At 41.2% G+C, this 144,179-nt stretch overlaps 1 protein-coding gene across 4 annotated transcripts; it reads left to right on the top strand.

The window, feature by feature from the left end:
- Positions 1-23,497: 23,497 nt before the first annotated feature.
- LOC140739031 (C-type lectin BpLec-like) lies at positions 23,498-134,801 on the top strand. 4 transcript variants are annotated; one of them, XM_073067002.1, is made up of 8 exons: positions 23,498-23,540; positions 23,618-23,688; positions 28,192-28,262; positions 30,019-30,173; positions 116,415-116,555; positions 119,050-119,112; positions 121,246-121,357; positions 134,590-134,801. In XM_073067002.1, the coding sequence occupies exons 3-8, from the start codon at positions 28,211-28,213 to the stop codon at positions 134,658-134,660; spliced, it is 594 nt and encodes a 197-aa protein (XP_072923103.1). In that variant the 5' UTR covers positions 23,498-23,540; positions 23,618-23,688; positions 28,192-28,210; the 3' UTR covers positions 134,661-134,801. The 4 variants fall into 4 exon arrangements, with proteins under 4 accessions (XP_072923103.1, XP_072923106.1, XP_072923105.1 ...); XM_073067005.1 differs by lacking the exon at positions 119,050-119,112; XM_073067004.1 differs by lacking the exons at positions 116,415-116,555; positions 119,050-119,112; positions 121,246-121,357; positions 134,590-134,801 and adding exons at positions 49,944-50,084; positions 51,584-51,695; positions 53,499-53,719.
- Positions 134,802-144,179: the final 9,378 nt, after the last annotated feature.

The raw sequence follows: 144,179 nt of genomic DNA, 5'->3' as shown, positions 1-144,179 counted from the left end.
GTGGGTGCACCAGTAGTGTTGTGTGAGAAAGAGCTTCTGTTGTGTCATCAATTGCCCTGGTCACGTCGGCTGACCAGTCAAGTACTTGATTAGAGGTATTGCCCTTAAGCGTATTATACAGGGGGAGCATAAGTTCAGCAGCTTACATAATGAAGTGGTGATAGAAATTCACCTTACCTAAAAACTCGTAAGGATTTACATTAGTGCAGGACAGTGGGAAATCCATATAGTAGCTATTTTTGATGGGAGTTTCGCACCTTCTGCAGAAATGTAATGGCCAAGAAAGTCAATGGGTAAAAGCCCAAACCTGTAATTAGCAGGGTTAATAATCAACTGGTGTTGGCTTAAGCATTCGAAGAGTGTGCAGAGATGAGATGCGTGTTCAGATTTGGATTCTCCGACAACAGGTACGTCATCCAGGTAAACAAAAAGAAAGTCTAAGTCTTTCAATACAGAGACCATCAGCTGTTGGAAAGTCTGTGCTGCATTTTTCAGCCCAAACAGTACGTGCAGAAAGTGAAAGAGGCCAGATGGTGTTAACACAGCTGTTTTGGGAATGTCCTCCGAACACACAGGCACCTGTTGGTGGCCCCTAAATAAGATGGCTTCGGAAAAAATTAACTTTCCTGTTAAATGTGCCAAAAAGATGTGGCGTGAGTGGATAAAAATCAGGGGTGGTGACACCTCATTAAGGCATCAGCAATCCCCACATTAACGGCAATCACCATCAGACTCAGGGACCATATGGAGGGGAGAAGCCCAGGGGCTATTCAACCAGCGTACAATGTCGAGTCTTTCATGTGCAAACTCTGCCAGCTTCTCTGGGTCCAGTTTACACATGTATTCTTGGACTGGTGAGCCAGTTGTGGAAATGAGATTGTCAACCCCAAGTTTTGTGACTGTAGTGGAGGAAGTGAGCTTTGGTGAGGTTTGGGAATTCACCCAGCAGTTAAGTAAATGCACATCTGGTGATGCATACACTTGACAAAGTTGTCGTGGGGAACATACGGGGGGTGCAGGATAATGACCCGACGGCCCTGACATCGACATGCTGGCAGTTCTTAAGATTGACCAACAGTCTTTGGGCACAGAGGAAATTTGTACTGAGCAGAGGTCTAGCTACTTTATCCAGGACAGTCCCATGTGTAACATTGTCCACTGAAGCAGAGTGTCACCCATCATTTCCTATAAGTCTGTATCCTGCTGCCGTTATCAGCGTCCAGTGAGGTTTTGTCACCCTTTGTTTCTCATCAACAGGCGATGCAGGCAGCAAACTCACTTGAGCACTCATGTCACACAGGAAGCGTCGCCCCGAAAGGGTGTCAGTAATGAACGATAGATGTCCCTGGCAGCTGGAACCCATCGTGTTCACAGATCTCTGATGTCCTGATGCGGTGGCACTGTTGAAGCTACAAATGTCAATGTTTTGTTAAATCTCAGGTTAAGTAGCATAATGCAAATGATTCTCAGATAAAAGTTTTTTTTTTATTTTCACTTCTATAAGTATCAAATGTGATTAATCAGTTTCCCCTTAAATACCATTGAACTGTTCAATTTCTGCATAGCTTCATTTTACCTGACATTACCTTCATAATTTACTTGGGAAGAAATGGGATTCAGTGCATGAAACCAAAGGAGAAGATGGTCATTAAAATCACTTGGTTGGGCATGTGTGCATAGTGATTAAGGGGGTATATTAAGGGTATATTAATCAAAATTAAATCATTAGAAAGAGATGTCAAAAATGTTGAATTATTGTGGATAGAATGGAGGAATTGCCAAGGGTGAAAAGGCAATATTAAGGGTGAGGATATTCCTACAGTGGTTGTCTCCACATAGAGAAGCTGACAGTTAATTATGTAGAATAAGAACAGCTGAACCGTTGTTATATGAAGACTGGCAGACTCAGTGGATTAAACATCATCCACCACCTGTCTGGACCCACAATAACAGACATGATCTGTGGGTTCATGGTGCCTCACTGTTCACCCTCTGTGCAGTTCTATGGATGGGCAGCTTCAGTTGAAGTCCTGAGGGCTCAAACACAACCTCCATCAAGAAATGCCCCTGTACGGCGGTGTCAAACCAACAAATTTCAGGTCATTTCATAAGGTAAATGATCTTGTAGCATGATTACAGAATGACATGTATGACGTTGTTACAGATAAATCTCAGGAGCAGCAGACAGAATAGATCAGGCCGACTCAGAGAATTGTTTCATACTATGGGACTTTATTTCATGATATCAAAGAGAGCTTCCTTCCACCTAAGAGCAGTGTTACGGAGCTCTGCTTATCTTGCAGACCCACTTCATTATATAGGCACAGCATACGTAACAAAACACATTGAACAATAACATTGCTTCACTGTGAACATAGCACTAAATTTCTACAAACTGGATGACTTTGAACTTAACACTAGATTCTCAACAAACAGGAGCATGAGGTAAATATGGTGCCACATTGTTTTTATTTAGATTTTAGGAAGGACATTAGATGAATTCTAAGGTTTGCAAAGACTTTTAGCTGAACTCTAAGAGCATTCACAAGTGATTAGATTAAACCCTCCATATCCAAAGAGTCTCAAATTCTTCCACAGAAGTTGTAGGCATTGCTGAATCATGGCTTAAAGAAGATTACAGATGGGTTCATAATGTCCAAGGATGCACATTGTATCAAAAGGGGACACACATTGTATTGTGACGGGGTCCTAAATTACCCCTATGAACTGTGCTTTTGAAAAGAGAGAGGGAGTTGTTGTTCAACCCCGGACACCTTGTTATTAAGAGAAAGAGAGAGACTAAGACTGCTCGGAGATGGTGTTATGGTTTCTATGCAAGGATGTTTACATTTTTACAAGGACACTGTCAGCTTCTTTATTCTTACAGAGTGAAAAAGGAGGAACTGTTTGATGGACAGCTGGTGTTCAGCATGGTGAGATAAATAGGAGGTCCGCTGATAGACCTACAGACACATGGTTTTGGACATTGAATGAACTTTGATGTGCCCACAGAAAAGGTGGGTTTTGGAGGATTGATCAGGAGAATCGATCAGTGGCTCTCGTAGTGTGAAAAGGGTGTGAATGGTGGGGAGTTATTCGTGTGTCCAACCCTCACCTGGGTTAATAATTCCACCACAGAAGAGTGGTCCCCTTTGTGTTGGTCACAGTCTGTGAATTCCAGAGGATTTCAGAGGAGAATGGGATGATCGATGGCATCAGCTTACCTGAAGACTCAAAACTCTCCTTCTGTCTCTCCATCACTACTCCACTCAGTACCAGGAACTGAACTGAACTTCACTCATCATCGTAAGACTGTATCCATTTAATCCTAGGCTTGAAGAAGCTTGGTTTTACTATTTACACACACACACACACACACACACACACACACACACACACACACACACACACACACACACACACACACACAAAATCATTGCTAACCTGTTTGATATATCTGCATTTATATTACTGTATTGCGTAGTTACTAGTAAATAGCATTAGTTTATTGCAATTCCAGACTCCACGGTGTTTTCTATTTCTGCTGGTTCTTTAACCTGTCACAGGGTACATGACAGTGTCAAAAGGACTGGTAGGAAAGCAGAGGGGGTGGCATTGCTCTGATGGCAGAAAATGAAATTAAATCATTAGAAAGAGGTGTCAAAAGTGCTGAATTATTGTGGATAGAATGGAGGAAGTGGCAAGGGTGAATTGGCCTTGATGGGAGTTATATACAGACCCCCAAACATTAGTAAGGATGTGGTCTACAAATTTAAATGGGAGATAGAAAATCCATGTCAAAAGGGCAATTTTACAATCATCATGGGGGATTTCAAAATGAAGGATGATAAGGAAAATCCAGTTGTTGCTGGATTCCAGGAGTGGGAATTTCTGCAATGCCCAAAAAGGGCCTCTTAGAGCAACTCGTGGTTGAGCCCACTAGCAGCTGTTCTGGATTGATTAGAGAGCTTCAGGTAAAAGAACCCCTAAAGAAGCTAGTCAGAAGAGTCAGTGTTACAGAAGAGTAAAGGGAATTACAGAGGCATGAGAGAGCAGTTAGTCAGAATTGATTAGAAAAGAGGACTGCCAGTGGTGACGGCAGAGCAGCACTGTCTGGAATATTTGGAAGCATATGAGAATGCACAGGATATATACATCCCAAAGAGGAAGAAACATTCTGAAAGAAAGATGACAAAACTCAGACTAACAAGAGAAGACCAGGAAAGTCAAAGAGAGGACATATAACAGAGAAAAAAATTAGTTGGAAATTACAGGGTTGGGAAGCTTTTAAATACCAACTAAAGGCAACAGAGAAGTCATTAAGAAGGTCAAGATTGAATGCAAAGGTAAGCTAGCCAATAATATGATAGAAGATACCAAAAATTTCTTCAGGTACATAAAGTGTAACAGAGAGGCAAGAGTGGATATTGGGCAGCTGGAAAATAATGCCGGAGAGATAGTAATGGAGGACAATGAAATAGCTAATGAACTGAATAAGTATCTTGCATCAGTCTTCACTGTGGAAGACACCAGCTGTATGGTGGAATTTCCAGGTGCTATGAAGTGTGCGAAGTTAACATTACTAGGGAGAAGGTTCTTGGGAAACTGAAAGGTCTGTATCCTTTCAGCTGCTGCTGCTGTAAATGTTTACACTAACTCTCGTTATGTCTCAGGAACAGCACATGACTCTGGATAATTATGGAACAACATGGATTTCTCACCACTTCAGCAGCTCTGCTAGAACACAAAGAATTAACTAGGTAGCGATTTCTGAAAAAGAAAGTCTAATTCTTTCAATACAGAGACCATCAGCTGTTGGAAAGTCTATGCTGCATTTTTCAGCCCAAATAGTACGTGCAGAAAGTCAGAGAGGCCAAATGGTGTTATCACAGCTGTTTTGGGAAGGCCCTCCAAACACACAGGCACCTGATGGTGGCCCCTAAATGGGTGGACTTCGGAAAAAATTAAGTTTCTGGTTAAATGTGCCAAAAAGATGTGGTGTGTGTGTATAAAAATCAGGGGTGGTGACACCTCATTAAGGCATCAGCAATCCCCACATTAGCAGCAATCGCAATCAGACTCAGGGACAGCTGGGGAAAAGCTCAGAATCTATTCAACCAGCGTAAAATGTTGAGCCTTCCCTGTGCAAACTCTGCCTTTGCAGTTGCTAGCTTTTCTGTATCCAGTTTACACATGCATTCTTGGACTGGTGAGCCGGTTGTGGAAATGTGTTTCTCAACCCAAAGTTTTGTGACTATGGTTGAGAAAGTGAGCTTAGTGAGGTTTGGGAATTCACCCAGCAGTTGAGTAAGTGCATACCTGGTGATGCATGCGCTTGCTGTGTTGTGTTGGGGAGTTGTTGTGGGGAGCATACTGAGGGTGCAGAATAATGACCCAACGACCCTGAAATCCACATGCTGGTAGTTCTTAAGATTGACCAACAGTCTTTGGGCACACAGGAAATTTGTACTGAGCAGGTCTAGCTACTTTATCCAGGACAGTCCCATGTGTAATGTCACCCACTGAAGCAGTGTCCATGTCCCATAAGTCTGTATCATGCTGCCGTTACCAGTGTCCAGCGAAGTTTTGTCACCCTTTGCTTCTCATCAATAGACAATGCAGGCAGCTAACTCACTTGAGCACCCATTTCACACAGGAAGTGTCGCCCTGAAAGGGTGTCAGTAATTTATGATAGATGTCCCTGGCAGCTGGAACCCATCGTGTTCACAGATCTCTGATGTCCTGATGTGGTGGCACTGTTGAAGCTACAAAGCAGTTGGCACTTCCTAGTGTTTGTACAAAAATTTGCATGGTAAAAACACAGACGGGGCTTGTCTGTTTGGAGGCCTTGCTGACTGGTTTTATTCAGGCAAGGAATGGAGGAGGAATTACGCACCTCTGGATGGCTGAGTGTAGACTCTCCACAATTTTTACAAGCCTCCCTTGAGCCTCTCAAGGTTGCATTAGCGAGGACTATGCAAACTTGATCAGGCGTTTGCTGTATGAAAAGTTCTTTTAAATAAATCAAGGATGCTGATTTCCCAGGGCCGACAGTAAGTGGTCCATTAGCTTCAACAGCTTAGCATTCCTGAGACTGGGCAAGGAGAGCAACTGTTTGACATGTTCTGACTCCGATAGTTCAAAAGTCCGTAAATGGTAAAGTTTCAGCAATCGGTATTTATCATGTTCATGTGGGTGTTCAAGTAGACTCAGCACTCTCGGAGTTACGGAGTTGCTGAAATTACACCACCATATAGAAATATTTGGTGTTATTGGCAGAGGTTTCTTGCCACATGAATTGGGCCTCGGCTTGTACAAACCAAGTAACGGCATATTTCTCCCAAAGCTCTGGAAGCTTCACAGTATTGGCCAACATGTTCAAAATCTCTGGAATAGTCCAACAGCATCTGGGTCACCATCATAGATTTCACAAATGAAATGACTTCAGGCATTTCATGTTTAAGAAAAGCTATAACAATACAGTTAATGAACTCCAAAGCCAGAACGTGAAGTGCAGTAACTGAACTTTTAATGTGAACCCCAACTCAATGTTGGTGGTTGTTAATCATTTACATTTCCACCAATTACATTACCCTACATCCGTGTCATTGAGGGGAGCATCTAGGCAAAAGCAATCATAACATCAATATTGAAACGGGAAAGGGTTGCAAGAGGAAGTTGAAAAGGAAATGTACTCCAGGAAGTTGAGTTCAATGGTTGACGTTCAGAATGAGTTCTGTACATGTTATTTACTGCAAGATATCATAGGAACTGTTGAGATGTTTGATGTTCGTCATAGCTGACAGCAGTTCTTTATTCCAGACTATTTACTTCTCAGCTGCTCTGATGGGTTCAAACTTTTGTCTCTGGACTATTTGTCCAGGACTCTAAATGACTGGTTCAGTAACAACTGTTATCTTCTCATTGATAACAAACATGTCCATCATTATAGGGAGAACATTTCTAGTAACAACATTGTCATATGTCAATGTTTTGTTAAATCTCAGGTTAAGCAGCATAATGCAAATGATATTCAGGTAAAAGTTTTCTTAAGTTCACTTCTATGAGTATCAAATGTGATTAATCAGTTTGCCCTTAAATTACACTGAGCTGTTCAATTTCTGCATAGCTTCATTTAACCTGAAATCACCTTCATAAATTGCTTGGCAAGACATGGGATTCAGTGCATAAAATTGAAGGAGAGGATGGTCATTAAAATCACTTGGTTGGGCATGTGTGCAGAGTGATTAAGGGGGTTAATAGGTGAGGATATTCCTACAATGGTTGTCTCCAGATAGAGAGGCTGACAGTTAATTATGTAGAATAAGAACAGCTGAACTGTTGGGATATGAAGACTGGCAGACTCAGTGGATTAAACATCATCCACCACCTGTCTGGACCCACAATAACAGACATGATCTGTGGGTTCATGGTGCCTCACTGTTCACCCGCTGTGCAGTTCTATGGATGGGCAGCTTCAGTTGAAGTCCTGAGGGCTCAAACACAACCTCCATCAAGAAATGCCCCTGTACAGCGGTGTCAAACCAACAAATTTCAGGTCATTTCATAAGGTAAATGATCTTGTAGCATGATTACAGAATGACATGTATGACGTTGTTACAGATAAATCTCAGGAGCAGCAGACAGAATAGATCAGGCCGACTCAGAGAATCATATCAGACTATAGGACTTTATTTCATGATATCAGCTAAGAACGGTGTTTCGGAGCTCTGCTTATCTTGGAGACCCACCTTATTATATAGGTACAGCATACGTGACTAGAAACACTGAACAATAACATTGCTTGACTGTGAACTTAGCACTAAATTTCAACAAGCAGCATGACTTTGAACTTAACACTAGATTTTCAACAAACAAGAGCACAATGTAAATACGGCACCACAATGTTTTTATTTAGACTTTAGGAGGGGCATTATATAAATTCTAAGGTTTGCAAAGACTTTTAGCTGAACTCTAAGAGTATTCACAAGTGATTAGATTAATCCCTACATATCCAAAGAGCCTCAAATTCTTCCACAGATGTTGTAGGCATTGCTGAATCATGGCTTAAAGAAGATTACAGATGGGATCATAATGCCCAAGGATGCACATTGTGTCAAAAGGACTGGTAGAAAAGCAGAGGACGTGGCATTGCTCTGATGGCAAAAAATGAAATCAAATCATTAGAAATAGGTGTCAAAAGTGTTGAATTATTGTGGATAGAATGGAAGAAGTAGCAAGCGTGAAAAGGTCATGGAAGGAATTCTCTTCCTTCACACAATATAACATCACACAGACTACTAGTGTCTTCCACAGTGAAGCATGATGAATAATACTCATTTAGTTCATCAGCCTTCTCCTTGTTCCCGTTATCATTTCTCCTGCCTCATTTTCTAGTGGTCCTATATCCACTCACATTTCTCTTTTTTTAACATGAAAAAACTTTTACTCTCCACTTTGATATTATTTGCTAACTTGCTTTCATATTTCATCTTTTCCCTTCTAATGATTTTGTAGTTGTTCTCTGTAGGTCCTTAAAAACCTCCCAATCTTCTATCTTCTCACTAATTCACTTAGGTTAACTCTCTCATTCCACTATAATCTCCCTTACTCCACTGAAATACTGCTACATCAGAATTTACTTTCTCCCCATAAAATTTCACGTTGAACATTATCATATTGTGATCTTTGATTTCGAAGGGTTCTTTTACCTTATGTTCCCTGATCACCTCTGGTTCATTACAAAACACCCAATCCAGTATAGCTAATCCCCTGGTAAGCTCAATGAAAACCTGCTGTAAAAAGATATCTCATAGGCATTCAACAAACTCACTCTCTTGAAGTCCATTACTAACCTGATTTTCCCAATCGATTTGCATGCTAAAATCTCCCATGACTACCATAACATTTCCCTTTTGACTCACCTTTTCTATTTCCTGTTGTAACCTGTGGTCCACCTCCCAGCCACTGTTGGGAGGCCTATATATAATTGCCATCAGCATCCTTTTACATTGCAGTTCTTTAACTCAATTGACAAGGATTCAACATCTTCCGATCCTATGTCACATCTTTCCACTGATTTGGTCATAAGATCATAAGATATAGGAGCAGAAGTAGGCCATTTGGCCCATCGAGTCTGCTCCGACGTTCAATCATACTCTGATCCATTTCATCTAGTTATCTACACTCCCTTGCATTCACCGCATACTGTTTGATGCCCTGGCTAATCAAGAACTTATCTATTTTTGCCTTAAATACACCCAATGACTTGGCCTCCACAGTCGCTCATGGCAACAAATTCCACAGATTTACCACCCTCTGAATAAAGTAATTTCTCCGCATCTCAGTTCTAAAAGGGAGTCGTTCAAATCTGAAGTCGTACCTTCTTGTATCCCCTACCATGGGAAATAACTTTGCAATATCTAATATGTTCAGGTCTTTTAACATTTGGAATGTTTCTGTGTGATCCCATACCATACATTTTCCAACAATGTATTTCATTTGCCACTTCTTTGCCCATTCCCCTAAACTATCTAAGACTCCATGCAGGTTCTTTGTTTCCTCAACACTACCCGCTCCTCCAACTATCTTTGTATCATTGGCAAATTTAGCCAAAAATCCATTAATACCAAAGTCCAAATCATTGATGTACATCATAAAAAGCAGCGGTCCCAACACTGATCCCTGTGGAACTCCACTGGTAACTGGCAGCCAGCCAGAATATGATCCATTTATTCCCACTCTTTGTTTTCTGCCAACCAGTCAATGCTTCACCCACACTAGTAACTTCCCTGTAATTCCATGGGCTCTTATCTTGCTAAGCAGTCTCATGTGCGGCGCCTTGTCAAAGGCCTTCTGAAAATCCAAGCACACCATGTCTACTGCATCTCATTTGTCTACCCTGCTTGTAATTTCCTCAAAGAAATGCAGTAGTTTAGTCAGGCAGGATTTTCCCTTCAGGAAATCATGTTGACTTTGGCCTTGATGCACCATCAATAACTCACTCTGAGACGTAAGAAACGAGATATCGGCTTTTATTGACTGGAAGAATGAACAACACTACATCCTGGAGAATGAGGCCGGGCTCAGGCCTCAATCACCTTTATACAGTGGTCTGTGGGAGGAGCCACAGGAGCAGTCAGCAGGGGTCTGTGGGAGGAGCCACAGGAGCAGTCCAGACAGGTATATGTAGTTCACCACAGGCCTATCTTGTCATGTGCCTCCAGGTACTCCGTAATCTCATCCTTAACAATTGGTTCCAACAACTTCCCAACCACTGATGTCAGGCTAACAGGTATATCGTTTTCTTCCTGCTGCCTCCCACCCATCTTAAACAGCAGAATAACATTTGCAATTTTCCAGTCATCTGTTGCAATGTCAGAAACTATTGATTCTTGAAAGATCATCGTTAATGCCTCTGCATTCTCCCCAGTTACTTCCTACAGAAACCAAGGATGCATTCATCAGGTCCAGGAGATTTATCCACCCTCAGACCATTAAGCTTCCTGAGCACCTTCTCGGTCGTAATTTTCACAGCACGAACTTCAATTCCCTGACACTCTTGAATGTCTGGTATACTGTGGATGTATTCCATTGTGAAGACTGATGCAGAATACATATTCAGTTTCTCTGCCATCTCTGCATCTCTCATTACAATATCTCCAACATCATTTTGTATTGATCCTATCTCTACCCTCCACTCTCTTTTACCTTTTATATACTTATAAAAGCTTTTAGTATCTTCTTTGATATTAGTCACCAGCTTCCTCTCATAATTCATCTTTTCCTTCCGAATGACCATCTTAGTTTCCTTCTGCCAGTTTTTAAAAGCTCCCCAATCCTTTATCTCCCCACTAGCTCTGGCTTCCTTGTATGGCCTCTTGTTTGCTTTTACTTTGGCTCTGACTTCACTTGTCAGCCACGGTAGTATATTTCTTCCCTTTGAAAATTTCTTCTTATTTGGAATATATCTGTCTTGCACTTCTCTCATTTTTCTCAGAAACTCCAGCCATTGCTGCTCTGCTGACCTTCTTGCAAATGTTCCTTTCCAGTCAACTTTGGCCAGTTCCCCTCTCATGCCATTGTAATTTCCTTTATTCCACGGAAATACTGACACATTGGATTTTATTTTTTTCCTCTCAAAATTCAATGTGAATTTGATCATATTGTAATCACTGTTCCCTAAGGGTTCCTTAACCTTAAGCTGTCTTATCATCTCCAGATCATTGCACAACACCCAATCCAGCACAGCCAATCCACTCGTGGACTCAACAAGAAGCTGTTCTAAAAGCCATCACTTAGACATTCTACAAATTCTCTCTTGAGGTCCAGTACTGACCTGGTTTTCCCAGTCCACTTTCATGTTAAAATCCCCAACGACTATCATGACATTGCCTTTCTGACATGCCTTTTCTATCTCCTGCTGTACTTTGTAATCCACATCCCGGCTGCTGTTTAGAAGCCTGTAAACATAGCCATTAGAGTCCTTTTATTCTTGCCATTTCTTAGCTAACACATAGAGATTCTACCCCTTCTAATCTTATGTCATCTCTTTCCAATGATTTAATATTATTTCTTATACATAGAGCTACACCACCCCCTCTGTCTACTAACCTATCTTTCCTATACACCATATATCCGTGGACATTCAGCTCCCAGTGGTAGCCATCCTTTAGACAAGTTTCAGAGATGGCCACAATGTCATATTTCCCAATCTGTAGCTGAATTTCAAGATCGTCCTTTTTTATTTCTTATACTATGTGCATTCAAATACAACACTCTCCGTCCAGTATTTGTTGCTTTCTGTTTTAACTGCACCATGTCTCTATTGCCCTGTAACTCTTGCCACTGGCTTTGATTCAGCCTCATCTCCTGCCTGTTCTTTCTATAATCTCTGTTGCATGCTATATTTGATTTAATTCTATTTCCCCCTTCCTCAGCCCTATCACTCTGGTTCCCATTCCCCTGACAATTTAATTTAAACCCTCCCTAACAACTCTATTGCATGTCCCTGTTAGGATATTGGACCCCTTTGGGGTTAGGTGAAACCTGCACTTTTTGTACAGGTCGTATCTCCCCCAAAAGAGGCCCCAATGATCAGGAATCTGAAGCCCTGCCCCCTACACCAATCTCTCAGCCACACATTAATGCACCTGATCATGCTATTCTTGCAGTTGCTAGCACGTGGCACAGGCAGCAATCCTGAGATTACTACCCTGGAAGTCCTGCTTTTAAGCTTCCTACCTAACTTCCTGAATTCTCTCTTCTGGTCCTCCTCTCTTTTCTACCTATGTCATGGGTACCAACGTGTACCAAGACTTCTGGCTGTTCACCCTTTCCCTTGAGAATACTGTGCACGTCATCCAGAGTATCCCATACCCTGGCACCTGGGAGGCAACACACCATGTGGGCATCTCTATTAGGCTGACAGAACCTCCTGTCTGTTCCCCTCACTATGACTACAGCATTCCTCATCTTCCTCTTTCCCTTCTGCACCATGGAACCAGGCTCAGTGCCAGAGACCTAATCACCATGGTCGTCCTCTGTCAGGTCATCCCCCTCAACCACATCCAAAACAAAAAATGATTACTGAGGGGGATGGCCAAAGGGGTGCTCTCTACCATCTGAGTTCTACTCTTCGCTTCCATGACTGTTACCCACTTATCTAACTCCTGCAGCCACAGGGTGACAAACTCCCTGTAGCTTCTGTCTAGCTTCTGTTCACTTTCCCTAAAAGCTGTAGGTCATCAAGCTGCATCTCCAGATCCCTTACATGGTCTCTCAGGAGCTGCATCTCGGTGCACCTGGTGCAGATATGGCCATCTGGGAGATTGGAAGATTCCCAGGACTCCCACATCTGACACACAGAGCAAGATACTAACCCTAACGATAAGCTCTCAATTCCTGAAAAAATGCAAAGAAAAGCAAAACACAAAGTCCACTTACCCACTTACATAGAACATAGAACATAGAACATAGAACATAGAATAGTACAGCGCATTACAGGCCCTTTGGCCCACAATGTTGTGCCGACCCTCAAACCCTGTCTCTCATATAACCCCCCACCTGAAATTCCTCCATATACTTGTCTAGTAGTCTCTTAAACTTCACTAGTGTATCTGCCTCCACCACTGACTCAGGCAGTGCATTCCACGCACCAACCACTCTCTGAGTGAGAAACCTTCCTCTAATATCCCCCTTGAACTTCCCTCCCCTTAACTTAAAGCCATGTCCTCTTGTACTGAGCAGTGATGCCCTGGGGAAGAGGCGCTGGCTGTCCACTCTGTCTATTCCTCTTAATATCTTGTACACCTCTATCATGTCTCCTCTCATCCTCCTTCTCTCCAAAGAGTAAAGCCCTAGCTCCCTTAATCTCTGATCATAATCCATACTCTCTAAACCAGGCAGCATCCTGGTAAATCTCCTCTGTACCCTTTCCAATGCTTCCACATCCTTCCTATAGTGAGGCAACCAGAACTAGACACAGTACTTCAAGTGTGGCCTAACTAGAGTTTTATAGAACTGCATCATTACATCGTGTCTCTTAAACTCTATCTCTCGACTTATGAAAGCTAACACCACATTAGCTTTATTAACTACCCTATCTACCTGTGAGGCAACTTTCAGGGATCTGTGGACATGTACCCCCAGATCCCTCTGCTCCTCCACACTACCAACTATCCTGCCATTTACTTTGTACTCTGCCTTGGAGTTTGTCCTTCCAAAGTGTACCACCTCACACTTCTCTGGGTTGAACTCCATCTGCCACTTCTCAGCCCACTTCTGCATCCTATCAATATCTCTCTGCAATCTTCGACAATCCTCTACACTATCTACAACACCACCAACCTTTGTGTCGTCTGCAAACTTGCCAACCCACCCTTCTACCCCCATATCCAGGTCATTAATAGAATACCTCACTGACAACTGAATGAGCCAAAGCCTGTTGCTTCCACTCTTGCCACCGACCTACTCTCGACAGTTGGCCGTCCCGACAATGGCCGCTCCGCTTATCCCTTCTGCACTTTTTTTTAGTTTATCACTCTTTGTTGTCGCTGCTGATAGGCCCCATACAATGGACTGATGCCCGCGAAGCTTTTGTTTTAAATTTCCACCTCTGATCTGCGAGAAGCACTCATTCGTCGAGCTTAGTTGCCATTCTTTACCAGTAGTTCTGGTAAAGATATCTGGTAAGTGAGAAGAGTAGTTCTTACCTTGGTCAATAGTCACTTCCCTTCCAATAATCTGCTCACCCACATTCCACGTTGGTTTCACCAAGGTCACTCAGCCTTGAACCAAATCACAGCCTTGGTCCAAACACAACAAAGAGCTGGATTCCAGAGGTGGAGTCAGTGTGAGGCATGTTGAAAACAAACATTTCACAGTGTGCAACATCGAGGAGACCTGGTGATTCTGAGACAAGTGTTGTCAATGTGAGAACTCTTCAATTGTTGAATTCATTCCTCACATTAAGTCAGATGGCTGTGGTCTAACATCCCAGCGCAGAATATCACTGCAGGAGTTCCTTAGGTCAATGTCCCAGATACAACCGTCATCAGCAGCTTCTGTCCATCAGGAGTTTAGAAGTGGGGACATGCCCTGATGATTGCATGATGTTCAGTTCCAATCACAGAGCTTCAGAAAATGAAGCAGTCCATCTAGCAAAAGTACCCAGATATTGGAAAATAATTGGTGAGTAGCATTTTCCCCAGGCAAAGACTACCTTTAAAAGTGAAGACTGTCCCTTAACAGCCAATGACATTAATGTCACAAGTTCCCCACCATCTACAGCTTGGGAGACACCATTGACCTAAAAATGAACTGGACCAGCCAAATAGATTCTGTGGCAGAAAGAGTCACTCAGAGTCTGGGTGTATCTCAGCAAATGAACCATCTTTGACATGCCAGTGCCTTTCCAACATCTGTACGTTTTGAGATAAGGAATGTTGTGGAGTACTCTCTCTATTCTTCTGTGCCACTCACACCCCACGCTGATGATTCCCTGTGTCCAGCACAGGCCAATGAAGGCAATAGTTCTGCCAGGCAGCAAGAACAGTAACCAAAGGGACGAGATCTTAAATGGCAAATGGATCAGATGTTTCAGGACGAATTCAATAGACAATGGAAAATAGGTGCAGGAGTAGGCCATTCAGTCCTTCGAGCCAGCACCACCATTCACTGCGATCATGGCTGATCACCACAATCAGTACCTCGTTCCTGCCTTCTCCCCATATCCCTTGACTCCGCTATCTTTAAGAGCTCTATCTAACTCTTTTATAAAAGTATCCAGAGAATTGGCCTCCCCTGCCTTCTGAGGCAGAACATTCCATAGATCCACAACTCTCTGGATGAAAAAGTTTTTCCTCAACTCCATTCTAAATGGCCTGCCCCTTATTCTTAAACTGTGGCCTTTGGTTCTGGACTCCCCCAACATTGGGAACATGTTTCCTGCCTCCAGCGTGTCCAATCCCTTAATAATCTTACATGTTTCAATCTCCCCTCTCATCCTTCTAAATTCCAGTGTATACAAGCCCAGTTGCTCCAATCTTTCAACATATGACAGTCCCGCCATTCTGGGAATTAATCTCGTGAACCTACGCTGCACTCCCTCAATAGCAAGAATGTCCTCCCTCAAATTTGGAGACCAAAACTGCACACAATACTCCAGGTGTGGTCTCATCAGGGCCCTATACAACTGCAGAAGGACCTCTTGGCTCCTATACTCAACTGCCCTTGTTATGAAGGAAAACATGCCATTTGCTTTCTTCACTGCCTGCTGTACCTGCATGCTTACTTTCAATGACTGATGAACAAGGACACCTGGATCTCGTTGTACTTCCCCTTTTCCTAACTTGACACAATTCAGATATTAATCTGCCTTCCTGTTCTTGCCACCAAAGTGGATAACCTCACATTTATCCACATTAAACTGCATCTGCCATGCAGCTGCCCACTCACTCAACCTGTCCAAGTCACCCTGCATTCTCATAATAACCTCCTCATATTTCACACTGCCACCCAGTTTTTCGTCATCTGCAAATTTGCTGTTACTTTTAATCCCTTCATCTATATCATTAATGTATATTGTAAATAGTTGTGGTCCCAGCACCGAGCCTTGCAGTACCCCACTTGTCACTTGGAGAAGGAAGTCGGAGGATCAGGATGTGAGTGCGGCGGGAGCCATTTTGATTTTTAAAAATTCTCATTGGAGTTAAGAGAGGCGGGACTGCGCAGGCGTGTGATGTCGAGCAGTGAAGTGGGGAAGATTTAAAAAGGACACAGCCTTAAACAGTGGGCAGCGTCGTTTGCAGGCAGCAGAGTGAACCGGGAGCAAGTCAAGACAAGTCAAGTCAAGTCAACTTTTATCATCATTTCGACCATAACTGCTGCTAAAGTGCATAGTAAAAATGAGACAACATTTTTCAGTACCATGGTGTTACATGACACAGTACAAAAAACTAGACCGAACTACGTAATAAAAAAAACACAACACAGAGAAAGCTACACTAGACTACAGACCTACACTGGACTACATAAAGTGCACAAAAACAGTGCAGGCATTACAACAAATAATAAACAGGACAGTAGGGCAAGGTGTCAGTCCAGGCTTCGGGTATTGAGGAGTCTGATAGCTTGGGGAAGAATCTGTTACATAGTCTGGTCATGAGAGCCCAAATGCTTCGGAGCCTTTTCCCAGACAGCAGGAGGGAGAAGAGATTGTATGAGGGGTGCATGGGGTCCTTCATAATGCTGCTTCCTTTGCGGATGCGGCGTGTAGTGTAAATGTCCGTGATGGCAGGAAGAGAGACCCCGATGATCTTCTCAGCTGACCTCACTATCCGCTGCAGGGTCTTGCGATCCGAGATGGTGCAATTTCCAAACCAGGCAGTGATGTAGCTGCTCAGGATGCTTTCAATACAACCCCTGTAGAATGTGATGAGGATGGGGGAGTAGCAGAGTGTAGGCTTAAGGGCTTTGGCTCAACGGGCTTATGCAGAAGCAGGCGAGGCAAGGTAGGTTTAGGTTTTAGTATTTCCTGTTATTTGAGGAAAGGGGAAGTATGAGTGCCAGGGCAGCTTGTTGTTCTCGGTGCCGGATGTGGGAGGTCCTGGAGTCTCCTTGCCTCCCGGACGTCAATATCTGCACCAGGTGCACCGAGCTGCAGCTCCTAAGGGACCGTGTTAGGGAACTGAAGCTGCAGCTCGATGACCTTCGTCTGGTCAGGGAGAGTGAGGAGTTGATAGAGAGGAGTTACAGGCAGCTGGTCACACCAGGGCCATGGGAGGCAGACAGGTGGGTCACAGTTAGGAGAGGGAAGGGGAAAAGTCAGGTGCTAGAGAGTACCCCAGTGGCTGTACCCCTTGACAATAAGTACTCCTGTTTGAGTACTTGGGGGGGACAGCCTACCTGGGGGAAGCAACAGTGGCCGTGCCTCCAGCACAGAGTCTGGCCCTGTAGCTCAGAAGGGTAGGGAAAGGAAGAGGAAGGCAGTAGTAATAGGGGACTCGATAGTTAGGGGGTCAGATAGGTGATTCTGTGTACACAATCAGGAGACCCGGATGGTAGTTTGCCTCCCTGGTGCCAGGGTCTGGGATGTTTCTGATCGTGTCCAAGATATCCTGAAGTGGGAGGGCAAGGAGCCAGAGGTCATGGTACATATAGGTACCAATGACATAGGTAGGAAAAGGGAAGAGGCCCTGAAAGGAGAATATAGGGAGTTAGGAAGGCAGTTGAGAAGAAGGACCGCAAAGGTAGTAATCTCGGGATTACTGCCTGTGCCATGTGACAGTGAGAGTAGGAATGGAATGAGGTGGAGGATAAATGCGTGGCTGAGGGATTGGAGCAGGGGGCAGGGATTCAAGTTTCTGGATCATTCAGACCTCTTCTGGGGCAGGTGTGACCTGTACAAAAAGGACGTGTTACACTTAAATCCTAGGGGGGCCAATATCCTGGTGGGAAGGTTTAATAGAGCTGTTAGAGAGGGTTTAAACTAATTTGGCAGGGGGGTGGGAACTGGAATGATGGAGCAGAGGAGAGGAAAACAGAAATAGATCTAAGGTAGTGAGCAGTAAGAATGTCAGGAAGGACAGGCAAGAGATGGAGCAAATTTGCAGCCATTGGGATGAGTTGCAGTGCAATCAATGCAAAAAGTACCAAATACTGGACTTAAGGTGTTATACTTAAATGCACACAGCATAAGGAATAAGGTGGATGATCTTGTTGTACAGTTACAGATTGGCAGGTATGATATTGTGGCCATCACTGAGACATGGCTAAAGGATGCATGTCTCTGGGAACTGAACGTCCAAGGATACACGGTGATTGGAAGGATAGGCAGGTAGGTAGAGAGGGTGGTGTGGCTTTAATGGTAAGAAATGATATTAAATTATTAGAAAGTGTTGACATAGGATAGGAAGGTGCAGAACCTTTATGGGTTTAGCTAAGAAATCACAGGGGTAAAAGGACCCTGATGGCAGTTATCTACAGGCCTCCAAACAGCTGCAGTGATGTGGGCTACAAATTACAACAGGAAATAGAAAAGGCTTGTCAGAAGGACAGTGTTATGATAATTGTAGGGGATTTTAACATGCGAGTGGATTGGGAAAATCAGGTTGGCACTAGATCTCAAGAGAGAGAATTAGTAGAATGTCTATGAGATGGCTTTTTAGAACAGCTTGTTGTTGAGCCCTCTAGGGGATCGGCTGTACTGGATTGGGTATTGTGTATTGAACCAGAGGTGATTAGAGAGATGGAAGTGAAGGAGCCTTTAGGAGGCAGTGATCACAACATGATTGAGTTCACTGTGAATTTTGGGAAAGAGAAGCCGAAATCTGATGTGTCGGTATTTCAGTGGAGTTACGGAAATTACAGTGGCAATAGGGAGGATCTGGCCAAGGTTAACTGGAAAGGGACACTAGTGGGAAGGACTGCAGAGCAGCAGTGGCTGGAGTTTAATCAAGAACTGAGGAAGGTGCAAGGCAGATATATTACAAAGAAAAAGAAATTTTCAAATGGAAAAATTTCATTCGAAAAAGACAGGTGAGAGTAGATATAGGACCGATAGAAAATGATGCTGGAGAAATTGTAATGGGAGATAAGGAGATGGTGGAGGAACTGGATGAGTATTTTGCATCAGTCTTCACTGAGGAAGACATCAACAATATCCCGGACACTCAAGGGTGTCAGGGAAGAGAAATATGTGCAGTCACAATTACAACAGAGAAAGTACTCAGTAAGCTGAGTATCTAAGGGTAGATAAATCTACTGGACCAGATGGAATGCACCCTCGTGTTCTGAAGGAGGTAGCCGTGGAGATTGCAGAGGCATTAGCAATGATCTTTCAAAAGTTGATAGATTCTGCAATGGTTCCGGAGGACTGGAAGATTGCAAATGTCACTCCGCTATTTAAGAAGGGGGCAAGGAAGCAAAAAGGAAACTATAGACCTGTTAGCTTGACATCGGTGGTTGGGAAGTTGTTGGAGTCGATTGTCAAGGATGAGGTTATGGAGTACTTGGAGGCATATGACAAGATAGGCAGAACTCAGCATGGTTTCATTAAAGGAAAATCCTGCCTGTCAAACCTAGCGCAATTTTTTGAGGAAATTACAAGTAGGCTATACAAGGGAGATGCAGTGGATGTTGTGTATTTGGATTTTCAGAAGGCCTTTGACAAGGTGCCACACATGAGGCTGCCAAACAAGATAAGAGCCCATGGAATTATGGGAAAGATACATACGTGGATAGGGCGTTGGTTGATTGGCAGGAAGCAGAGAGTGGGAATAAAGGGATCCCATTCTGGTTGGCTGCTGGTTACCAGGGGTGTTCCACAGGGGTCCATGTTGGGGCCGCTTCTTTTTATGTTGTATATCAAGGATTTGGATTATGGAATAGGTGGCTTTGTGGCTAAGTTTGCTGATGATACAAAGATAGGTGGAGGGGCCGATAGTGCTGAGGAAACAGAGAGTCTGCAGAGAGACTTGGATAGATTGAGGGAATGGGCAAAGAAGTGGCAAATGAATTACAATGTTGGAAAGTGTACGGTCATGCACTTTGGTAGAAGAAATAAATGGGCAGACTATTATCTGAATGGGGAGAGAATTCAAAGTTCTGAGATGCAACGGGACTTGGGAGTCCTCGTGCAGGATACCCTTAAGGTTAATCTCCAGGTTGAGTCGGTGGTGAAGAATGTGAATGCAATGTTGGCATTTATTTCTAGAGGAATAGAGTATAGGAGCAGGGATGTGATGTTGAGACTCTATAAGGCACTGGTAAGACATCACTTGGAATATTGTGTGCAGTTTTGTGCTCCTTATTTAAGAAAGGATGTGCTGACACTGGAGAGGATTCTGAGAAGATTCACTAGAATGATTCCAGGAATGAGAGGGTTCACTTATGAGGAACGTTTGACCGCTCTTGGACTGTACTCCTTGGAATTTAGAAGAATGAGGGGGGACCTCATAGGAACATTTTGAATGTTGAAAGGCATGGACAGAGTGGATGTGACAAAGTTGTTTCCCATGGTGGGGGAGTCTAGTACGAGAGGACATGACTTGAGGATTGCAGGACGCCCATTCAGAACAGAGATGCGAAAAAATTTTTTTAGCCAGAGGGTGGTGAATCTATGCAATTTGTTGCCACGGGCGGCAGTGGAGGCCAAGTCATTGGGTGTATTTAAGGCAGAGATTGATAGGTATCTGAGTAGTCAGGGCATCAAAGGTTATGGTGAGAAGGCGGGGGAATGGGACTAAAGGGGAGATTGGATCAGCGCATGATGAAATGGCGGAGCAGACTCGATGGGTCAACTGGCTGACTTCTGCTCCTTTGTCTTATGGTCTTATGGTTACTGCCTGCCATTCTGAAAGGGACCCGTTAATCCCTACTCTTTTTTTCCTGTATGCCAACCAATTTTCTATCTATGTTAGTACCCTACCCGCAATACCATGTGCTCTAATCTCCTATGTGGGACATTATCAAAGGCTTTCTGAAAGTCCAGGTACACTACATCCACTGGCTCTCCCTTGTCCATTTTCATGCTACATCCTCAAGAAATTCCAAAAGATTAGTCAAGCATGATTTCCCCTTCGTAAATCCATGCTGACTCGTACCAATCCTGTTACTGCTATTCAAATGTGCCGCTATTTCATCTTTTATAATTGACTCCAACATCTTCCCCACCACTGATGTCAGGCTAACTGGCTTATAATTCCCTGTTTTCTCTCTCCCTCCTTTCTTAAAAAGTGGGATAACATTAGCTACCCTCCAATCCATAGGAACTGATCCTGAATCTATAGAACATTGTAAAATGATTACCAATGCATCCACAATTTCTAGAGCAACCTCCTTAAGTACCCTGGGATGCAGACCATCAGGCCCTGGGGATTTATCAACCTTCAGTTCCATCAGTCTACCCAACACCATTTTCTGCTTAATATGAATTTCCTTCAGTTCCTCCGTTACCCTGGGTCCTCCGGCCATTTGGGAGATTGTTTGTGAAGACAGATCCAAAGTTCCACTCGTCTGCCTTTTCCTTGTTCCCCACAATAAATTCACCCGTTTCTGTCTTCAAGGGCCCAAGTCTGGTCTTAACTAATTTTTTCCTCTTCACATACCTACAGAAGCTTTTACTGTCCTGCTTTATATTCATGGCTAGCTTACCTTCGTACCTCATCTTTTCTCTCCATATTGCCTTCTTAGTAATCTTCTGTTGCTCTTTAAAAGTTTCCCAATTCTCTGGCTTCCCACTCATCTTTGCTATGTTATACTTCTTCTCTTTTATATTTATACTGTCCTTGACTTCCCTTGTCAGCCACGGTCACCCCCAACTCCCCTTAGAATCTTTCTTCCTCTTTGGAATGAACTGATCCTGCACCTTCTGTATTATTCCCAGAAATACCTGCCATTGTTGTTCCTCTGTCATCTCTGCTAGAGTATCATTCCAGTCAACTTTGGCCAGTTCCTCCTTCATGGCTCCATAGTCCCCTTTGTTCAACTGTAATACTGACACTTCCAATTTTCCCTTCTTGCTCTCAAATTGTAGATGAAAACTTATCTCCTAATGGTCACTACCTCCTAATGGCTCCTTTACCTCAAGTTACCTTATCAAATCCGATTCATTAGACAACACTAAATCCAGAATTGCCTTCTCCCTGGTAGACTCCAGTACAAGCTGCTCTATAAATCCATCTCAGAGGCACTCCACAAACTACCTTTCCTGGGGTCCAGTACCAAACTGATTTTCCCAGTCTACCTGCATGTTGAAATCCCCCTTAACAACCGTGGCATTACCTTTGCGAAATGCCATTTTTAACTCCTGATTCAACTTGCACCCTATAACCATGCTACTGTTTGGTGGCCTGTAGATAACTCCTATTAGGGTCCTTTGGCCCTTGCAATTTCTCAGTTCTATCCATACTGACTCTACATCTCCTGATTCTATGTCACCCCTCGCAAGGGACTGAATTTCATTCCTCACCAACAGAGCCAGCCCACCCCTCTGCTCACCTGTCTGTCCTTTCGATAGGACGTATACCCTTGAATATTCATTTTCATTTTGCTCAGGAAATTGTCATGATGTGAAGATCATTTACTAAAAGGCTGCTGGAAGTAGAATGTGAAGGAACAATTCCCAGTGGTTCAGGAAAGGAGCAGGAGAATTAAACTAAATAGATTGCAAATCAAAGAGCTGGTACAGATAGGATGGGGCAAATAATCTCCTCCTGTGCAGTATCATTGCATCATTCTATTGTTCTAGCAAGGGATGAGGTTGAGCTGAATATACAGTGAGTTTCAAAGATCACTTGCCCTGCCTGTGAGAGTAAAGTGATTGAGGAACAAGAGAAATTCCAAGGAATAAAAGACCCACTTGACCCATTAGTCCCACTCCACTGGAGATCGATGGATTCCTTCCCACATCATGTTATTTCAGGGCTCTCCCTGAACAGTCCCTGGTGAAGTATCAAATATCAGCCAGTCCATTATCTCCCCAAAAGTCCATGTTCCTTCTGAGCAGACTTCACTCCAGCTCCTTATTGGAAAGCGGTCGTCATTCTAAATTAGCCCATTCCTCACAAATGGATTACAAATTTTCCAGAGGCAGTGACAGAGGGAGATCATCCCCCATGATGGGAAATGAAGGGGAAACAGACCAGAGCATGTATATGAATGAGTGAGGTGATCTCTGTAAATAATCTGTTGTTTTTGAAATATTGAGCTGAATATTACATCCTAATTGTTCATTTTGGTGAAATTCATTGAGCTCTAATATCACAAAAACATTATGGGGTCATAAGTGCTTTCTGCAGCCTCCATTTCTCAGTGTTCACTTACAGATTCACATTTTAGTCACACTTGGAGCTCAGAAGTCATTTCTGTGGTTTCCTGTTAGTTTTATTTTTATCCGGCTATAGTGGTTCACCAGTGGTAATTGAGCCAATTGAGTTTAATTTTAATATCTTCTGAAGCTTTTAAGATCTCAAACAACACATAGGTAGGGACGCAACTCCATTAGAAACATTATTGATGCAGAGAGCTGGGAAAGAGAGGTGGGAATGACAGCAGGATATCCCCACCTTTACTGGGAAACCTAACACTAATAATGAATTATTTTCTTGTGTTTCAGGTTCGAGGGAAGAAACATGATGTTGATGTAGGTTTTGGTGGTGACTGCACTGTTTGTCAGTGACGTGGCAGGTAATATCAATTTATTCCAGGAGCATTACAAATATATTGCTGTGAGGAATGAGTGCATGTGCATTATGTTGGGACTGTGAGACATGGGAATTTTTTGACATTGGACTGGTCCGGAGGTGGTAGGAATTGTCTCCTGTCTGGATTCTCATCTCCAAACTATTGATATGAAAGATGAGTCAGAAACTCTCCTGCAGTTCAGGAGACAGGGACTTTTCCACAGTAATGTTTCATAAGAAAATAATGGTAAAGGGGTAAAGGACTTTAGGAGATCTAGGCCTCATATGGAGCCAGTGATCATTAATGGAGAATGTGTGGAGCAGGTTAAGACCTACAAGTATCTGGGAGTACAGTTAGACAAGAAGCTAGACTGGACTGCCAACACAGATGCCTTGTGCAGGAAGGCACAGAGTCGACTGTACTTCCTTAGAAGGTTGGCGTCATTCAATGTCTGTAGTGAGATGCTGAAGATGTTCTATAGGTCAGTTGTGGAGAGTGCCCTCTTCTTTGTGGTGGCGTGTTGGGGAGGCAGCATTAAGAAGAGGGACGCCTCACGTCTTAATAAGCTGGTAAGGAAGGCGGGCTCTGTCGTGGGCAAAGTACTGGAGAGTATAACATCGGTAGCTGAGCGAAGGGCGCTGAGTAGGCTACGGTCAATTATGGAAAACCCTGAACATCCTCTACATAGCACCATCCAGAGACAGAGAAGCAGTTTCAGCGACAGGTTGCTATCGATGCAATGCTCCTCAGACAGGATGAAGAGGTCAATACTCCCCAATGCCATTAGGCTTTACAATTCAACCGCCAGGAGTAAGTTATGTTAAAGTGCCGGGGTTGATTGTATTTAATGTATTTAAGTAAACTACTTAAGAACTTTTTAAAAGCTATTATTAATGCTTTTTGAGAGAGTGATTTAGATGCATATCATATTTTTACTGAGTTAAGTATTGTATGTAATTAGTTTTGCTGCAAGTGTATGGGACATTGGAAAAAATGTTGAATTTCCCCATGGGGATGAATAAAGTATCTATCTATCTATCTATCTATCTATCTATCTATCTATCTATCTATCTATCTATCTATCTATCTATCTATCTATCTATCTATCTATCTATGTGACTACCTGTGAGGAACCCAGTGGATACAGAGAAGAAATTTCTGTAGGCATTGGGTCCTATGCATCAAGTGCAGTCTATTTGACATCGGTGAGCATGAGGGTGAACGCCTGAGGGAGCATGGACAGATTGACTCACAAAAATCATTAATCAATTCCAGCCCAATATAACTTTTGCTCAAGAAACACATATCAAAACTGGCGATCAAAATAGATCTTTTAAAATGTGGACAGGTCTTCAATTTCATGCTACTTGTCAAAATAAAACAAAGGTAGCATCTATTTTTAATAAATCTAACATTTTATTTATCCAAGAAGACATTGTGTCAGATATTAATGGTAGATTTTTAATTGTTAAAGGAACAATTTGTAATAGAAAAACTGTTCTGGTTAACCTATATGGACCTAATGTAGATGATCCTTTTTTTAAAAATGTATTTGCTTTATTGCCAGATTTAAACAAATATATGTTGTTAATGAGTGGTGATTTCATCTGTTGTTTAAATCCTTTGATTGACAAGAATTCAACCAATCAGTGGCTTCTGTATTGCTCTGCATCACTTATTAACTCTATTTATTTTGGTCTGGTGAAATTTGGAGACATTTACATCCTAATGATAGAGATTATTCTTTTTTCACATGTTCACAAAAAAAATTCGAGAATCGATTACTTTATAGCTGATCCCGGAATTTTGTCCAAAGTCCAGAAATATGAATATGATGCTATAACTCTCTTGGAACATGTGCCTTTAAGCTTGGCTTTTGAATAGAATGATATTGTTATTGCAAATTTGCCTTGGCGTTTTCCAGAAAATTTATTACAAAGTTCGGTCTTTGTCAAATTTATTGAGACTCAGATATAAGATATTTCAGAATTTCAGAACAGGATTTCAGAATTTCGGATAAGGGATTGTGGACTTGTACTTTGTGAATACTGCTAATCGACATGAAGGTCACAGTCCCTCATGACTTCTGAAATGTGCCTCTAATGTTCTGAGGTGTACCACACTTTACACTCCCATCACGGGAGGCCCTAAAGGATGATTTGTGCCGTCCCTCAGATCATTTCCCAGCATCTTGTCTATTCCCAATGTCAGGCGGGTCAGCCTGCATCTGTCCATTCCTCCACCTGTCTCTTTCCCCCTTTTGCAAGAGATGGACTGAAGAAAATCTCATTAGGTCTGTATTAAACACTGGAGGGGCCACAGCTACAGCTGATGTTCCTTCCTCCCCTCGAGCCCTGACTTTCTGTGTGTTCATTAAGCTCTGGTGTTGTAAAACAGCAAAATCTGTGACTGTTAGGACCTGGTACTTTGGTTAATGTAGTTGGTTTAAATTCTAATTCTCTGACTGAAGGGACACACAATTCCTTGGAACTGGAGAGGACTCAGTGACACCTTGAAAAATGTGAAATATCCAGAGGGCCGTGTGATGAAAATTGGTTTTATTTTTCTCATTTAAAATCCTGTTACCAGTTTTTCATTGCCAAAAAGACATGGGCGGCTGCTGAGGTAAGTCCCTGAAACCAGTGATCACTCTGGGAGGCTTGGTGAACATTGGTTTGCCATGAACTCACAGTGGAGCCTCTAGTTGAATTGTCCACAATGAATCCCTGTGCTCCAGGGGGTGTTTCACTGCAGCCGTGCACTCCAGTTACTATCAGTTATGTCAAAGGGTGAAGTATTTGGATTTTAGGGGAATCTCCACATCCAGAAGTGGGTTTGGACACTAATGATTTTTGCAGGGGAAGTTCAAGTCACTTCTTTACTAATTTGATTGAGCTTTTTGAGGATGTGGCAAAGCTGATTGATGAAGGTAGAGCTGTGGATAATGTATTATATGAATTTTAGTCAGTCATTTGATAAGGTCCTGAATGAGATGCTCATCCAGAAGATGAAAATGAGTGAGATCTGTGGTCACTTGGATGCTTGGATTCAGAAGACTTTCCTGCAGATGACAGAGTGTAGTAGTCAATGTATCTTAGTCTGGATGGTAGTCCTTGACAATATTCCAAGTACGGCTGAACCAACATCTTATGAAGCCTCAGCATCATCTCTTTGGTTTATAGTCTATTCCTCTTGAAATAAATGGCAACATTGCATTTGCTTTCTTTACCACAGACTCATTCTGTAAATTAATCTTCTGGGAGTATTGCGAGAGATCTCCTAAGTATCCCTGCAACTCTGATGTTTGAACCTTCTCCAAATTTAGATAATAGTCCGGACTATTGTTCCTTTTATCAAAATGGATCATTATACTTTTCCTAACACTATATTCCATCTGTCACTTTTTTGCCCATTCTTTCAATTTGTCTAAGTCCTGCTGCAAAGGCATTACTTCCTCGCAAACGGCATTGGTTTCCGAGAAATTCTGAACCAAGCTCTAAGATCAACAATGAATGTTATGCAACAAGTATGAGAAGCTCTTTGTCTTGGTTGCCAATTTTACACCCAACGTGGAGCTCATGGGCTTTCTTAATAAAGATGCTCCATCTGAGAGTTTTAAGTGTATACTCGCCACAAATATTACAGAAAATATCACAGCTGTGCAACTTTGGTGAGACATTTTGCTGTCTCAGATATTCCTGAAAATGCAATTTCTTTATTATAATCAGTACATACAGGATGCTCGGTGTGTAGATCATTATGATTGCAAACCAGTATACACATAAATGCATGTGTGCATAATACTTTTATCACCTTTCTTAAACCTGTCCTACCCTGCCTAAGCATGCTTCCATTATGAGCAACATTTCAGATTATGTTGTGAACAACATTTTAATTCTGTGAATTATGAATTGAAATAACAAATATAGGTGATTTCAAAAAATGGTGTGTAATAGGGAATTGGCATTGTGATTTTCATAATCCGAAATCCAAAAAGGTACACCAAAAGGTACATCCAAAAGGTTTTGAGGAAGCAAAATCTTTTTATCCAGTGCAATCTGTTGTTCATGCATTTGCCTGAATATTGCATCCTAATAGTGCATGTTGATAACACTTATTGAGCTCTAATATCACAAACATATCATTGGATGAAAAAACGATTTCTGTAGCCTCAATTTCACAGTGTTCCATTACAGAATAATGCTCTACAGTCACATTTGAAGCTCACAAGTCATCTCTGTGGTTTCCTGTTAATTTTGTTCTCATTAGTCTATAGTGATTCGCCAGTGGTAATATTTACGTTGGTTAGTCGAGCCAATTGTGGTTAATTTCAACATTTTCTGAAGCATCCAAGATCTGAAACTACACATATATGGGGATGCGACACTGTTAGAAAATTTATCGACACAGAGATCCGGGAGAGAGAGAGAGGTAGGAATGGAGACAGGATATCCCCACTTTCACTGGGAAATGACACAAATGATGGATTATTTTCTTGTGTTTCAGATTTGAGGGAAGAAACACGATGCTGGTGTGGGTTTTGGTGGTGACTGCACTGCTTGTCAGTGATGTGGCAGGTAAGGTCCATTAGTTCCAGGAGCTTTAGAAATATATTGCGGTGAGGAATGAATGCACAGGCAAGTGTTGGGATTGTGGGACATGGGAATTTGGGGACATTGGGGCTGAGTAGGAAGTGGTAGCAATTGTTTCTTGTCTGGCATACTCATCTCAAAACTATTGATGTGGAAGCTGAGTCAGAAAATCTCCTGCAGATTGGGAGACAGAGATTTCTCCACAGTGATGTACTGTATCATAGGAAAATAAATTTGCAGGTAGAGGGGTATGTGACTACCTGTGAGGAGCTGAGCGGATACAGAGAAGAAATTTCTGCAGGCACTGGGTCCCCTGCACCAAGTGCAGTCTGTTTGTCACCTGTGAGGGTGGGGGTGAAGGACTGAGGGAGCACAGTCAAATTGCAAGGGACTCACAACAGCTTCTGTTCATCTTTTCATTTTTTATTTCCTGGAGGAAGATTTAGTCTATTTCCCCCAGGATAGCATGGAAATTCTGTTTCCATTTTTATTAGCAACAGCTTAGTTGTTATCTGGTGAAATTTGTTTTCATTGTTTTGCTGTTAAAGAGCATTTTTAATTATTCCAAATCTCCTATTCTCATTGCTCATTGCTGAACTGTTGTTGGATCATTATCATTGAAACCCAAAAGCCATTCTGTATGTACTTTGTGAGTACTGTTAATGTGGATTTCTGAATCTACATGAAGGTCACAGTCCCTCATGACTACACTATTATATTTCTGAAATGTGCCTGTAATGTTCTGATGTATTCCACACTTTACACTCCCACCACTGGGGGCCCAGAGACAAACCCAATATCTTCCACACATTTCCATTTCTCAGCAAATGAAAAAGCAACTAACTGACGTTACTTCTTCATTTCCTGAACCCAGATCCTTTCTCCCCGTCTTCATCCCATCATTTACTGTCAGGCTAACCCCTCCTTTATCAATTTCCCTGTCTCTTCAAATCCTATCTGAAAATATTTAATTCCTAACATTGGTTAATGTGTAACCAGATCTCCAGAGGAAAGGACAGAAACTCACACCAGTTGACACATTTATCAAGGGAGGACAGACTGAGGGGGGAGGGGATCAAGGTGGGATGAGATGAAAGGAAAAGAGGTGAGAACAAAACTGTGCAAGATGTTGTGTTTGTGAGCATGGTGAATAGGTGGTCAGAATGTGTGTACTGTATATGTCTGACTGTCTATCTGTCTGTCTGTCTGTCTGACTTGGACCTCCTTGCCAACAGACCAGACACACACTTTGTCTAGACAGAGTGGTAGCTGTTACAGCCACCCCATGTTGAAAGAATTGCTCCACCAACACCTTCCAGTCCTTTGGAACACATATCCTTCTTGACACTGATGGAGATTCTAGGAGGAAAAATTGTAGTCTTCCTTTAATATCTTCATGTGACTGTCTTGATTAGTCTGCACCACTCTAAGTGGTGATTTGTGCCATCCCTCAGAACATTTTCCAAAATCTTGTCCAATCCCAATATCAGGCTAATCTGCCTGCAGTTCACCATCTGTCCCTTTCCTCCTTTTACAAGAGATGGACTGAGGGAGATCACATTAGGTCTGTATTAAACACTGGAGGGGCCACAGCTACAGCTGTCATTCCTTCCTCCCATTGAGCCCTGACCTTCTGTGTGTCCATCAAGGTCTGGTGTTGTGAATCAGCAATATCTGTGACTCTTTTGACCTGGTACTTTGGTTAATGTAGTTGGTTTAAATTCTAATTCTCTGACTGAAGGGACACACAATTCCTTGGAACTGGAGAGGACTCAGCAGCATCGTGAAAAACGTGAACTATCCAGAGGACCTTGTGATGAAAAGTGGTTTTATTTTCCTCCTTTAAACTCCTGTTACCGGTTTTTCAGTGACAAGAAGACATGGGAGGAAGCTGAGGTAAGTCACTGAAACCAGTGATTTCTCTGGGAGGCCTGGGGAATGTTGGTGATTGCTTGTTCATTCCCATAAACTCACAGCACAGCCGCCAGTTGAATTATCGATGATGAGTCCTTGTGTTCCAGGTACTGTTTCACGGCAGCTGTGGGCTCTAGTTTCTATCAGTTGGATCAAAGGATGAAATAATTGGACTTTGAGGGTATCTCTGCATCTAGAAGTGTATTTGGACACTAATGATTTTGTAGAGGAGGTTCAAGTCACTTTTTTAATAATTTGATTGAGCTTTTGGAGGAGGTGGCAAATGTAACTGATGAAGGTGTAGCTATGGATAATGTTTTACATGGATTTTCATCAGTCATTTGATAAGGTCCTGCATGGGATGCTCATCCAGAAGATGAAAGTGAGTGAGACCTGTGGTGACCTGGCTGCTTGGATTCGGAATTGACTTGCCTGCAGATGTTAGAGGGTAGTAGTCAATGTACCTTATTCTGGATGCTAGTCCTTGACTGATGATGCTCCATAGGGACCTGCCTTGGGACATCTGCAATTTGTGATATATGTACATGACACAAATAAAAATGTGGATGGGGGATGCGGTTTTGTAAGTTTACAGACTATAAAAAGATTGATAGTGTTGAGGAGAGTGTGGAAAATTGCCGAAGGATATGAATCATTGTAGATTTGGGTGAAAATATGGCAGATCAGAAGTGGAGAGAGTGAGCAGTTTCAAGTTCCTGGGTTTCAAGATCTCTGAGGATCTACCCTGTTTCCAACATGTCGATGCAGTTATAAAAAATGCAAGACAGCGGCTATACTTTATTAGGAGTTTGAATAGAGTTGGTATGTCAACAAATATACTCAAAAACTTCTATAGCTGTACCATGGAGAGCAGTCTGACAAACTGCATCACTATCTGGTATGGGGGCAGAGGAGATGCTACTGCATAGGACCGAAAGAAGCTGCAGAGGGCTGTTAATTTAGTCAACTCTATCTTGAGTACTGGCTGACAAAATACCCAGGACATCTTCAAGGAGTGGAGTCTCAGAAAGGCAGTGTCCATTATTAAAGACCTCCAGCACCCAGGACATGCCCTTTTCTTGCTGTTGCCATTGGGTAAGAGGTACAGAAGTTTGAAGGCACACACTCAGCAATTCAGGAACAGCTTCTTCCCCTCTGCCATCCGATTCCTAAATGGACATTGAACCCTTGAACTTTTTTAATATATAGAATTTCTGTTTTTTGCACAATTTTTCTTTTTTTTTCAATCTTTTTATTATTTTTATCAATATATATTGGGATTACAAACTTACAAATTTATACTAAACATGAAAGGATACACAAGCAATAGTTACAATATAATTAAGTCTTCCCAAATCATAAATGATACAAATAACATATAAACAAAGCAAAACTAGGTTATATCATAGAGAAAAAGAAAAAAAAATTATGCTAGAAAAAACTAATCTAACAACCTAATAACTAATAAAGAGAAAAAAAGAAGAAAAAATAAAAAAAATGGGCTGTTTATAATATCTATAAAAAAGTACAAAATCATCACTGTCGCCAACTCCAATCCTCTCAACATATTTATAATCAAAACTGGAAAAATGAATAGGTTTGGAACAGGGTCTCATTACATCATATGAAAATATTGAATAAATGGTCTCCATGTCTTTTCAAATTTAATAGAAGGGTCAAATGCAACACTTCTAATTTTCTCCAAATTTAGACATAACATAGATTGAGAAAGCCAACAAAATACGGTAGAGGGATTAATTTCTTTCCAATTCAACAAAATAGATCTTCTAGCCATTAACGTAAGAAATGCAATCATTCGACAAACAGCAGAAGATAAATGGATTAAGTCCATCATTGGTAAACCAAAAATTGCAGTAATAGGATGAGGTTCTAAATCAATGTTCAATACCATGGAAATAATATCAAAAATGTCTTTCCAATATTTTTTCAAAAGTGGACATGACCAAAACATATGAGTTAAAGACGCTATCTCAGAATGACATCTGTCACAAATAGGATTTATATAGGAATAAAAATGAACCAATTTATCCTTAGACATATGAGCCCTATGTACAACTTTAAACTGTATTAATGAATGTTTAGCACATATAGATGATAAATTGACTAATTGAAGAATTTTATCCCAATTCTCAATAGGGATAGTAAGGTTAAGTTCTCTTTCCCAATCATTTTTAATCTTACAGAAGGGCTCTGAACGTATTTTCATAATTATATTGTAGAGTTTTGATATTACACCTTTCTGAGAAGGATTTAGTTCTAACAAATTCTCCAAAATACCTGAAGACTCAAGATTTGGAAAGGTAGGAAGTACAGTATTTAAGAAATTCCTAATCTGTAAATATCTAAAAAAATGAAATCTAGGCAAATTATATTTATTAGATAATTGTTCAAAAGACATAAACCAATTATCCAAAAATAAATCGGAAAATCATAGTAATCCTTTAGTCTTCCAAGCTGAATAAGCTTGGTCTATAATAGAAGGATAAAAATAGAAATTGGATACAATAGGAGTAGTTAAAACAAACTGATTCAACCCAAAAAATTTCCAAAATTGAAACCATATATGTAAAGTATGTTTAATTATCGGATTGTCAATTTGTTTCTGCAATTTAGAAAGAGTAAAGGGAAGAGAAGACCCTAAAATAGAACCCAATGAAAATCCTTGTACAGATTTAGTTTCCAGGTTCACCCAATGAGGGCTAAAAGATAAATCTCAATCCTTTAACCAACATATCAAATATCGGATATTATCTGCCCAATAATAGAATCTAAAATTAGGCAATGCCAATCCACCTTCCTTCCTTGCCTTCTGTAAGTATTTTTTTACCTAATCTAGGATTTTTATTCTGCCATATATATGAAAAAATTTTTGAATCAACATTAGCAAAAAAAGATTTTGGAATAAAAATTGGTATCGCTTGAAATATATATAAAAACTTGGGTAAAATAATCATCTTAATAGCATTAATCTGACCTATCAGAGATAAAGATAATGGTGACCATTTAGTGAACAAACGTTTAATCTGATCAATTAAGGGTAAAAAATTAACCTTAAATAACTCCTTATAATTTTTAGTAATTTTAATCCCTAAGTATATAAAAGAGTCATTAACTAATTTAAAAGGTAAATTTCCATAAATTGGAATCTGTCTATTTAAAGGAAACAATTCACTCTTATTAAGATTTAATTTATACCCGGAAAAATTACTAAATTGAGCAACAATGATATAACTGCAGGAATGGATTTCTCAGGATCAGAAATAAATAATAATAAATCATCTGCGTATAATGATAACTTATGTATATCCATCCCATGAGTAATGCCAAAAATGTTCGGTGATTCTCTAATAGCAATTGCCAAAGGTTCTAAAGCAATATCAAATAATAATGGACTAAGAGGACAGCCTTGACTAGTACCCCGAAATAAACGAAAAAAAGGGAGATCTTTGATTGTTAGTAAAAACCGAGGCTACTGGAGTATGATATATCAGTTTAATCCAGGAAATGAATGTCGGACTAAAATTAAACTTCTCAAGCACAGTAAATAAGTATGGCCATTCAACTCTACCAAATGCTTTCTCCGCATCTAATGAAATGATACATTCTGAGGTGCTACGTGAAGGAGTATAAACAATATTCAATAATCTCCTAATATTGAAAAAAGAATAGCGATTTTTAATAAAACCACTTTGATCTTCCGAAATAATTTGAGGTAATACCTTCTCCAGCCTGGATGCCAGTAACTTGGAAAAGATCTTGGAATCTACATTCAATAAGAATATTGGTCTATAGGATGCACAGTCAGTAGGGTCTATATCTTTTTTCAATATTAAAGAAATGGAAGCTCTATAAAAAGATTGTGGCAGTTTACCCAATCTAATTGCTTCTTCAAAAACCCTGCATAACCAAGGAGAAAGAGTAGAGGAAAAACACTTAAAAAATTCCACTGTATACCCATCTGGACCTGGTGCTTTCCCAGAATTCATAGAGGAAATAACCCCTTTAATTTCTGCATCCATAATAGGAGTTTCTAATATTGAAAGATCATCTGATGATAATTTTGGAAAATTCAATTTCCCAAGAAAATCATACATGGTATTGTGATCATGAGGGAATTCAGAATGATACAGGGAGGTATAAAAATCTTGAAAAGATTTGTTTATCTCATCATGGTTAACTGTCAATTCACCATTCTGTTGACAAATCTTAATAATTTGACATTTAACCAAAGCATTCTTCAATTGATTAGCTAACAGTTTACCCGATTTATCACTATGTATATAAAAATCAGATCTGGTTTTCATTAATTGATTTTCAATCGAAGATGTAAGTAATAAACTGTGTTCCATTTGAAGTTCAACCCTTTGTTTGTAAAGCTCCTTACTAGGAGCAGTCGAATATTTCTTGTCAATTTCTTTAATTTTATCAACAAATAAAAGAGTTTCCTTCTTAATACGTTTTCTCAAACCAACAGAATAGGAGATAATCTGTCCATGTATATATGCTTTAAAAGTGTCCCAAAGTGTTCCGCAAGAAATATCATCCGTGGAATTAGTTGAAAAGAAGAAATCGATCTGTTCCTTCATAAATTTAATGAAATCCGGATCTTGCAGTAAGGTAGAATCAAATAGCCATTGCCTAACACTAGAAGCTGTATCCATAAATTTAATAGAAAGTTTCAATGGAGCATGATCAGAGATGGCTATAATATCATAATTACAACCAATTACAGATGGAATAAAAGGAGAGTCAATAAAAAATAATCAATTCTCGAGTAAGAATGATAAACATGTGAGAAAAATGAAAACTCTTTGTCCTTAGAATGCCGAAATCTCCAAATATCGAAAATTCCATTATCAGTCAAAAAAGAATTAATGTAAGTGGCCGACTTATTAGGTAACGTCTGAGTGGATATAGATCTGTCCCGCAAAGGATTTAAACAACAATTAAAGTCACCACCCATTAACAACATATATTCATTTAGATCAGGTAGAGAAGTAAATAAGGACTTAAAAAAAACAGGATAATCCACATTTGGAGCATAAACATTAACCATAGCAACATTTTTGTTAAAAAGTAACCCAGTAATTAACAAAAATCTACCATTCAGATCCGAAATAATATCGTGTTGGACAAATGTAATAGAGGAGTCAATAAAAATTGTAACTCCCTTTACTTTGGCATTCGAATTTGAATGGTACTGTTGATTCTTCCAAAACCTAAAAAAACGTTGATTATTCTCTTTCTTCACATGAGTTTCTTGTACAAAAATAATATGTGCATTCAGTCTTTGGAATACTTTGAAAATCTTTTTCCATTTAATTGGATAGTTTAAGCCATTAGTATTCCAAGAGACAAAATTAATGGTCTGAGCCATATTTCTAAAATCAACCCTTTGGTATATAAAGAGTTAACCAAATTATGAACTCATGCACCCGGAAGAGGAACAAAAATAAGGGGCAGACCCGGAAGTGATGACATCATGGACATTTTAGTAGTTTAAAATCAGCCCAAATGAAAAAACTAAAAAATAAACTGGTAAAAAGAACAATAGATTTAGAAAAGAGATCCCCACCCCCCACCCACGAAAAAAAGCTCATCCCCAGCCTGAAGAAGGCTGGGGAAAAAAAGGAATGATACTAAATCTACCCCCGTGTCAGCAGAAGGCAACTCCAAATATATAAAGGAGAGAAAAAAAGATCCACCCAAACTCCAAAAAAGTAATTATCACTATACTAAAACAAACTTCTTAATATAATTGCTAGTAAAAATAACCCAAAAAGAATATAAACACTCGTAACTTATAAATCAGGTTAAAACCCAAACAAAAATTTAAAATGTGATAAGAAATGCATTATAGGAAGAAGACAAGAGAAAAAAAATGGTGAAATCAAAAAAAAAGCAAGAAATATTTTAGAGAAGAAACCGCCATCTTAGTCACACAAAAAATGAAAAGGATATATATCAAACTGTAAAAAAAAATCACCTTCAAAGGGTTAATAATAATGACCAAAAATAAAGTACAGTGGTTAAAGTAAGTAAAATAAGAAGTTTAGTTCATCAAAAAAAACTTTAATTGAAATATAAAATATAGAATAAACCTACACCAATAGCCAGAAACAAAATCTATCTTGTAACGATCAAAATCACTCATTTATTAGAGACGAGAATCAGAAGCAGTAGGGTAGTTCTCATCCAGAAAGCTTCGAGCTTCAGATGTGGAGAGAAAAACACGCCGTGGTGCATTCGGAGGCGAGATTCTAAGCTTTGCAGGGTATAAAAGCGCTGGTTTTAGATTTTTCTCATAACATTCGGACATCAGAGGTTTAAAAAGAAGCCTTGCCTTCATTACTTCTGGGCTAAAATCCTCCACTAATCTAAACTCGGAATCTTTGAATTTAACCATCCCTAAATGCCAAGCCACACGAATAAGTTGCTCTTTGACATGCACATAATGAAATTGAACAATTACAACAGGTGGTTTAGATGAAGAACTCAATGATCGGCGCATAAATCTGTGGGCGCGATCAAGTAATGGAGGACTGTCTGGGAATACAGAAGGGAATGCATCCTTTAAAAGTTGAGCAAAATACTTCGAGGGGTCCCCTTGTTTGATACCTTCCGGGAGACCAAGTATGCGTAAGTTCTGTCTTCTGGACTGATTTTCAAAGTCGACACTCTTGGCTTTAAGTGTTTCCACCTGTTTAATCGTCGAAGATAATTTCTGCTCCAGTTTTTCAATGATCAAGTCTCGCTTCCGAGCGTCCTCTTGCAAAGTTGCGATTAGAGCTTGCTGCTGGTTAACTGCAGAATCAGTCTTATCCATATAATCCTGAAAAGCCTTTATATCTTGTTTGAAAATTTGTTGTTGTTCTTCAAATTTTTCATTTAAAAGCTCCAATAACATTTCATAAGTCAATTCAGTACGCTTAGGATCGGTCTTTTTTTTCTTTCTGTTGCCGTTAGAATCTTTCCCAGGGTCTCGCCCTTTAGATCTCAAAGCCATTTCTGTACTCATTTCTTCAAAATTCACAGTACACTCTTAAAGATAAGTCCAAAAAAGTAGCAAGAATCTTTTGGTGTAGGTAAAAGTAAATTAAATAAGGGTGATCATAGGTTAAGAAAAGTAAAGGTTATGGAGCGAATCTGAAACAGTACTCACTCCATGAGTGTCTCCTGGTGACCTCACAATTTTTAATCTATTCAATATACATATACTGTAATTGATTTAGTTATTATTTATTATTATTTTATTTTGTGTTTTTTCTTCTATATTATGTATTGTATTGAACTGCTGCTGCTAAGTTAACAAATTTCACGTCACATGCCAGTGATAATAAAACTGATTCTGAGATGAAGTTTAATCCAGGCTGGTGTTGCACATGAGGAGATCAAATGTTAAGGATGAGTGTGTGATTCGCATTGGGGTTCTTGACAGCCACGATGACAGAATCAGAATCGGGTTTATTATCACTGGCATCTGACGTGAAATTTGGTAACATAACAGCAGCAGTTCAATGCAATGCATGATCTAGAAGACAAAAAAATAAATAAACAAGTAAATCTATTACAGTATGCATATATTGAATAGATTTTAAAAAATGTGAAAAACAGAAATTCTGTACATTAAAAGAAGTGAGGTACTGTCCAAGGATTCAATGCCTTTTTAGGAATCGGATGGCTGAGGGGAAGAAGCTGTTCCTGAATCACTGAGTGTGTGTATTCAGGGTTCTGTATCTCCTACCTGATGATAACAGTGAGAAAAGGGCATGCCCTGGGTGCTGGAGGTCCTCAATAATGGATGCTGCCTTTCTGAGACACCACTCCCTGAAGACATCCTGGATACTTTGTAGGCTAGTACCCAAGATGGAACTGACTAGATTTACAACCTTCTGCAGATTCTTTAGGTCCTCTGCAGTAGCCCCACCATACCAGATAATGATGGAGTCTGTCAGAATGTTCTCCACAGTACAGCTATAGAAGTTTTCGAGTGTATTTGTTGACATACCAAATCTATTCAAACTCCACTTCACTAGTTGGCATATCTCAGTCCTGTACTCTCTCTCATCACCACCTGAGAATCTACCAACAATGATTGTATCATCAGCAAATTTATAGATGGTATTTGAACTATGCCTAGCCACACAGCCATGTGCATATAGAGAGTAGAGCAGTGGGCTAAGCACATGCCCCTGTGGCACGCCAGTGTTGATTGTCAACGAGAAGGTTATGTTATCACCAATCCACATAGACTGTGGTCTTTCAGTTAGAAAATCAAGAATCCAATTGCGGAGGGAGATACAGAGGCTCAGGTTCAACAACTTCTCAATCAGGATTGTGGGAATGATGGTATTAAATGCTGAACTATAGATGATGAACAGCATCCTGATATAGGTGTTTGCGTTGTCCAGGTGGTCTAAAGCTGTGTGGGAGAGCCATTTAAGATTGCATCTGCCATTGACCTATTGTGGCTGTAGGCAAATTGCAAAGGGTCCAGGTCCTTGCTGAGGCAGGAGTTCAGTCTAGTCATGACCAGCCTCTCAAATCATTTCATCACTGTCGATGTGAGTGCCACTGGGCGATAGTCATTAAGGCAGCCCACATTATTCTTAGACACTGGTATAATTGTTGCCTTTGTTTTTTTTTAAATAAATTTTTTTAATTGAATTTTCAAATAGGTTACAGAAAGAAAAAAAAATTATCAACCCTTCCCCCCTCCCCCCTCCCCTTAACCCCTCCCCCCTCCCCTTAACCCCTCCCCCCTAACATATCCCTGTAAAAAGAGAAAAAAGAGAGAGAAGAAAAAAGAAAGAAAGAATGCCTGGATATCGGAAGATCCCCACATGCTCCATGGAGGTCATAATAGCTTTAGTGTATATATTTATTTCTTTCCCCAGATAACCAATAATCTTATCTTCAGAGCACCTATATATTTAATCCTATCTTTCGTAAATAAGGGTGCCAAATTTTCAGAAATATTTCATATTTATTTCTTAAATTATAAGTAATTTTTTCAAGTGGAATGCAGCTGAAAATTTCATGCTTCCAACAATCTATACTCAAGTATGAATCCGATTTCCAAGTAACTGCAATAGCCTTTTTGGCTACTGCCAATGCAATTTTTATGAATTCTTTCTGATATTTATTCAGTCTGGATTTCGGTTTTATCCCTTCAATATCGCCTAGTAAAAATAATGTTGGATTATGTAGAAGTTGTGTTCCAATAATTTGTTCCAATAAAACTCTTAAATTTGTCCAGAAAGGTTGAATTTTAAAACAAGACCAAGCAGAGTGTAAAAAAGTACCAATTTCTTGATTACATCGGAAACATTGATCAGATAAATTTGGGTTTGATTTATTTATTTTTTGTGGTGTAATATATAATTGATGTACAAAATTATACTGATTACATATCTCCCCACAGAATCAATTAATACATTTTGTATTTTAATTGATAAAGTTTTATTAACCAAAATTGCAACTCCCCTCGCCTTTGAATTAAATGAAGCTGCAATAACATTTCTGACCCAATCTGTCTTTAATTTCTGATGTTCTATCGCTGTTAAGTGTGTTTCTTGTAAAAAAGCTATATCTATTTTCATTTTCTTAATGTATGTTAAAATTCTTTTTCTTTTCACTGGTCCATTAAGCCCATTGACAATAAAACTTAAAAAAATCAGTAAATTAGTCATTATTTTTAACAGGGTTACTCCAATCTATAATAATACCTAACCTTTCAACTTTCGTAGTACCTTGGGGAATCTTTTTAAAATTGTCCATGTTGCTATGTGTCTCCCGCCCCCCCCCCCCCCCCCCGATTGTCCAGGCAAAGAAAGAAAGATAAAAGAAAAATAGAGTATAAAGAAAAAAATTAAAAAATACCCCCCTACTAATGTTGTGAATTAAAAAAAACACAACATTACCCCCCCCCTCCATTGTGCAGGTCATGGCAATTGCCATGATTACACACGTGAATCCCATAGCAATCGATCCAAAGTTCCCCCAGCTCCCCCGTAACATAAAAAAGTATATATAAGGGAATAAAAAATAATATCACTACTCTCGATTAATATTTCTCAAATTTTTACCTTTCTCCCCCTGTATCATATAATTAAGAATATATTTAAATATTCTTCTGTCCTTAAACATCCATCAACTCCATTCACTGTCCCTGTCTTCATCTTTAATCCGTTTCACTTTTAAATCTTTGGCTGTAGTTAGTGAATATTTGGGAGTTCTTGTGCAAATTCTTCCACATCCCGATAATCAGTAAAAAATCTTCTTTTTCCGTCATCCAAAAAAATTATCAGGGTTGCCGGGTGGCGCAATATAAATTTATAACCCTTCTCCCATAAAACTTTTTTCTCTGGGTTAAATTCCTTCTTTCTCTTCAAAAGGTCATAACTTATATCAGGATAGAAAAGAACTGGGGACGTCACGTGATGATGTAGGATCGAGACGCTGGAACCCAGCCCTCCTGTAAAAAAAATCAATAAATTAATGTTTAAGTGAAGAAAAATTAGTCAATACTTTGTTAAGGTTACTTATAAACTACTCCGGATTGTTTTAAGCTATGCCTCATAAACAGAGGACGAAGAAAAATACTACCGCGAAGGCAGCTCAAGTTCGAACAGAATCAAGGCCTACTTCTACCGAAGAACCGCGGACTCAGGTACAACACATCACTGGCGAAATGGAACAGGAAACTGCGGCAGCATCGGCCATTTCTAAAGGAAAAGATCAACGAGAACTGTGCAAGCGTAAAAGAATGAGCATGCGCAAACGAGATCAACCAGAACTACAAATCTCAGCTGCGACTGCAACTGAAAGTGATAGTGATTCTGAGAGAGAGTCAGATTCTCTGGATAAATCAGACGAAGATGGAGATGAAAGTTCCTCTGAAAATACAAAGAAGACTTTGAGGCAAATAATGCATAAATTAAATGCATTAAAAGTAATTAAAAGTAACCAAAAAGTAATTAAAGAAAAAATAATAAATATGGAGGCTACGTTTGATAAAATGACAAAGAAACAAGAAAAAATGGAAAAGAAAATTACAGATTTGGAAATTAAAATGGAAGATATGGATGGAAGAATGAAGGAAATGGAAGATGATAATAATGCCTGGACATCAGAAAGAAAACAACTCGTGGAAAAAATTGATAAGCTTGAAAATTTTTGTAGACGTAACAATATTAAAATTGTTGGACTTAAAGAAGATACCGAAGGAGAAGACCCAATAAATTTTTTTCAAAAATGGATCCCTGAAAAATTGGAAATGGGAGAAGAAACTTCAATTGAGATTGAAAGGGTGCACAGAGCCTTAAGGCCAAGATCTCAAGATGATCAAAATCCGCGATCAATTTTGACAAGATGTTTAAGATATCAGGATAAAGAAAAGATTTTGAGGGCGGCTGCCCAAGGTGCCAGAAGAAGAAAGGGTCCATTGATGATAGCAGAGAAACCAGTTCTTTTTTATCCTGATATAAGTTATAACCTTTTGAAGAGAAAGAAAGAATTTAATTCAGCAAAAAAAGTCTTATGGGAAAAAGGTTATACATTTTTAATGCATCACCCAGCAACACTGATAATTTTTTTGGAAGAGGGAAAAAGATTTTTTCCCGATTATCGAGATGCGGAGGTGTTCGCACAAAAACTTCCATCTATTTGCTAATTAAACGTAGAGATTTATAAACGTAATGGTTAAAGACGAAGACAGAGATAGCGAATGGAACTGATGGACATTTAAGGATGATACAAGGGAGAAAAGTAAAATTTTAGAAATATTAATTGAGAATAGTATGTTTTTTCTTTTCTTATATATATACTTTTTACGTTGCGGGGGGGGGGGGGTGGGGAGCTTTGAATCGGTTACTACGGGATTCACGTGTGTAATCATGGTGATTGCCATGACCCGTACAACAGAGGGGGGTAATGTTGTGTTTTTTTTCTTTCACAACATTAGTAGGGGGGTATTTTGTTTTTTTCCTTATACTCTATTTTTCTTCTATTTTTTTGCCTGGATGATTGGTGGGGACACACATAGCAACATGGAGACTTCTAAAAAGATTTCCCAGGATACCATGAAAGTTGAAAGATTAGGCATTATTATAGATTGGAGTAACATAATTAAAAACAATGACTAATTTATTGAATTTTTTAAGTTTTAATGTTAATGGGCTTAATGGACCAGTAAAAAGAAAAAGAATTTTAACATATATTAAAAAAATGAAAATAGATATAGCTTTCCTACAAGAAACTCATTTAACGGACATAGAACATCAGAAATTAAAAAGAGACTGGGTTGGAAATGTTATTGCAGCTTCATTTAACTCAAAGGCGAGAGGAGTTGCAATTTTGGTTAATAAAAATTTACCAATTAAAATACAAAATGTATTAATTGATTCGGCAGGAAGATACTTAATTACACATTGTCATTTTTTTCAGAACTATGGACTCTTATGAACATTTATGCACCAAATGAAAATGATGTAAAATTTATACAGGAGGTCTTTTTGAATTTGGCTAATGCACATGATAAAATATTAATAGGTGGAGATTTTAATTTTTGTCTAGATCCAGTTTTAGATAGATCAACAAAGGCTATTACAAAATTAAAAGTAGTAAAATTAACTCTATCATTGATGAAAGACTTAAATTTGATTGATATATGGAGAAGAATCAATCCAAAAGAAAGAGATTATTCATTTTATTCAAATAGACATAAAACATACTCAAGGATAGATTTTTTCCTATTATCAACAAATACTCAAGATAGAGTGAAAAATGTGGAATATAAAGCAAGAATATTGTCTGATCACTCTCCTTTAATAATGACAATGATAATGATAGATAAAGAGGAATCAATTTATAGATGGAGATTTAACTCAATTCTACTAAAACGTCAAGATTTTTGTGATTTTATGAAAAAGCAGATTCAGTTCTTTTTAGATACAAATTTACATTCAGTTGATGATAAATTTATATTGTGGGAAGCAATGAAGGCATATTTGAGAGGTCAGATAATAAGTTATACTTCTAAAATTAAGAAGGAATATAGGATAGAAATAGATCAATTGGAAAAAGATTATAAAATTAGAAAAAGAATCTCAAAGAAATATGACAGAAGAAAAACGAAGACAACTTATTAATAAGAAGTTAAAATACAATACACTCCAGACATATCGAACAGAAAAAGCAATTATGAGAACTAAACAGTGATATTATGAACTAGGTGAAAGATCACATAAGGTCCTTGCATGGCAGTTAAAAACAGATCAGACATCTAAAACAATAAATGCAATTCGAAGAAAAGTGAATAAAGTTACTTATAAGCCTCTAGAAATTAATGAGGCTTTTAAGAATTTTTATTCTGAGTTGTATAAATCAGAATCAAAAAATGATGATGTTAAGATAGAAAGATTTTTATCACAAATAACTCTTCCAAAATTAAATACGGAAGAACAGAAGGCATTAGGTATGCCTTTTACATTGAAGGAGGTTGAAGAAGCTCTGGGATCACTTCAAAGTAATAAATCTCCAGGAGAAGATGGTTTTCCACCTGATTTTTATAAAAAGTTTAAAGATTTATTAATTTCTCCTTTTATGGAGTTAATACATCAAGCGGAAAGAACGCATAGACTCCCAGAATCTTTTTCAACAGCTATTTTAATAGTATTGCCAAAAAAAGATAGACCTTTTAAAACCAGCATCATATAGACCTATTTCTTTATTAAATACTGATTATAAAATAATAGCAAAAATCTTATCTAATAGATTATCTAAATGCTTACCAAAATTAGTGCATATGGATCAAACAGGATTTATCAAAAATAGACAATCGGCAGATAATGTAACCCGGTTATTTAGTATAATCCATTTAGCGCGAAAGAGGGAGGAAATGAGTGTGGCAGTTGCTTTAGATGCAGAAAAAGCATTTGATAGATTGGAATGGGATTTTTTATTTAAGGTATTGGAAAAATATGGATTAGGAACATCATTTATAAAATGGATTAAAACCTTAAATACTAATCCCAAAGCTAAAGTAGTGACAAATGGGCAAATTTTGACATCATTTCAGTTAACAAGATCAACTAAGCAAGGTTGTCCATTATCACCTGCTTTGTTTGTGTTGGCAATAGAGCCATTAGCTGAATTAATTAGAATAGACCCAGATATTAAGGGTTTCAGAGTTAATCAGGAAGAATACAAGATTAATTTATTTGCTGATGATGTTCTACTTTATTTAATAGATCCATTACATTCATTATGTAAATTATCTTATAGATTAGAAGAATATGGGAAAATATCAGGTTATAAAGTAAATTGGGATAAAAGTGAAATTTTACCTCTTACTAATGGAGACTATAGTCAATGTCGATTAATAACTCAATTTAGATGGCCGGCAAATCGTATAAAATATTTAGGTATAAGAGTTGATAATGACATAAAAAACTTATACAAATTAAATTATTCACCACTTTTGAAAAAAATTCAGGAAGATCTTGATAAATGGATGGCATTACCAATAACATTAGTAGGTAGAGTAAATACTATAAAAATGAATATATTCCCTAGACTACAATATTTATTTCAATCATTACCAATACAATTACCCCAGAAGTTTTTTCAAGAGTTAAACAAATATGTGAGGAAGTTTCTCTGGAAAGGTAAGATGTCAAGAATATCGTTGGAAAAATTGACATGGAAATTTGATCTAGGAGGGTTACAACTTCCAAATTTTAAGAATTATTATAAAGCAAATCAACTTAGATTTATTGCATCTTTTTTTGAGAAAGATAAACCGGCATGGATTAGAATAGAACTAATTAAAATAGGAGAAAATGTACCAGAAGATTTTATATATAAATGGGAATCTAAATGGATACAGGAAAAGAAAGAATCTCCTATATTAAAACATTTGATCGATTTATGGAATAAGATAAATGTTGATGATGAGACAAAAAAATCTTTATTAGCAAAGAGATCTTTAATTCAAAATAGACTTATTCCTTTTACAATGGACAATCAACTTTTATATAATTGGTTTCAAAAAGGGATTAGATGCATAGGAGATAGTTTTGAAGGAGGTATATTAATGTCATTTGATCAATTAAAGAATAAATATAAAGTATCAAATAACACTTTATTTTGTTCTTTCAACTAAGGGCTTATATAAGAGAAAAATTAGGTCAAACAATGTTATTGCCAAAATCTAATGAAATAGAAATTTTAATTCAAAAAGGAAATATTAAAAAAATTATATCTTGTATGTATAATTTGATTCAAAAACAGGCAATTAAACAAGGAGTCCATAAGTCAAGACAAAAATGGGAAAGTGATTTGAATATTAAAATTGAAGAAACAAATTGGTCAAGACTATGTCTTGATAGTATGACAAATACAATAAATGTTCAGTTAAGATTAGTGCAATATAACTTTCTACATCAATTATATATTACACCACAAAAAATAAATAAATTAAATCCAAGTTTATCTGATCAGTGTTTCCGATGTAACCAAGAAAATGGTTCTTTTTTACATTCTACATGGTCTTGTTCTAAAATTCAACCTTTTTGGACAAATTTAAGACTTTTACTGGAACAAATTACGGGAATACAACTTCCTCATAATCCAATATTACTTTTACTAGGTGATATTGAAGGGATAAAACCGAAACTCAAACTAAATAAATATCAGAAAGAATTCATAAAAATTGCACTGGCAGTAGCCAAAAAGGCTATTGCAGTTACTTGGAAATCGGATACATATTTAAGTATAGATTGTTGGAAGAAAGAAATTTATGGCTGTATTCCATTAGAAAAAAATACTTATAATTTAAGAGATAAATATGAAACATTTCTGAAAAATTGGTGCCCTTATTTACAAAAGACAGGACTAAATATATAGGTGCTCTGAAGATGAACCAATTGGTTACTTGGGGAAAGAAATAAATATATATACTAAAGTTATTAAGAACTCCATGGAGCATGTGGAGATCTTCCAACAACCAGGCACTCTTTCTTTTTTTTTCTTTCTTACTTTCTCTTTTTTTATAGGGAAATTAGGGGGGAGGGGTTAAGGGGAGGGGGAAGGGATGTATACATTTCTTTCTATACTTGTAATTACTTAAAAATGCAATTAAATAAAATTTTTTAAAAAAGGATAGAAAAGAACTGTTTTCCCTTCTATCATCAATGGCCCATTTCTCTTTCTGGCACATTGGACAGCCGCCTTCAGGATCTTTTCTTTATCTTGATATCCTAAGCATTTTATCAAGATTGATCATGGGTTTTGATCAACTTGAGGTCTTGGTCTTAAGGCTCAGTGAGCCCTTTCAATTTCAACTAACTGGGTTCCTTCTTACATTTCCAAAATTTCCGGAATCTATTTTTGAATAAAATTCATTGGAACCTCTCTCTCTATACCTTCTTTAAGTCCAATAATCTTAATATTATTTTGTCTGCTAAAATTTTCAAGTACATCCACTTTTACCAACAACCATTTTCTTTCTGATGTCCAGGCAGAAATATTATCTTCCATTTTATTCACTCTATCAATGGTGTCTCCCATCGTTTCTTCCAAGTTTTTAATTTTCTTGTCCATTTTGTCCTGTCTTTTTATCATTTTATCAAACATAATCTTCATATTTTTAATATCTTTTTATTACTTTTAATGCTTTTAATTCATGCATTATTTGCACCAAAGTTTTTTTAATGTCTCCAATATCACCTCCAACCTCTTCCTGTTGCTCTTCTTTGTTTGTCACTTCATCTTCGTCTGATTTATCCTGAGAATCTGATTCCACCTCATATTCACTTTCACTTTCAGTTCCGATCATAGCTGGGATTTGTAGTTTGGGTTGCTCGAGTTTGCGCATGCCCCTTCCTTCATGCATGCGCAATTCCTGTTGCTCTTTTTTTTTTGAAACGATTGATGTTGCCGCAGTTTCCTGTTCTGTATCGCCGGAGGTAAAATGCACTTGAGCCCGAGGCTCTTTCATGGCAGCCGGCCTTGATTCTTTTCCAATTTGTGTTGTCTTCAAAGTAGTAGTTTTCTTCTGCTTCTGTTTAGGAGGCATATCTTAAGACAATCCTGAGTAGTTTATAAGTAATTTTTAAAAAGTATTTACTAACTTTTCTTCACTTAAGTATTATTTTACTGGTTTTTTATGGGAGAGCTGGATTTCCACATCTTGATCCTACGTCATCACGTGACGTCCCCAATTGTTGCCTTTGTGAAGCAAGTGGGAACTTCTTCCCGTAGCAGTGAGAGGTTGAAGAAGTCCTTGAATACTTCCACTAGTTGGTTGGCACATGTTTTCAGAGCCTTACCAGGTACTCCATCGCGACCTTCCACCTTGCGAGGTTTCACTCTCTTTAAAGTCAGCCTAACATCGGCCTCTGAGATGGAGATATCAGAGTCATCAGGTACAGCAAGGATCTTCACAGCTGTAGTTGTGTTCTCTCTTTCAAACTAGGCATTGAAGGCGTTGAGTTCACCTAGTATTGAAGTATCACTGTTATTCACGCTATTTGGTTTTGCTTTGTAGGAAGTAATTCCTTCTCTTGCTCTTGCAGACACTGCCAGAGTTGTCATGCATCTGATGTCACCTCTAACGTCATTCAAAATTCACCCTTGAAATAGCCCTCTGCAAATCATATCTGGTTTTCTGGTACAGTCCTGGGTCGCCATACTTGAAAGCCACAGATCTAGCCTTCAGCAAACGATGTACCTCTTGATCATCCACAGCTTTTGGTTTGGGAATGTACAGTAAGTCTTTGTAGGCACCCACTCATCCACACAGGTTTTAATGAAGTCGGTAACAACTGCAACATACTCATTCAGGTTTGAAGATGAATCCCTGACTACAGTCCAGTCCACCGATTTAAAGCATTCCTGTAGGCACTCCTGTGCTTCCCTTGTCCAGACCTTCTTGGTCCTCACTACTGGTGCTGCAGTCTTCAGTCTCTGCCTGTACTCAGGGAGTAGAAGTACAGCCAAGTGATCAGACTTCCTGAAGTGAGGGTGTGGAATAGCATGATAGGCATTCTTGATGGTGGTGTAGCAATGGCCCAGTGTGTTGTTTCCTCTAATATTGCAAGTTATCTGTTGATGGTAATTGCTTAATGATTCTTTCAGACTGGCCTGGTTAAAATCTCCCAAAATGATGGTGAAGCTGTTAGGGTGCGCTGTTTCGGATGATCCCATTACTTTGATCATCCTAACCCTGCTTGACATTGGCCTGAAGTGGAATGTAAACTGCTACAAAATGACCTTAGAGAACCCCCGTGGTAGGTAAAAAGCACGGCACTTTACTGCTAGATATTCCAGGTCTGGTGAGCAGAATTGGGACAGCTATATTGGGAATATGTTTGTGCACCAAGAAGAGTTGATCATGAGGCATACTTCTCCACCTCTGCTTTTGAGAGACTCTACAGATCTATCCTGATGGTGTATAGTAAATCTGTCAATCTGAATCGCAGCATCTGGTACAGAGGGGTTAACCAGGATTCTGTGAAACAAAGGACACACGCAGTCCTAATGTCCCTCTGACTCAGCACCCTAGCTCTGAGATCATCAATTTTATTCACCAGAGACTGCACGTTTGTTAGGAAGATAGGCTGTATAGGGAGTTTAAAACCCTGTTTCCTTAAATGCACTTGCAACCCTGCTCTACACCCGCACTTCCTCCGAGATATTCTATGTGGGCAACTCTGACCAATTCTGACCAAATTCTTTCCATTCGTTTTAAGCAGCGATAGTTCGTCATTGGCTATGCTATGTCTTCTGCAGTTTTTTATTCCTTTGTTTCTTGTACAACATCTCGGGTACTGGCCACATTCCAGGAACAAAGCGTTCTTAAGCTGGTATCCCTTCCGACCTTTCTGGTTCTTCAGCCTCCAGTTTGATGGCTCATTGCTTTTGAAGGCCATGATTCCTGATGTACAGATACTTTTAGTATGCAAGTGAAAGTGGCTGCACAAGTTGATAGGTGGTAAAGAAGGTGTATGGCATGTTTGCTGTTATTAGTTGAGGCATTGAGTTCAAGAGTCAGGAAGTTATGTTGCAGTGTTGTTAAGCTTGTCTAGAGAATTCAATTCATTCTTGGTCTGCCCATTACAGAAAGGATGTGAAGGCTTTGGAAAGGATTCAGAACAGGTTTACGAAGCTGCTCCCTACAGTAGTGGTCATGTACTCTAAGGAGAGGCTTGAGAAATTAGGGTTTTTTATCTCTAGAGACGGGGTGGCTAAGGAGAGTTTTGATGGCGGTTTATATAATGGTGAGGTGCATAGATAGAGCAGACAGCTGGAATCGTGTTCCCATGGTTGATGTGTCTAATACCAGAGGGCATGTACAGTATTTAAGTTGAGTGGGAGAAAGTTCAAAGGAGCTATATAGGGCAAGTTTTGACACAGAGAATGGCGGGTGCCGGAATGTGCTCTCTGTAGTGGTGGTAGCAGTAGCTACAATCGAGGTGTTTACGGGGCTCATAGATAACCACATGAACATACAGAGAATGAAGGGATATAGACTGGTTGCATACAGAAGGCTTTATGTTAATTCAGCATCACAGGCTTAATTAACATCACAACATTATGAATCTGAAGGTCTGTTCTTTGGTTCTAATGTTGTTTGTTCTGTCAGGTTGGGCAATTTACTGAGTGGCCTGTAAGAGGATGAAAGTCTCTATTTCTCACCAGCAGATAAATTATTACTTTCATTTAAAGGATTTCTGTAATCAGGACACACATTGTGGACAGCTGGCTTCTGTGACCTCAAGTGAACACAACACTTTCATTTCTAAGGTGATCAGTACTGTGGCCAACACACACCCTTTGACTTGGATTGGCCTGAATGACATATGCAAGGTAAAGTTAACGACATATGGAAGGTAAATTTAACTAAGAGGCTTTATGCTACAGGATGTCCTAACCGTAGCCAGACCATAAATTGTCCTTCCCCAGTCTTCTCTGACCATTTCAGAGGGCAGATTACATTAGCACATTGATGCATCTCTAAGTGGCATTGTTGTTGACTGACAGAATTGCACCTGACGTCCTGTAGAGTAACAAGGGTACAGTGTAGTGGTTCAGTTACTTGGTGTATCCTAATGATCCAGGACACGAACTTGAATCCCATCCCAGTGTCTGGGGAATTTGGATCCATGTAAATAAAATGCAATAAATCCAGAGTAAAACATTACTGTCAGAAATGGTGACAATGGAACGACCAGACTGTTGTAAAAACTCATCCAGTTCACTGTTGTTCTTCAGGGTGAGGAATCTGCCATCCTTCCCCAGTCTGGCCTCACTGTGACTCCAGAGATCCATCAATGTGTGACTCTTACCTGCCCTCTGAAATGGTCAGAGGATGATCAGGGAAGGACAATAAATGCTGGTCTGACCACTGTCACAACATCCTGTGCCCCTGTTTATCTCCACGTGAGCCTTCTCTCTCTGCCTTCTTCATCTGATATAATCTGTGTGACTTTCCTTTCTCCCTCATGAGTGTGTCTGACTTTTCCTCACCAAACATTGACCCCAGTGAGACACATCCTAAACAGCTTGGAGAGAATGGTTTCTCTCGGAGCTTGCTGGATTGATCAGTGACTCTCCTATATTTATGGTCCTGCACCACAAGTGGAAACATTTCTTTATGTTCACCATTTTAAATCTTCACACTTTGAAGGAGGATCCCAGTGATCTGTTTGTCCATTCCACTTGCAATTACCTGGTTTTAGCATCCACATGTTAACTGTAGTTGTGGCTCTGCAGTTAGAGCAGGTAGCCATTCAAAAGAAAGAGTGTGATCACCCTCAGTCAATGTGGGTTAATATCTCAAGTTTGCCCCACTTTTATTGATAAGTATGGCTTCTTATTTCTGGTACTTTCCTGCAAATATGTTCTCACCTTTAGTTGTGTCTCCATACCCTATCCATACATTGGAGACCAGAACTTTACACAGGATTTAAGTGAGTCACAAATTTTCCTGCCTCCAATTCACATTTGGTTTTGTAGTCTGTGTCCAATCATATGCAATCATTTTAACTTCTGTCATTTGTTCCTCTGGTGCTTATGAGATCAGTTTGTGTATTTGTACTCAATAACTCATTGTCCGAGTTGTCATTATTCCTTCTCCCTGACTTTTACTCACCGATCCGGTTTCTTTTGTTCCCAGGATTCTGTTACTTCCATGAGATTTCCCCCACCCTGACAGTCCGTCATTTAAAATCTCATTCACTGCCCCGTTTGTCCTGTCTGCTTGTATTCTGGTCTCACTCTGACTCAGGTCCAGCTCCTCCCTGTACCATTAAGTGAGAGGTTACTCAGCGTTCCCACAGAAATAATAACTGATTTATATCCCACAGGAAGGGATTTACACATGGATTGATGGAACTCCCTACACTTATAGTAGATGGGGTAAAGATCAGCCTGATGATTACAAAGAGAACGAGGACTGTGTGCACGTTCATTATAGCTGTAAGTGTAACAGTGAAAGAAATGTTATTTGCTTTGAAGTCCATTTCCGACACAGTATTGAAGAGGCCTGTGGAATGAACCAGCCCCATGCTCAGCAGAACTGGGCCCATTGCCCAGCAGTTAGAGGAGGATAAATGGGATGTAATGCAGGGTCAGGGGAACAGTCAGTGTATGAAGATGAAAAAAACAGACAATGCTGGAAATCTGAGATAAAACCAGCAATTTCAGGATACACACAGCAGGTCAAGCAGCATCTATGAAGACAGCAACATAATAATATTTAATATTTTACATTGAAATAGTTAATATTTTACATTGAAAACCCTTAGTCAGGTTCAACTGTGTGTGACCTTGTAGGTGGAGTAACTTACAAGGGATATAATATCAGGTCTGTGTCATTGCAGATTAAAAACCTCAATGTGCTAAGTTCAAAGTAAATTTAATATCATTTGCTTGTGGGCATTCACAGTAAATTCAAAGAAGCATATCAGAATCAATGAAAAACTACCCATAAACAGAGACATAGAACCAATGTGCAAGAGACAATGAATTGTACAAACACAAAATATGTTTGGTAAATAAATAATATTGGAACACAAGTTATAGAGTTCCTGAAAGTGATTCCAAAGGTTTGGTATCAGTTCAGTGTGGGGGTGAGTGAGAGTATCCACTCTGGTTCAGGAGCATGATGGTTGAGGGGTAATAACTGTTCCAGATGGTGTGGGACCTAAGGCACTTGTCTCTCCTTCCTGATGGCTGCAGCAAGAAGAGAGCATGGCCTGGATGTCAGGGGTCATTAATAATGGAAGCTGTTTTCCTGCAACAGCAATCCATATATATGTGCTCAGTAGTGGACAAAGTATTACATCTGATGGACTGGTCCTTATCAATTACCTTTTGTTGGGTGTTTCGTTCAAGGGCATCGGTCTTTCAATTCCAGGCTGTAAAACAACCAGTCAGTATACTCTCTATCGTGTATCTATAGAAGTTTGTAACATTTTTAAATGACATGCCAGATATTCATGAACTTCCAAAATGTAGAGGTACTGCCATGCCTTCTATATAATAGTATTTAAGTGCTGGACACAGGACTCATTCTTTGAAATTGTAATGCAGAGGAATATAAAGTTATTGACCTTCTCCACCTCTGATCCCCTCATAAGGACTGACCCACGGGCCTCCGGTTCCTCTCCATAACATAAAGGAATGTAAAATTTTCTGAATGAAATTGAAACCAGAAATATAAAGTTCATCTTCTACATTCCAGAGACTCCACATTCTGCATCCATTTGAAGGTCCATGAAACGGTGAGGCCTTAGTTAATCTCTGATGGGACAGACTTGTTGCCCAGCTCACTCAGGGAGTTCCAGCCCAGGGTGAGCTCAGCCTCTCAGTCTGGAACAATCCAAGGCCCCAGTTAATATTTTGGGATGTCAGATTTCAGCAACACACACTATGACTGCACGTGGACCACAGCAGGAAGTGACTCCCTTTATTTACAAAGGAAACTCATAGATCAAAGTCAGGAAAAATTCATGGCTCACAGACTCTGACTCTAAAAGAGGAAACATTTGGATTAAACAGAAAACAAAAATTGCTAGAATCACTCAGCAGGTGAGGCAACACCTGTGGAGAAAGAAATACAGATAATGTTTCCATTAATGGCCATCCTGTTTCTCACTCCATACTTGCTGCCTGACCAACTGAGTATCTCCAGAATTATTTTCAGATTTTCAGCATCTGCAACATTATATTTGTGGACTAACAGGTTGGATTCTTTTTCTCTGCCTCAATGTTCTCTAGATCAGAATGGTGTGTCAAATTGGAATGATTTGCCCTGTGAAGAGCAACATAGTTTCGTGTGTGCTTACAAATTTTGCTGAACTTAGAAGACTCCAGAACCATCCATTCATCGTCTCCAGCGGTGGATTCAGAGTCCTGATTTCTTTGTAGCTGTTCTGACTCTCTATAGAGACTGTACTCATTTAGTTTCTCAGCCAATAATAAAGAAAGTTGCATCCTGAGCTGTGTGTTGTTGTGTGAGTTCAGTTTCCAGCAGCCTTCCTGTTCCACTGTTGCTTCCTCCCCACCTCGACAGTCAGTGCTGAACTGAGGAGAATCCGGCACCGAATTTGCAAAATTAACTCTTTCTCTTGTGCTGGGTACACTTCATCGCATGTGGGAGTGAAATAAACATTTTGAGGAGGACAAAGAGGAGATTTACTGGAATAGTTGCAGGGAAAGAGGTTTTACAACTCTGTGGCTAGGCTGCAGAAGATGAAATGGGCCCATAAATACCTTTGCACAAGGAAGTTGTTGAAATTTTTCTCGGCATCTACAGAGCAGCAAACTACATGCAGCTGGTTGAAAGCATGCTTCAAGCAAATAAAACCATGAAATGCAACATGTCACTAAAGATTCATTTTCTGCATTCCCATTTAGACTTCTTCCCAGAAAATCTTGCTGCTGTTAGTGATGAGCATGGTGAAATGTTTCACCAGGACATTGTCATCATGGAGAAAAGATACCAGGGCATCAATGCTGGCAAATTATTGTTGGACACTTACGTGAGAAGCTTCAGATACTGAGCACAAATGAAAATCATTAGCAAAATATTTTTAACTTAGTTGAACTATTGCAAAGCATCAGCACCATTATGCAATTAAACACATTATATTCAATAGAAGTTAATTTGTTGTTTCTCCAAATTCCTACGTGATACAAGTTGTCTGAAATTATACTTGTATTCATCTTCAAGCCGTCTATCATAAACAAAAAAAAAACTGAGGAAGCAACACTTTTGAAAAAAATTGTTGTCCAGTGTAATGAAAGTGAGAGAGATGTTGGGAATAACTCAACATTAAACCCCTTTAACCCACTTGGTTCCTATTTAGTTACTGAACTGACATTCAGCCCTTTACAGTCAGTCAGTGAACTACATGATGAGTGGAAATTCCTTTGGCCAGAGAGTGCTGAATCTGTGGAATTCATTGCCACAGTTGGCTGTGGAGGCTAATTTTTTAGGCATATTTAAAGCTAGATTCTTGATTAGTCAAGTTGTGAAGGGATACGGGGAGAAGACCAAAGATTGCAGCTGAAAGGGAAAATGGATCAGCCATGATGAAATGGCGGAGTAGGCTTGATGAGCCAAATGGGCTAATTCTGCTCCTCTGACATTGTGGTTTACGTACTTACTCCAGGTCAAGTTTATTGTCATATGCATAAGTACGGTGAATTACAGATACAATGAAAAACTTGTAGCAGCATCACAGGCATGTAGATTCACAAAACGTACAGAACATTTATATTTATACATAACTCATATGGAAATTACAAACAAACCAAACCTCAATTATACAAGACAGTGAAGAAATTGGTTGACAAAACAAGATCTTGGTGGAACAATCACAATTAAGAACAGGTCCATGATGGTTCAAGCAATGGTCCATAGTGTCGCATTCCTGAGGTAGTATTAGGGTAGTGGAAACTGGTTCAGTTCTCTGATGGTTGTAGGACAGTAGCTGTTCCTGAACCTGGTGGTGTGGCACTTCAGACTTTTGCATCTCTGGCTTGATCTTTATCAGCAAGCATTTGGCATGGCCCAGATGGTGAAGATCTTTAATGATTGATGCAGCACCTAATGTATAGATTAACATATGTATATTTGTATGTATATTAAATATTTAAATTAAAAATAGTGCAAAAACAGAAATAATGAAAGTGAGATAGTATATATGAGTTCAGTGCCAATTTAGAAATCAGATGGCAGTAGGTAAGAAGCTGTTTCTGGATCACTGAGTGTGTGCCTTCAAACCTTCAAACTTCGGTACCTCCTTCCTGATGGTACAATAAGAAGAGGGGATATGCTGGGTGTTGGTGGTCCTCAATAATGGACGCTGTCTATTTGAGGTATCACTCCTTGTAGATGTCTTGGATACTATGCAAGCTAGTACCCAAGATGGAGATGACTAATTTTACAACTTTCTGTGACTTCTTTCAACCATGCGCAGTAGTTGCTCCCCCCCATACCAGACAGTGAGGCAGTCTGTCAGAATGATCTCTACAGTACATCTATAGAAATTTTCAAGTGTTTTAGATGACAAACCAAGTCTCTTCAAATTCCTCATGAAACATAGACACTGTCTTGCCTTCATTACAGCTGCATCAATATATTGGGACCATGTTAGATCCTCAGAGATCTTGACACCCAGGAACTTGAAATTACTCACTCTCTCTAATTCTGATCTCTCTACGAGGATTGGTTTGTGTTCTCTTGTCTTTACTCTTTCAGAAGTCCACAATCAGCTCTTTGTTCTTACTGATGTTGAGTGTAGGGTTGTTGCGACACCACTCAACCAGCTGGTATATCTCACTCCTGTACGCACTTTCATCTCCAGCTGAGGTTCTACCAACAATGGTTGTATCATCAGCAAATTTATAGAGGGATGGCATTTGAACTATGCCTAGCTGCATGTACGTGGGTGTAGAGAGCATAAAGCAGTGGACTAAGCACACATCCCTGAGGTGCACCAGTGTCCAGCAATGAGGACATATTATTACCAATCCACCCAGATAAAGTTCTTCCAGTTAGGAAGTCACCGATCCAATTGCAGAGGGAAGTTCAAAGGCCACAGATTTGAGGCTTATCGATCAGGACTGTAGGAATGATGATGCTGAGCTGTTGTCAACGAACCACATTCTAACATAGGTGGTTGTATTGTCCAGGTGAGGTAAGGCCATGTGAGGAGCCAATGAAATTGCATCTGCCATGGACCTATTGTGGCCACAGGCAGATTGAAGTGGGTCCAGATTCTTGCTGAGACAGGAGTTGACTCTGGTGATGACCAACCTCTCAAAGCATTTCATCATCGTCGATGTGAGTGCAACTGGACAATAGTCATTAAGGCAGCTCACACTACTCTTCTTGGGCACTGGTGTAATTGTCACCCTTTTAAAGTAGATGGGAACTTCTGACTGTAACAATGAGAGGTTGAAAATATCCTTGAATATACCCGCCAGCTGGTTGGCACAAGTTTTCAGAGCCTTACCAGGTACTCAGTCAGGGCCTGCCAGCCTGTTCACTCTCCTGAAGGACAGCCTGACATTGACCTCTGAGACAGAGACAGCAGGCTCACTGGGTGCAGCAGGATCTTCACAGCTTTAGTTTTATTCTCCCTTTGAAATCATCTATAGAAAGCAATGAGCTCATCTGGTAGTGAAGCATCACTGTCATTCATGCGACTGGGTTTCACTTTGTAGGAAGTAACGTCCTGCAAACCCTGCCAGAGTTGACATGCATCCGAAGTCACCTCTAACCTCGCTCAGAATTGCTTCTCCCTCCACAGGTCATATCTGGTGCTCTTGTACAGGCCTGGGTCACCAGACTTATATCTAGCCCACAGCAGATAACAAATCTCCTGGTTCACCCATGGCTTTTGGTTTGGGAATGTACTGCAAGTTTTGTAGGCACAAACATATCCACATGGGTTTTAACAATGTTCATCCAGATTCGAAGATGAATCCCTGAAAGCAGTCCTTAAAGCACTCCTGTGCTTCCCTTGTCTATGCCTTCTTCCTCCAATGTGAGTGTGGACTGACTCGTTGGAATGGGAATGGGAAGAGGAATTCAAATGAGTGGCCACTGGGAGATCTCGCTTTTTCTGGTGGACGGAGTGTAGCTGTTCAGTGTAGCAGTCACCCAATCTACGTCGGGTCTCACCGATATACAGGAGGCCACAATGTGAGCATCGGACACAGTACATGACCCCGACAGACTCACAGGTGGAGTGTCACCCCATTTACCAGCAGTTGAAAGCATGGTTCCGGTGGAGGATAATGTAACGGACAGGTCTATTTCAGGCGGCGGAGAGAGTTCCAGATTTGTGGAAGTGACTGGGATTGGGATACCAGTTACCGCCTCATGATGGCAAGTGTTGCACATTGAACGCTGTGGGAGAAGTAGACAACTGAATGTGTCTCTGGTTATGCTGTTCATTTTGATGTAAAAATGCCGCGACAACTCTCCTATACAATGCCAGTTTCTTTTAACTTATAGTTTTGTGTTTACCTGCAACACAGTGACAAAGTTTTGGTTAATCGTTACCAAATTTTCAGAGTTGTATATGGACAGATACTTTGATAATAAATGAACCTTTCAACCTTTGAAATTAAATGCTGCTTACAATTGCACTGTAAACTTAATGTTTGCATTGCCTGCTTTATAGCCATCTCAGTCTTGTGACTCACTTGTGACTGGCATTATTTTTGTTTTAAACAGGATTGATATACTGTATTTAAATAATGCTATTCTAAAATCATATAGCTTTCTCACTTTTGTCAACAAACATAAGGATGGTGTGGTGGATACAGTAGGGGTAAGAGATGGGTATTTCCGTGAGGGGTAGATTTTGCTTGTGGACAGTCTGGCCTTTAGGCTCAAAGATACTCTCAGTGCCAAGGCAACTTTGATAACTGTCAGCTTCCACCTCTACTGCCCCAGCATCATAGAGTACAGAGTTTACTTTAATTATTCCTTTAATGTAACTGTACTTAATAATTTGAACAATTTTAATTCTGCCCTTTGTAAAATACTATCTGATGTAAGCTTTTAATTTGGCTTCTCCTCCTGATCTAATACTGGGAGACATTTAGAGGATTTGTGATGTCAGCACCTCAAACAACAGCTGAGGTGGTGGAGTATCGTCTTCCTGTTCCACTCAAGCAGCTGAACCTTTTGCCTGAACTGGTCTGCATCCTTGCAGCCGGTGCTGTTGTAAACGTTTACAGTAACTCTCATTATGTCTCAGGAACAGCACATGACTCTGGATAATTATGGAACAAACAAGGCAGTGACATCAGATCTATGAGGTATCCAGTGTGATTTAGGCAGTCAGTACTTTCCTTTGATGAACTAGTACAATCACAGTGTGATCATCAGAAGCTGAACAGAATTTATGAACAAAAGTACACTCTGTGTAAGTCTATAGCAGATGATAATCAAAAATGAGAGATTCTCGACAAGTCATAACAACTGTATGATTTGCCAGATAAAGTCACCACTGGTATCTGCCACTGCTGCACTCCTCCTGCAAGAGGTAATTTGTGCATCTCCAAATGGACTTCATGCTGTTACCCAAATTTATGGGTATAAATTATGTACTTAATTCTGTTTGTTTTCTTAATGGGTAACAGCTTAAACTCATAGAAATGTTGCTAATTTTTTATTATGTGAATTTATTCCTAGGTTTAAGGTCACTGAGAAATTTTCAAGTGATAACGGTCCTCAATTTGTGGTTAAAGTTATACAGGATTTGACAAAAGCCTTGCAGTGTGAACATCACATTACCTGACCTTACCACTCACAGTCCATTGGGACAGTTGAAAGACAGAATGGGGCCCTGAAAAGGGAGAGCAAACTTTACTAAGGTGGCCAGAGGCACTTCCACTGGCTCCCATGATAACACACTAGCTCCGAACCATGCAACACAACTAACTCCACATGACGTTACATTAGGACATCCCATGTGTTTGCCCGTATATGCCAGCTGCCTCTCCCTTTTTGGTTAAACAGATGGATATCCATACTATGAATGTCAGTATGTTGCAGTACTGCATGGCACCAATGTAAAGTCTTAAAATTTCCATCAACAAGTTTTTGAAGCCCAGAAGATCATGATGGCTGCAGAGTGTCACACTTACCAGCCGGGAGATTGTGTACTACTGAGATTTTACTGTTAAAGGAATTCCCTTGAGCCCGCTTGGGAAGATCCTTTACAAATACCACTAATTACATGCACAACTCAAAGGGTGCAGCCTATACCCCTGAATCATAGTGAATTTAACTCTGTTCGCAACTTTGATAATGAAATTAGAGCTGTGAAGGGAGCAAGGGACTGCATTACCCATAGAAATTACTCTTGCCAATACAACAGTTTTAAACAATGTCATCAACCTTTTTGTAACAGACTGTATAATCCATAGACTGGAGCTGAAAATCAAGGTGAAGTCTATTATTGCACCACGACAGAATGGCACTGGAGATGGAACAGTACGTAGAATGTTTGTACCTCAGATGACTCTCTGAATCCTGGTAATGGTAATGACGGGGTATGTGGCCACATGGCCAATCACTGGCTGCCAAGACTACCCTATGCTGCTGTTACATTTGATCTTATTGCATACATATTTATTTATTTTTTTATTCATTCACATACAGATTGGAATAGATCCTCTGACCCTTCAAGCCATACTGCCTAGCAATTCCCCAATTTAACCCTAGCCTAATCACGGGACAATTTAAAATAACCAATTAACCTACAAACCGGTCCGTCTTTATATTGTGGGAGGAAACCGGAGCACCCAGAAGAAACCCACATGGTCACAGGGAGAACGTACAAAGTCCTTACAGGAGACAGCGGGAATCGAACCCATGTTGATTAGCGTAGCTAATCACTACGCTACTGTGCTCACCCAAGTATGTGATGTAGTTTGAGTATTCAGAAGCTAACAGGAAGATCTCCAGGAGAATGCTTGTTTGTCATAATGAACAAAGACATTTTTAATCACCAGTTTTAGTATCTCTCTGATGTCCACCGTCACAGCAGAATGTACAGAGGGAGGTGCCCACCCTGTCGTTATACCCACCACACAGTATAGAACTGTCAGTCATCTCGTTATGTCTGAGGTGCATTAACTCATAATCATAGATCATAACCCAGCTAAAGAACAAAGCAAGGATGACCCTGAGATTACTCCTGCTTTATGTACCTAGATGAAACCTTAATTCCTCATCTAGTTTAACAAAAATCCCCACAACACCACTGGATGAGCAGTTCTCCTCGTCTCCTGAGCAGAATCCGTCACTCAACCAGAACTAACAGAAGTGGTCTGGGTGTTATCATATTCAAGAACCTTAACATTTTCTTCGACTGCTTTGAAGAATCAATGTTGTCATAGGTCTTGTGTTTTCCTAAGGCAGGCTGACAGAAGATCAACTAAACGGGAGCCATTAGGATTCAATGCATTTCTATATCTGAGCCATAGAACAATAGAGCATTACTGCACAGAAACAGGCCCTTCAGCTATCTAGTCTGTCCCAAGCCTTATTCTGACTAGTCAAATTGACCCACACCTGAAACGTAGCTCTCCAAATGACTCCCATAAATATAGTTATCCAAATGTCTCGTAAGTGTTGCAATCAAATCTCCATCCACCAATTCTGCTGGCAGCTCGTTCCACACTATTCGCAATATCCACAGCAGGTTTTCCATTAAATATCTCACCTTTCAGCCTTAACCTGTGACCTCTAATTATAGCCTCACCCAACCTCAGTGGAAAATGTCAGCTTGCATTAACCCTGAGGCCTATTATAATCTGTCCACCCAAACTGCTACCCTTCACACTTCTCTGAATGTGATCTGAGCCAGCTATATTTTCAGCTTGTTCAGATCACACTGCAAGCTTTCATAGTGTTTCTTGCTGTCTATTAAACCCACAATCTTGGTGTTATCTGCAAATTTGCTAATTCTGTTTACCACATTATCATCCAGATCATTGATATGGATAACAAACAACAAGGACCCAGCACTGATCCCTGTGGCACACCATTAGTTACAGGCCTTCAGTCAGCAAACTAACCATATATTCCTACTCTTTGACATCTCCCACAAAGGCTTGTTTGACCAACAGAACAACACCGGTGGCTCAGGACCCTGCAATTTCTGGACTCGCCTCTCACAAACTTCATTTGAATGCCTTGCCAGGCACTGGGGTTTATCGACCTTACTTTGCCTCAAGGCAGCAAGTATTTCCTCGTCTGTAATCCAGATATAGTCCATAAACTCACTGCTATTTTGCCTCAGTTCTATAGACTTGGTGTCCCTCTCCTAAGTAAATGCATATGAAAAGCATTCATTTGTAATCTCCTCCTTCACTTGTGGCTCTATGCATATATGACCACACTGATATTCAAGAGGACAAATGTTGTCCCTTGCTATCCTTTTGCTCTAAGTATACCTGTAGAAGTCTTTGTGATTCTCTTTCACCTTGTCTGCCAAAACAACCTCATGCCTTTTTTTTAACCCTACTTATTTCTCTCTTCACTCTTTCCTTGTTTTTCTTAAACTCTCAAGCACTTCATTTGTTCCTTGCTGCCTGTACCTTCTATGCACCTCCTTTTTTTCATTGACCAAGGCATCAAAATCTCTCAACGACCAAGCTTCCCTAAACCTGTTAGACTTGCCGTTTATTCTAACTGGAATATATAAATTTTCTGCTCTCAAAGTTTCACCTTTGAAGGCCTCACACTAACTAAACATCAATTTGCTAAAAAACAACCTGTCTCAATCCGCACTTGCCAGATCCTTTCTAATGCTATCAATACTGGTTTTTCCCCAGTTCAGAATCTCAACTTGGAGACCGGTCTTATCCTTCGGCATAAATGACAAAGAAATATTCTTATATACAGTAATTCAAATAACTGTTGCCATGGGAACCTTAGTGATGAAAAATGTGAAGAATGGATCAGTTCCGGGTCCTCAGAGGCAGGGCAGACTGACCGGTTATTGAGCTGTGCTGGCATACCAGCGTTAACCAGCAGAGGGCGTCTTGGGCGGGACAACGATAAGGAGGTTTCACTCGGGAACAAATCTTGCGTCTGTCCCCGGTTCTGTATTTTTTCGAATGAAGGTTATGGCTGAGATAAAGAGAAAGAAGTAGAGACACACCAGTAAGAGAAAAGAGTGAGGGAGAAAATTGAGAGAAAGAGGGACAGAGGAATAGAAAAAGAGATAATGAGAGAGAGAGATGCATAGAGAGATTACAAGTGAGAGGAAGGCAGGAACAGAGAAAGACAGAAACAGAGGGATGATGAGAGGGTGAGAGACAAAATAAAATGGATCCACAGAGAAACTTGGACACAGAGAGATAAAGACAGAAAGGTGAATGCACTACATTCAGTTGTGCAGTTCAACATTTTTCTGACTTTAGTCACCAGGGTGCTGCCTCATCAAGAGGACATGTCCTCGGTGACGGGGATCCTTACGGATGGATGCCACGTTTTGAGGCTTTGCTCCTTGAAGCTGTCCTGTATGTTGAGGTGGCTGGTGCCAATGACGGAGTTGACTGAATTAACAACTTTCTGCAAGTTATTTCAATCCTGTGCACTGGCCCACTCTCCCATCCCCATACCAGACGGTGATGCAGCCAGTTAGAATACTCTCTGTGATATACCTATAGAAATTTGCTAGAGTCTTTGGTGACATACTAAATCTCCTCATCTCTTAATGAAATACAGCCACTGTTGTGTCTTCTTTGTAACTGCATCAGTATGTTGGGCCCAGGTTAGATCCCCAGAGATGTTGACACCCAGGAACTTGAAATTGCTCACCCTTTCCCAGTTCTGATCCCTTGATAAGAACTGGTGTGTGTTCTCTCATCTTAGACTTTCTGAAATCCACAATTAATTCTTCGGTTCTACTGATACTGAGTACGAGGTTGTTGCTGCAAAACCATTCAACCAGCTGCTTGATCTTGCTCCTGTACACCTTCTCATCGCCAATTGAAATTCTGCCAACAATATTTGTGCCATCTAGATGGCACTGGAGTTGTGCCTAACCACACAGTCATGGGTGTAGAGAGAGTAAAGTAGTGGGCTGAACACACATCCTTGAGGTGAGTAGGTCACATATCAAATGCAGAATCCATGTTGGACAGAAATAGGGAACAGTAGCTCTAGAAACTGGCAGGCAATGGGTAAAATTAAACAGGGAAAGAGTCTGATGCATGGAGAGGAAGGAAAGAGAAAGGGTTAGAAATGAAAAGGAAGAGAAGCTGCATTCTACCGACATGGCAGGAATGAAGAGTGTTGTACCACAGACTCTCAGGGAACAGACTTTAGCAAATATTGCTTCTCCATCCTGGATGCAACTAACTTAACAAATCCTTTAATCTTATTCCCAATACACCTGTACCCATCATGATTGTTATAGTCACAGAAAAGTTTCCTGAATTAGGTTACGTTGAATATGGACTCGTAAATGCTACACTTGGAATGTATGGTAGTGAAATAAGAGGTTGTGCAGCTTGATGGGAGAAATAGCAAAACAGAACATTTCAGATTTTGAGATACCCATAAACATTAGTTACTGGATGGGTCCTGGTATGATGGTTCACTTGATAGAGAAAGTTAATCTGAAGATGAAACTAGCAATTGTGAAGTTAAACAATATATTATCAATTATTGTAAGGGCTTTAGAGAACAAAAGCAAAAAAAACCACACTGATACTGTACAGTGTTACAGTGAGACCTCATTTGGGGTTCAGAATGTGGTTTTGGTCTCTATCTCTATCTGACTAAGGAGGTGGTGTAGGAGGGAGGGCATAAAATTTTTGGATCATTTGGCTCTCTTGCAGAGAAGGTGGGACCTGTACAGAGGGATGGTTTGCACCTGAACCAGAGGGAAACTAATATCCTGGTGGGAAGGTTTGTTAATATGCACGGTGGGAGTTGAACTTAAGTTGCAGGGGCTGGGGACCAGAGTATAAGAACAGTTAGTGGAGAAGTTGTGGAGGCAGATGTTGGTAAAACCTCAGACAAAGTTAGGACTTAAAAGGTTGAGCATGGTGTGACAAAGTTGGAAAGTGTGAATACAGGACTGAAGGTGTTATACCTGACTGTGCACAGTATATGGAATAAAGTAGATGAACTTGCAGTTGCAGTTTAGCAGATATGATGTGGTATGCTGCAATGAATTACGGCTGAAGGATTATAGATGGGAGCTTAATGTCCAAGGATACTCATTGATTTGAAGGGATAAGGAGAAAGGTGGGGAGGGGTGCACCATTGCTCTGTTGATAAAAAATGAAACAAATCATTTGAAAGAAGTGACACAGACTCAGAATGCGTTGAATTATTGTGGATAAAGCTAAGGAACTGTAAGGGTAAAAAGACCCTAATGAGAGTTGTCTGCAGACATCCAAACAATAGTGACAATGTAGCCTACAAAGTACAATGGAAGATAGAAAATGTATGCTAAAAGGCAAGAGTTACTTTATTGGAGAAATCAGATTGATGCTGGATTGCAGGAGGGGGAATTTCTACAGTGCCTACCAGATGGCTTTTTTAGAGCAGCTCGAGGTTGAGTCCACTGGAGGATCTGCTATACTGAATTGGGTGTTGTGCAATGAACAAGAATTGATCAGAGATCTGAAGGTGAGAGAACCCTAGGGCCAAATGTTCATAATATGATGGAATTCAGCCTGAACTATGAGAAGGAGAAGCTTAAGTCAGATGTATCAGTATTACAGTGGAGTAAAGGGAATTACAAAGGGATGAAAGGGGATTTGGCCAAAATTAATATGAAAAGAACACTAGCAGGGATGACAGCAGAGCAGCAATGGCTAGAGTTTCTGGAAGCTATTTGGAATGCACAGAATAATCACATCTCAAAGAGGAAGTAGTATTCTAAGTCACCTGGACCAGATGGTGTATACTTCGAAGTTCTAAAAGAGATGGCTGAAAGTACTTGGAGACATTGGTAATGATCTTTCAAGAATCACTAGATTCTGGAATGGATCTGGAAGACTGGAAAATTGCAAATGTCTCTCCACTCTTCAGGAAGAGAGAGAGGCAGACAAAAGGAAACTATAGGCCAGTTAGTCTGACCTCAGTGGTTGGGAAGACGTTGGAATTGGTTATTAAATCTAAGGTCTCAAGTTATTTGGAGGCACATGATAAACTAGGCTGTAGTCAGAATGGTTTTCTCATGGGAAAACCTTGCCTGAGAAATCTGTTGGAAAGTTTTGAAGAAATAATAAGCAGGATAGACAAAGGAGAATTGGTTGACATTGTGAACTTGGATTTTCAGAAGGCTTTTGACAAGGTACCACACCTGAGGCTGCTTAACCAGCTACGTGCTCAGGAATGATTTTAGCATGGATAAAACAGTGGCTGATTGGGAGGGGGCAAGGAGTGGGAATAAAGAGAATCTTTCCTGACTGGCTGCCATTGACTAGTAGTGTTCCATAGGAGTCTGTGTTGGTACCAATTCTTTTTACGTTATATGTCAATGATTTAGATGTTGGAATTGATAACTTTACTACAAAGTTTGCAGATGATATGAAGATAGGGGGAGGTGCAGGTAGTTTTGAGGAAGTAGAGAGACTACAGAAGGACTTAAACAGATGAGGAGAATGGGCAAAGAAACGGCAAATGGAATACAATGTAGGGAAGTGTATTTTCATGTACATTGGTGAAAGAAATGAAAGGGTTGACTACTTTCTAAATGGAAAGAATATACAAAAAACTGAGAGCAAAGGGACCTTAGGGTCCTTGTGCAGGATTCTTTAAAGGTTAATTTGCAGGTTGAGTCTTTGATGGGGAATGCAAATACAATGTTAACATTCATTTCAAGAGGACGAGAATATAAAAGCAAGGATATAATGTTGAGACTTTAAAGACCCGATGAGGCCTCACTTGGAGTATTGTGAGCAGGTCTCAGCCCTTTATCTCAGAAAGGATGTACTGAAACTAAAGAGGGTTCAAAGGAGGTTCATGAAAATGATTCCAGGATTGAATGGCTGTCACATGAAGTGAAATTGATGGCTCTGGGACAGTATTTGCTGGAATTCAGAAGAATGAGGGGTGACCTTATTGAAAGCTATTGAGTAGTGAAAGGCCTAGATGGAGTGGATGTGGGAGGATGATTCCTATGGAAGGCAAGTTTAACATAAGAGGACACAGCCTCAGAACAGAGGGGCATCCTTTGGAATGGAGATTTGGAGGAATTCCTTTAGCCAGAGAGTGGTGAATCTGTGGAAATCATTGCCACTGGCAGATGTGGAGGCCAAGTCTTTATGTGTACTTAAGACAGAGGTTGATGGATTCATGATTGGTCAGGACATGAAGGGATACAGGGAGAAGGCAGGATTGGGGCTGAGAGGAAAATTTGGATCAGAAATGATGAATGGTGGAGCAGGCACGATGGGTCAAATGGCCTAATTCTGCTCTAATATCTTACGGTCTTATGTATGGTAAGTTCCTGATTAGATGCTGCAATTTTGTTCATGCTGACTTTCATTCCTGACTGCAACTCCTTTGTGGCTCTGTCTGTTGTTTCCATTGATACATTAATGTAAGTTGTGTATAGTGCAGAGCCATTAGAAGATTTTAAGACATAGTTCTTGTAAGATTCCATAAACTAAATGTTCTCTCAATGCATCATTAAACTCATTACCAAACTGATAATATTCAGACAAGCTCTTCAATTCAGCCACATACTGATATAGACTCTACTACCTTTTGATTCTGTTTATGAAACTGTGATCAACAATAGTTTTGGTTCTAAACATTACTACATTACTTTCAAAATATCACCAAAACTCATTTTGCTGGTTTGGTTGGAGCAGTGAAACTTCTAAGCAAACTGTATGCCTTTAAATTTAATTTACTTAGCAAAATTAGTGCTCGCTTTTTATTGGCCTTTTCATTTGCTTTAAAATCCTGCTCGATTCACTCAGTATACAAAATCCAGTTACCCATTGTCCAATCAATTGTGTCCTTCTTTTCAATGTAGCCAGCTATTCCTTCTTGTTTTTATTTATATTATCGTCATCAAGTACACACTGTTTATGAAACAATGAGCTTCTCCATTTTCTGCTTACTTTGTTAACTCGAATGTCTTTTCCCTTCTGAACAACATGCTCTGTGGGGATTTTCTTTACTTGGCTGTTTCTCGCTGTGCTTTTTTTTTTAACTAAAACGTCTCACTGCCCTTCAGTAAGTAGGTAGTTGTCCCAGGTTCAATTAAAACTTTCTCGTCACCTCTGTTATGTTTTGTAACTTCAAAACATAAAGCTAATTGCAAGAAAGTGATAAGCACCCATGAGAACTGGTCTAAGTTTCTTTTTTATTTTAAGCAAGGTGTGTATGTATGACATGGTGGCATAATGCCATATGTCATTTATGTACTTTTACATATACACTGTAATACATTCTGTGACCAACAGGGAATGCTTAACCAAAAAAAATTACATTATTACTCAATCATATTACAGAAATATTAAATATGCACCACAGGTAGAGATATTTAAAACGTCCTCAGCCAAGAGTGAGAAGCCGGAGGACTGAAGCTTTGCTAATGTCGCACCATTGTTTAATTCAGCACGTTCTATCACAGCAGCTTCTACAGGGCCAACAATAGGTGCTACAGTTCCACTTCAACATACTTCTAATGATCACAAGATCCAGGTGTACAATAATAACTTAAAGTACTGCAGGTCTACACCATCGGTGAGTTGCTCGTTGGCAGAGGTATTGAAGGAACTGCAAAACATGTTGCTGCCTGAGTCGATGGTGGTTTACAGTGAAATAGTGAGCGAACATCACAGTCGCTTTTATTTTGATCATGAAACTCCTTTGGACCTTGTTATTCTAGTATGCCACAAGTTCGATTCACTGATTTATTGTATGAGAGCAGGGGTGGTCAGCGGTTAGTGGGGGAGCTGCCTGGCCTCGGTCATAGCAAGGACTAGACCACAAGCCACGGGGTTGCCTGTTTGCAGCTGCCTGGAATAAGGGGACAAAGCAGTTGCGCTTCACTGCGGGTGTGTTACTCCTTGTCGAGAACAACTTGGTGCTGCCCTCCTGGGTTTTCACTCAGCAGAAGACAACATGGCTTGTCGTGTTCAGCTTCTGATATTTTTGATGCCACTCAATGGACTTGGGCCTTCAGCTATGGGGGCTGCCTTAATTACAGCCACTGGGGAAGAGGCGTCCATGCTGGTGTGCTCCACTGGGGGCAGCGTAGTGCAGTTGTGGTCGACTGAAGGTTTCAGTGGAATGAGGGGTCTGGATGATATAATTATATAGTTGTGTGTTTGTGTTTTACTAATATTCATTTTGTGCTAATATAGTGAGGACTAGGCCTCAAGCTGTAGTCACTTGGAAGGATGTCAGGGCCAGTGCGCATTATTGTAGTCGATGGATGATTACGAAGAGCATGAGCAGGCGTTGTCTGCATTATATACATGCACGTTCTGCATTGTTGTACTTAACTGAAATTCCATATGTTGTCCTATATTATTGTCCAATAATATACATTATTAATAATACATTATTTTATATATAGTTATTATTATATATAATATATTATTAATATATATTATTGTCCAATAACTCAATATATAAGTTTGCTGATGACACCACAGCTGTAGGCCGTATCTTGGGTAATGATGAGTCTGAGTACAGAGAGGAGATTAAGAACCTGGTGCATGGTGTGAAGACAATAACCTATCCCTCAATGTCAGCAAGACAAAGGAATTGGTTGTTGACTTCAGAAGAAGTAGCGGACTGCACAACCCCGTCTACATCGGTGGTGCGCAGGTTCAACAGGTCAAAAGCTTTAAGTTCCTCGGGGTGAATATCACAAATGACCTGACTTGGTCTAACCAAGCAGAGTCCACTGCCAAGAAGGCCCACCAGCGCCTTTACTTCCTGAGAAAGCTGAAGAAATTTGGCCTGTCCCCTAAAACCCTCATTAATTTTTATAGGTGCACCATAGAAAGCATTCTTCTAGGACAACCTGGTATGGAAGTTGTCCTGTCCAAGACCGGAAGAAGCTGCAGAAGATAGTGAACATAGCCCAGCACATCACACAAACCAATCTTCCAACCGTGGACTCATTTTACACTACACGCTGTCGGAGCAGTGCTGCCAGGATAATCAAGGACAAGACCCACCCAGCCAACACACTTTTTGTCCCACTTCCCTCTGGGAGAAGGTACAGGAGCATGAAGATTCGTACATCAAAATTTGGGAACAGCTTCTTTCCAACTGTGATAAGACTGCTGAACAGATCCTGATCCGGATCTGGGCCATACCTTCCAAATATCTGGACCTGACTTGTACTACCTTACTTTCCCTTTTCTATTTTCTAATTATTATTTATAATTTAAATTTTTATTTTTTTAAATTATATTTACTTCAATTTGTACTTCAGGAAGCGTGAAGCGCAGAAACAAATATCACTTATTAAGCGCAGAAACAAATATGATTGTACGCTCTAGTATCAATTGTTTGGTGACAATAAAATAAAGTAAAAGTAAAGAACTGGGACACTGGGTCTCAAGCTGTGGTGTCGGGACCGGTGTACTTCACCGGACATGGTGTGCCTTGTTCAGTTTGATGTCACTGCTGCCCCCAGTGTTCACTCAGAGGGAGACAGGCTTTATTGGGCGTGACTAATAATTGATAGCATGAGCTTTGGGAGTCTTTTATTCAGTGTTTGTGACAGCATTTCTGCTTGCTGTAATGTTTGACTGTTGGCAGACCTTGACCCCGAAGTAGTGCTGTCTCATTTGGCGGTTTTCATGAATATTCAGGTGTGGTTGAATGACAATTAAACTTGAATTGTATTGAATTGAATTGAACAATAATCCAAAAAGTTATCGGCTGGTGAGTGTGCAACAAGCTGCTTGCAGAAGCGGTGGAATGTAAAATGTACGAGAAGTTTGGATCAGTACAAAGCGGTACGATTTAGTGGCCATTACAGAGATGTGGTTGCAGGGTGGAGAGGATTGTGAATTAAATATCCAAGGACATCAGGTAATACAGAAGGATAGGCAGGAAGGTAAGTGAGGTGGGGCAGCACACTTAATTAAAGATGAGATCATGGTGATAGTGAGAGACGATATAAAATCAAAGGAGCGGGATGTTGAACCCATCTGGGTAGAAATTAGGAATAGTAAAGTGAAAAAAATCACTGGTAGGAGTTGGTTATTGGCCACCAAGTAATAACATTATGGTGGCACAGGCAATAAACAGAGAAATGTCTGAGGCATGTCAGAGTGGAACAGTAGTTCTCATGGGGGACTTTAACTTGCACATAGATTGGGTGAATCAAGTTGGTCAAGTCGTCTTGAGGGGGGCTTCATAGAATGGATCCGTGATGGCTTTCTTGAATAGCAAGTTACTGAACCTACAAGGGAATGTGTATCTCAGATATGGTCCTGTGCAATGAGACAGGTAAAGTTAGTGATCTTGTAGTTAGGGATCCCCTTGGAAAGAGTGATCACAGTATGATTGAATTTCTCATACAAATGGAGGGTGCAATATTTCAATCTAAAACAAGTGTCTTATACCTAAACAATGGAGAGTACGATGGGTGAGGGAGGATTTGGCTATAGTAGGTTGGAAACATAGGCTATGGTGGGACAGTTAAGGAATGGTGGAAGATTTTCAAAGAGATTTTTGATGGTGCACAACAAAAGCATATTCCAGTTAAAAGCAAGGACAGTAAGGGTGGGCAGATCAGATTTGGATAACTGAGAAGATAAAAGGCAACAAACTAAAAGCTTGGGCCAAACTAAAAGTCACCAGGAGCAGTAGGAAACTGGAAGATTGGGAAAATTTTAAAAAGCAACAAAGTATCACTAAGCGAGCAATAAAGACGGAGACTAGATTATGAAAATAAACTAGCACAAAATGTAAAAACTGAGAGTAAAAGTTTATATAATTATATAAAGCAGAAAAGGGTGACTAAAGTGAACGTAGGTCCCTTGGAGGACAAGAAGGGGGAATTGATTTTGGAATAATGAGGAATTTTTTGAGGGTTTGAATGATTATTTTGTGTCGGTCTTCACAGTGGAAGACACATCTAACATGCAAAAGAGAGATGTTGTGGATGTGATGGGAGGTGAGGACTTTGATAGAATAGCTTTCACTGAAGAAAGAGTGCTGAGCAAACTTGTGGGCCTGAACATAGATCAGTACCCTGGTCCTGATGGAATGCATCCCAGGGTATTGAAAGAAATGGCAGAAGTTATAGTAGAGGCTTTGGTGATGATTTACCAAAATTCTCTGGACTCTGGGCAGGCCCTGGTGGATTGGAAGACAGTGAATGTCACGCCACTGTTTAAATAAAAGATCTAGGCAAAAAGCAGGAAACTTTTGGCCAGTTAGTTTACATCTGTGCTTGGGAAAATACTTGAAGCTCACATTAGTGAAGAAATAGGGTTATGGAGGATTCAGGTAGGTGGGACCAGGCAGATTAACAGGTCAGCTCAGATAATGTTGACCAAAGGGCCTGTGTCTGTGCTGTAGTGCTTCATGACTCTATGACATGATGTTCTGAACTTCTGACCATCCTTTTATTATGGACGTCCTATCTTATCCATAGCTCCTCTCTGGCAGTATCAAGAGCTGGAACATTATGTGTCAGTCCTGCTCCTCCTTCAACTCTTTTTCACTTCTGAAAATACAATATCAGATTTATTGCTTTGAGATAAATACAGTTTAGCTGATGAGACATTCCTCACTTCCTATCCTGTCATTGTCTACTGGACAAACTTCAACATTTGTGTTGTAAGAGAAAGAACAGTGAGAGCTAATATCGAGTAAATAGGGATGTGGATTGTGCAAATGTATGAATAAATAAATGAATAAATAAAATTTATTTCAGTCAGTACAAACATAACAAAAAGCATCATTTTCAACCATGATTTCATAATGATAATTTCATAAGACCAAATTAAATAATAAAAATAAACAACAAAAACATAGATATACTTTAAAACAGACTGAAAGGGTGTAGGCTGAAGCTACTGCTTATTACGCCTACCCCTCTTACTTATACAAAAACATGTTTGGCATCAATCATCATATCTAAACAAAAAAATTCCATAATCTTTTAACACAAAATCCAATTCCAAGTATCATTTATTTACATTATTCCCATTTATTTTAAATCATGTATTTTATATTTGTTCATTAAATTATTTTTAAATTCTCACTACGACTGTTCCATAGATTCACCCCTCTGACTGAAATACAATGATTTTTTACATTTGTTCTTATCCTTTGTTTTTGAAATATACATGTTCCTCTCAAATCATGTTGACTTTTTCTCATTTTAAACAACCTTCGGATAATTTGTGGTAACTGTCCATTTTTTTTTACTTTATACATAATTTGTATTATTTTAAAATCTACCAATTCTCTGAATTTTAAAGTATTTAGTTGAATAAATAGTGGGTTGGTTGGCTCATAATAACTTGTCTTATTTACAATTGGTATGGCTTTCTTTTGGAGCAGAAAACTGAGTTTGTATTTGTTTAGTATGTATTCCCCCATACCTCTACACAGTAGGTCATGTATGGGACTATAAATGAACAGTATAATGATTTCAGAAATCTTGTGCTTTGTATAGTATTGCAATAGATTTTGACATTTTTGCTTTGACATTAATTTATGTGGTTTCCAGCTTAATTTACTATCTATTACCACTCCTAAAAATTTTGTTTCAGATACCTTATCAATTTCAACATAATTTATTCATCGTTTATGTGAGAATAGAGAACCACAGAGAAAGCCTGGAAGTAAAAACAAAGAAAGCAGAAGTGATGGCATTGGACTTTCAGAAACATTATTAAATATTTTACAGTGAGCACCTGTTGTAGTAATAAAAAATTGGAGTTAGTGATAGGTCTGTGGTAATCATCTTATTCTGTAATCAGTCTGTTATGTATGGAAGACTTTCAGTAGCCACCTTTCTGTTTTGACAGTGTAGTTTTATTGGTAATCTCATTCAGCAGAGAATGGAAAAGCTCATTCAAGTCAAAGCCACTATGAAGCAAAAGGTAGGGCATATCATAGAGCAAAAATTAGTGAGGTTAGAGATTAGGAAGCATTTAAAAACCAACAAAAGGCATCCAAAAAGCCATGGGGTTGGGGGGAGAGGAAGATGAAATGTAAAGGTACTCTGGGCAACAATATCACAGATAAAAAAAATTTTTTTCTCATATATATAAAGAGTAAAAGAGAGGCAAGAGTGGATTTTGTACCACAGCAAAATGAAGTTGGAGAGCAAGTAACAGGGGACAAGGAAATGGTGGGTGAACTGAGTAAGTATTTTGCATCAGTCTTCACAGGAGCAGAATGCCAAAAGTTCCAAAGTATCAGGGGGCAGAGGTAAGTAAAGATGCTATTACTAGGGAGAATCTGCTTGGCAAATGGGAAAGTCTAATGGTAGATAAGTCAAACAGACCAAAGGGACTACACTCCAGATTTCTGAAAGTGGTAGCTTACAGGATTGTGACAGCAGTAATAATGATCTGTCATGAATCACTAGATTCTGGAATGGTTCCAGAAGACTGGAAAACTACAAATATCACTCACTCTTGAGAAGGGAGGGTAGCAGAAGAAAAGAATTTTTAAGCCTGTTAACCTGACCTCAGTGGAAGATGTTGGAGTTTATTGTTCAGAATGTGATTTTGGGGTACTTGGAGGCACATGATAAAACAGCAAAAGTCAGCATGGTTTCCATCAGGGAAAATCTTGCCTGACAAATCTGTTGGAATTCTTTTGAGGAAGTAACCAGCAGGATATGCAAAGGAGAATTGGTGGATGCTGTGTATTTGGATTTTCAGAAGGCCTTTGATAAGGTGCCATACTTGAGGCTGGTTAACAAGATAAGAGCCCACGGTATTAAAGGAAAGATATGCACATGGATAGAGCATCAGCTGATTAGCAAAAGGCCTTTTCTACTTGGCAATGAACTAGGTTGTGCAATGGAACAGATGGACCTCATAGTAGAAGTGCATCACTCATTGAAAAGAGGATCACTGGCAGAGTATGGTGGCAATTTTTTAAAAATTGAGGATACAAGTAAATGGAAGTGTATGAGGCAAGTACAATAATGGCATTTAGAATGATACATGGAGGGGTTGTGACTAAGAGATATGAGCCAAACCCAGGAAATTGGGATCAGATGGTGAGCAATTGGTCAGCATGAATTTATTGGGCCAAAGGGCCTGTATTGCTCTATCACTCTATGACTCTCTATAACTCTATTCCTTCATCCAAGTCAGTAATGTTGATGATAAATTCTTGAGGTTCATCACTGACTGCTGAAGCATCCTGTAATGACTGATTTTCAATCAGAGATCAACCCATTTATCTTTGTTCTCTATTGTCTGTTCATTGTTGTGGACACAGAGACTTGAACTACAGTCAGCTGCCAATGATAGTAGACCATTCTCATCTGCATAGTTGATACCAGACTCCCAAAACAATAATGTTCACTGAGACACAGTAGTCAATGAGCTCTATGTCAGGTCTGAGATGTTGATCTGCATTGTATAATTCCTGTGTACTCCTGAGTATTACATATATTACTGTTTAGAAGTGTAAAGGTCCTTCTCCCCGTAACCTCTGATACCGAGTCCAAACATTAACATGTCAATCTCTACCTTAAGTACACCCAACAACCTGGCCTCCACAGCTGCCTGTGGTAACCAGTTCTATAAATCTGCATCTTTGTTTAAATAGATGCCCTTCTACCCTGAAGCTGTACCCTCTTATCCTGGACTCGCCCATTATGTGAAATATCCTTTCCACATCTACTCTGTCTCGGCCTTTCAACGTTCAAAAGGCTTCAATGAGATCACCCCTCATCCTTCTAAATTCCAGTGAGTACAGACCCAGAGCCATCAAACTTTCCTCAGATGCTAACTCTATCATTCCTGGAATCATCCTTGTGAACCTTCTCTGAACCCTCTCCAATTCCAGTACATCTTTTCAATGATAAAGAGCCCCTTTGAGTGTCCTATGGACTCGGACCCCAAGATCCCTCTGATCCTCCACACAGTCAAAAGCCTTACCACTATAATACTATATTCTGTCATCAGATTTGACTTCCCAAAATGAACCAGCTCACACTTCTCTGGGTTCAACTCCATATGCCACATCTCAGCCCAGTTTTGTATCCTATCAATGTCCCGCTGTAACCTCTGACAGCCCTTCACACTATCCACAACACCTCCAACCTTTGCGTCATCAGCAAATTTATAAACCCATCCCTCTATTTCCTCATTCAGGTCATTTATAAAAATCATGAACAGTAAGGTGCCAGACAGATCCCTGAGACACACCACTGGTCACCAGCCTCCATGCAGAGAATGACCCATTTACAACCACCCTTTGCCTTCAGTGGGCAGCAAGTTCAGGATCCACAAAGCAATGCCCCCTTGGATCCCATGCCTCCTTACTTACTCAATAAGCCTTGCATTGGGTACCTTATCAAATGCCTTGCTGAAATACACTACATCTGCTACTCCACCTTCAATGTGTTTAGTTACATCCTCAAAAAATTCAATCAGGCTCGTAAGGCGCGACCTGCCTTTCACAAAGCCATACTGATTGTTCCTAATCATATTATGCCTCTCCAAATGTTCACAAATCCTGCCTCTCAGGATTTTCTCCATCAACTTACCAACCACTGAGGTAGGACACACTGATTTATAATTTCCTGGGCTTTCTCTTCTCCCTTTCTTGGATAATAGAACAACATCCACATCCCTCCAATCTATCTCCCTATCTGGTCATCGTTGTCCCTGTTACTATTGGGTGGTCTGTAAAAAACACCCACTAGAGTTATTGATCCCTTTCTGTTCCTATCTTCCACTCACAGAGACTCCATAGACAATCCGTCCATGTCTTCCTCCTTTTCTGCACCCGTGACACTATCTCTGATCAGCAGTGCCACACCCCCAACTCTTTCACCTCCCTCCCTGTCCTTTCTGAAACATCTAAAGCCCGGCACTCGAAGTAACTATTCCTGCCCCTGAGCCATCCAAGTCTCTGTAATGGCCACAACATCACAGCTCCAAGTACTGATCCACGCTCTAAACTCACCTGCTTTGTTCATAATACTCCTTGCTTTAAAATAGACACATCTCAAACCATTGGTCTGAACGCATCCCTTCTCGATCACCTGCCTATCCTCCCTCTTGCACTGTCTCCAAGCTTTCTCTATTTGTGAGCCAATCGCCTCTTCCTCCATCTCTTCAGTTTGGTTCCCAACCCCCCAGTAATCCTAGTTTAAACTTTCCCCAATAGCCTTAGCAAACCTCCCCACCAGGATATTGGTCCCCCTTGAATTCAAGTGCAACCTGTCTTTTTTGTACAGATCACTCCTGCCCCAAAAGCTGTCCCAATGATCCAGAAATCTAAATCCCTGCCCCCTGCTCCAATTCCTCAGCCACACATTTATCCTCCACCTCACTCTATTCCTATACTCACTGTCGCGTGGCACAGGCCGTAATCCCGAGGTGACTACCTTTGTGGTCCTGGTTCTCAACTTCATTCCTAACTCCCTGTTGTCTGATTTTAGGACTTCCTACCTTTTCCCGCCTGTGTCGTTGGTACCAATATCTACCATGACCACTGGCTGTTCTCCTCCCACTTCAGGATATCATGGACGCAATCAGAAACATGATGGACTCTAGCACCTAGGAGGCAAACTACCATCTGTGCTTCTTTCCTGCATCCACAGAATCGCCTGTCTGACCTCCTAACTATAGATTCCCCTATCACTGCTTCCATCCTCTTCCTTTCCCTACCATTCTGAGCCACAGGCCAGACTCTGTCCTGGAGACTGTTGCTTCCCCCAGGCAGGCAATTTCTCAGGTAAGGACATGTTCAGCACAGCTTTGTGGGTTGAAGGGCCTGTATTGCGCTGTAGGATTTCTATGTTTCTATGTTCCTATGTTGTGTATATTACACATATCATGATAATAAGTGTACTTTGAACTTTGAATTGAACTCTGTATCCGACACCCGAGATATTATAGAATCGTGCTAATCGCTACACTACTGTGGCATCCTGAAATCCACTTCCTGGCTCTGACTGACATTGAGTGCAAGGTTATTGTTGCAATAGCACTCAAGTAGCTGATCTACAGCATTTCACTGCTGCACATCTCCTTGTCACCATTACCGAAACAACCATTATCTCATAGCCAAAAGCAAGAGAGGGTGCACAAGAGATTCACAGGAATGGACAGCTTGAGTTGTCAGGAGATATTGAAGGGGCTGGGACTGCTTTCCCCGGAGAAAATGAAAGGAAGAGTTACCTTGCTGAGGTTTATAAGATGGTGAGGGACAAAGAGAGGGTTGTGTTACGAACCCCGTAACTGGGTGTCTTACCAGCAAAGATAGAAGTGTCCGTTGGAGTCTGGTGATACTATTTTCAACAATATTTATTATAAAAAATATACAAAATAATATCAATGCGAATATACAGAGAATATACGTTAGCAATACTAAACCTAAAAGTGTGGGTATAATAATAATCACTAATGAAACAAGCTCTATCGTTGTCTAGGGGATAATGAATTGTTAGATGGAAATATAAAGTTCAGTTCAGTTCATGCAGGCTGCGGTAGTGGTCGGTCGATGTGTTGCAATTGTTGGAGAGAGAGAGAGGAGAGAACAGTAACAGCTATTGACTTGCCAACTTTCCTTTACGATTTTGATCCATCAATACGTTGTTGTTGTGGCCATTCACGTATGACCCCTCCGTCCTTTAGCAAGACCGTTCTTCCGTGGTGGACTCATCACCCAGGCAAGGGTGGACACACACACAAGCCCCCACCGGCCTCGCTATAAAACACTGTGAGTTAAAATTTACCGACCCTTCGTTCGGTCTTCGATGTCCCACCCTGTCTCGTGGGTTTCTGATGCTCACTAGCGTTCCTCCTGGTGCGTCTGAGGGGTGTTCCCCAGACCTTACTTTTATCCCCACTCACAGGGTCTCAGGTGTCAATCAGGTTGAGATGATGTAACCCATCAAACCAGCCCACTCTGGTTGCTCCCTGAGGGGTTTCAATGAATAGAACAGTACCAAGTACACAATCCTTCTCCAAAAGACAATAGCAGTAATCAATGGTTCCGTTCTGCTTTTGTTAGTAGGAGCCATTCCACTGTGTGTATCTCTGCGCTGTCTCTCTCTCAGTAATTTTCATGAGCTGTTATCAATAACAACTGCCCTGTCAGAGTCCTGTGTCTCTCTCACTTCCTTGATAACAGCATCGGAATAGTAGCGATTTGCGATTCTCCAAAGGGGGGGGGGGGGGGGCATTGGTGATTCTGTACCCTTCTGCCCATCAGAGTTGTTCATCATTCGTAACAGTTGATACTCCCAGCCTTTTTCCCAGGAGGAAGAGGTTAAAAGTAGAGAGCAAAGAATTCAGATGAAAGTGGCAAGATTAAAAGGAGATCTGAGAGGAACGATTTCACACTGGCCATGTGGGTATCCTGAATGAGCTGTCAGAAGAATTGATCAATGCAGCTTCAAGTACATGTTGAGTGGTACATAGAGAGGAGTAGCAAATGGGCTTATGGGACTGTCTGGCCAAATATTGCTACGATTGATGTGTTCAGATGTGTTTTGTTTGTGCTATTGTAAATGTGCTATTACATTTTGGGTGTTGGAGAATGGAGTTCAATTCAAAGTTCAAAGTACATTTATTATCAAATTACGTATTCTTTATACAACCTTGAGATTCAATTCCTTACAGGCAGCCACAAAAGAAAGAAACCCTCTAGAATCCATTAAAAGGAAGAAAATCTTCAAATATCCAATGTGCAGAACAAAAATCTGAGCCAACAATAAATGTAAACCAATAACATTCCAAACTGAAGATCACAAAAGTCACAGCTGATCAAGGCCAGTGAGTTGCAGGATAGAGCCTCAGTTCAATGCAAGGAAGAGTAAAAGTTGCAGAGCAGTGAGCTGAACGGTGGCCCATCCCCACCACCCTGACCTTTTTAATCTGACCTGGCACTTGACTCAGTAAAACTGTGGTTATCCCCTCACTCTCGGACCCTGGCCCTGCCGCTTCTCTATGCTCACAGGCCTAGGACCCATCACCTCGTTTCACCCCAAACTGGGCCTTTCAATATGGCCTGGCACTTCAATTGAACAAATTTTATCTTTTTCCTCACTCTCAGGCCCAGGCCTGGGCCCTGCCACCTCAATTTTGCCTTGTCTACATATCCACTCCAGTCACACAATGGCTCATTCATCGCTCTCAGGCCTGGCTCCACCACCATGATTGAGCCCATGCATGTCATGCAGTAACTAGGCAGCACATTCAAGACTTCAGTTCTCACCACAAAAATGGCAGGTCACACTGGCCATTTAAAAGCTTAACTCCAAAAAGGAAGTTACAGGCTCTTGTTTGCAGTGATCAATTTTGAGAAAAATTGTGATAAATACAGTACTTTGTAGCTTTGCTTACTGCCAACAAGTCATTGCTATGGTACACCAGTGACATCCTAAACCCATTTCCAGCATTCACTGTAAGCAAGTTCATATTTCCCATTGTGTGTGTGTGTGTGTGTGTGTGTGTGTGCGTGCGTGCGTGCGTGCGTGCGTGCGTGCGTGCGTGCGTGCGTGCGTGTGTGTGTGTGTGTGTTTGTGCGAGTTTTCTCTGAGTGCTTTGCGTTTCCCCCCACTGTCCAAGGAGTACCAGTTTGTAGATTAATTGGTCATTGTAAATTGTCTGGTGATCAGACTAGGATTAAACTGGTGGGTTCCCAGATGGCATGGCTCAAAGGGCCAGAAGGACAACCAGAACTCCAATTGTGGCCCAATGTAACCCATGATTTTTACAACCAGGGTTTAAAGTATGGAGTTCAGGATCCCATCATCAGCACAATATCAAAAACAAATGTTGAAAGTCAGTTGAAAATCCAGAGGTAGAGGCTTGAAGCCCAAAGTCCTGGGTCTATGTTTCTGAGAATCCACTGGGGAAATCAAAGGCCCATTGTAGGAGGTTCACATCCAAAGGATGCTTCACTGAGGAGCTGGGTGTTTACTACAGAGATGTCAGCACAGTACAATAATCACAAGGTGTACATTCCCATCAGTTTCTGGTTAGAACATTTTAAGCTTTCCAAAACCTCTGCAGAAGTAATTTTTTTATGGAAGAACCCTATGGGAGACAACTGTCGTTCTTCTGGAGGAAGTCTTGGTACTGACGATCCATGAGCTCAGTCTATCTCAGGTGAAGATTTTAAAATATTCGGAAATAAGTTAGCCAAAGTTTTACAAAAAATTCCGAAGGTTGATTGTCTTCCATTAACTCTTTAAAACCCAGAATTCATAAATTATTTCTTCTGTTTCTATTTTCTAAGTTGATAATCTTCTGTCTTAATTTTTCATTAACCTTTGACTGTTTATCACATATCTTTTCCAGGTCATCAATCTTTGCAACCAACATCATCAACGTGTCTTCATTCTCTTTTAAAGAGCAAACACGAGGAAATCTGCAGATGCTGGAAATTCAAACAACAACACATACAAAATGCTGGTGGAACACAGCAGGCCAGGCAGCATCTATAGTGAGAAGCGCTGTCGAGGTTTCGAGCCGAGACCCTTCGTCAGGACTAACCGAAAGGAAAGATAGTAAGAGATTTGTAAGTAGTGGGGGGAGAGGGAAATGTGAAATGATAAGAGAAGACCGGAGGGGGTGGGATGAAGCTAAGAGCTGGAAAGGTGATTGGCGAAAGTGATACAGAGCTGGAGAAGGTTGGAGGAACAACACTGAAGGAAAAAAGGGGGATGGATACCGGTATAGACTTGGAACATGGACACCATTTCCGACACCTCCCTCCCCTTTCTTGGAGAAAGATCAAGAAAGACAGAAAGATCAAGAAAGGGGAGGAAGGTGTTGGAAAAGGTGTCCATGTTCCAAGTCTATACCGGTATCCATCCCCCTTTTTTCCTTCGCTACATCGACGACTGCATTGGCGCTGCCTCTTGCATGCATGCTGAGCTCGTCGACTTCATTAACTTTGCCTCCAACTTTCACCCTACCCTCAAGTTTACCTGGTCCATTTCCGACACCTCCCTCCCTTTTCTTGATCTTCTCTGGAGACGGCCTATCTACAGATATCTACTATAAGCCTACAGACTCTCACAACTACCTGGACTATTCCTCTTCCCACCCTGTCTCTTGCAAAAATGCTATCCCCTTCTCACAATTCCTCCGTCTGCACCGCATCTGCTCTCAGGATGAAGCTTTTCATTCCAGGACAAAGGAGATGTCTTCCTTTTTTAAACAAAGGGGCTTCCCTTCGTCCACCATCAACTCTGCTCTCAAACGCATCTCTCCCATTTCCCACACATCTGCCCTCACCCCATCCACCCGCCACCCAACTCTGGATAGGGTTCCCCTTGTCCTTACCTACCACCCCACTAGCCTCCAGGTCCAACGTATTATTCTCCGTAACTTCCGCCACCTCCAAAGGGATCTCACTCCCAAACACTTTTTTCCCTCCCCCCCTTCTGCTTTTTGCAGGGATCGCTCCCTACACGACTCCCTTGTCCACTCATCCCCCCCATCCCTTCCCACTGATCTCCCTCCTGGCACTTATCCTTGTAAACGGAACAAGTGCTACACCTGCCCTTACACTTCCTCCCTCACCACCATTCAGGGCCCCAGACAATCCTTCCAGGTGAGGCGACACTTCACCTGTGAGTCAGCTTGTGTGGTATACTGCGTCCGGTGCTCCCGGTGTGGCCTTTTATATATTGGTGAGACCCGACACAGACTGGGAGACCGTTTCGCTGAACACCTACGCTCAGTCCGCCTAAAAAAGCAGGATCTCCCAGTGGCCACACATTTTAATTCCACATCCCATTCCCATTCTGATATGTCTATCCATGGCCTCCTCTATTGTCAAAATGAATCCAAACTCAGGTTGGAGGAACAATACCTTATATACCGGCTGGGTAGCTTCCAACCTGATGGCATGAACATTGACCTCTCTAACTTCTGTTAATGCCCCTCCTCCCCTTCTTACCCCATCCCTGACATATTTAGTTGTTTGCCTGTTCTCCATCTCCCTCTGGTGCTCCCCCACTCCCTTCTTTCTCCTGAGGCCTCCCGTCCCATGATCCTTTCCCTTCTCCAACTCTGTATCACTTTCGCCAATCACCTTTTCAGCTCTTAGCTTCATCCCACCCCCTCTGGTCTTCTCCTATCATTTCGCATTTCCCCCTCCCCCCACTACTTTCAAATCTCTTACTATCTTTCCTTTCGGTTATTCCTGACGAAGGGTCTCGGCCCGAAACGTCAACAGCGCTTCTCCCTATAGATGCTGCCTGGCCTGCTGTGTTCCACCAGCATTTTGTGTGTGCTGTTGTTTTCATTCTCTTTTATCTGTTTATCATGCTCACTTAAAGTTTTTTGAATAGAATCCAATTTTACATCCATTCGTTTAAGTTCAGTGTAGAGTTTCCGGAATTTCTGCTGGAACTCCTCCAAAAGTTCATTTTTGTGCTTTCAAAGTGCCTCCATAATAGATTCCAAAGCTATAGGAGGGTCCTCTTCTTTTTTAGTAGCTTTGGCACCACTCATTGTAAAGCAATATTGTGTTTAAAAGTAAGTTTTCAAAACAAGTTGGAAACAGTAAATAAGTAGAATAGGAGCAGCTATAAAAACACTGCTACTCCATCAACAGCCAGTAGAGTTCTCCTGATCATAGTTCTGATAAAACTGTTGCTGATTTCACTGAGCCACTCCTTGATATTGGAAAACATCATTCATGTCAACTAACTCTCTTTGTTTTAGGGTTGTCACCTCTTCAAAGATTTGTAATATGCATCTCTTTTAAACAAGTCCATGCTAATGTTTCCCCCCTTTAATCATGTATCTCCAATGCTCCAAAATTCCATCCTTAACAACGGACTCTAAAATCTTTCTGAGATCAGGCTAACTAGTCTGTGATTTTCCGTCTTTTGCCTCAGTTCCTCCACAAACAGGTATGTTATTTTCATGATTTTCCAGTTCTCTGGGATATTCGCTGCCTCTGGTGATTCTTGAATAATCCCTGCTAATGCCTGTATAATCCCTTCAATTACCTCTTTCGATATTTTCGGGTGTGATCCACCTTGCCCAGGTGATGTCCACCTTTCAAGCGCTTTCCCTCATTCGTATGTTTCTAATGGATTTACTGTGGTTGTTCTGGCCCAGTTGGTTCACCATCCAACTCAACACTACAATTTAACAATTCCTCAGATTAACTTCAACTGATACGTCAAGGCGGTTGGAAGCAGTCACTGGGTGTGGGACATTCAGATTCTGTACAATGGAAACTATGAAGGGGAAGACAATGTTTATGTTAATTGGCCATTGGATCCTTCAGCATGAGATCAGGGAAGGCATGACATGGGCATCTCCTCTATTATCACATCGTACCACCCACTTAAATCACACTTCAGGATATTCTGGCCAGTTATACATTCAGGGAGCCACTGTAACAAAGGGAGTATATTTTCATTTCGAGTTGGTCAAGTGGGAGTTTCAAGTGGGAGTACGTGAAGAGGCTAGCTTTTCACTTGAATCCGCATAAGGATTAAAATGGCAGAATTTTGCGGCATTTTCTTGGAGTTGGACAATCTCTGGGCAGGATATATTAGAAAGGGTGAATAAAAGTAAGGCTGGCACAAGTGAAGTGACCAATGGTGGAGCAGCCATTTTTTGGAGTGTCTTTAGCTCATTCGGCTCCACAGAGCTTGGAGTGCCTTTGGTTCATCAGGGTTTGTCGAGATCAGGCTTGGGAAAGGTAAGTTACTGTTAAGTTTATTTTATTCTTCTTAATTATTCATTCCTCATCCATTAGGGCACAGTTATTGCAATGAGAATGGCTCAAAGGGCAGTGATTTGATCTGTGTGTGAGATGTGTGTATTCTGGGAGAGCTCCAGCCTTCTGGATAACCACATCTGCACCAGGTGCATTGAGCTGTAGCTCAATCCTTGACTTCTCACCGGAAAACCCACAGTCTGTGCAGATCAGAAATAACATCTCCACCTCACTGATAACACTGGACAACAAAGATTTTGCTTCCTGAACACCTTTAGGTGTATCTTATGAACTTTGGGCTACTGATCATGAAAATCACCATGGAATTTCCTATTATGCACCAATTTTTGAAATCACTTATCTTTATTATTTTAATTCATAATTCAAGTCAATTAAAATGTTGCCTACAATGTAAGTTGCAAAGTTTCCTATCTTGCCCAGGCATGCTTAGGCAGCACAGCTGCTGCACGGAAGGACTGGTTTTAGTAATAATTATTGGGTTCAGGACTGTTAGGATAGAATTTGCTATCATCAGGCACAAAAATTTCTGTGAAAGATTTTGATATTTGAGACAGATGTTTCCCAGAATAATTGATGCTAAGATTAGTGAAAGCATTTTTGTTGGTCCACAAATCAAACAGGTTGTCAATGACAGGCAATTTGTAGAATTTCTAGTGGGACTGGAGAAAATCACATGGAAGGCATTCAAGGAAATTGTTGAAATTTTCCTCAGCATCTACAGAGCACCAAACCGCATGCAGCTGGTTGAAAGCAGACTTCAAGCATATAAAACCATGACATGCAACACGTCACTAAACATTCATTTTCTGCATTCCCATTTAGACTTCTTCCCAGAAAATCTTGCTGCTGTTAGTGATGAGTATGGTGAAAGCTTTCACCAGGACATTGCGGTCATTGAGAAAAGATACCAGGGCAACTAGAATCCATCAATGTTGGCAAATTATTATTGGATACTTAAGCAAGAAGCCTCAGACACTGAATACAATTGAAAAGCAGTAACAAAATATTTTTAACTTAGTTGAACTTTTGCAAAGCATCAGCACTATTATGCAATTAAACACATTATATTCAATAAAAGTTAATTTGTTGTTTCTTCAACTTCCTACATAACACAAGTAGTCTGAAATTATATTTGTGTTTATCTTCAAGCAGTCTATCATAAACAAAAGAGAAATTCTGAGGAAGCAACACTTCTGAAAAAAATTTGTTGTCCAGTGTAATCAAAACTGGCACGCACTGTACTCTGTCTACACCCATGACTATGTGGCTCAGTGCAGTTCAAATGCCATCTGTAATTCTCATGACAACACAACTACTGTTAGCAGAATTTCCGATGGTGATAAGAAGGTGCAGAGGAGTGAGAAATATCAGCTAGTTAAGTGGTGTCACTGCAATAACGTTGGACTCAACTTCAGTAAGACCAAATAATTAATTGTGAATTAATTTAGAAAACGTAAGATGAGAGAAGAAACAGCAGTCCATGTAGAGGGATCAGAAGTGGAAAGAGTGAGCAATTTCAAGTTCCTGGGTGCCAAAATCTCTGAGGATCTAACCTGGGCCCAACATATCAATGCAGTTACAAAGAAGGCAGGACAGTGGATACACTTTGTTAGGAGTTTGAGGACATTTGGTGTACGGGAGAATAAGGAAGTGATAGATAGGAGCTACAGGAATGTAGTCACCCCAAGGTTGCAGGAGGCAGTTAACTGAGTGACTGTCAGGAGAAGGGAGAGAAATTACCATGGCCCGAGCATTAATTCCCTATCTTGCTCCTAATTTCCTTTGATTGTGCCATGATTCCAAACATTAATTTCCCATTTACTGCTAATTCTCTTTGATGATGGCATGCCTGATTTCCATCAAGACCGGCAGCATAAGAACCCTGGCGTTACAACCATTAGTCGCCATTAGTCGTTGGTTTTACCTGTGTGGTGATTAATGTTTCCCAGCCACTTAGAACCACACGTTCTAAGTTTTGCTCCAGTTTCAGGGTTTACCTATGAAACCCCGTCTCTCAGTGTCAAGGCTCCGTGTCCAGGTTCCTCCTGTTTGCTGTTCAAGAGAGCCTCACATACCTGAACCAGAGCACTACGCTGGGGATCTAGGGAAGTGCCGGGACTTCCTTCTGCAGCAGTCATTGGTGTTCGAACAGCAGTCATCCACGTACTCCACGGATAAGTCAAAGATGGCTTATATATTGGGTTTGTTGTGGGAAAGTGCCTTAGCGTGGACTACAGCTGTCTGGAATAATCAACATGATATCTGCTCTTCTTTCCCCACCTTTATCGCGGAAATGAGAAAGATCTTTGACCACCCCGTCCGTGGTAAAGATGCCGCTAAGCATCTACTCACTCTCCGCCAGGGCTCACGCAGTGTTGCCAAATATTCCGTGGAGTTCCGGACATTAGCGGCCAACTCGAGGTGGATCGATGAGGCACTCCAAGGAGTATTTCGGAATGGCCTCAACGACAGGGTGAAAGACGAGTTGGTAGCAAGAGATGACATCAACAGCCTGGATTCCTTAATCTTCCTTGCCACCAGGTTGGACAATCATCTCCAAGAAAGCCATAGGGAAAGAACTGGTCGTCCACCGCCTTTGGCCACTCCACAGCACTCATTACCGTCTCCCACCAACACAAGTCTCTCTTCTCCTGCTCCTAGAATAGCTCCCAGCCCAGCTGTTTCCACCGCTCAGGGAGAGGAACCCATGCAGCTGGGATAGAACCATCTTTCTCCCACAGAGCGACTTTGGAGATTCAGAGCAGGGGAATATCTCTATTGCAGCCAGTCCAGCCACTTCCGTGCTACCTGTCCCCTTCGCCCAACAGGGAAGGCTCACCTGTAGAAAGGGAGACCCTGGAGAGCCAGACTATATTCCCTTCTGTCCCTCAATCCCGGATGCAGATCCCAGCCACTTTATGTTACAACTAACAATCCCTACCTCTATCAGCTCTGGTGGACTCTGGTGCTTAGGGAAACCTTCTGGATGAAGATATAGCTTCCCGGGCCAGAATTCCTTGGGAGCCGTTGAGTACCCCTCTGGAAGCCTGGGCACTAGACGGCAGACTTCTGGCCCTGGTAACACAATGCACACCACCCCTGTCTGTTATTATCTCTGAGAACCATTGGGAGCAAGTACAATTTAACTTAATTTCCTCTCCTCAAGCTCCTATAGTTCTCGGTTACCCCTGGTACACAGCTGCTATAATCCTCACATTGACTGGCCCACCGGGAAGGTAGCCAGCTGGTGTCCATTCTGTCACTCCACTTGTCGACAGTCGACTCTGTCCCCTGTGAAACTCACCATGACCTCTTCTGCCTCTGAAACCCCTGACTTATTCTATGTTCCAGCAGAGTATCATGACTTGGGACAAGTGTTTAGTAAACAATGGGCTTTTTCCCTGCCTCTACACTGACCTTACAATTGTGCCATTGACCTTCTCCCTCGAGCCCCACTATCCACCAGTCAGCTGTATAACCTGTCCCAGCCAGAGAGGGAAGCAATGGAGGCTTACCTAAATGACTTTCTTGCAGCGGGCATTATCCGACTCTCATCCTCCCCTGCTGGTGCAGGATTCTTCTTTGTGTGGAAGAAAGATGGTTCACTGCACCCCTGCATTGACTACTGAGGCCTAAATAGCATAATGATTAAGAACAAGTATCCACTGCCCCTTATCAACTCTGCTTTTGAACCACTTCATGGAGCCACCATCTTCTCCAAGCTGGACCTACAATGTGCCTAATATCTGGTCAGGATAAGGGAGGGAGATGAGTGGAAAGCAACATTTAACACCCCTTTTGGTCACCTCGAATACCTGGTCATGCCATTCGGCCTCACAAATGCCCCCGCCGTCTTCCAAGCCCTCATAAACAACGTCCTTAGCGACTTTATTAACCGTTTCCTGTTTGTTTATTTGGATGACTTCTTGATCTTCTCCAGCAGTCTTCAGGATCACATCCACCATGTCCGTCAGGTTCTGCAGGGGCTACGGGAGAGCAAACTATTCGTTAAAGATTAGAAGTGCGAGTTTCATGTCCCCTCACTCATCATCGAGAGTGGGCGAGTGAGAGCGGATCCCGAAAAAGTGGCCAAAACCCACGACATACAAGCAACTCTAGTGATTTCTGGGGTTTGCAAACTTCTATCATCGTTTCATCAGGGAAAACATCTGGGTGGCAGCACCCCTTACTCGACTCACCTCACCTATGACTCCTTTTCACTGGGACCCAGAAGCATACTCAGCCTTCTTGGAGCTGAAGAGGCATTTCAACTCCACTCCCATCCCGGTCCAATCAGACCCCACTTGTCAATTCATTGTGGAGGATGCTGCCTCCGACTCTGGGGTGGGAGCGGTCCTCTCCTAATGTTCAGGTCCTGACCAAAAACTCCATCCCTGTGCCTTCTTTTCTCGCCAGCTGTCCCCCACTGAATGGAATTATGATGTAGGGAACCTGGAGTTACTGGCCGTCAAACTTGCTTTGGAGGAATGGAGGCACTGGCTGGAGGGAGCAGAACATCCGTTTGTCATCTGAACAGATCACAAGAACCTCACATACATTTGAACTGCCAAATGCTTGAATTCCTGCCAAGCCCACTGGGGATTTCTTTTTGGCCGGTTCAGATTCACAGTCACCTATCGTCTGGGGTCCAAGAACAGGAAGCCCGATGCTCTCTCTCATCAATATGTCACCATGGAGGGCCTTCCCAACCCAGAGATCATCCTTTCACCATCCTGTGTGTGACTGCCCTCACCTGGGAGATCAAATCCATAGTCAAAGAGGACCAACGGACTCAGCCTGACCCAAGCAATGGGCCCTCCAATCGCCTCTTTGTGCCCAATTCTGTTCATTCGCAGTTTCTCCAGTGGGAGCACATTTCACATTTTGCCTGTCATCCCAGAATCGATCAGACTCTGTCCCTTCTGAAGAGACATTTCTGGTGGCTTGCTATGGATGCTGGCACCCATTCCTTCATCTTTGGGTAGATAAGCTGACTGAATGAATCACTTCCCAAACTCACAGCAGGTGAACGGCCTCTACCCAGTGTGAACTTGGTGGAACGCAGCAGGCCAGGCAGCATCTCGGTGGTCAGACTCAAATTGCCCAAATCTATGCACATTCATCCCACATTCCTTGTCTCCCCATTGAAACCAGTATCTGTCAGCCCTTTGTGCCCTCCTGCCAAAACCCCTCCACCCACCCGGATCATCACCGAACACCCAGCATACATCATCTGGCGGATACTGGATGTGCGCCGCTGAGGCAGAGGCCTCCAGTACCTGGTCGATTGGGAGGGGTACGGCCCGGAGAAACACTCCTGGATCCTGGACCCTTCCCTCATGAGTGATTTCCATCGAGACAATCCAGACAAGCCTGATGGTTCGCCTGGAGACTCCCGTTGAAGGGGGTACTATCACAGTCCCGAGCATTAATTCCCTATCTTGCTCCTAGTTTCCTTTGATTGTGCCACGATTCCGACCGTTAATTTCCCATTTACTGCTAATTCTCTTTGATGACGGCACACCTGGTTTCCATCAAGACCGGCAGCATAAGAACCACGGCATTACAAACATTAGTCACCAGATCATTGCTTTTACTTGTGTGGTGATTAACGTTTCGCAGCCTCTTAGAACCATGTGTTCTATGTTTTGCTCCAGTTTCAGGGTTTAGCTATGAAACCACTCCTCTCTGTGTCAAGGCTCCTTGTCCAGGTTCCTCCTGTTTGCTGTTCAATATTCATGTTCGCATAAGCATCCTAATTCAATCTCCATGCCTGTGTCCTGCACTTGGGTTCGCTTCATTCACTCATTGCAACAGAAATGGGCAGCCCTTGCCATTCCCCTCAATAGTAAGTAAACCACTTTGGATACTGTTGATATGGATAACCTACTCGGGTGGGGGGTCATCTGTTTCTGGGTGTCCGGCACTGATTCTGGTGTTGTGGCTCAAAGAGAAGTGAAGGGGTCTACTGTTGTGTTAGGAGTTTCCATAGTTGGAGGAACAGAAATGAGATTCTGTGGGCAGATTAGGGACATCTAGATGATATATTGCCACCCAAGTGCCAGGGTCAAGGATATCCCAGATTGGGTCCACACCATTCCAAAGGGGGACAGTGAGCAGCCTGAAGTTGGTACATACTGGTGCCAATGAGATAGGTGGAATGGTTGAGGAGGTCCTGGAAAGATTTTAAGGGAGCTAGGTAGAAAACTGAAAGATGGGAACTCCAGATTATAATCTCTGGATTGCTGCCCATTCCATGTGCTAGTGAGGGTAAGATTAGGATGATCTGGCAGATGAATATGTGCCTGTGGAACTGTTGCAGGAGGCAAGAGATCTGATTTATGAATCATTGGGATCTCCTCTGGGGAATGTACAAACTGTTCTAAAGGGACAGGTTACTCCTGAACCCAATGGTGACCTGTATTGTTGTGGGGATGTTCAAAGGTTCACTTATACATCTCTAGGATTATTTTTCTCTAGAGAGCCACGACATAAAGACGCAATGGAAATTAAATCAAAGAGAAACGGCAACCCCCCCACATACACTCACACATAAATAACTAGAACAGTAACATAATTATCAACTCCCCAAGCCCTCCTCCCCATGCACAAAACACAAGAACAATGGCCCACATCCCCCCATGCACAAAACCCAGCAAGAACATCAGCCCCTAAACACCCCTCCTCCACACTAAAAGCACAATAAGAACTTCAGCCCCCAATTCTCCCTCCCCCATACAATAAAACAACAACAAAGAATGAGTGACAACACAGAATATGAAAACCAGAAGACTTCACTGGAAAAAAAAAGACTCTTTGCATTTATTCTATCAATATTTAATCTATTTCTGTATGATGTCCCCTCTGTCTTATATGCTTCAAGAGATAAAGTTGTAGCCCATTCAAACTTGTCCTATAAATCATGCCCTTATAAATCTTCTCTGCACTCTATCCCATAACAGGGCAACCAAACTTGTTCACAATTTTCCAAGTATAATGTCATCAATATCCTGTACATCCGCAACACAATGGCTTGCGTCTAAAATCAATGCCCTTTCTGACGAACACCAACATGCCAAACAGCTTCTTCACTATCCTGATGGCATGTGAGGTTGTTTTCAACAACTTATGCTCTTATTCTCCCAGTTCCTTCTGTCCCAAAACACTCTCTAGAGTTTGACATCCACTTTATAATTCTCATACTGGTTTGACTTCCTGAAATACAATGGTTCCAGTTAATTGGGCCATCAGACATTGAAACAGTTGCTTATTTGGGACAGCTCTTAAAGAAGGAAAACTAATCAAGGAAACAGCTGGGATTGCCTTTGTTATTTTTGACATTGTGCCGACTAATTCAGACAGGAGAAACAAGCAGTTTCTAACTAGTGGCAGTCATGCAGACTACTGTGGCCATTAGTCCCTACGCTGTGCTAAGAGCAAACAGTCTTTAAATACTGTCAGTTGCATGTGTTTGTGTTCAAAAAGCAGTGATTTTTGTCACTGATAGTTGGTACGAAATAGGCAGTAAGGCAATTTGGAACTGTTTTGCTCACTGCAGTTTCAAGCATTCAGGCATGGAGATGTCAGAAACGGCCTGGAGTGAAAATGAACATTGTAAATACTTCAACAACTTAGGTACAATGAAGAAATTGATAGTATCGACAACTTTAATATCACTTTAATGAAACAGAGCACGAGGAAGAACAAGATGCTGTTCACCTGCAGGCAGCCAGGTTCCCCCTGCTGGTTACCTGCTGATGAGGCAGCACCACAACAAAAAGTAGACAAATACAATGAACTGCAGGACACAATATACTGCACGCTTATCTCCTTTTATCTCCATGTATCAATCTCTCTCTCCCCCTCCCCCTATTTATTTGTCCATACATGCATATTTGCCTGTCTTTCTCTCTTTCCCTCTCTATTTACTTCTTTCTGTCTTGCTCTCTTCCACTCTCCCTCATTGACCCCCAGTTTTTATTTCTCTCTCTCCTTTCTCTCCTGTACCTTTTCTGTTGTTTCCTCTCTTCTCATCTCTAATTTGTTCTCTTCTTCTCAGGAATAATCTCTATTAGAACAATGTAGAACAGAAGACAGACCCATGAGTGAAGCCTTTTTGTTTTATTCAGATCAAAAACAAGGGGATCATGAGGGAGAGGGTAGGACCACGAAGGAATTTTTTGTTTGCAGCCGTGGGACATCAGAAAGTACTAAATGAGCACTTTTCACCTGTATAGTTTAAGGATAGTGAGATCAGTGTGGGGTGTTCGGATATTCTGGGTCATTTTGAGATCAAGATTAAGATGGTGTTGGATCTCCTGACAGCACACACAGAATGCTGGAGGAACTCAGTAGGCCTGGAGGGAAAAAGGATAAGGAGCCAAAGTGATACGGTGGGGGAAGAGAGGGAGAAACACAAAGTGTTATATGAAACTGGAGTGGGGGAAAATATGAAGTAAAGAGCTGGGAATTTGATTGGTGAAAGAGATACAGTTCTGGAAAAGGCAGCATCTGATAGGAGAGGACAGAAGGCCATGGAGGAAAGAAAAGGGGGAGAAGCACCGGAGAAAGGTGATGGGCAGGTAAGGAGATCAGGTGAGATAGAGAAATGGGAATGGGGAATGGTGAGGGAGAGGGGATGGGTGATTACCAGAAGTTCAAGAAATCAATGTTAATTCCTCTTCCCACTCCCATTCCGACATGTCAATCCATTGTCCCCTCTACTGTCGTGATGAGGCCACACTCAAGTTGTAAAAGCAACACATTAGATTCTGTCTGGGAAGCCTCCAATCTGATGGCATGAACATTGATTTCTCAAACTTCCAGCAATACCCCCCCACTTCAACATTCCCCATTTCCTTTTCCCTCTCTCACCTAATCAACTTGCCCACCCATCGCCTCCCTCTAGGTGCCCCTCCCCCTTTTATTTCTTCCATTGCCATCTGTCCTCTCCTATCAGATTTCCGCTTCTCTAACCTTGTATCTCTCATCAATCAACTTCCCATCTCTTTATTTCACCTCTCCCCCATTCCTGGTTTCACCTATCACCTTCACTTTCTCCCTCAACTCCCAACCCCACCTTCTAACGCTGACTCCTCATCTTTTTTTTCTCCAGTCTTTCCGAAGGATCTTGGCCCAAAATGTTAACTAACTCATTTAATTGATGCTGCCTGGCCTCCTGAGTTCCTCCAGCATTTGTGTGTGTTACTTGGATTTCCAGCATCTGCAGATTTTCTCTTGTTTGTGGTTGGATCTCTTGAGAGAATTAAGGTATATAAATCACCAAGGTCTGTTGGAATCTATGTTGGGACCCTAATGGGAACTTTCTTGTTGAGTGCTGTTGGAGAGAAATTTTGGGGATAGGATTTACGATTTCCTCACATGTGGAAGAACATGGGTTAATTTAGGACAGTTAACAAGCTGGAGTAAATTACTTGAGGCAAGTGGATAAACAGGGAATGGAGGGATATGAATTGGTGGAAACAATTATTTTAACTTGGCATTTTGCTGATCAGCTGTACTGTTCTCAGTTATTTTCCTTCTCCAGACGCCCCCTGCTGGTTAACTACTGATAAACCAGCACAACTCAATAAACTGCATCTCTCCCCTTTGGCTTAAACTTCACTTAACTAGACTACAGAGTTCATAACCACTTGTCAAACATGAACATAACCATTACTAGCTCATGTACTGAAATAATTGTGTCATCTGTTATGTTTTGTAACTTCAAAACTTTAAACTAATTCAAAGAAATTCATAGGAGTCGGAAAATCCTGGTGTAGTTCGAGGCACACCCATATCACACGGTAGTGTGATGACATGTGCGATTAACATAGTTTTACATATATCCAGCACGACAGACCATTCCATCTACAATTTTGTACCAATCGATGCCAATTTTTACTTACTACCCTCCTACTGTGTATTATTCAGCTTCCTCCATTCACCCCATACTCGTCAGTCTAACTAAAATCCTCTTAAGCTCTACCAAACTGCCTGACTCCATTACTGGTAATCCATTCGAGGCACCTAGCAGTCACTGGATAAACGACTTGCCCCTCAGGTCATCTTTAAACATCTACCCTCTTACCTTAACACATGTCCTCTGGTGTTGGACATTTTTAATCTGGAGAAAAGATCTTGACTGTCTATCCTATCTCTGCCTCTCATAATTAAATAAAAACCCTATCAGGTCTCCCCTCACTCTCTGACACACTAGGAAGAACAACACACAATTGTCCAACCTATTCTTATGGCTCATACTCTCTATCGAGACAGCCGGTAAACCTCTTCTGCTCTCCCTCAAAACTATCCACTACCCTCTTGTAATATCATAACAGAAATATGCCAAAATTCTACAAATGTGGCCATAACAAAATTTATCACAGCTGCAACAAGTCTTCTCTGTTAAATGGCCTGACCAATGGAGACAAACAGACACATGTCTTCCTTACTACCCTGTTCAGTTGTATTGTCACTTTCAGGGAGCTATGGACTTGCACACATCTCTCCAACCATCAATATTCCTAAGGGTCATTGCATTTATTGCATAATTTTCTCTTAGATCTAACCTCATGAAGTGTAATACTTTGCTGATGACCAGGTGAAACTTCATTTACCATTTGTCCATCCATGCCTCTAGCTACTCTATATCTTGCTGTGTCCTTTGGCAACCAACACCATAAAGCACAATTTTTCTGTCATCCACAAGCATTCAATCAGCTTAAATACATTTTTGTCCCATTCGTAGATATATCACAAACAACAGAGGTACAGTGTCAGCAGCGATCCATGAAGAACACCACTGGTCACTGACCTCAGTCAGAACGACACCTCTACAGTTGACTTCTGTATTCTATGGCTGAGTGATTTTGAATCTAATCTACCAATTCCACGTGCCTTCATCTGCTGGGTGAGCGTATCATGAAGAATGTTGTAAAAGGCTTTACTGAAGTCAGTAAAGACAACATCCACTGCGTTGCCCTCATCAGTCATCTTTGTCACCTCCTCAAAATTGTAATTATTTTATACGACCTGTCCTCTCCTGTACAGAGCTGACTTTTATACTAAGCCAATGCTTTCATAAATGCAAGTAAATCCAACCTTTAAAAATCTTCTCCAATAGCTTATATACTAATAATATGAGGCTCTCTGGCCTATATTTTCCAGATTTGTTCCTGTTGCCTCACTTAAATGAAGGAACAGCGTTGGTTCTTCCCTGGTTCTCTGCCACAGGAGAATCCTCTGGGATTATGTTATGGGAGGCACATATCCATCAAAAAGGGCAGGAAAAGTTTCAAATATTCCTGGATGCAGATGATCAGGACAGAAGGGTGAGTGGTAGCCGTGGTGTAGATGGCCATGTTCCTGTGTTGGAGATTATCAAAACTACAATTTAGATATAAAACAAGAGATGGGATCTCATGTCTGAGATGTTGAAGAGCATATTTTGCAGTGAATTTGCAGAAATGGAAATGCCACAGTGAAGTTACAACAAAGCTTTTGGGTTATGCAAATACATACTTGGATAACACAATCACAACTGAGAAGAAAGTACATTCTGATGTGTTCAATAGAATTTGATGAATGTACTTTGGGCCCAGTGAGGCAGGCAGGATTGCCATACTTGATCCTGGGCAATGAGTCATTCCACATGTGTATATATCATTGAGGGATCACCAAAGTAAAAATGATCATAACATCAGTAGGGACAGAGGAAAGGAGTTGTAAGAGGAGGTCAGAAAGGAAATATCCTCATGAAAGCTGAGTTCATGGTTAACGCCCAGAATGATATCTGTACGTTATTTAGTGAAGGGTATGATGGAGCAAGCTGGGATGTTTAATGTTTGTCATTGCTGATGGCAGCTCTTCATTCCAGACTACTTACTTCTCAGTTGCTGTGATAGGTTCAAACTTTTGTCTCTGGACCACTAGTCCAGGACTCTAGGCGACTGCTTCAGTAGCAACAGTTGTCTTCTCATTGGTGGAGCATTGTCTGGTCATCTGAAAACAGAGAGTAGGAATGAAGGGATCCTATTCTGGCTGGCTGCCGGTTACCAGTGGAGTTCGACAGGGGTTGGTGTTGGGATTGCTGCTTTTTACAATGTATGTCAATGATTTGGACTATGATATTAATAGATTTGTGGCTAAATTTGCCAGTGATACAAAGATAGGTGGAGGACCAGGTAGTGCTGAAGAAACAGTGTCATGGTCAAGTCCGTGAAATCCGCATTCCGGTTCACGGTCCGGTCCAAGTTCCTTATTCCAGGTTTTCCGGGTTTCCCCCAGTTTCTGTTGAGGCAGCTGATTCTTACTCGGGCTGGCCTCATAAATAGCTTCAGGATTCAGCCTCTGGCTGCTGCATTGTTCCTGTTCAAACCCCCTGTCTGTATCCCTTCCCTTCACCTTCCTGCCTGGAGCCTTGCCGTGCCTTGCCTCTGCCTGAAGCCTTGCCTTGCCTCACCTCACCTCTGCCTGGAGCCTTGCCTTGCCTCACCTCGCCTCTGCCTGAAGCCTTGCCTTGCCTCGCCTCGCCTCTAACTGGAGCCTTGCCTTGCCTCGCCTCGCCTCTGCCTGGAACCTTGCCTCACCTCACCTCTGCCTGGAACCTTGCCTTGCCTCGCCTCGCCTCTAACTGGAGCCTTGCCTTGCCTCGCCTCGCCTCTAACTGGAGCCTTGCCTTGCCTCACCTCATCTCTGCCTGGAGCCTTGCCTCACCTTGTCTGTGTCTGGAGCCTCACTCTGTTTGGAATTGTCTGTCCGTGTCCATGTCTTCGCTAGGTAGGTCCGGCCGTTTGCCGCTACCTAGCATTGGGAACTGTCTCATCATGTTCAGCGTTCTGTGTAATGAGTCCCAGCCCTACGTTCTGTATCCAAGAGGGGTCCTAGCTCTGTGTTCTGTGTAGTGAGTCCTGGCCCTATGTCCTGTACCCAAGGAGGGGTCCCGGCTTGGTGATCCATGTTCCTGTCTCTCCCTTGACCCAGGGTTCTGTGTTCCTGTTCTCCCTCGACCTAGGCGCTGTGTTCTGCATTCCTGTTCGTCCTCGATCCAGCCTCTGTTTCTGCATTCCTGTTCTCCCTTGACCAAGGCTCTGTGGTCCTGTCCTAGCCATGGCTTTATGTTCTCATCTTGTCCATGTGCCTCGACTAGCCCAGGAGTACCTTGCCCAGCCCGGTGCTGGGATTCCCTCATCCTGTGCTGGGGTTCCCTTGTCCTGTCCTTGTTTCTCACATCCAGTCCTGTTGCCTCTCCTCATCCTGTAGCCACGTCTTGCCCTCGCCTGGTTCTGGAGTCCGAGCCTCAGTCAAGACACAGGTTCTGGGTCCTTACCCAGTCTCTGGCTCAGAGTCCAAGCTCAGGCTCTTAGTTCCCAGTTCCATGTCCTGTTTCTGCTATCCTTGTCAAGTCCAAGCCCAGGCCCGGAATCATTGTCTTGTCCAGGGCCTGTGTCATGTCCAGCATCCTTTCTTCCTCACTTCCCTTGCTTTCTTCTCATGCCTAGTCTTGTTCCTGGCAGTTCAGTGCCAATGTCTTGCTTTGGGTCCACCCTCAATGCCCCCCGTATGACAAACAGAGAGCCTGCAGAGAGACTTAGATAGTTTAGGGGAATGGGCAAAGAAGTGGCAAATGAAATACATTGTTGGAAAGTGTATGGTCATGCACTTTGGTGGAGAAAGTAAATGGGAAAACTATTATTTAGATGGGGAGAGAATTTAAAATGCAGAGATGCAAAGGGACTTTAGAGTCCTTGTGCAAGATACCCTAAAGGTTAACTTCTATGTTGAGTCGGTTGTGAAGAAAGTGAATGCAATGTTGGCATTCATTTCTAGAGGTATAGAATATTAGAGCAGAGGTGTTATGTTGAGGCTCTCTAAGGCACTCATGAGACCACACTTGGAGTATTGTGTGCAGTTTTGGGCTCCTTATTTTAGAAAGGATATATTGACATTGGAGAGGGTTTGGAGAAGATTCACAAGAATGATTCCAGGAATGAAAGGGTTACTGTATGAGGAACAGCCGGCAGCTCTTGGGCTGTATTCCCTGGAGTTCAGGAGAATGAGGGGGGATCTCATAGAAATATTCTGAATGTTAAAAGGCCTAAACAGATTAGATATGGCAAAGTTATTCCCCATGGCAGGGGATTCTAGAACAAGATGGCATGACTTCAGGATTGAAGGACATCCTTTTAGAACTGAGATGTGGAGAAATTGCTTTAGTCAAAGGGTGGTAAATTTGTGGAATTTGTTGTCACTGAGAGGCTGTGGAGGCTAAGTCATTGGGTGTATTTAAGGCAGAGATAGATAGGTTCTTGATTAGCCTGGGCATCAAAGAGTATGGGGTGAAAACAGTGGAGTGGGGATGACTGGAAGAACTGGATCAGCCAATGATTAAACGGTGGAGCAGTCTTGATGGGCTGAATAACCTACTTCTGCTCCTATATCTTATGGTCTTATGATAACAAATGTGTCCATCAATACAGTGAGAACATTTCTAGCAACAATATTATCACATGTAAATCTCAGGTTAAGCAGCATAATGCAAATAATATTTAGATATAAGATTTTTAAAAGTTAACTTCTATGAGTAGCCAATGTGCTGTATCAGTTTACACTTAAATAACAATGAACTCTTCAAATTCTCCATGACTTCATTTTATCTGACATTACCTTTGAAGCCCTGGCTAATCAAGAGCCTATCTCTCTCTGCCTTAAATATACACAATGACTTGGCCTCCACAGCCGCTGGTGACAACAAATTCCACAGATTTACCACCCTCTGATTAAAGTAATTTCTCCGCATCTCTGTTCTAAATGGACGTCATTCAATCCTGAACTTGTGCCCTCTTGTCCCAGACTCCCCTATCATGGGAAATAACTTTGCTATATCAAATCTGTTCTTGAACAAGGATGCAGTCAATATTTTAGGATTTAGGGAGGAGAAATTCCCTGTGCAGAGGGTTTTGTATTTTTTAAATGTGTTGTCTCAGAGGACTGAGGATGATCAGAATGTACAAATTCCCATTATTATATTGTAGGACATCTCAGTAAATGGAATGTTTAGTCTGCAGTAAACACCCAACTCCTGAGTGAAGTTCCTTTAGATGGAAACCTGTCAAGCCGCAATTCTCTGGCCTCTAAGTGATTCCAGGTCTTCTCCAAATACTTGTACCTTTGTCTCTGCTCTTAGAGGTAATCAAGGAAGATACAGTGATCTCTCAAAACTTTGAACCAATACCATCTCCCAGTGAAAAAGATCAGTCACCAATCTGGACATCAGAAGTTTTAAGAGGAGAGGTTTCAATCAGGTCCATTGCCAAAGGATGAAAGGCAGCAGTGGATCACTACAATGATAAAGAGCTTTGGCCAATGACCGATCATCAGTTGGGATTGATTAACAAAAGCAAATTAAAGGAAAGCAGAGGCAAGCACAGCATCCATCATCTGTGTGGACATAGTCATGGTGGTGATCTTGAGGATTTAGCTATTTGAGGCTTCATAAAAGAGAGGCTTCAGTCAGAGAAAACAAAAGAAAGAAGCATGTTTTTTTTCATTTTCTTCTCAGGGACAATAGAGATGCCAGGCAGGATAGTGAAATGCTCTTCTTGTACAATGTGGGAAGGCAGGGAGACTTCCAATGTTCCTGATGTCTACAACTGCCAGAGGTGCATCCAGCTGCAGCTAATAACAAACTGCATCAAGGAACTGGTCTGGCTCTGGATGAACTCCGGATCATTCAGGAGGCTGAGGGGGTGATAGATAGGACATATAGAGAGGTAGCAATACCCAAGGTGCAGGATGCAGGAAACTGGGTAACAATCAGGAAGGGGAAAGGGTTTAAGGAGCCAGTGCAGAGTACCCCTGTGGTCATCCCCCTCAACAACAGGTATGTCACTTTGGATAATTTTGGGGGATGGCCTAACAGAGCTAAAGGTAAAAGAATCTGAGGAGAAAATGATCATAATATGATGAAATTCACCCTGAAGTTTGAGAAGGAGATACTCAAGTCAGCTGTAGCAGTATTACAGTGGAGTTGAGGGAATTACAAAGGCATGAGAGGGGAGATAGCCAGAACTGATCGGAAAAATATAACACTGACACAGGTGATGGCAGAGCAGCAATGGCTGGAATTTCTGGGAGCAATTCAGAAGGCACAGGATATATACATGCCAAAGAGGAAGAAGTATTCTAACGGAAAGATGACACAACTGTGACAGACAAGAACAGTCAAAGCCAACATGAAAGCTAAAGAGAGGGCATATAATAGGGCAAAAATTAATGGGAAGTTACAGGAATGGGAAGCTTTTAAAAAAACAACTGGAGGCAACTAAGAAGTCATTAAAAAGGTAAAGATGGAATACTAAAGTAAGTTAGCCAATAATATTAAAGAGGGTACCAAAATATTCTTCAGATACTTAAAGTGTAAGAGAGAGGCAAGAGTGGATATCAGACCACTGGAAAACAACGCTGGAAAGGTAGTCATGGAAAACAAGAAAATGGCAGGCAAACTGAAAAATGATTTTGCATCACTCTTCACTGTGGAAGACACTAGCAGTATGGTAGAAATTCTAGGTGTTGGAGTCATGAAGCATGTGAAGTTACAATAACTAGAGAGAAGGTTCTTGATAAACTGAAAGATCTGAAGGTAGATAAGTCATGTGGACCAAATGGTGTACACCACAAGCTTCTGAAAAAAGTGGCTAAAGAGATCTGAGAAAAGATATGGTGAAATTGGAGGGGGTTCAAAGGAGGCTCACGAAAATAATTCCAGGATAGAATGGCTTGTCATGTGAAGAATGTTTGATGATTTTGGGCTCATATTCACTAGAATTCAGAAGAAAGACAGGTAACCTTACTGAAACTTATCGAATGGTGAAAGGTTTTGACAGATTGGATGTGGAGAGGATGTTTGCTATGGTGGAGAGAGTCTAAGACCAGAGGACACAGCCTGAGAATAGAGGGGTGTTCTTTTGGAATGGACATTAGGAGGAATTTTTTTGTTCAGAGACTGGTGAATCTGTGGAATCCTTTGCCAAAGGTAACTGTAGAAGTCAAGTCTACATGTATATTTAAGGAAGAGGTTGATAGATTCTTGAATGGTCAGGCATGAAGGGATATGGGAGAAGGCAGGAGATTGGAGCTGAGAGGAATATTGGATCAGATATGATGAAACAGTAAAACGGTCTTGATTGGCAACTGGCATAATTCTTCCCCTATATTTTATGGTGTTACAACAGCAACCGCTGGAGAACATTGATCCATGGAGCAGCCAAGAATTTTGTGGAATCCAGAAGAGTGACTGCTGCGGAAGGATCCTATCACCCAAGCACCTGCAGCCCAGCAGTTCTGGTGTCCTGACTGCTCCAGAGTCTGCACAACCAGAATTGGGCTCTACAGATACTAATGATCGTGCCTTCGCATCTGAGGATGCTTCCTCCCTTCTGATCTTTGCAAGCGAAGAACCAGCCGTCATGGTCATATGATAAGATTATTAGCAAACTGCTGTTTTATCAACAATATCACATCAGAAGATGGGAATTAACACTTTCTGTGTGTTACAGAGAAAAAGCAACACATCTGCTCTCAGAATAAAATGAGTTCTACAGATAAATATCATGTAAATCTCCCATCCTTCAACAGCATGAGATCACTCTTCATTTCATTAAACTGGCTCAGTTTAATTAACCCTTTGTGAGCTTTACATAAAAATTCTACAATGGCACAGTGGTTTAAGGATTGCTGGATAAATACATTTTCTGAAACAATTAATTTGAAATATTTAAATTCATCTTCATCTCTATGGAACTTAGAAATCTCAGTGGACCTGAAAGACTGTACTGGAATGGGGTTGATACACTGGGACAGGCGTCACTTTGCTCAATGTCTCATCATGTCCAAATTCAATTCTGAACACAACCCAAGCCTGATGAATGTTTGGGGAGCTGAATCCAATCTGTCTGGGTGATTGTTGATTTCTGGTTTGTCAGTTCTATCCATGTGGGTCACAGATTCATAGAATGTTTACGGCTGCAAAGGATGCTATTCACCCTGTGAAATATGTTCCATCTCTGTACAAGTAACCAAGATAATATCCATTCCCCCACCCACTACCCACAGACACACAATCCATCTTCCTCCCAACTCTCCTAGCCTAGTCACATCTCTTTCCTTCACAATTATCTCCAGATTTCTCCTTTGACTTTATCTTGTCTAAGATATTTCCATTGTTCCACCTGAAAATTCAGTTCCCAAACCACACAGCAGCAAATTTAACAACTTTCAGTGGAGTAAGGAGAGCAATATAATGAATCATAATCCACCGAAGGAAGGTTGTGTGTAGACAGCGCAGAGAGTCAAGGAGAAGCACACAAGAATAATCCCATGAATGAAAGACTTCACGGAAGGGGACTATCTCTGCACATGCACTCAGTGAAATTCAAGAAGATGAGTGGGGATCTTATTGAAATGTTTTGGATCCAAAAGGCCTGGATAGATTGGCTATGAAGAGGCTGTTTCCTTTAGTAGGTGAGTCTAGGATCTGAGGGCACAGACTCAGAGTAAATGGATGTCCCATTAAATAGGTTGCCTGCAGAAAGACTGAATCCACCTGGGCGGACATGAAATGGAGTGCTGAGAAAATTATGACATCATCATGCAGAGCGAACATGTATTTATGAAGGAAAAACCAAGCTCAATAATCTAATAGTGATTTTCATGATATAACCAGCAGGAGAAGTTAATGGATACCCACTGTCCAGTATGTCATCATTAACATTAAAACTAAATCTGCAGTAATGAATAACTCCCGAATGAAGCACCTGTGGATGGGAACCCACAGGTCATCACTACTGTGACCTCTATATGACCCCAGTACCTATCCAAAGGGCTGGTTCCACATTAGAGTGGCATGATAGTGCATTGGTTAGCACAATGCTTTACAGTTCCAATGATCTGAGTTCAATTCCCTGCAGACATGTAGGTTTCCTCTGGGAGCACCAGTTTTCTCTCACATTCCAAAGACATACCAGTTGATGGGTTAATTGGTTATTGTAAAGTTTCCTGTGACTAGGCTAGGGTTAAGATAGGGATTGCTGGCCAGTGTGGTTGGAGGGGACAGAAGAGCCTATTCCACACTGTATCTCAATAAATATATAAATTATATTCTTATCGGGGGTAAGGCAGGAGATTGAGTCTGAGAAGAGAAATGGATCAGCCATGATGAAACGGCAGAGCAGACCTGATGGGCAAAATGGCCTAATTCTGCTTCTATGTCTTATGGCCTTATTAGGTGCCTGTGACATTACTAATAAGACAGAGTGAGATCTCAAAATATTACTTCAACACTCGTTCTCAGTAACAAGTTCAGGGCAGTATGTTCCTTTTTTGTAAACAAATTTGTAAACAGCTCACCATTATCGTCTCAAGGGCAATTAGGAATTTTCAATACATGCTGTCTCAGCTTTCAAATTCTATATTGAATAAGTAAAATAGCATTGCATCCCACAATAAAGAAGGGCAAATCCAGTCCAGCTAATTACCAGCCAATCAGTCTGCTTGGTCTCTTCAGCAAGTGAGAGGAGTCATTCATAGTGAGGTTGCAAGAGGGGACATTCCCCATTGACTGTATGATGCTCAGTTCCATTCACAACTCTTCAGAAAATGAAGCAGTCCATCCAGCAAAAATACTCAGACATGGGACAATAAGTGGCAAGTAGCAATTTCCCCGGGCAATGACTGTTTCTAAAAGTGAGGGCTGTCCCTTAACAGCCAATGACATTAATGTAACCAGTTCCCTCACCATTTACAGATCGGGAGTTACTATTGACCTGAAAACCAGTTGAATCAGACACACAGATTATGTGGCAGAAAGATTCACTCAGAAGTCGGGTGTATCTCAGCAAATGATTCATCTTTGACATGCTAAAGACTTTACATCATCTGTAAAGTTTGAGATCAGGAACATAGAGGAATACTCTCTGTACTCTTCTGTGCCACCTGTTTGCCACACTGATGATCCCACAATCCAGCATAGACAAACAATGACTATTGTTCTGCCAGGCAGCAGGAGCATGAACCCGAATGATGTGCAAATGGATCAAAGATTTCAGGAAGAAGTTGTCATGACCTGAAATTCACTGATTGAAGGGCTGGTGGAAGTCAAAAAGAACTATGAAATGTTTTGGCTAAATGTGTGAAGGAACAATACCCAATGGCAGAGGGAAAGAGCAGGAGAATTAAACTAAATGGATTGCACAATCAAACAGATGGTACAGATAGGATGGGGCAAATAATCTCCTCCTGTGCAGTATCATTGCATCATTCTATTGTTCTAGAGGGGATGAGGATGAGCTGAATGTACAATGAGTTTCAGAGATCACTTGCTCTGCTTGTGAGAGTGAAGTGATTGAAGAACAAGAGAGATTCCAGAGTAAGAAAGTCATTTGACCCATTATTCCCACTTCACTGGAGATCGATGGATTTCTGCCCATATCATGTTAGTTCAGGGATCTCGTTGAACTGTCCCAGGAGAAGCATCAAATATCAAGCAGCCTATTATCTCTCCATGTTTCCTGTTTCTCCTGAACAGACTTCACTCCGGCTCCTTATTGGAAAGTGGTCATCATTTTAAATTGAACCCATTCATCACAAATAGATTACAAAGTTTCCAGAGTCAGTGACGGAGGGAGATCATCCCCCATGATGGGAAATAGAGGGGCAACAGACCAGAGCAAGTATATGAGTGAATGAGGTGATCTGTGTAAGCACTCTCGTGTTTTTGAAGTATTCAATTGAATATTACATCCTAACTGTTTATGTTGATAATATTCATTGAGCTCTAATATCACTAAACCATCATGGGATCATCAATGCTTTCTGCAGCCTCCATTTCTCGGTGTTCAGCTACAGATTAGCATTCTACAGTCACACTTGTAGCTCACAAGTCATATCTGTGGTTTCCTGTTAATTTGGTTCTTATTTGTCTACTAGTGATTCGATAGTGGAAATATTTACATCAGTTAGTTTAATTTCAATATTTTCTGAAGCTTCTAAGATCTAAAACTACACATATGTGGGGATACGTATTGATGCAGAGAGCTGAGAGAGAGAGGTAGGAATGGCAGCAGGATATCCCCACCTTCACTGGCAAATTTGACACTAATGATGAATTGTTTACTTGTGTTTCAGGTTTGAGGGAAGAAACACAATGCTGATGTGGGTTTTGGTGGTGACTGCACTGCTTGTCAGTGATGTGGCAGGTAAGCTGCATTGATTCCAGGAGCTTTAAAAATACAGTATATTGCTGTGAGGAATGAATGACCGGGCACTGTGTTGGGCCAGTGAGACATGGGACGTTGGACTGGTCAGGAGGTGATCGGAATTGTCTCTTGTCTGGGATATTCATCTCCAAACTGTTGAAATGGAAGATGAGTCAGAAACTATTTTGCAGATTAGAAGACAGAGATCTCTCCAAAGTGATGGTTCAGAACAAAATAAAGTTGTCGGTGGAGGAACATACGCAAAATGCTGGTGGAACGCAGCAGGACAGGCAGAATTTTTGTGTGTTGCTTGAATTTCCAGCATCTGTAGATATTCTTGTGTTTGTCGGTAGAGGGGTTTGTGACTTACCTGTGAGGAACCCAGTAGATAGAGAGAAGAAATTTCTGCAGGCACTGGGTCAATGCACCAAGTACAGTCTGTTTGTCACTTGTGAGGGTGCGGATGACGGACTGATGGAGCACGATCAGACTGCAAGGGACGCACAATAGCTTCTGATCATCTTTTCCTTTTTCTCTGGAGAAGGATTTATTCCATTTCTCAGAGGATGGCACTGAAATCCTGGTTCCATTTTCATTAGCAACAACTTGGTTCTTATTTGATGAAATTTGTTTTCTTTGTTTTGCTGTTAAAGAGCATTTTTAATTATTCCAAATCTCCAGCTTGCTGCTCTTTTATCACTGATAAAATCCTTTTCCTTTGATCTTTGTCATTGAATGTTACTGATGGCTGGACAGCTCTTCCTGCTGTCCTTTGTATCTCTGGTGGATATACAGTATGTTTGCTATAAACTGTGGGTTTGTTCTCTAAATTTTCATTATTACTTCTCTGCTATCACACCTGTGAGGGTAGTTTTACGTCTAACACTGTACAACGACCATAAAACAGTGAATTTCATCATATGTATCAGCGAAAATAAAGCAGATTCTGATTCTGATTCCTTTTGTATTTTCTCCATCACCCACCCAACCAAAGCAAAGTCATACCTCATCTACATCTGGCTTATTTCACTTCTAAGTTATTGAAAGTCACTTTCAAATGAATATGTTTCATTTTTAGCTAACAAGATTATGAAATAAACTATTCTCATTGCTCTTTGCTGAACTGTTGTTGGATCTTTAACATTGAGATCCAGGAACCTATTCTGTATATACTTTGTGAATACTGTTAATGTGGATTTCCCAATCTACATGAAGGTCACAGTCCCTCATGACTGCACTATTAGCCTTCTGAAATGTGCCTGTAATGTTCTGATGTATTCCACACTTTACACTACCACCACTGGGGGCCCAGAGACAAACCCAATAACTTCTGCCCATTTCCATTTCTCAGCAACTGAAAAAGCAGCAAACTGACATTACTTCTTCATTTACTGAACCCAGATCCTTTCTCCCCGTCTTCATCCCATCATTTACTGTCAGGGCCAACCCCTCCTTTATCAATTTCCCTGTTTCTTCAAATCCTATCTGAAAATATTTAATCCTCAATATTGGTCAAGTTGAAACTAGAGGAAAAGACAAAAAATTTACACCAACTGACAGATTTACCACAGGAAGACAGACTGAGGGAGGGGGTCAGGGTGGGATGAGATGGAAGGAAAAGAGGTGAGAACAAAATGGTGCAAGATGTTGTGTCAGTGATCATGGTGAGTAGATGGTCAAAATGTGTGTATGTCTAAATGTCTATCCAACTGTCTGTCTGCTCAGCAGAGTTTAGTTAACGATGGACTTGGACCTCCTTGCCCGCAGACCAGGCACACACTTTGTCTGGACAGAGTGGTAGTTGTTGTGTAACAGCCATCCCATGTTGAAAGAAACCCGTATCAACACCTTCCACTCTTTGGAAGGCAAATCCTTCTTGATCCCAATGGAGATTCTAAGAAGAGAAATTGTACAGACTTCTTTTAACATCTCCATGTGACTGTGCTTGAATAACAGCACTTCCCTAAAGGATGATTTGTACTGTCACTCAGATCATTTCCCAACATCTTGTCACTCCCTGTGTCAGGCTGATCAGCCTGCAGTTCCTCCATTTATTCCTTTCCCCCTGTTACAACACATGGACTGGAGGAGATAACATTAGGTCTGTATTAAACACTAGACAGGCCATGGCTACAGCTGGTGCTCCTTCCTCCCCTCGAGCCCTGACCTTCTGTGTGTCCATCAAGGTCTTGTGTTGTGAAACAGCAAAATTTGTGATTGCTTGGAACTGATACATTGGTTGTTGTAGTTGATTTAAATTCTATTTCTCTTTGACTGAAAGGGTCTCAGCAGGACCTTGAAATTCGTGAAATATCCAGAGGACTCTGTGATGAAAACTGGTTTTATTTTTCTCCTTTAAACTCCTGTTACCGGTTTTTCAGTGACACAATGACATGGGCGGCTGCCGAGGTAAGTCCCTGAAACCAGCGATTGCTCTGGGAGGCTTGGTGAACATTGGTTTGCCATGAACTCACAGTGGAGCCTCTAGTTGAATTGTCTATGATGAATCCTTGTGCTCCAGGGGGTGTTTCATTGCAGCCATGCACTCCATTTACTATCAGTTGTGTCAAAGGGTGAAATATTTGGATTTTAGGGGAATCTACACATTCAGAAGTGGGTTTGGACACTAATGATTTTGCAGGAGAGGTTCAAGTTACTTCTTTACTAATCTGATTGAGCTTTTTGAGGATGTGGCAAAGCTGACTGATGAAGGCAGAGCTGTGGATAATGTTTTACATGGATTTTCATTAGTCATTTGACAAGGTCCTGAATGAGATGCTCATCCAGTGATGAAAGTGAGTGAGATCTGTGGTGACTTGGCTGCTTGAATTCAGAATTGACTTGCATGTAGATGACAGAGTGTAGTGGTCAGCTTATCTTATTCTGGATGGTATTCCTTGACTGATAGTGTTCCATTGTGAACTGCCCTGGGACATCTGCAGCCTGTGACATACGTAAGTGACATTAATAAAAATGTGGATAGGTGGGTTTTGAGAGTTTACAGCCTTTACAAAGATTGATGGTGTTGTGGAGAGTGTGGAAATGATCATACTAGATATGGGTGGATAAACAACTGTTGGTGTTTAATCTAGGCTGATGTTGCACTTTGGAATATTAAGTGTAATGGAACGGTGCCTAGTTAGTGGTGGGATTCTTAACGTCAATAGTGTCAGAATCAGAATCAGGTTTATTATCACAGGCATTTGTCAGGAAATCTGTTAACTTAACAGCAGCAGTTCAATGCAATACATAATATAGAAGAGAAAAAGTAAAAATAAATAAATAAGTAAATCTATTGCTGTATACGTATATTGAATAGATTCAAAATCATGCAAAAAGCAGAAATAATATGTTAAAAAAGTGAAGTTGTGTTCATGGATTCAATGTCCATTTGGGAATCAGATGGCAGAGGAGAAGAAGCTGTTCCTAAATCACCAAGTGTGTGCCTTCAGGCTTCTGTACCTCCTACCTGATGGTAACATCATGCCCTGAGTGCTGGGGGGTCCTTAATAATGGACACTGCCTTCCTGAGACACCACTCCTTGAAGATGTCCTGGGTACTTTGTAGGCTACTATGCAAGATGGAGCCGACTAAATTTATGACCCTCTGCAGCTTCTTTCAGTCCTATGCAGTAGCTTCTTCCTCCATACCAGACAGTGATGCAGCCTGTCAGAAAGGTCTCCACAGTACAACTATAGAAGTTTTTGAGTATTTTTGTTGACATACCAATTCTCTTCAAACTCCTAATGAAGTACAGTCACTGACGTCTTCTTTATAGCTGCATCAATATGTTGGGACCAGATTAGGTCCTCAGAGATCTTGATACCCAGGAACTTTAAACTGTTCACTCTGTCCACTTCTGATCCCTCTAAAAGGATTGATATGTTTTCCTTCATCTTACCCTTCCTAAAGTCCACAATCAGCTCTTTTGTCTTATTGATGTTGAGTGCCAGGTTGTTGCTGTGACACTACTCCACCAGTTGGCATGTCTCACTCCTGTACGCCCTCTCATGTCCACCTGAGATTCTATCAACAATGGTTGTATCAACAGCAAATTTATTGCTGGTATTTGAGCTATGCCTAGCCACATAGTCATGGGTATAGAGCGAGTAGTGCAGTGGGCTAAGCACACACACCTGAGGTGCACCAGTGTTGATAGTCTGCAAGGAAGATATGTTATCACCCATCCGCACAGATTGTCATCTTCCGGTTTGGAAATCAAGGATCCAACTGCAGAGGGAATTACAGAAACCCAGGTTCTGTAATTAGTCAATCAGGATTGTGGGTATGATGGTGTTAAATGCTGGGCTGTAGTTGATGAACAGCATCTTGACATAGGTGTTTGTATTGTCCAGTTGGTTTAAGACCATGTGAATCGCCATTGAGATTGTGTCTGCCTATTGTGGTGATAGGCAAATGGAAATGGGCTCACATCTTTGCTGAAGCAGGAGCTCAGTCCAGTCATGGCCAACCTCTCAAAGCATTTCATCACTGTAGAAGTAAATGCTACTAGGCAATAGTCATTAAGGCAGCTCACATTATTCTTCTTAGGCACTGGCATAATTGTTACCAATTTGAAGCAAGTAGGAACTTCCACCCCAGCAATGAGAGGTTCAGAATGTCCTTGAACACTCCCGCCAGTTGGTTGGCACAAGTTTTCAGAGCCTTACCAGGTACTCCGTCATAGGAGTCTATAGCTGCCTGAAAGTGATTGCACCAGCTGATAGGTGGCAAAGGTATATGTTATGTTTGTTCTGATTAAATGAGGCAATAGGATCAAGAGTCATGAATTATGTTGCAGTGTTACTGAACGCTGGATAGGCCCCATCTGGAGAATTCCATTCCTTCCTGGTCCGCTCATTACAGAAAGGATGTGAAGGCTTTGGGAATGATTCAGAAAAAGTTTACTAAGATGCTGTCTGCTTTTTGATCATGTGCTCTAATGAGAGATTTGACAAACTAGGCTTGAAACATAGAAAATAGGTGCAGGAGTAGGCCATTCGGCCCTTCGAGCCTGCACCGCCATTCAGTATGATCATGGCTGATCATCCAACTCAGAACCCTGTACCTGTTTTCTCTCCATACCCCCGATCCCTTTAGCCACAAGGGCCATATCTAAATTCCTCTTAAATATAGCCAATGAACCGGCCTCAACTGTTTCCTGTGGCAGAGAATTCTACAGATTCACCGCTCTCTGTGTGAAGAAGCTTTTCCTCATCTCGGTCCTAAAAGGCTTCCCCTTTATCCTTAAACTGTGACCCCTCATTCTGGACTTCTCCAACATCAGAAACAATCTTCCTGCATCTAGCCTGTCCAATCCCTTTAGAATTGTATATGTTTCAATAAGATCCCCCCTCAATCTTCTAAATTCCAGTGAGTATAAGCCTAGTCGATCCAGTCTTTCTTCATATGAAAGTCCTGCCATCCCAGGAATCAATCTGGTGAACCTTCTTTGTACGCTGGCTTGCTTTGTAGCCAGAGTACACAGCTGGTATCATGTTCCCATGATCGATGTGTCTGTACCAGAAGGCATGTACGTATTTAAGCTGAGGGGGAGTAAGTTAAATGGTGCTATGTGGGGCAAATTTTGACAAGTAGGTGGTCGTCGCCTGGAATGTGTTCTCTGCAGTGGTGGTGGCAGTATATAGAGGTGTTTAAGATTACCAAAACCGTTTTAATGAAGAACATGACCAGAACATATGTGACAAAGTAGCTACTTCAGTTTTACACCTATCACAGTAGTTGGCTATACTAGGAAATATGTTAGATAGTCTCTCCTTTGTTAAATAATAATGGTGAACAATTTTAAACTAAATTAAACCATGATTGGCACATATAGAAGAAGAATTTACATTGTTCAAAACTCACAACCAATCTTGATTAACAAAGATCATATTAATTCTCTCTCCCAATCTTGTTTAATCTTTAGTGAGAGGTTCTCTTTTTGTAACAAATGTAAATTATAAATTCTGCTAATGGAACCTCTCACTAAAATATCCAACTTCAAAATGGTATCCAACAAATCAGATTCTTGCAAATATGGAAACTTAGATAAATATTGTAAAAAATGTCTAACCTGAAGATATTGCAGAAAGTGTGTATGAGCGAGAGAATATTTGTTAACTCTCCAAAAGTCATCAATCGACCATCACAAAATAAATCTGTAAAAGAACGGATCCCTTTATTTCTCCATAGGAGAAAAATGGGATCATTTATTGAAGGTTTAAATAAAAAGTTCCAATATAAAAAACTAGACAGCTTAAGTTGTTTGAAATTTTAAAAATTGCGAAACTGAAACCAGATCTGTAAGGACTGTTTAATAACAGGGTAAAGATTTAAATTTGGAATTTTAGAGAGTTGTAAAGTTAATGGAACTCCGAATATTGAAGTTAAATGAAATTGTTTAATAGCTTTTAATTCCAAATCAACCCATTGTAGTTTTTGGCTCTTGTCAAGTTAATATAGCCAAAACATAATTGTCTGATATTAATAGCCCAATAATACAGTCTTAAATTAGGAAGTGCATGACCACCATCTTTTTTACATTTTTGTAGATGATACTTATTAATTCTTGATCTTTTATTCTTCCAAACAAAGGAAGAAATAAGAGAGTCAGATTGATCAAAAAACGTTTTAGTTAAAAAGATAGGTATATTTTGGAAAATACATTCAAATCTAGGCAAAATCATCATTTTCACAGCATGGATATGACCTATTAAACAGAGAGTAATTGGATTCCATCTAAAAAGCAGTTGTTTCATGGAGTCCATTAAAGGAACTATATTAGCTTTATAAAGATCTTTATATTTTTTAGTAATTATAATACCTAAATATTTAAAAGTATTAACTATTCTAAAAGGAATATCATTATAAATAAAAACAGGGGCATTTAATGGAAACAATTCACTTTTATTCAAGTTAAGTTTATATCCTGAAAATTTACCAAAATCTTTTAGTGTTCCAAAAGATTAGGAATTGATTCCTCAGGATTCGAAATAAAAACCAAAAGATCATCTGCATAAAGAAAAATCTTATTTATGGTTCCATTTATAGAAATACCATGAATATTTTTAGCTTCATGTAGTGTTATGGCCAAAGGCTCCAATACAAGATTAAATAACAAAGGGCTTAATGGACATTCCTTTCTAGTAACACGAGAAAGTGAAAACAAAGAGGACCTGAATTATTAGTGATAACCGTGACAATAGGATTCCTATAAATCATTTGAATCCACCTATTAAAATTATTATCAAAACCAAATTTTTCTAACATTTTAAACAAATATGGCCACTCAACTCTATCAAATGCCTTTTCTGTGTTGAGAGAGATAACACATTGAGGTTGCTTAGATATTGGTGAATATATAATGTTCATCAATCTCCGAACATTAGAGAAAGAGTAACGGCCTTTAATAAAGACCGTTTGATCCATAGAAATTATTTGTTAGTTAAAAATTTTCCAAACTGTTAGCCATTATCTTAGAATTATGGATCCACTTTTAATACTGAAATAGGTCTATATGATGAACTTTCAGTAGGATCTTTATCTTTCTTAAGGATTAAGGAAATAGATGCTTCATAAAAGGAAGAAGGTAAGCTACCCTTCTGAAAGGATTCATGAAATATTTTCAAAGAATACGGAGAAAGTAATCTTTCAAATTTTTTGTAAAATCCTACCGAATAACCATCAAGTCCAGGAGCTTTACCTGATTGCATTAATAAAATAACTTTCTGAATTTCATGCTCAGTAATTGGAGCATCAAGCACCTGTTGATCTTCAACAGAAATTTGAGGAAGTTTAATCTTATCTAAAAAGCCTTCATTTTGGAGAAATCTGCAGGAAATTGAGATCTATAAAGATCAGAATAAAAATCTTGAAAAATATTATTAATGCCTTCATGGTTACTTGCTATATCTCCATTACATTTTACGAATCTTTAAAATTTGTGTTTTAGCTCTAGCTGCTCTTAATTGGGAAGCTAAGAGCTTATTATTTTTATCCCCAAAAATATAAAATTGACTTTTCAATTTAAACAAATTTCCTTCAATAGGAAATGTTAATAATGAAATATATTGTGATTGTAGTTCTACTCTTCCTTTAAATGAAACAACATTTGGAGAGATCGCATTGATGTTGTCTAATTCTTTAATTTGTTTAGAGATTTTATCTAATTCCATTCTTGTTTGTTTCCTCAGTTTACCTATATATGAAATAATCTGACTACGTAAATAGGCTTTTAATGTATCCCAAATTACTAACTTTGAGATATTTCCTGTACTATTAAAGAGAAAAAAACTCTTATCTGAGTTTCAATAAACTCAAAAAATTCTGAACTTTGTAACAAGTGTTCTGGAAAATGCCAAAATGGTCTGGTAGAAACAACAACTTACAGTTCAAATATTTGTTTTAAAGGAGCATGATCAGAGATAACAATTGCTTCATACTCACATTTCTGAACATTAAATAGAAGTCGAGGGTCAACTATAAAATAGTCGATTCTCAAATATATATAATGAACTTGTGAGAAAAAAAGAGTATTCTCTATCACTAGGATGCATATGCCTCCATATTTCAATTAAACCATAATCAATTAAAAAGGAATTAATAAATGATGCAGAATGATTAGGGAGTTGATGTTTGGGTGATGACTGATCCATTAAAGGATTTAAACAAGTATTAAAATCCACCCATTAATAACATATATTCATTTAAATCAGGTAATAGAGTAAAGACAGCTTTAAAAAAAAGAGGGATCATCTACATTTGCTTCATAAATATTAACCAAAACTGTTTTCCTATTATAAATTAATCCTTTAACAATCAAAAATCTACCATTAATATTGGCTATAATATCATCCTGATTAAAAAGGATATTGGAATCAATAAAAATAGGACCACTTCTAATTTTACTCTGAGAATTTGCATGAAACGGATGACCCTCCAAGATAAAAAAAAAAGATTTTTATCACATAACCTGATTTGCGTCTCTTGAGCAAAGATTATATATCAGGTTGGAATCAGTTAATAACTTTAAATGTTTTCTTATGCTTAATAGGATGACTCCAACCACAGATATTCCAACTGAAAACATTTAACTGTTTAGATATCATCATGAGACTTTGTATCTAAAAATAGTTAGATGCATGTCAGGATAAGATAGTCAAGAATGACGGAGATGAACAACAATAAAAATAATTTGCGTATGCTCTAGGATTCCATAATGGGGATAGAAAAAGAAAAAATCTCACCCAAATGACAAAGCCCAGAAATAAGTCGATACCCATCAATGCAAGCCCCAAGAAAAGCATAGAAAGCAATTATAAACTCCACCCACCTAAATAAAAAAAATGAAGTAATCTCTATCCCTCTCTACCGAGCATAAAACTCATTACAGTCGACGTGTATCTCAATATAATTAAATTGGAAGGAACAGTGTTTTTTTTTGTAAAACAAAACAACCTTCAATTTTAAAAGTAACCTTCATAATATTTGATAACGGAAGAAAAACACATCCTGACGAACGGTCTCGGCCCGAAACGTCGACAGTGCTTCTCCTTATAGATGCTGCCTGGCCTGCTGTGTTCCACCAGCATTTTGTGTGTGTTGTTGTCCAAAACAATTGAAATATTTGCACAAAAGAAAAACAATCGCCATCTTTAAATTATCCAATCTATCTTTAAAACGTAAAGAAACTCAAATAATTACTTAAAAGATCTTTACAAAAGCATACGGAACAAAATAAGTTCATTTAAATGCTGCAGAGAAAAAATTCTAGATGGTTCAAAATTATCTACAGTCTTTCAACAGTTTTCCCGCTATGTCTCCTGAGGTTAAAACCATCCAAACGTCTTTTTCAGAGATAAACATACATTTTAAGGTAAAGACTTTCTATAACCATCCAATTTCATCACTCTTTACGCCACGAGACAATCAAACCATTGTAAATCATTCAAACTTCAGGCATTAGACTCATCAGGCAAAGAGTTAATAAAACGCAATGCTTCGGCTGGGTCATCAAAAATACGAGTCCCAGAATTTTTGACAGAAAGCGTTAATTTAGCTGGATATTGTAATGATGGAAAGGGCTTTTTTTGATACGCTCATCTCATAGCCGACGTAAATGCAGCACACTTAACAACTTCACGTGGGAAATCTTCAAAAAAAGTGAATCTCCGAACCTTGAAATTGAAACAACTTTCATTTTCTTGCAAGCTTAATAATGTGGTCTTTGTCTCTAACATGGAGAAAACGCACAACAATATGCCTGTTTTTACCTTGATCCAACAGTTTTAAAGCACCGGTCCTGTCAGTCATTTCAATTTCTGGAGGTAGCGAACAAACCTCCGGAAATAAAGACTAAAACATTTTAGCAACATAATCCAGCGTGTCGGCAGATTCTGATTTCTCTTTTAATCCAACAATTAAAATATTATTCCGACGCGACCGAGCTTCCAGATCGACGATTCGTTGTTGAGCTTTTTCCAAACGAGAAGAAGGGTCAGCCGCATTTTGACTAACTTCTTTAAGATCGAGGCTCAGAGAGTCAATTTTTTCTTCAAATTTCAATTTTATTTGAGTTATTTCAGTGCCGATACTGTTGATGTGAGACTCTAAACTCTTCACCCAAGGGGGCTCCTCCAAGATCTTGTCAGCTTTTTTAGGCTTTCGGTTGCCTGGGTCCGGGTTCTTTTTAGTGCTTCTTAAAGTAGCCATAATTATAACTGTTGCTCTACAGATCCAACTGAATAAAGTTGAAATTTCGAAGTTTAAATCAGAAAAGGGAGAGATTAAAAGCGGACAGAAAGAAACTGTGTCTCACATGTCCGTGAGCGGAAAGCGGAGTCAATTCAGCATCATTGGCTTAATTAACACATCACAAACTTGTGGATCTGAGGGCCTGTTCCTAAACTCTACTGTTGTTTGTTCTGTCACGTTGGACAATTTGCTGAGAGGCCTGTAAGAGGATGAAGGACTTTGATTCTCACCGACAAATAAATTATTTTTTTCATTTAAAGGATTTCTGTAATCGAGACGAACGTTGTGGACAGCTGGCTTCTGTGAACTCAGAGGAACACAACACATTCATTTCTAATGTGGTCTTTATCGTGAACCAAAAAAAGCCAACGGCCTGGATTGGCCTGAATGACATTTGCAAGGTAAAGTTAATGGTATTTGAATGTGTTGACTCATATCTGCTATCTAAAATGTTCAGAGAATGATCAGGGAAGGACAAAAAATATTGGTCTGACCAGTGTCACCACCTCCTGTGAACAAATAAAGTCCCACATGTTTATACAACTGTTTATCTCCACGTGAGCCTTCTCTCACCTTCCCTCATCTGGAACAATCAGTGTGACTTTCTGTTCTCATTCATCTGCTCCTATCCTTATCCAGGGCTGTACTAAAGGTCAGGGAGTTAAGATGACCATTTCTGAAATGCTAACCCACTGATAGATCTGTCACCTGGTCAGATTTATTGCCTAGAATCAGATCCAGAGAATGTTACAGGTGTTTAGGAAAGATTACTGACCAGGAATCCCTCCTGAACACACTCAACATGTTGTGCCCCATCACACTACAGAGTGAAGGAGGATGAAAGGTGACTTAATAAAGGCATACAAGGGGAGGCATAGATAGAATGGACAGCCAGTGTCATTTTCCCCTGGGTATCAATGACTAACATGAAAGCATTTACTTTTAAAGTGATTGGGGGAAATTATTGGGGAGATGTCAGAGGTAGATTTGAAGCACAGTGAGTGGGAAATGCATTATATAGACCTTATATAGGAGTAGATACTGTCATACAGGGGTGTTGTATCAGGACCCAAATTCAGGATACAGACACTGTAGTGCTAGGAACAGGGCAGGAGAAGGGACTGGGAACAAGGAGCCTGGGGTGGACTCCAAGCCCGAGACTGAACAAGGACCCAGAACCTGCGTCTTGCCTTGGTCTTGGACCCCCAGACCCTGGCGAGGACGTGACGAGGCTTGGCTAGAGGCTTGTGTCTTGAGGCGTGGCCGGAAACTTGAGGCTGGGGTCTTGAGGCTTGGCCGGAGACTTGAGGCAGACTAGGAACTGTACATAAATATAGAGCCAGGACTTCCCCTTTGATAAGCCGGGACTCAACTTTTACTCCACACCAAGGTGGGGCAGGACTGTCTGTCGGGTAATGGCAGAACAGCCAGACTTACCCGACAGAGGCAAAGACAAGACAGATTCCCCCCACAGGGCAATAGCAGAACAGCCTGACTTACCCCACAGAGGCAAGGACAAGACAAGACGGATTATCCCACAGGGCAACAGCAGGACAGCCCAACTTACCCCACAGGGCAAGGTCAGGAAGAGACAAACACCAAAGAATGACAGACAGTTCCATCTGTGTATCAGGGCTTGGCTGGCTACAGAAACAACCAGATCCCTACCTAGCTCAGAGTGGCTGACGGCCACCCAGCTGGCCCGGGAAACAGCTGAATCCATACCGCAATGACAGCTCCAACTACTGACAGCAAGACTCCAAGAAGCAATGGTTCTCCATCCCAGCCTAAAGATGGCAAGTGGCCGTACCAGCCTTCCACCAGCCATTTGCTCTATAAGGGCAAAGGCAACACCCCCAACACACTCCATCCCAGGGCCACTTATATTTCCAGCCAACAAGATGAGCAACAGGTGTTTATGGTTTAGTCCAAGCTAAACAAGGGACAGCTGGAAGACCCGGAGTCTGGAGCCCATGGACCGCAAACCGGGATGCGGACCCCAGACCGGACCACGACAGATACATTAGAGATATTTAAGATACTCTTAGAACGGCACATGGATGAAAGCAAAATGGAGGGTTATGTGGGAGAGAAGAGTGAGATTGATGTTAGAGTAGGTTGAAAGGTGAATGTAACATTGTGGGCCAAAGTGCCTGTACTGTGTTCTCACTGTCTAGTTTCTATGTTCTTCTCCCTGCACAATATTTTATAGATTTTAACACCATAATAATTATCTACTTTCACTGTCTAGAACTACCCACTTTGCTTTAACATTTGAATGCAGTGACTATGACAATAGGACCACATCCCAACTGAAAAGCACCTTTGAATATTGAAATGTTGGTCATAAACTCCAGACACTCAAAATATACTAAGTGTAACACAAACATGATACTAGAGGATTCAGCAGACCAGGCAAAATCTATGGTGGGAACAGACTGGCTTATGGTTCTAGCTGAGACCTTTCTTCATCTTTTCATGTGTTGACTGTTTATTTCCCATCATAGTTTCTGCTTAACCTGCTGAGTTCCTCCAGCATGTTGTGTGTTAGGATTTCTAGCATCTGTAGAAACTCTTGTGTCACCTAAAATATACAACTTTTGAGAAGGATGTTCCCCCCCCCCCCTCCCCCAGTCAAACCATATGATGGTTTGTCCTCACTCAGCTCTCCATAAAATAGGTGCTTTCTAGAGATGGCTGAAAGAGCTCAAGTTTGCTCAACCTTTGTTGGTAACTGTAACCTCTTAGTTCTGGTAACTTCTCACCCTCAGTTGTGTCTCTGTAGCCTTTCCATTTAGTGGAGCCTGGAACTGTACACAGATCAGAGTGCAGTCTCACCACAGTTCTATCTAGGATTTACACAGCTTCTCTACTTTTTAATTCCTGTCCCTTCAGAAATTATCTCTGCTGCTTTGTGTGCTGGTAACTCGCTTTGGAGGGAGGATACATTCACAGCAGGTAGAATGCTACATGTTCTATATATGGAAATACATTTTATAATCAGTGTCATATGCTCTGCATATGTAAATGCAATATATAGACAGACAGTGCTGCTGTGTTGGTTACTGATGAGAACCCTGATGCATCTGCTTTGTTATTTATCCTGTTCTTCTACTGCGGTGGTATGATCTCTGATTAACCCACCTCCCACATTTCCCTTCCTCCTGACTGATTCTCTCTGCATTCAGATTTTGGTTAATTGTTTCCCTAAAGTTGAAGCATTTTTGTTCCCAAAATGTAGCAAGGACTCTGGACAAGGCTTGTGTGCAGTGCGATGTCACTGAGTAGCTGTGAAGTAATTTGAGAATTGGGAATTATGACGTTGTGAGTATATGAAATTGAAATAAATCACATGAATCTCCTGACATCAGTAACAAGCCTGTTACATTTGCATGGAATACTTCACACAAAATCATCAGAAAAACTTTGCAAATATTGTACAATGGAAAATAGTTAATCAAAACTTTAAAAATACTTGGCTAATAAACCTCAGAGACTGATTAGTGTCACTCGTTCTTGAGTAAGGCCATGGTATCCGATCTACAGTGTTGTGATGTGTACGGGGGTAGCTGATTAGATCAATCTGTGCTCCAAGGTTTACTTACATGACGGACAGAGTTCGGGGATGCAATAACCTCAGTGGTGTTTGAATTTTCAGATATTCTATTCCTCTTTGTTCCTCAATTCCAGCATTCTCATTTGAATGACCACCACTTTTTGTGCAGATATCCCTAACAGGATGATCCAATTTTGTGGTTCCCAGTGGTTTGGGTCAATGTTGAAACTTATCGGAGTTGTTCTCAGAAAGTCTTTGCATCTCATTTTCTGTCCACGATATGATGGTTTGTCCTCACTCAGCTCTCCATAAAATAGCTGCTTTCTAGAGAGCTCGAGATTGAATCCTGGCCCCTAGGTATGTGAGGCAGCAGCACTACCTGCTACATGACTGTGTCACAGTTGACTGAGCTGTCAAGAACATGACTAACTAACTAACCACAGATAACTTTGATGCACCATCAATAACTCACTCTGAGATGTAAGAAGTGAGATATCAGCTTTTATTGACCGGAAGAATGAACAACACAACATCCTGGAGAATGAGGGCCGGCCTCAGGCTTCATTCGCCTTTATACAGGGGTTTGTGGGAGGAGCCTCAGCAGGGGTCTGTTGGGAGCAAGCCACTCTGGTATATGTAGTTCACCACAAACTTGAAGTAGATTCACTGAGCATGGGCACACCCAAATATATGACACTGGCCAACCCACATTAAGGAGAGTTGTTCTCTGTTATTGTTCAATGTGCCATGAGGCAATGCGTTCATATTAAACTCTGTTTTGTCCTCAAACAAGATTCAATGAAGGGCTGAAGTGTTTCTCAGCTGCAACTTACTGTGATTCATGTTTTTACAACCAGTCAGGATTCTGAGGTGAAGCTGACCTCACTGACTGATTGATATTGCATTTTATATCTTCATGTACAGATAATTCTGAGATTTCTGATGAGCTTCCTATTTTTGACTATAATAAATGATAGTAATTGCACACAGTAAGGATCTCAAAGTTTAAATTTCAAAGTAAATTTATTATCAAAGTATGTATATGTTGCCATATACTACCCTGAGATTCATTTTCTTGCAGGCACTTACAGGAAAAAAGAAATACAATAGAATTTTACAATAAAACTGTACATAATGAGACAAAGCCTTGAGAACAACCAGTGTGGATAGGAAGACGAACAGCGCAAATAGAAATAATACTGAGGAAATGAGTTGCAAAGAGTCCTTGAAAGTGAGTCTGTAGGTCACAGAATCAGTTCAAAGTAGTCGTGAATTAAGTTATCCACTCCAGTTCATGACCATTGTCGGGTAGTAACTGTTCCTGAGCCGAGTGGGGTGCTAATAAACACTCCTATATCTCCTGCCTACCTGTGCTTGCCAGAACTGGACTGAGTGCCCAGCAGTTAGAGAGGGATGTGATTGTCCTGACTCATATTCTGGTCTCACTCTGGCTCAGGTACAGCTCCTCCCTGTATCATTAAGTGACAGGTTACTCAGCATTCCCACAGGAATAATCACTGATTTATATCCCACAGGAGGGGAATTTCACGTGGGTTGATGGATCTTTGTACTGTTACAGCAAGTGGGCTAAGAATCAACCTGATGATTTTAAACGCAAAGAAGACTGTGTGAACATTCATCGTTTCAGTAAGTATCACAGTGAATGAAATTTTACTTTCTTAAATGTGAATTTTAGACACAGTGTTGAACAGGAGGTTATCTCAACAGTTGTACTGTTCCACAGAGGGAGTGAGTTCCACAGGACTCCTTGAGTGCTGTGCTCGGCAGAACTGGACTGAGGGCCCGGTGGTTAGAGGGGGATATATGGGAGGGTTCAGGGGAACATACGCTGAGTGTTACTGAGCAGGAGGAATGTACTGGAGTTAGAAGAAGGTACACTATGACTCTGCACATAAAGAAAGAACTGAACACAGCCATACAAGTGTAACAGCTGGGAAAGGTTTCACTACTAATGTAATGGTCTTTCTGTAGAGACAGTGTTTGGGTTGTGGTTAGAGATAGCGGGTGCTCTAGAATGTGAGCCATCTCAATCTCACAGGTTTGGTGGGACCGGAATGTGTACACCCTAGACTAACACAGCTGAGGAAACCAAGTGGTTTCATTGTGGAGATATCATCCCAGATCAATTTTGCTGGATGCTGTGTGATCGCCCTGAGCATTGATCCAGTGGGTTGTGTGGTTAAGTCTGTGTTAAACTATTGTCCGGTGAAATGATTACGTTACGTGTTTATGGATGCTGCAGGGGTTGAGTGATGGTACGAATCCACGGGGTTGCAGATAACGAATGTGTGTGTATCGAGTGGGGTAGACATTCGTAGCCCCAATGAATTGTTAATTCAGACTTTACATACCATTAAAGCATTAGGATCAGTTAGGATCATGGAGCGGGGGTTTTGACAAAATGGCAGGCAAAGAATTTGTTTTTGTTCAGACTAGCGCTGATGTAACAACAGTGGATTGGCCTGGTACTATTGGGGCCCAGGAAGAGAGGGCCATAGGCTGCCCAAACTTTCTGGGAGGAGGGGAGTGTAGACGAGTGTGCCGAATCGGAATCCGAGTTTCCCGTAGCCGGGGGCAAAGACTTTAAAGACAAGTTGTTTCTGTTTCTGTGGAGCAAGGGGAAGGAGTGATCTGATGTGGAAGGTCTAAAGAGTCCTCCAGTGAGCGTTCTGAGTTGGTATCAGCCCTTACCTTCCTGGTGAATAAATGGGAAAAGGCCCAGGTGTGAAAAGCTCCTTATTGTAGGCTCAGAACATTCTCGGCAACAATGCCCACCCCCGACGGATAAGAGGAGTCACTCAATTTTGGGCAACTCCCTGGTACTTGGAGATTGAAAGAGGAAGTTAATAGTGAAGATATTGAAGGAGGAAGATGTCTTTTCTACAGACGAGTTTGATGTTGGTTGTTCCAAGAGCACTCGCCACACCATCCGGGTGACAGAGGACACCCCATTCAGAGAAAGGACACGGCAACTGGGACCTGCAGAGGTGGAAGACGTTTGGCAGCATCTGCGGAAGCTGAAGGAAGCTGGGATCATCCCTGAGTCCAAAAGCCCATATGTGTCTCTAGTAGTGGTGGCCAGGAAGAAGAATGGGAAGGTATGATGTGTGTGGACTATGGGACTCTGGACTGGTGTACAGTCCCCGACATGTACACAGTCCCAAAAATGGAGGACGAGCTGGCCTGCCTGAGTGGTGCGAAGTGGTTCAGTGTGCCGGACTTGAGGAGTAGGTATTATCATACCCCCACGAATAAGGTTGACAAAGAGAAGATGGCATTCATATGTCCACAGGGATTCTGCCAGTTTGAAAGGATTCCCCAGGACATATTGGGAGCAATGGTGACTTTTCAGCGTGTTATAGAGAAAACGGTGGGGATATGAACTTGCTTGAGGTATTGGTGTACCTGGATGATCTCATAGTGTTCATGTCCACATTGCAGGAAAATGAAGCGAGGCTACTGAAGGTGCTGGGCCACCTAAAGGCTGGACAACTTTTCCTGGACAATCCCAGTTCTGCAAGGTGTCTGCCAACTATGTTGGGCAGATAGTCTAAGAGGATGGAGTAGTTATGGATCCATCTAAGGTAGAGGCAGTGACCACATGGCCAATGCTCCAGACTGTGAGTGCTCTGCACTCGTTCTTTGGGTTCTGTGGGTACAATCAGAGGTTTGTGAAGGACTATGCGAAAGTGAGTCACCTTAAATCAGCTTCTGTGCGGTTAGCCTTCCTTGGGGAATAAAAGGAGGAGGACGAAAGGAGAGGATGATAAAGATTATCTTAGTCCTTCGGAGCCTTTTGGAGTGAGATGGGATGCGAGACATGAAGAGGCCTTACAGTTACTGAAGGAGCTGCTGAAGAAAGTGCCTGTGCTGCCTTTTGCAGACCCCCGATTGCCATTTGTACGCCAGCAGAGAGGGCTTAGGGGATGTTCTGAATTAGGATCAGGGCACAGGGTTGAGACCTCTTGCAGTTGTCATCTGGAGTCTGTCACCCTCTGAGTGAAACTACTCCACACACAAATTGGAGTTCCTGTCATTAAAGTGAGCTTTGGTGGATAAGCTAGATTATGATCCATACCGTGTCAAGTTTGAAGTGAGGATGAACAACAGCCCATTAACCTATACCCTGACCTCAGCGAAAATGGATGCCACAGGCCATTGGTGGTTGGTGGCATTGTCTACTTATGATTCCAGTCTGAAGTACCGGCTGGGAAGAGGAACATTGATGCTGATGCTTTGTCCTGAAGGTCTGGACAGGGACAGAGAGTGAGAGAGCATTCCTGCCCCTGGAGTCAAAGCCATGTACCAGAATTCCATCACAGGAAGGCAAAGAAAAGGCAAGGGCAGAATTGAGTGGTAGATCATTTGGGAGCTTCTGATGGAGCCATTCTACAAGCTTACTGCAACCTGATTGCTCTGAAGACAAAACAGTTGCCAGAATTGAGTCAGGGGAAGTGGCAGCCGCTCAGCGAGATGACCCGTGTACAGGCACCATTTGGCCAGCGGTTGTGGAAGGGGACATGGCCCAAGCGGACAAGACAAAACACTGTGTGGAGTCTCTGCTACTGAGAGATTGGCCCAGAGTTGAGTTGAGGAACCAGACTCTGAACTGGGTCATGTCACCTCTCGTCATTCCAGCATTCCCAGATGGTTCTGTCTGAGAAGTATGAAATGATTCTGTTGAAGTCACTGCATGGCAATTCCAGTCATGTAGGAGTTAACAAAACCTAAGGATTGCTCAGAGATCAGTTCTACTGCCCTTGAATGAAGCCAGGAGTCAAAGAATACTGCAAGTTGTGCATTCAGTGCATAGGGAGGAAGATGCTGCCGGTGAGGGTTGCTCCGTCATCCCACTTGCAGAGTGCAGGACCATTGGATCTGGTGTGTATGGAGTTCGTGTCAATAGAACTTGATGCCAACAACATGCCAAATGTCTTTGTTATTACAGATCACTATGCCAGATATGTGCAAGCCTTCCCTACCAAGGATCCACCATGGCCAAAGTGTTATGGGAGAAATATTCCATTTGTGATGGCCTCCCCAGGTGGATACATAGCAATCAGGGATGGGATTTCGAGAGTAGGCTCATATATGAGTTACTAAGCATGCATGGAGTCAAGAAGTCAAGGACCACACCCTATCACCTGCAGGGTGATCCCTAGCCCAAGAGGTTCAATTGGACCTTGCTATACATGGTCAGAACCTTGGAGATCAGTCAAAAGAACAAGTGGAGTCAACACATTGGACATCTGGTCCACTACTACAACAGTACACAGAATGAAGCTACTGGGCATTTGCCATATTGTCTGATGTTAGGTGCGAAGTGAGGTTCCCCATTGTCCTCTGTTTTGGGATCAGCAAGGAAGATCTACCACAGAAGACTTATCTGAAGTATATGTCTGATATGAGAAGGGAACTGCAAAAGGCTTATGAACTAGCTGAGACCTCAGCTACCAAGCAAAATCAAGGAAATAAGAGGAGGTATGATCAAAAGGTTAGGTTTTCCCAACTAATGCCTGGAGACCGAACCCTCATAAGGAATTTGGGGCTACCTGGGAAGTATAAGTTGGCTGACCACTGGGCACCTATGCCCTAAGAGTCAGATGCCAAATGTACCAGTTTTCAGGTGAAACCAGAGGATGGGAATGGGCCTGTCAAGATTCTCCATCTGAACCACCTTCTACCTCTGGGGCAAGAGGTACATGTTGACCCAGAGCCTGACCTGGACTCTACACCAAGTATGAGGACTCTGTGGTGACATGGGGAACCAAAGGTCCAGCAGCAGGAAGGATTAGACTGGACTCTACTCCTGGATGAGATACAACTCGGAGGATGAGGAAATGGGGGTGTGGTATATGCCGCAATGTGCTAACTCCCCAATAATTGATGAAGAGATTCCCAACCCTTCTCACACTGAGGCCGGTGAAACGGGGAGAACTTGGAGTGGACAAACAGGTTTGTGGTTAGAAAATAATGGAGGCTGGACACTAAAGTAACTGAGCATGAAGGCAACCTCAGACAAGTGATTAGGGGACCTGAGAGATTGGGACGCAGGAGTAATGCTCTAAAAGTAATCCGGGAAATTATAGGCTGGTAAATTTGATGTTGGTAGTAGGTAAATTATTGGAAGGAGTACTAAGAGACAGGATCTACAAGTATTTGGATAGGCAGGGGCTTATTAGGGAGCGTCAATATGGCTTTGTGCGTGGTAGGTCATGTTTAACAAATTTATTAGGGTTTTTCGAGGAGGTTACCAGGAAATTGGATGAAGGGGAGGCAGTGGATGTTGTCTATGTGGACTTCAGTAAGACCTTTGATAAGGTCCCGCATACAAGGTTAGTTAGGAAGATTCAGTCACTAGGTATACATGGTGAGGTAGTAAATTGGATTAGACATTGGTTCAATGGGAGAAGTCAGAGAGTGGTAGTGGAGGATTGCTTCTCTGAGTGGAGGCCTGTGACTAGTAGTGTCCCACAGGGATCAGTGCTGGGTCCTTTGTTATTTGTCATCTACATCAATGATCTGGATGATAATTTGGTAAATTGGATCAGCAAATTTGCTGATGATACAAAGATTGGAGGTGTAGTGGATAGTGAGGAAGGTTTTCAAAGCTTGCAGAGGGATTTGGGCCAGCTGGCAAAATGGGCTGAAAAATGGCAAACAGAGTTTAATACAGACAAGTATGAGGTATTGCACTTTGGAAGGACAAACCAAGGTAGAACATACAAGGTAAATGGTACGGCATTGAGGAGTGTAGTAGAACAGAGGGATCTGGGAATACAGATACAAAATTCCCTAAAAGTAGCGTCACAGGTAGATAGGGTCGTAAAGAGAGCTTTTGGTACATTGGCCTTTATAAATCAAAGTATTGAGTATAAGAGTTGGAATGTTATGGCGAGGTTGTATAAGGTATGGTGAGGCCGAATTTGGAGTATTGTGTGCAGTTTTGGTCACCAAATTACAGGAAGGATATTAATAAGGTTGAAAAAGTGCAGAGAAAGTTTACAAGGATGTTGCCGGGACTTGAGAAACTGAGTTACAGAGAAAGGTTGAATAGGTTAGGACTTTATTCCCTGGAGCATAGAAGAATGAGGGGAGATTTGATAGAGTTATATAAAATTATGATGGGTATAGATAGAATGAATGCAAGCAGACTTTTTCCACTGAGGCTAGAAGAGGAAAAAACCAGAGGACATGGGGTAAGGTGAAAGGGGAAATGTTTAAAGGGAATATTAGGGGGACTTATTTACACAGCAAGTGGTGGGAATGTGGAATGAGCTGCCAGATGAAGTGGTAAATTCGGGCTCACTTTTAACATTTAAGAAAAATGTGGACAGGTACATGGATGAGAGGTGTATGGAGGGATCTCCAGGACCAGGTCAGTGGGACTAGGCAGAAAAATGGTTCGACACAGACAAGAAGGACCAAAAGGCCTGTTTCTGTGCTGTAATGTTCTATGGTAATGGACAGGGAGGGTCTCCCCAGGTAGACAGGAAAGAGTCCAGGGAGTTTTGGAAGCTGAAGAAGTAGATGGTGGGGTAAGGAGGTCCCAATGAGTCACTAAGCCACCAGACAGATTGGCCTATGTTGCAACTAGGGAACAGAGTGTGACACCTATCTCCTTGGTGAGCTATGTCACTGCCAGTTACACCTGGGTTGGACTTTGTGCTTTGTATGAAGGGGTGACAAATTATCTCAATGTCATAAGAACATGACTAATTTTGGTGGGGGTCGAGTGTAACAGCCTGAGAAAGGTTTCACTGCTAATGTAATACTCTTTCCGTAGAAGCACTGTTTGGGTTATGGTTAGAGAGATAACAGGTGCTTTGGAGTGTGAGCTGTCTCAATCTCATGGGTTTGGCGGGACCAGAGTGTGTATTCCCTAGACTTACGCAGCCAAGGAAACCATTTGGTTTCACCAGTAATGAATTGTTAAAGGATAAAAATTAAAGCAGAAACATACTGCTCCATCACTGGAACACCTCTGTTTCAGACAAAGTCTGATTAGGATGAGTCAGCACGGCTTCCTTTCGGCAAGTCATGGTTGATGATGAACCAGTGACAAAATCAAAAGATTAAGTTTAAAGATTAGTTTTACTTGTCACATTTGCATCAGAACTTTGAAACATGCAGTGAAATGCATCATCTGCAGTCCAGTGATGTGCCGTGTGCAGCCTGCAAGTGTCACCACACTTCCAGCACCAACATAGCAAACCCACAACCTACCAGCTGGCTGGTCTTTGGAATGTGGGTTGAAGCCGAGCACCCAGAGGAAACCCATGTTCCTTTCAGACAGCGACAGGAATTGAACCCTGATCTTCCAGTTACTGGTGCTGTAGATTGTTACTCTAACCACTACATTACTGTGCCATCCATTGAGACGACCCTACTGGTAGGGTGCAATACATGAACTCACTCAGGGAAGAAGGGAGAGCAAGTAATTGAAGTGGCAATCAGAGAGCACATTGGCTCCTGTGACCATAACTCTATTAGCTTTAATAGGATAGCACAGGTCCACAAGTCAGGGTTGAAAACTGAAGCATGACAATTTTACAGGATTTCAAATGGGTGGAGCCTTTCTGAAGTGAAAGTAAAGACTGTTAAGTGAGAAAGGTATATTTAGAGTCCAGGGGCAACATATTCCTTTCAGGGTGAAATGTACACCTGGCAAGTTTAGAGAACTTTGGCTGAAGAATGATATTGAGGCTCTAGTTAAGAAAAATATTCACCAGATATCATTGGTTGGGCATTCGAGAAACTCTCGATGACTAGAAAAATGAGAAGAAAACACTTAAGATGGAAAACAAGAGGGCAAAGACTGCACATGAGATAGATCTGCAGGTACCTTCAGGAAAAGAACGTAATGGTTCGATAATGTTATTGAGAGTAAGAGACCATAAGACAGGAGCAGAAGTAGACCATTCAGCCCATTTAGTCTGCTTCACCATTACATCATGGATGATCGTGGATCCCACTCAGCCCCATACATCTGCCTTCTCGCCATATCCTTTTGTACCCTGACCAATCAGGAAGCAATCAATTTTTGCCTTAAATATACCCATGGACTTTGCCTCCACTGCAGTCTGTGGCAGAGCATTCAACAGATTCACTACTCTCTGGCTAAAAAAAATCCTCCAAACCTCTGTTCTAACAGGTCACTCCTCAGTTTTGAGGCTGTGCCTTACAGTTCTTGGTACCTCCACCATAGGAATCATCATCTCCTCATCCACCCTATCTAACCCTTTTAACATTCGGTAGGTTTCAATGAGATCCCCACACATTCTTCTAAATTCCACTGAGTACAGCCCCAAAGCTGCCAAATGTTCTTCATATGTTAACCCCTTCATTCCCAGAATAATCATCGTGAACCTCCTCTGGACTCTCTCCAATGATAACACATCCTTTCTGAAATATGGGGCCCAAAATTGTTGACAATACTCCAAGTGTGGTCTGACTAGAGTCATATAAAGGATTAGCATGACCTTCTTGCTTTTATATTCTATTCCCCTTGAAATAAATGACAACATTGCATTTGCCCTCTTTACCACAGACCCAACCTGTAAATTAACCTTTTGGGAGTCTTGCATAAGGACTCCAAATCCTTCTACACCTCTGATGTTTGAACCTTCTCCCCATTTAGATAATAGTCCACACTGTTGTTCCTTTTACCAAAATACATTATCATACATTTCCCAACACTGTATTCCATCTGCCACTTTTTTGTCCATTTTTCAAATTTGACTAAGTCCTGCTGCAATTGCTTTGCTTCCACAGTACTACCCACCCCTCCACCTATCTTTGTATCATCTTCAAACTTTGCCACAAAGCCATTTAATCCATTATCCAAATCAGTGAGAAACAATGTGAAAAGTAATAGCCCCAATACTAACCCCTGAGGAACACCACTAGTCATCGGTAGCCAACCAGAAAAGGTCCCTTTTATTCCCACTCACGGCCTCATACCTATCAGCCATTCCTATATCCATGCCAGTATCTTTCCTGTAACAGCATAGGATTTTATCCTGCTAAGCAGCCTCATGCTTGGCACCTCATCAAATGCCTTCTGATTATCCAAGTAAGTGACATCCATTACCTCTCCTTTGTCTACCCTGCTTGTTACTTCCTCAAACATTTCTTAACAGATTTGTCAGGCAAGATTTCCCTTTTACAGAAATCTTTCTGACTTGGACTTATTGTATCATTAGTCTCCAAATATCCTGAAACTTCATCCTTCATAATAGACTCCAACACTTTCCCAACCACTAACTGGCCTATAATTTCCTTTCTTTTACCTTCCTCCCTTTTTAAAAAGTGGCACATTAGTAATCTTACAGTCCTCCGGGACCATGCCAGAATCAAGTGCTTTTTGAAAGATCATGGCCAATGTGTCCGTTACTCTTCAGCAACCTCTCTCAGGACTCTGGGATGTAGTCCATCTGGCCGAGGTGACTTATCCACCTTAAGACCTTTGGGTTTCCCTAGCACATTTCCGCCGGGCCTGAGTCGATGTAGTAGTAGTTTTCCATTGACACTCACTCCTGCTGCCTGATGCTCATGGACCTCTGGCACCCTGTTTCAGCATACATGACTGAATTGAAGAGATTGTCTGAGCGTTGATACACTGAGATTGATTTGTAGAATCTTAAATGAAATCACTCAACAATGGCTCCTAACTGAAGCACTACTTAAATTTAAGAGTGCAGTTGAAGTTGCTGTACCAATGGAAACAGCAGACAGAGATGTAATTGGGTTGTAGTCAGGAATGAAAGTGCACATGGGCAAAATTGCAATAGCTTAACAGAAACCAGCCTGGCCAAACAAATGTTGTTACCACTATGACAGGGGCTCATATACACCAAACTAATGCAGACTTAAATGCAAAGCTTATATAAGATGCAATAAAGTTATATATTGGCAGACAAAAATAATAGAATGCACAGAGAACAGAAAAGGGTAAAAACGCAAGTTGACATTTCAAAAAGAGCACTAATCTGCATGCTATTGATGAAAAATCTCATAATGAAGAGAATGACACAGGACTAAGTAGCCTTCAGACTAACAATGTGAATACTAATGGACAATCAATATGACTTACACCAGAAGTGAATAACAAATTAATTAAAATGAAACTAGACTTTGGTTCAGCTATTTCAGACATTCCACAAAATGAGTTTTAAAAGCATTTCAAAGATACTAAACTGAAGCCTGCAGGTATCTCACTAAGAATGTATAATAGAGAAAGGATAATTCCTGTGGAGATGACATTTGTAAAAGCAAAATACAACAATTAACAAGCTACCTTGGCTTGAATGTAGTAAAAACAGGAGGACCAGCATTGTGATGATGTGATTGGCTGAAACAACTGCAATTTGATTGGCACTCCATCCACAATTTGCATGTCACATCATCTGGAATGAAGTCACTTGTAAATACATTAAGAAAGGTACAGCAGTGTTCAAGGATGAGTTTGGAACACTCAGAGGTATATCTAAAGTAACATAGTGTTAAATGAAATGTTGCATCCAAGTTTTACCAAGCCTGTCTGCGTCCTTATGCTATCCATGATAAAGAAGTCTGTGAGCTGATCGCGTGGAGAGTGAAAGAATTCTTTGCAAGATTGAGTGCAATACCAGACATCCTAGTAGCCAGGAAAAATGGATATGTCAGGATCTGTGGTGATTCTAAGGTCACCATCAGACCAGTACTGAAAGTAGATGAATGCCCTCCGCCCAAGACAGAGGATATCTTTGCAGACCTTCCTGGAGGAAAACACTTCAACAAAATGGACTTGTCTAAGGCCTACTTGAACATAAAGATGGATTAGGAATGCAAACATAAACATCTACAAAGGGTTTTATTGTTAAATTTAACTTGTTTTTTGAATGAACATCTGTATCTGCACACCGGCAGAAAACAATGGGCCAGTTGCTGCAATGCTGTCCAGGCACTTAATGTTACCTGGATGATGTCATTGTTACTGGTAAGGATGACAAGGAACATTGCTAAAACCTCAAGACGCTGTTAAAAAGATTATAAAATTATAGCTCAGAGTGCAATGCAATAAACATGAACTCTTAAACTTGCTGAGATCATACTATTGATCTGCAGAGATTGCACAATAGTGCTGAGGAAATTCAAGTAGTGGTGGAAGCCCCACGGTCAAAGGATGTGTTACAGTCATAGTCCTTTTAGGATTTATTAACTACTATAACAGGTTCCTGCCAAAACTAGCAACTGTGCTCTGCTCCTTTAAATCATTGCTGCACATCTGGATAAAATGGCAATAGACAAAGCAGAGTGAGATGTCCTTCAAAAAGGTAAAAGAGATGGTGATGTCAGACACTGAACTGATATATTATGATCTATATCATCCTTTGAAGCTTGCCTGTGATGCCTTGCCTTATAGCATAGGTGTAGTTAGGTCACAAGTTACGAGTGATGGAAGTGAATGCTTTTGCATCATGTTCCCTTCCTGCTGCAGAAAAAAACACACTGATTAACAGAGAGACCTTGATCTCGTTTGGGGTGTAAAACACTTTAAGCTGTACTTGTATGGGCAAGAGTTTACCATCATTATTTATCATTTTCAATGCATGGAAGGGTATTCAACCAACAGTAGCAGCACGAATACAGAGATGGAGGACATAATTGCAATATCGATTCGAAAAGGACAGCTAATCATGGATTTGCTGATGGATTGTCTTGTTTACCCTTGGAAAAGGAAATACCAGAACAGTTTACAAAAAAAATACTGTTTTCTTGACATACTCTTCCTAACATAAACCAAAAGCCCCCCTATTACAGCAAAGACAAACCAAAAGGAAACCAGAAACGACCCCACATGATCACTCAGAATGACTTGAATGTGTATCAGAATCTCCAGTACCCCATTTTTACAGCTGTTGAGAGGAATTTCCCTTGACAGAGGTTGCCTTATGTGGGGATTGAGAGTTGTTGTACCATCCAAGCTGAGAGCTAAAGTTTTGGAGGAGCCAGTCATCCAGGTGTGGTTAAAATGAAAGCGTTGGTGCATTGCTTTGTCTGCTGCCGTTGGATAGATCAGCAGATCAAATACCTTGCCATGCACTGTATAGGATGCCAAAATGTCATGAAGATGTCAAAAGCAGGGTATCTCCATCTCAGGGAATGGCCTGCAATACCCTAGCAGAGGATTCATGTGGATTTTCCCTGGCCATTCATGGATACAAACTTTTTTGTAGCAGTGGATGCAGTTACAAAGTGGACAGGAGTGCTCCCAAAAGACTCCACTGCAGTCTTGTACACTGTACAAGACTGTACAGTGAGAAGGCTCTTTGCAAGGTCTGGTGTTCCAGAACACTTAGTCAGTGTTAATGGACCACAGATTGTGGGGGAACAGTTTCAATTCTTCCTAAAAATAAATGGACATATTATATTTGCACCTTAGCACCCAGCTACAAATGGCTTGGTGGAAAGGTTTGCACAGAGTCCAAAGAACACTCTGTGAACAAAGTCAACGGAACACACCACACTGACACTGAGCTAGAAGCTTGCTAATTTCCTCCTTGCATATGGTAATGCAGAACACTCCACAACTAATAACTCACCAGCTATGCTGTTCCTGATTCGCCCCTTGTGTTCACGCTTGGACTTCCTCAAGCCCATTCAGAGGAGTATGCAGGACAAGTGGCTATGGCAAATTGATGACAGAGGTAATTAAAAATAGTGTTTGAAAAGATTAAGGACAGAAGTGGATCACTCTCATACACGGTAGAGATTGCATCTGATATTATCTGAAAATTATACATCGATCAACTGAGGAGAGTTAATTGTTTGAGAAGATAGTTGGCAATCACTGTCAGAACCATTTCCTGCAGTCTGAGTCCACTCCTACAACCAGTACGGAGGAGGTCCCAAATCCTGAGCCTGTCTCACCTGCCAAGCGGAGCCATCCCCTTGTCAGGAAAGACGTTATCCCAAAAGCATAAGAAATCCTGCACAGTGGTTAAATCTTTAGGCCTGAATGGAAATTTAATGCTTACTGTGCTGAGGACGTGTGTCTGTAGTTTTTGTATTACATCGTATACTGTGTTGGGGTGTAATCTCTACTGAGTTGGAGTTTAAAGTTAAGCAGGGAGGAGTGTTCTGCATTTAATATTTCAGTAGTATTTGAGTAATATTGTAAGTATATTGTTTGAGTCAGCATTCTTGCTCTTTAACTAATTCATTATGGGTTATATGTATGAATCCATGAACTGCCTACGTCATTACTCTACCAGGCAATATGTGCGCAGCTTGCTGAAAGTGAACACCAAGTTAGACTCACATTTCAGACTCCAGTGTCTTCCTGTGAATTAGTTCAGTGTTTTGACATTACAAATCATAGCAGCAACATTGTTACACAGAGGTGAGTGAAATGACTGGGGTCCCTGAGGAAGTGTTTGAGACAGATATCATAGTATCATCGAAGAAAATAGTCCATGGATGTATGGAATGGGGCCCAAGCACAGGAAATTGGGATCAGCTGCCTGGGCGCACTGGTCAGGCATGGACTGGTTGGGCGGAAAGGCCTGTATCTGTGCTGTTTGCTCTACGACTCCATGACTTTACCAACAGGAGGGAAAATTCACAGACACTGACGAAAATAAATAAAACATTTACACTAAAGTGAAAATAGAAAATACTGGAAACAATCAGCAGATAAAGCAGCATCTGTGGAGAAGGAACAGAAGTAACATTTCTATCAATGACCTTTCTGTTTCTCTCTTTACACATGCTACCTGACCTATTGAGTATTTGCAGCATCTATCTTAGATTTCCAGAATTTGAAACATATTTATCTTGCGGACTCATGTCAGTTATTTTCTCCTTGTGTCTAGATGACATGGCTTGGAATGATGCGCCCTGTGACAAGAAAAATGGTTTTGTTTGTTCTTACAAACTGTGTTGAATTTAGAAAACTCCAGATCCATCTACTCATCATTTCCAGCGGTGGATTCATTTCCCTGATTTCTTTGTAGCCGCTCTCACTGTCTGTGGTGACTGTACTCATTTAATTTCTCAGCCAATAATAAATATAACTGCATTCTGAGCTGTGTGTGTTGTTGTTGTGCGAGTCCAGTTTCCAGCAGCCTTCCCGTCCCACTGTTACTTCCTCCCCACCTCGACACTCAGAGCTGCACTCAGGAGAAGACTGCAAAATTAACCCTTTCCCTTTGGCTGTACTTGTTGTGTCAGGTCCTGGCCACCACACATGAAAGGTATTCAGCCCTCCAAGACAATCAGTAAACTACATGGCATAACTACTCCTGACACATACTTAGTTTTTTGTGCGAGTTACTCAGGATTTCCAGCATCTGGAGAATCACTTGTATTCATGCTAACATCTGTCTCCCTCAGGTACTCTCACTGAACCAGGACACAGCCACTGGCATTGTGTGTGATGTTCATCTCCTCAGAGTGGGAGCTGAAACAATTCAGTGCAGCGCCCAGTGCACCACCTCTGGTTCTATACAGAGGTGGGGAGTGTGCAGGATGGGAGAATTAAGGGCTGGCACAAGCACAAAGGGCTGACTGGCTTCCCCTGCACTACCTGCTTCTGTGGGGTGAACAGCATATTCAGGGAAGCCCAGTGTGGGGAGGTACTCACTCACCCTACTTTATGTTTGACACACGAGAGCGAGAGACACACCTCCTGGTGTAGTCCTCACTACGCCAGAATGACATGTTCCAGATGAACCACTCCCACCATCGTCTGAACCAAGTTTGTCTGAGAGCCGTCCAGGACTTTGAGAGAAGCATCTCTGGCTCAGAGTTGACTGTAGGTGAATGGTGGGGTACTATTAACCCTAGAAATCGGGTGTTACATAGACCATAGGACATAGGAGCAGAATTAGGCCATTTGGCCCATCAAATCTGATCTGCCATTTCATTATGGCTGATCCACTTCCCTATCAACTCCATTCTCCTTTCTTCTCCCATGACCTTTCACACCCTGCCTAATCAAGAACCTATCAAACTGCATTAAATATACCCAGCGACCAGGGCTTCACAGCCACCTATGACAATAAATTCCATAGGTTCCCCACCACTGGCTTAAGAAATACTTTTTCATCTCCATTCTAAATGGACATCTTTCTATTCTGAGGTTGTGCCATCTGGTCCTGGAATCCCCACCGTAAGAAACATCCTCTCCACATCCTCTCTATCTAGAGCTTTCAATATTTGATAGGTTTCAATGAGACCTCTCCCTTTTTCTTCTAAATTCCAATGAGAAAAGGCCCAGAGTCATCAATCCCTCCTCTTATGATTAGCCTTTCATTCCTGGATCTAGACAGGTGGTGACTACAGTTTGATCCACTGGGTTTGATACCAACTCTTCAGCTGTTCTTATGGAACACAGTTAACTGCCAGTCTCTCTAAATCCATACCCCCACTACAATAAAACCCTCACCAACTTACCTCCTTGATCACCCTGCACAAGTGCCCAACATGTAGACCTCAATGACTCTCTCTTCCTTCATTTTCAACTGGTCTTCATGCACTGAGTCCCCTTTATTGCCAATGAATTCAAGAAGGTAAAGTCAGATAAAATGAAGCTGCAGAGACATTGGTAAGTTTAATGTTGCTGATGAGGAAAAAGAAATCACTTTGCTTGCTCATAGAAGTTAAATAAAAAATCACCTTACATAATTTTAAATATCAATTGCATTCTGTGCTCAGACTGAGATTAAATAAAGTTTCAACAGTTCAAAGTTCAAAGTAATTTTATTGTCAAAGTACATGTGCGGTATGTCACCATACAAAATAAACTGAGGTTCATTTTCTCTTGTGGACATATTCAATAAATCTGTAATAGAATAATAATCATAATAGTATCAATGAAATACTGCACCAACTTGGACATTCAACCAGTAAGTAAAATCCAACAAACTGCAAATACAAAGAGAAGGAAACAATAATAATAATAAATAATTTACTAAGCAACAAATATTGAAAACTTAAGATGAAGGGTCTTAAGATGAACAGGTTTCTCCGGTCCTGTTCACCCTGTACACATCAGACTTCCAATATAACTCGGAGTCCTGCCATGTGCAGAAGTTCGCTGATGACACGGCCATAGTGGGGTGTGTCAGGAATGGACAGGAGGAGGAGTATAGGAAACTGATACAGGACTTTGTGATATGGTGCAACTCAAACTACCTGCGTCTCAATATCACCAAGACCAAGGAGATGGTGGTGGACTTTAGGAGATCTAGGCCTCATATGGAGCCAGTGATCATTAATGGAGAATGTGTGGAGCAGGTTAAGACCTACAAGTATCTGGGAGTACAGTTAGACGAGAAGCTAGACTGGACTGCCAACACAGATGCCTTGTGCAGGAAGGCACAGAGTCGACTGTACTTCCTTAGAAGGTTGGCGTCATTCAATGTCTGTAGTGAGATGCTGAAGATGTTCTATAGGTCAGTTGTGGAGAGCGCCCTCTTCTTTGTGGTGGCGTGTTGGGGAGGAAGCATTAAGAAGAGGGACGCCTCATGTCTTAATAAGCTGGTAAGGAAGGCGGGCTCTGTCGTGGGCAAAGTACTGGAGAGTTTAACATCGGTAGCTGAGCGAAGGGCGCTGAGTAGGCTACGGTCAATTATGGAAAACTCTGAACATCCTCTACATAGCACCATCCAGAGACAGAGAAGCAGTTTCAGCGACAGGTTACTATCGATGCAATGCTTCACAGACAGGATGAAGAGGTCAATACTCCCCAATGCCATTAGGCTTTACAATTCTACCGCCAGGACTTAAGAACTTTTTAAAAGCTATTATTAATGCTTTTTGAGATAGTGATTTAGATGCATATCATATTTTTTACTGAGTTAAGTATTGTATGTAATTAGTTTTGCTACAACAAGTGTATGGGACATTGGAAAAAAAAGTTGAATTTCCCCATGGGGATGAATAAAGTATCTATCTATCTATCTATCTATCTATCTATCTATCTTGAAAGTGAGTCCATTGGTTGTGGGAACACTTTAATGATTGGGCAAGTGAAGTTGAGTGAAGTTATCCCTTTTGGTTCAAGAACCTGATGCATGAGGGGTAGAAACTGTTCCTGAAACAGGTGGTATGAGTCCTATGGCTCCTTTATATTCTTCCTGATGGTAGCAGCAAGAAAAGAGCATGTCCTGGGTGGTGGGGTCCCTGATGGGAAAGGGGAGAAAAGAAAAGCTGTAGTGATAAGGTATTCAATAGTGGAACAGACCGGAAATTCTGTGGCCAGTGGTCATGGTCCACATTTGTAGCAATGGCATAGGCAGCAATGGTGATAAGGTCCTGTAAAGTGAGTTCAGAAATTCAGGTGCTAAGGACAGGACCTTGGGGATGTTGATCTCAGGATTGCTGCCTGTGCCATGTACAAGTGAGAGTAGAAGTAGAAGTAATACAGCTAACATTTGGCAAAGGAGTTGATGCAGGAGAGAGAGAGCTTCAAATTTTTAGCTAATTGAGCTCTTATCCTGGGTAACTGAAAACCTGTGCAAATGGGACAGTTTATCCCAGAACTGGAAGGAGGTGGTTTGTCAGTGCTGCTGTGGGGTGGGGAGAGGGACAATGGCTTAAACTGGAGTTGTTGGGGAGATGGGAACCAGAATGGATGGTCAGTAAGTGGAGCGGATGAGGGGAAAGTAAATGTTAAACCTACATGCAAAGACAAGAAACTGAAAGACAACATGGTGGAACGAATGTTCTGAGTTGCGTCTATTTCAATAAATGGAGTTTTGTAGGTAAGACAAGTAAACTTAAAGCTTGGATAAGCTTATAGAATGATGATGTTCAAAGCAAATTTATTATCAAAGTTCATATATGTCACCATGTACAACCCTGCAATTCATTTTTCTGAAGGCATACTCAGCAAATGCATAGAATAGTAAATATAACAGGATCAACAAAAGGTCAACAAGAATGCAGAAGACATAAAACTATGCAAATGCAAATATAAATAGCAATAAATAATGAGAACATGAGATAATGAGAGAAAGAGTCCTTAAAGTGAGACCAATGGTTGGAGGAGCATTTCTATGATGGGACAAGTAAGTGTCATTTTCTCCTTTTATTCAAGACCCTAATAGTTGAGGGGTTCAAATTGATCTTGAACCTGGTGGTAGGAGTCTTGAGGCTCTTGTACCTTCTCCTTGATGGCAGCAGGGAGAAGAGATCATGACCTGGGTGGTGGGGATCTCCAATGATGGATACTGATTTTCTGCGACAGCATTTCATGTAGCTGTGCTCAATGATTGGGAGGACTGTACCCATGATGTACTGGGCTGATTCTACCACCTTTTGTAGAATTTTCCATTGAAAAGCATTGGTGTTTCCATACTAGGCCACGATTCAACCTGTCAATACACTCTCCACTGAAAATCTATAGATGTTTTTGAAGTTTTAGTTGTCATGTCAAATCTTCACAGATTCTTCAGGAAGTAGATGTGCTGCTATGATTTCTTCACAATTACACCTATGTGTTGGTTCCCAGATGGGTCCTTGGAAATAGTAACACCTTGGAATTTAAAGTTGCTAACCCTCTCCACATATGATCCTCCGATTAGGACTGGCTCACGGACCTCTGGTGTCCCTCTCCTGGAGCCTACAATCAATTCCTTAGTCTTGCTGCCATTGAGTGAGAGGTTGTTGTTGTGACATCACTCCACCAAATTTTCAATCTCCTCCAGTATGCTGATTCATTACCACCCTTGATTCAGCCCACAAGAGTGGTGTCATCAGTAAACTTAAATATGACATTGGGGTTGTGCTTAGCCATATAGTCATTGGTGTAAAGTGAGTAGAGCAGGGGTGTAAGCACACAGCCCTGTGGCACACCTGTGCTGATAGAGTTTGTGGATGAGATGTTGTTGAAAATCTAAACTGACTGGGGTCTACAAGTGAGGAAAACCAAAGCCCAATTGCATGAGGAGCTATTGAAGCCAAGATCTTGGAGCTTATTAGTTAGTTTTGAAGTGATGATGGTATTGAGTCCTGAGCTGTAATTGATAAAGAGCATCCTGAAATATACATCTGCTCGTAGGATGAGGTTTTTCATTCCAGGATGAAGGAGATATCTTCCTTTTTTTAAAGAAAGGGGCTTCCCTTCATCCAGCATCAACTCTGCTCTCAAACGCATCTCTCCCATTTCACACACAACTGCTCTCACCCCATCCTCCCGCTACACCACTAGGGATAGGGTTCCACTTGTCCTCACCTACCACCCCAAAAGCCTCCAGGTCCAACATATAATTATCCGTAAATTCCGCCACCTCCAACAGGATCCCACCACCAAGCATATTCTTCCATCCCCCCACTTTCTGCTTTCTGCAGGGATCGCTCCCTACGTGACTCCCTTGTCCATTCTTCCCCCCATCCCTTCCCACCGATCTCCCTCCCAGCACTTATCCTTGTAAGCGCAACAAGTGCTACACCTGCCCTTACACTTCCTCCCTCATCACCATTCAGGGCCCCAGACAGTCCTTCCAGGTGAGGCAACACTTCACCTGTGAGTTGGCTGGTGTGATATACTGTATCTGGTGCTCCTGCTGCAGCTTTCTATATATTGGTGAGACCCGACGCAGACTGGGAGACCGTTTTGCTGAACACCTACGCTCGGTCTGCCAGAGAAAGCAGGATCACCCAGTGACCACACATTTTAATTCCACGTCCCATTCCCATTCTGATATGTCTATCCATGGCTTCCTCTACTGTCAAGATGGAGCCACACTCAGGTTGGTGGAATAATACCTTATATTCCATCTAGGTAGCCTCCAACCTAATTTCCCCCTGCCCTTCTTACCCCATCCCTTATTTATTTATTTGTTTGTTTTGTTACGTACCCCGTAACTGGGTGCCTTACCAGCAAAGATAGAAGTATCCGTTGGAGTCTGGTATTATTTTCAAAACAGTGTTTATTAGTAAAATATACAAACCAATATCAACAATGCAAATATACAGATAATACACGTTAGCAATACTAAACCTAAAAGTGTGGGTATAATAATAATCAATAATAAACAAGCTCTATCGATGTCTAGGGGATAATGAATTGTCATATGTGAATATAATGTTCAGTTCAGTTCGTACAGGCTGAGGTAGTTGTTGGTCGATGTGTTGTAATTGTTGGAGAGAGAGAGAGAGAGAGAGAGAGAGAGAGAGAGAGAGAGAGAGAGAGAGAGAGAGAGAGAGAGAGAGCGAGAGAGAGAGCAAACAGTGACAGCCAGTCAAACCTTCCTTTACGTTCTTGATCTGTCGATGTGTTGTTGTGGCCATTCAGGTATGACCCCTCTGTCCTTTAGCTAGACCATTTTTCTATGGTGGACTCGTCACCCAGGCAAGGGTGGACACACACACAAGCCCCCACCGGCCTCGCTATAAACACTGTGAGTTAAAATTGACCGATCCTTCGTTCAGTCTCCGATGCCCCACACTTTCTCGTGGGTTCCAAAACTTAAGCAGTGCTCACTAGTGTGTCTCTTGGTGCGTCTGAGGGGTGTCTCCCCAGACCTCACTTTTATCCCTACTCACGGGGTCTCAGGTGTCAATCAGTTTTGAATGGCTTAGCCCATCAAACCAGCCCACTCCGGCTGTCCACTGAGGAATTTTAATGAACAGAATAATACCAAGTAAACAGCCCTCTCCGGAGCCGTAAGTCTTACAGGAGTCATAATATGGTGGAACAACAAGTCTCTCTTTCCCGGTGTTATCTCTCCCTTGTCTGAAGCAAATGTTCCAGTCCCAGTATGTTTTTGTTCCATCCCTTTCTCGCTCATTAGCAGCATGGCAACAGTAATGGTTTGTAATTCTCCCAGGGGAAGGGACATGGGCAACCCTACACCCTTCTGCCCATCAGAGTTGTTCATCCTTCGTAACACCCCCATCCTTCTAGGAATTTTCACCAAAGGGGAAAATTAACTAATACAGCGTCTTACAGAATTACAGAGTTTAGCAAAAATACAGAAGTGTTCTTAACTATAAAGCAATACAGATATACCTTCAACTTAGCATGTAGTTAAACAGTCAGCGATTACATTGTCACTCCCTTTAATATGGTGTATCTTAATATCTTAATAAATTCCTGTAACATCAGACTCCATTTTAATAACCACCAGTCTTTATTTTCCATGTTAGCCAACAAATAGCAAGGGTTGTGATCTTAGTTTAAGTGTATATTACAGAATGTGAACTAATACAGGTGTGATTATAATATAGTACATTACAAAAGTTTGTGCAAATACTAATCTCTATTTTACTTTTAAACTTAACAGTCAATCTTCCATGGTGTTGTCTTTATTATTTACATGCTTTGTCAAATTCCCTCAAAACCAAATCCTATTATTCAAAGTGACATTTTGTCAACCTTTTCCTCCTTTCCACTTAACTCTCCTTGCTCACCAGTGTGGAATAGGCTTTCACATACTCCTTTCATAGGAGTTATCTTATCACCAATGTTTTCCAAACTTAGCCTATTTTCTGAACTTCCACACAATTCTTTATTTTTGAGCAAGTCATTAATTTTGTCTTCAGGACCCTTCATTCTATTAGTTTTCAGTTTAACATCTGCAAGTTGTTTACCTTTAAATTCCAAAACAAACTGTAATTGATTCACAGGCACCTTGTTAATAAGCCATTGTTCTTTCATCCTGGTTACTGCTTCAAAAACCAATTCAAACTTTAAATTTTTTTTATTCAATAGTCTAGGAACAATACTTTTCTCTTCAATAATATTCACATCATCAGCTTTCATCTCCTCACTAACTTTTAACACACCTTCTAACACAAACAACTGAGAATTCTCACTCTCCACTGGTACCAAGGTTAACCCTTTCTTCACTAAACCAAGTCCATCTGACCCAAAAGAACTGCATTCCTTTTCAACTAAATCAGATACCTCAGACTTTTCCTGAGTTACATTACTAGGTTCAGTACCATGTGCATCCACATCCTGAACACACTCAAACAGGACATCTACCTCTTCCAGGCTTTCCATACCAGTCCCTTTTTCAAATTCTAAGTTCCCCTGATCCTCCCAGTTACTCTCTGGGCAACTCCCATTTGGAGTAAACTCAACCCTGCGGGTTAAAACAACTTCATCTGCTAACCCAGCAGACTCCTTCAAGGTAATGGCATCCTTTTCATCTAGGACTGCCCTTATATCATTATCGGGAACACATTTAAATTTTTCAACTTCAAACTGCTCTGTCAAGCCAGACAGATCATCCATGTCCAACCCTGGACCTTCCAACTGCCTTATCTGTTTCCCATCTTTACTCTGTGCCTCTATAAAGTCCCTCCTGGCTAAGGGTAGGTCTACCTCCTCTCCCTTACTCTCTTTCACCTCCCTATTCTCCGCTTTACTATCCCCTAACCCCTCTTGGTACAGGGTCGGTAAAAACGTCTCAGCCAAATCAACACTGGACTCATTTAAACTGTCCTCTTTCTCAGCTGCCTTTCTCGACATGCTGCAAGTGATTGCACATGCGGGATAGATCTTAGAATCCAGGGGCGGGTCCTCAGCACTCACAGACTTGCTTGTCAGTTTCACTGCTGCACACACGTCACCACCTGCTAAATCATTACCAAGAAGGACGTCCACGCCGTCTCTCAGTAATTCTGACCGCACCCCTACTTCGACTGGTCCAGATACCAGGTCACAGTTTAAAATGATCCCATGCAAAGGCACAGCTTCTGTCCCTTTTCCTATACCTCTTAAAACTACCTCTCCAGTCTCAGGACCAAAATCTAGCACCTTACTTAGGATCAATGACTGATCAGCCCCAGTATCTCTCCAGATTCTCACTGGAACTGGGGTCTCTCCTTCTTTCACAGACACCGTCCCTTCTGAAATAAATTTCTCACGCCCCTCTCGTACTCTATCTACCTTTGCCTTCCTCGTCGATTTGCTGATCGACTCAATACACCCTGTAGGGACTGTCGTTTTCCCTTTTCCTGTCTCCTTCTTCAGAGCAAAGCACTTAGATGCAATATGACCAACCTTCCCACAATTATAACAGGTCAAGCCAGGAACCTTCCTGCCAGCCTGCTTGTCCTTCTCCTTACCTTTACCACTAGCTCCCAGCTTATTCTCTACTTTAGCCGGTGGACTTTCTTTACTGTCCCTACTCCCTTTCTGGTAACTCTTATTTGAGGAAAACTTTGTCTTGTGGGTTAGGGCATATTCATCTGCGAACCTGGCAAATTCCGATATAGACTTATTCGCCTTCTCGTTCAGATACATCCGGATATTATCCAAAACACAACCTTTAAATTCCTCAATCAGAATTAACTCTCTGAAACGATGGAAATCCTCCTCCACCTTTTCTGCAGCACACCAGCGATCCAAGAGCACACCCTTTTCATAGGCAAAGTCTGCATACGTCTGATTCCACAATTTCTTTAAACCTCTGAACTTTTGTCTATACGCTTCAGGTACCAACTC

This window comes from Hemitrygon akajei, chromosome 14 (genome assembly GCF_048418815.1).
Source record: "Hemitrygon akajei chromosome 14, sHemAka1.3, whole genome shotgun sequence".
In the NCBI taxonomy this organism is placed as follows: Eukaryota; Metazoa; Chordata; class Chondrichthyes; order Myliobatiformes; family Dasyatidae; genus Hemitrygon; species Hemitrygon akajei.
This window is presented reverse-complemented; position numbering and strand designations above follow the sequence as displayed.

Excerpts from the sequence above, each read along its gene's own strand:
- LOC140739031 (XM_073067002.1), top strand. The coding sequence starts at position 28,211 with ATGCTGGTGTGGGTTTTGGTGGTGACTGCACTGCTTGTCAGTGATGTG. Across the intron at positions 30,174-116,414 it reads AGACATGGGAGGAAGCTGAG|GATTTCTGTAATCGAGACGA; the intron begins GTAAGTCACTGA and ends TTTCATTTAAAG. Across the intron at positions 119,113-121,245 it reads GGAGGATACATTCACAGCAG|GAGGGGAATTTCACGTGGGT; the intron begins GTAGAATGCTAC and ends TATATCCCACAG.